Genomic DNA, 121,159 nt, shown 5'->3' on the forward strand with positions numbered 1-121,159 from the left:
GAGGAAGCTGATCGATGACTCTCTCTCATCGATGTTTCTAACTCTATCTCTCTCCCTTCCTCTCTGTACAAAATCAATAAAATATATTTTTTTAAAAAAGAAGTAATGGTGTCTATTTTGCTGGAGCCTAAAACTTAGTAGAAGAACACACATGTACACATGGAACAACTAGTGAATACAGGATACATGCTACTTTTACATGACATTAGTATTGAGGGATGGGTTCAATCAGGAGGGTCTTCCTGGAGGAGATGTGTTTTGAGCCAGTATTTGAAGGAAGTTATCAATGCAGAACAAAGGAGAAGTGGCAGAAATGTGGCTGTTCCAAGTACAGGGAATTAACGAAGAAAAGTTTAAAAGACAGTAATTAGCTAATCTAATTAGTAGGGAACAACAAGCAGATTGACTTGGCAGGCCTATTGTACCTTGGGGACTGTGCAGCAAGGTACAATGTAACAAGGCACAGTATAACATTATGACCTCAATGTTAATGAGGTCACAGTCCAGTCCTGTATCCCCGTCAATCTCTGCCTCCTATCTGGCCAGATCCTTCCTTCTCACTTGAAGCAGCTGTCTCGCATGTGCAAACACTTAGTCAGAGGGTGTGGGACCAGACAAAGTGGGGTTGGAAATGTTGCAGGCAGTTAAACAGACAAGAGTAGAGCAAGGACAGGAGCCAGGCACAGAGGTTCACCAAGATGGAAAGCCCCAGGTGCCTAGCAACGGACAGCCAACTGCAGGGCGGGACCTGCACACTGGGTGACTTCCTCCTCTGCCATATAGCTCCCTGGCTTGCGTTTGGACCCCCTGACCTTCCCCCACTAAAGCTAACATCCGTGCCTCCGTTATATTTCAACCTTGCTAGTGGTTCTCAACCTGTGGGTTGTGACTGTAGAGCCTAAGACCATCCGAAAACACAGATATTTTCATTATGATTCATTAACAGTAGAAAATTATAGTTATGAAGTAGCAATGAAAATAACTTTATGGTTGGGGGTCACCACAACATGAGGACCTGTATTAAAGGGTTGCGGCATTGGGAAGGGTGAGAACCACTGGGCTAGAACTTGTTTCCAAAGCCCATATCTTCTAGGAATTCCTTCTTCTACCTCTGTAATTTACCCAGCAAATATTCTCTTACAGTTTGGGTCTGGATTCTGAATCCTTTCCTAGCCAGAACCCAAGTCCTGAGGTTGCTGAACTCAGGTTTGGTCTGACCCCATTGGTCAGACACCTGGTGCCAATTCCCACTGCCTACAACAGAGTCCCATGCCCACAGAGTGGGACTCCAGAATACCATCTCTGAACTGGAAGGAGGTTGGGGTGGAGGTAACAAGGGAAAAAGGAGATATGTTAGCAAAGAAAAAGAAATGAGATCACTCCCAAACTTGGGGCTTTATAAACACATATAAAATATGCCGAAGCCGGTTTGGCTCAGTGGTAGAGCGTTGGTCTGCGGACTGAAGGGTCCCAGGTTCGATTCCGGTCAAGGGCATGTACATTGGTTGCGGGCACATCCCCGGTGGGGGGTGTGCAGGAGGCAGCTGGTCGATGTTTCTCTGTCATCGACGTTTCTAGCTCTCTATCCCTCTCCCTTCCTCTCTGTAATAAATCAATAAAAATATATTTTAAAAAAATATGGATTAAAACACCTTCCTTACAAAATGTTAACTAAGCCAGGGTTCAAAGAGAGGAGTCCTGCTCAATGAACTCCATATAAAATGAGCTCAAACTTTAAATCAGTCCAGATTCCATGGGAAGCCCAAAATAAATGCCAACCTCAAGGACTGTGTGTGTGTGTGGGGGGGGGGGGGAGAAGGGGAGGGGGTTGGAAGCTTTAAATCTGGTTCCAGGCCTCTGTTTCTGGGCAAGATTTCTCTCCTCCACACGAATTAGACCTAAAAGGTAACGCAGCCTTTAATTATTTTACCTGCTCGCCACCTCACCCCACCCACGTAATACTCATAGAAAGATTTCCTAAATGTGAAGAGCTTGACTAAAGATTTAGAAAGAAAGCAGAGGAGGGGCTTGCAATGTAGTATAAATATCTTTAATTGTAACAGCAGGTGCCACCATTATTTTCTCATTGTTAATCCTCACCAGTGGATATTTTATTTTATTTTTTATTTATTTTATTTTTAAAAAATATATTTTATTGATTTTCTCACAGAGAGGAAGGAAGAGGGACAGAGCTAGAAACATCAATGAGAAACATCCATCAACTGCCTCCTAACACTCTCCACTGGGGATGTGCCCACAACCAAGGTACGTGCCCTTGACTGGAATCTAACCCGGGACCCTTCAGTCCGCAGGCGGATGTTCCATCCACAGAGCCAAACGAGTTTTGGTGGATATTTTATTTTTCTTTTCTTTTTTAAAATATATTTTATTGATTTTTCACAGAGAGGAAGGGAGAGAGATAGAGCTAGAAACGTCGATGAGAGAGAAACATTGACCAGCTGCCTCCTGCACAACCCCCACCGGGGATGTGCCCGCAACCAACGTACATGCCCTTGACCGGAATCGAACCCAGGACCCTTCAGTCCGCAAACCGACGCTCTATCACTGACCCAAACCGGTTTCGGCTGGATATTTTATTTTAATAATTTTATTGATTTTAGAGACGAAGGAAAAGGGTGAGAGAGAGAGAGAAACACCGGCTGCCTCCTGCACGGTCCCTATTGGGGACCGAGTCCGCAACCCCAGCATGTGCCCTGACAGGGAATGGAACCGTGACCTCCCGGCTCAGAGGTTAATGTTCAACACCCGCCCCCCCCCCCGCCCCCCCACCCCCCACCCCGCCAGCCGGCCGGTGCTCTCCCTGCTGTGTCATGAGCATTCCCCTGTATCCCGATGGAAGGCTGCACGGTGACCTTTCATCGCCTGGGTGCCTCCTGCCCAGGAGGTCTCACTTGTCATCAAATGCGTATTTTTTCCGGACAAGGATGGCTCTCTCCCCTAGAAGTAAGCCTGATTCTTTCCACCTCGACTTCATTGACTAAATACTAAAGGAGGAAACTATGTAAACACTTTGCCCAGCGCTTGGAACATTCATTTCCTTTCTCCGAGGTTTTAAGCGCAGTCCCAAGAATGGCAGCGACTGCAAGGATGAACAGAATTATGGAATTAACTCCACACAAGGTGGCGGGTGATAAAGGCTCTAGGAGATCAGCGGGGATGTGCTGTCGTCACACCCACGAGCTCCTCGCGGTGCTCCGGTGCAGGGGGGCGGGGTCCCGCAGACCAGCCCGGGCTTCGGACTCGCACGCCCGGTGCAGCCCGCCAGCGGCGCGGAACTACAACTCCCGACAGGCCGCGCGGCCGCCGCTTCCTCCCTCTCCGGCCCGAGCCATGGCAACCGCGTGACGTGAGGGTGCAGGGAGCTGCGGGAGCAGCGGTCGCGGCTTCAGTGCTAGCTCGCCCCGCGGCCCGGGCGGGAGCAAGGCGAGAGGAGCCGCTGCCCCGCTGCCCGCGCCACCGCCGCGCTCCCGGAACCCGCGGGGCGCCCGCTCCCCGCTCCCCCGCAGCCAAGCGGGCGCGGCGGCGGCTGTCAGAGCCCGGGGCCAGGGAGGGTCGCGTGCATGGCCTCGGCGGGCGCGCGGCGGCTCCCGGTCGGGACGCGCGCCGCGGCCCGGCGCTGCTGCGGCCTCCCGCTGCGCCCGGCCCCGCCCCCGGGCCCTCCGCGACCTCCGGGACCAATGAGGTGAGCGGGCGGCGCGGCGGCCGCGCGGGGGTGAGGGGGTCGCTCGGGACCCCCGAAGTTCCGCGGCGGAGGACGGCAACCCCGGGATGCTGGCGCGGCGCGCGGAGGGGGGCAGCGGCCACGCCCTGGGGTTCAGGGGTGAAGCTTTGGGAAGCACGTTTGCAAGTGATTCCGCAGGAGAAGCCTCCGGGGTGGGTGCCCCGACCTGTTCTGGCCCCTCGCGGGGTCTGGGCGCGCCGGTGCCCGCTGCTGCCAGGGGCTGGGAGCCGGGGAAGTTCCGCCGCTCCCCGCAGCAGCGCTGCTGGCGGGCAGAGGCGGCCGGCGGTTCGCACGCAGCCCGCTGCCTCCAGGCTCCTCCCGCGGCTCTGTCCTCGGCCGCCCTCGACCTTTTGCACTCGTGACTGTCTGGCTGGGGAGCCTGGCGGGCTGCAGCAGGTGCTGGGGGAAAAGTTGACTGGACGACCTTCCTCTGGGATGTGCCCTCTCCTCTCCCTCTTCCCCCGGGAATGGTTGAACACCAAAGAAACCTGACAGTTTGTCTCTCCTTTTCCTTTCGGGCTTAGATTTCTGATTTCCTGCAGCCTCCTCTTACCCAGGACTGCCCATGCCCAGGTCTTGGCGGCTGAGGGCGGCTTGCCTCCCAGCCGTTCCTTCATGGGCTTTGCTGCCTCCTTCACCAACAAGAGGAAGGCTTACTCCGAGCGTAGGATCATGGGGTGAGCATCCTCCCCTGGCCAGCATTCCTCCACATTCCCCTCCCCTCCAAGCAAGGAACCATGTCCAGGTTAGAATGTCAGGGTGGCAAGAGTCGTCCCTGTCTATCCCTGATCCTTTAGCCTCTCCTGCCAGCCTTCCAGCCTAATCCTCCCCCCTTCTTCTTGATTGTCCTGCATGGACGTTATGTGAACTGTGCCTAGAATTGGACAGTATCCTAAGACAACGGGATTATTTCTCTGTCGACCTGAGTTTATGTGTTCTGAGCACAATATAAAATAGCTAACACTTAACTGAGCCCTTGCTACTACTAACAGTTAGGCTGCTTAGGTGTTTTACATAGATTTTTCTCACTTGATCCTTTCAATAAACCTGAGTTAGGTACTGTTATTACCTATGATTTGCAGTTGAGAAAGTTGAAGCACAGATAATATACCTAGGGGCTACATTAAGTTGTAGAGCTGGGATTTGAGTCCTAAGGTAACATTCACATCATAAAAATGTGTGCACTTGCTTTTGGGAGGTCATCCATTCAGGCTTAGTTGGGATCTCTAGTTCCTGAATGTGCATGGCTAGTGGGCAGAGGCAGTGGGGGGAGTGCACCTCGGGCAAGGAGAAGCCCGAACCAGCGGGCAGTTCCTTGGCCTTTCTGGTTCCTTTCCCCAGGTACTCCATGCAGGAGATGTTCGAGGTGGTGTCTAACGTCCAGGAGTACTGCGAGTTTGTGCCGTGGTGTAAGAAGTCTTTGGTGGTGTCTAGCCGTAAAGGTCACCTGAAGGCCCAGTTGGAGGTTGGCTTTCCACCTGTCATGGAACGTTATACCTCTGCTGTTTCCACGGTCAAACCTCACATGGTCAAGGTGAGGTCTGTCTGGGACAGATTGATCAGGCAATTTTTTTTTGTGTTCTCTTTTTTACATTCAAGAGTTATTTTGGCCTCTCTTGTAATAATTGTATCTCTGTGTCTCAAATGCTTCCCTAAGATTAGAAGGAAAATGACTTTCAATTCCTTCTTATAGCCTCGTATACTTATTGTAGATTTTAGTCCATCGTATGATGTTTAACTACCTGACTGCCCTATTCTAGGCTGTTTGCACTGATGGCAAGCTCTTCAATCACTTAGAGACCATTTGGCGATTCAGCCCCGGTATTCCTGCCTACCCCCGAACTTGCACTGTGGACTTTTCGGTGAGTCGGGAGCCTGTGTGACACAGGGATACATCTGGGTATGGGGCCAGAGCTGAGGTACTGACAGTTATTTTTAAAAAACTTTTGATTTTTTGGAGAGAGACACCAATTTGTTGTTCCACTTATGTATGCATCCATTGATTGCTTGTATGTGCCTTGACCAGGTGGAGATCGAACATATTGGGACAGGCTTTAACCAATTGAGCTACGTGGCCAGGGCTACGTGACCGTTTTTTTTTAAATGTATTTTTTATTGATTTCAGAGAGAAAGGAAGTGGGAGAGAGAAACAGTGATGACAATCACTGGCCACCTCCTGCATACCCCTACAATCTGGACAGATGCCCTGAACGGGAATGGAACCGTGACCTCCTGGTTCATAAGTGGATGCTCAGCCACTGAGCTACGCCGGCTGGGCATGACAGTCACTCTTTAGGCATAGCTAGCACTTGGGACTTCCCAAGTCAATGACACTTTCCACAGATGTGACCTTTCATCAAACTTGGAACACTGTGCTCAGTGCTACGTTAGGGCATGTGAGGGGCTCTGAGGAACTGGTGGGGGAGGGAAGGAAAGGCGCTGAATGAGTATCCTTGCATTTGGCCAGCGACTATCCAACATGATCTTGAAGTTTCTGTCTCTTACCCATTCCCAGATTTCCTTTGAATTTCGTTCTCTGCTGCACTCCCAGCTGGCCTCCATGTTTTTTGATGAGGTTGTCAAAAAGAATGTTGCTGCCTTCGAGCGCCGGGCAGCCACCAAGTTTGGTCCAGAAACAGCCATACCCCGTGAACTGATGTTCCATGAGGTGCACCACAGCTGAGGCAATCTTTTATTCTCCCTCTCCACCCAATTCTTTTATTTATTTCAGTTGACTCCTGCCCCAGTCTGAGATCTCAGTTCTCCAGAAGGCGGGCTCTAAGCTGGCTGGAATGCTGGGGGAAAGAAAAGGCAGGGGTGTGGAAGGGACACATGCTAAGAAATGGTCAGGCTCAACCTGAGCCCTGTAAGCATGATGCCTGCAGCCTTCTCACATTGTAATTAGGACTGTGTGGTTATCCCTGAGCCCTGTCAAGGTACCTGTGTCTGATCAGGGGAAATAGCAACTTTCCTTAAGGACTGAATAAATGGAGCTTTTCCTCTACACAGAGGAACTGGATGGTCAATTACTTTTGCTTGCTTGGAATGCCTCAGGGGATGCTTGAGCTCTGGCCGCAGCTTAAAATCACGTCACCTCACTTCTAAGAATATTTCCATGCTAGTGGAGAGCCGGGGGCTTTCTTATCAGTGCCACGGGGTGAGGGGAAAAAAAAAAAAAAGCACCGAACAGAGTTATACTCTTGGGATGTACCGTATTCTTCCACTTGGCCTGAGTTTTTATAAAATTTCAATAAATTAATTATGACAATGTGAATTTGGCTTTTTAAATTATTTTATTTATTGACTTGAGAGAGACAGACATTGATTTGTTACTACACCCATTTATGGATTTATTGGTTGTTTCCTGTACGTGCCCTTGACCGGAGATGCAACCTGCAACTCTAACCAACTAAGCTACCTTGCCAGGGCTTGGCTTTTTGGTATTGTTTCTGGAGAGAATAATGTAGGTATAGCAGAGTAGAAGTCAGTCATGGCTTCCTTCCTAGGGGAGTGAAGGTGCAAGGCCTCTCGAACACAGTGTCCTTGCTAACTATAGTAGTACATTCTACAAGCCAGGACCTAGTACCCGCTCCCTTGCCTATTAATAGACTTTTTCAGAAGGTCAGTGGCAGCAGGAGTCTCTGGATAGAACGACCTGTCTCAGACCTCCCACATAACTGATGCCCTCAGGACCACCCTTTTATGGGAGGCGGCAAGAACAGGCATCCCATGAAGTACCAGAGCACTCCATGGCTCACACCGAGCCAGCCGTCCCATTCCCATTTGTCCTTTCACCCAGTGGGCTGGGCCGGTGTCCTTGAATTCGTCACATCGGCAGTTGTGACGAATTCTCTGCAATCAGCTTTGTCTCAGCTATAGTTCTTGAGTGTTCTACCTTACAACAAAATTAGGAAAGATGGCGGCTAAAGGTCAAGGACTTCTAACCTTGAGAAAGGACAGAAATCTCCGTTGGAAATCTCATTGAGAGCCTGCCTTCAGATTAGGATAAAGAAATGTCAAACCTAATCTAAAAATAAAGGGATCTACATGATAACCTATAACCCAGTTAAGTCCAGGATCTTGCCAGCCAGATTTCTTTTCTTAATTTTAAAAAATATATATATTTTATTGATTTTGTACAGAGAAGAAGGGAGAGAGATAGTTAGAAACATCGATGAGAGAGAGTCATCGATCAGCTGCCTCTTGCACACCCCCTACTGGGGATATGCCCGCAACCAAGGTACATGCCCTTGACTGGAATCGAACCCGGGACCTTTCAGTCCCCAAGCCGACGCTCTATCCATTGAGCTAAACCAGTTTCGGCGCCAGCCAGATTTCTTACCTCATAATAGATTCTTCCAGGACTTCAATAAGAGCAGGCTCAAGCATTGTTAATAAAAACATTTATTTTGCATTTTATACAGAACAACCTGAAGTCTGCATCATGACTTGACAAGTTACCCAGGGGTTTACAGACAGTGTCCATCTGAACAGCGTGGTTCTGGGGATTGGGGATCCACACACACACAGGCAGGAGTTGTGAGGGAGTAAGGAGGCACAGCAGGAGTGTATTTCAATCCTTTCTTAAAGAAAAGGCAGTAGAGCATTCTGAGTCACTGAAAACCTGTGCAGATGGGGCTTCTAAAACCAACACTATACTGTGAGCTCTTAGGGGGGCAGGCAGGTAAGGACCTCGATAAATAAGGGACACTTCCTGTGGTGGGGGATGGGGAGGACGCTTGCCGTTCTTTTAATGCCCTCAGCCCTGGGACCTGGTATTCAAAGGAGACTGTGTCCAAACGTAAGTCATTTTCCTGCTCAGAAAAAGGTGCCAGTATCCCTGGGATCGAGACCATGAAGATAGCATGCTGTCATTCCTATATCCCTAGTCCATGGCCCACAGCACACTAAAGTAAGGGAGAGGTCAGAGGGTAATGGCTAAAAAACTCAGATCATTGTAAGCACTGATAAAGCCAAATAACTGGGCAAGACCCTGTATCAGACTGGTCTCTACAATCCGCAGAAAGGTCTCTAGTCGGGAGGGACATGGAGGGGAAGGCCCAGAGCACCCTCCGCTGGAGGTGCATGCAGCACATACAGAAAATCTCAAAGGAGGTATTCAAGTAGTGGAGAACAGAACACTCCCAGATCCTAATTTTTATGGGATAAGTTTAAAAAGAAAGAAACATCAAACACTGGGTACCAGGAACAACAAACGCCACGGAGTTTATGACCATGGCCTTTATGGTCACCTGGTAATGTTAAAAATAAAATAAAAAAATTACCCAAAGCATGTCCAGCTAACTAACAGGTTTTGCCAGGCACATGGGAGAGGGCAACAGGGCTTAGTACAGCTGATAATCCAACATGATTCTTATGGAAACAAGGGACAGAGTCCTGGTGTGCTGGCCTGCTGAGGACGGCAGAACAACTGGCTGCAGGTTCTCTGCAGTCAGCTTTGACCCAGAGAAAGAGGAGCGATTCTCACTCTACAGAGATGGTGTGGGGCCAGACCTAACCCATCCCCCATGCTTTAGTCCTGCTCATCCTACAGTTGATGGGCAACTCATACTAATCAGGGGAAAGGAGTTGGTTAGGGAAAGAGGGGTCACTTTTCATTTTTTTAAAGCCTTAATTTATATTTAACCTCAAACTTATTACCAGTGCCTCAGATACAACTTAAGTCTTTACAAGCCCCCTGAAACAAAAGTATGCTTTTTTTTAAGCTCCCTCACTTCTGGTAGTTAGTTTCCCCATCTCCAAACGTTTTACCCTGACTTAGTGTCCACAAACTTCATCAGACCATCCGTGCTCATGGACTTGGGCCTCTCGAGAGGGAAGCCGAGGGCTCGGCTCCAGATGAGCTGTGCCAGGACACCCAATGCTCGCGACACCCCAAACAGCACGGTGTAGTAGTTCATCTCCGTCATGCCGTAGTACTGTGGGGAGAAGAGAAGTGTTTTGTTAAAGGCCCAGAGGCAGGGGCAGGATTATAGAAACCTTAACCTCGTCAGCCTTAAATAGAAATACTGGGAAAAGGATAGCAATTGTGATTCTGAAAAGAGGGCACCCTCTCCTCCTGCCCACACCTCCCCAACCAGAGGCCACTTGGTAAAAAAGGTCAGGAAAGATACGAGTCCTGCTGAGAGGGAACCGATTCTGTGCATGGCAGAGAACAGTGGTGTTTGGTGCAAACTAAAGGGAAAGCAGGAAGAGAGGACTCACCTGGAGCAGCACCCCACTGTGAGCATCTACATTGGGCCAAGGGTTCTTGGCCTTGCCCTGCTCCAAGAGGATATTGGGCACAATCTTGTACAGCTGAGCAACCAGCTTAAACATGGGGTCATTGGGCAGGTGTTTCAGAGCAAATTCTCGCTGACACGTATATCGTGGATCAGTCTTTCTCAGTACTGCATGGCCATAGCCCGGGACAACCTATAAAGAGTGAGGGGGAGAAAAGCCAGTTACATTCTCTGGTGGGAATTCTGTCTCTTCTAGATTCTTCAGGATAGATAATGGGAGGGGGGAGCTCCTTCTGTAAGGACCACTTCTCACGCTTACCCGCCCTGAGTTGAGTGTGTTCCAGATGTACTCTCGTAACTTCTCATCTGAAACCTCTTTGCCAACTTCCTTCTGAAGATTTGTCAGCCAGACAAGCACTTCCTATAGATAAGGTTTGGGGTATAAGAGTGTTAATACATACGCTAAGGAAAACGCTAATATCAGCAACAAAAGCATGGGATGAAGAAAAACATGGAACAGGAAAAGAATAGTTTTACCTGATTTGCCAGTCCATGTAGGGGCCCTGCCAGCCCATTCATAGCTGCTGCAAAGGACAGGTAGGGATCTGAAAGGGCACTGCCAACTAAGTGGCTGGTATGGGCACTTACATTGCCACCTTCATGGTCACTGTGGAGAAATAGGGAGAGTCAAGGCCAAGAAAAGGGAAAGAAAAGGGTCAGATTATGGAAACACAGACCTTGTTCTCTTATTTGTCATATACTAGCCTAGTTATGGGCGTACACCAGCCTGTAGCCAGCCAGTCAGTCAGTTAGTTATTCATAAGCTCTTGTAAAGATGTCCCAAGCTCATTACCCGCCTTTGTTTACTGGTTGATGAAGCCTGTGTGCCAAGCTCCCTGGCTCTCACACTCCAGCTTTAATAAGCAATGGCCAGAAGAGGGAGCTCCTGGAAAGCTAGAGAGAAACCTAATGTGAGCAGCTAGAAGCACCACCTTGTTCTTGATGTGATTGTAATTCCCCTTAACCTTCTTTACTAGATCCCTTTCTTGCCTTGTATCATCCCTTAGTTTTGACATATGTGTACCCCTTCTATAATTTTCGTAAGCTGAGTACCCCTCATACTCATGAGAACGTAGAATTAGGTGCAGCTAAGCACGGTGCAGTGCATATCCCCAAAAACTCTTCCCATATCCCTGGGGGGACGCGTACCACACTTTGGGAAACACCGTGTTTCCCATCACCGTGCTGCCTATTGCCTATTCCCAGATGAGGAGACTTTTAAGGAGCTTTTTTTAAAATTTCCCACCAATCCAGGCTATGGTTGCTGGGTCCAGCTCACCTGTGAATGGTGAGGTACAAGCGCATGAGCTCAGTAAACTGAGCATCAGTATAGCCTAGCATGTTGGTGAAATTGTGGGACCAGTCCAGCTTAGAGTCAATGGCCCCAATACTGCTGCCCTCCCGGTACAGATTCCGGTAGATCTTTGCAGCAACACAAGGCAGCTTTGCGATCAGATCCATACAATCTTCGTAAATCAACTGAAGGGGAGAAGAGGAAAATGGAGAAGAAAAAAAAATTATCAACAAAGAATTAAGCAGGAATGCTATTTGTCCTCCACATATCTGGATTGATGGTTACACACTGAGTGATTATGTACGGAGTATAACAACAACAACAACAACAACAACAACATTTACCTGAATAACTACGACCTAGGCACTGCACTAGGTTATTTACTCATACTACTCCAGACACATTAAAATAGCGGTCGCCCACCAGTGGTCAGCGAGGTCCAAAAGGTTGTCAACTGCTACATTAAAACATTACTCCCAATTTTTACAATTCTACCATGTATATAATGACCTCCATTTTACAGATGAGGGAACTGAAGCTCAGAGCATTCAGTTAAATGCCAGTCATATTGTGAAGCCATATATTGTATATTTAATCATGTTCTTTCCCTCTATGACTTTGCCCTCAATGAATGTGCTAAGAAACCAGATTTTATCTTTTATATATATATATATATATATATATATATATATATATATAAACATATATTTTATTGATTTTTACAGAGAGGAAGAGAGAGGGATAGAGAGTTGGAAACATCGATGAGAGAGAATCACCGATCAGCTGCCTCTTGCACACCCCCTACTGGGATGTGCCCGCAGCCGAGGAACATGCCCTTGACCGGAATCAAACCCGGGACCTTTCAGTCCCCAGGCTGACGCTCTATCCACTGAGCCAAACAGGTTTCGGCTTAAATATATTTTTATTAATTTCAGAGAGGAAGGGAGAAGAGAGAGAGAGAGAGAGAGAGATAGAAATGTCAATAATGAGAAAGAAGCATTAATCAGCTACCTCCCCTACTGGGGATTGAGCCTGCAACCTGGACATGTGCCCTTGACCAGAATCGAACCAGAGACCCTTTAGTCCACAGGCTGATGCTCTATCTATCCACTGAGCCAAAGGCAAAACTAGGTTTTAATAATTAATTTTATATTCCCTCTTGCAAAGAAAATTCATCATAGATGCCAAAGGTCAAAAATTGGTATTCAACTGTTAAGAGCAAAGGCTTCCGTTTTTTGTTTTTATTTGTTTTAAAGAATAGTTTATTGATTTTTAGAGAGAGAGGAAGGGTGAGGGAAAAAAGAGAAGAGAAACATTGAAGGCACATGATTGGCTGCCTCCTGCGTGCCCCTTACTGGAATCCACCCCTACGTATACTATGTTTTCCCCCCTATATACACATACCTATGAATTTAATTTATAGATTAGTGACAGTAAGAGATTGATAACTAATAAAATAAAACAATTATAATAATATACTGTTGCCAAAACCGGTATGGCTCAGTGGATAGAGCATCGGCCTGCGGACTGAAAGGTCCCAGGTTTGATTCCTGGTTGCGGGCACATCCCCAGTAGGGGGTGTGCAAGAGGCAGCTTATCAATGGTTCTCTCTCATCTATGTTTCTTACTCTCCTATCCCTCCCTCTCTCTTTAAAAAATCAATAAAAAATATTTTAAAAAATAATATACTGTAATAAAAGTTATGTGAATGTGGTCTGTCTCTCAAAATATTTTATTGTGTCATACTCACCTTCTCATTCAAATGAAGTACGTTATAGTTTCTGTTTAGAATATCCAAATTGCCAGCATCACTACTCTTTATGTTTTGGGATCATTATTAAGTAAAATGAAGATTACTGTGATATTTCGACTGTGGATCTGATAACTCAGCCAGGGAAGTGACTAACAATGTAGATTCATAAACTGGACAAAGGGAAGATTCACATACCAATGGATGCAGCAGGATAATGTGACCTTTAAAACATGAACTGTCAATTTTCTGGAATTTTCCATTTAATATTTTGGGACCACGGTTAACCCTAAGTCATGGAAAGTGAAACCAGGGACAGGTGCTGTATAGTTTAATTGGTTGTTTTTGAAAGGCAGTGTTGAACTTTTTGTTGCATTTCGGCAATCTTCTTACAGAAAGCTGTTTCTCTTTGGGATCGGGACCTTATCTCTAAGCATATTAATAGGCTAGCTACATAGTTTGTCTTTGTAGTGAGGGATATAGGTTTCTTTAAAAAAAAATTTTAGTTTTTCTTGATTTTAGAGTGGAAGGGTGAGGTAGGAGGGAGGGAGGGAGGAAGGGACTGAAAGAGGGAAGGAGGGAAGGAGAGAGAGAGAAAGAGAGAGAGAGAGAAACATTGTGAGAGAGAAATATCGATTAGTTACCTCCCCAAAGTGCCTCAAACCCATACAACACAGGCATGTGCCCTTGACTGGGACTCGAACTGGCAACCTCCTGGTGCACAGGATGACATCCAACCAACTGAGCCACACTGGCCAGGGCAAGGCTTCCAGTTTTTAAGCACTTACTGTGGCAGGTACTGTGTTAAGATACGTTATTTGCACTTTTTTATTTTCTTACAGTAATCCTGTAAGGTAACATATCCCTCATTTTACAAATAAGGAAATTAGGGCTTGGCCAGGTTGAGTAACTTATGCAAGATTACCCATGTAGCTAACAAGCATCATTTAGCTTAAACAGTTAACTCATGGCCACTTTTGTTTCACCTATACCAGTGGTCGGCAAACTCATTAGTCAACAGAGCCAAATATCAACAATACAACAATTGAAATTTCTTTTGAGAGCCAAATTTTTAAAACTTCTAATGCCACTTCTTCAAAATAGACTTGCCCAGGCCGTGGTATTTTGTGAAAGAGCCACACTCAAGGGGCCAAAGAGCCGCATGTGGCTCGAGAGCCGCAGTTTGCAGATCACAGACCTATACTACCCCCTCTCACTTCTCAAATTATTTTGAGTCAAACACGAGACATTATGTATGTATTTCAATATGTAAATATTTAAGCATGTATATCTAAAAGATAAAGATACTTCATAAACCCAAATCACAAAACCATTATCCTACTGAAAAGAATTTAATGTCCTATCACTAAATATCTTCTCAGGCGTCGGCTTGGGGACTGAAGGGTCCCGGGTTCGATTCCGGTCAAGGGCATATACCTTGGTTGCGGGCATATCCCCAGTAGGGGGTGTGCAAGAGGCAGCTGGTCAATGACTCTAACTCTCTATCTCTATGTTTCTAACTCTCTCTCTCTCTCCCTTCCTCTCTGTATAAAAATCAATAAAATAAAAAAATAAATATCTTCTCAGTATTCAATTTAAGTTCCCTCTTACACTCTCCTTTATTTTCACTTTTTATTGAATTTATTGGGTTGACACTGGTTAACAACATTATACAGGTTTCAGGCGCACAAATCCACAACACATCATCTGTACACTGTACTGTGTGTTTACCACCACAAGTCTCTTTTTAAAAACATACTTTTATTGATTTCAGAGAGAAAGGGAGAGGGAGAGGGAAATAGAAACATCAATGATGAGAGAGAATCACCGATCAGGGAATCGAGCCTGTAACCCACGCATGTGCCCTGCCCAAGAATCAACCCATAGATCAATGTTCAACCACTGAGCTACACCGGCTGGGCCCAAGTCTGTCTCTCTCTCTTTTTTAAAACTATATTTTATTTATTTCTTACAGAGAGGAAGGGAAAGAGATAGTCAGAAATGTCGATGAGAGAGAATCATCGACCAGCTGCCTCCTGCACACACCCCCAGTGGGGATGTGCCAGCAACCAATGTACATGCCCTTGACCGGAATCGAACCTGGGACCTTTCAGTCCGCAGGCCAACACTTTATCCACTGAGCCAAACTGGTTTCGGCCCAAGTCTCTTTTTATTTGTGGGAAATCAGATAATTTCTTCTGAAGAATTTCCCCAGAGTTTGCTGGCTATACCCCTGTGATGTTTCCCTGTCAACTATATTTCCTACAAACTGAAAGTTAGATCTAGAGGCTGGCGCAGATTCAGTTTCAATTTTTTTTAAGCAAGACTACTGGATAATTTTGTTGTGTTCATTTGTTAAGAGAAACAAATCTGGTTGCCTCTCTTTTTCTGATGTTAAGAGCTTGCTCAATTTTTAGGGCTCAATTTTATTTTCTCAAAAGGTTTTTAAGTTCCTATAGGGAAGGAACAGGGCTTTATTTTTATTAATAATATAAAAATGTATTAATTGAATTGAGAGAGGGAGAGAAACATCGATTTGTTTTTATTTATGCATTAATTGGTTGATTCTTGTATGTAACCTTCCCTGTGATCAAACCCACAACTTTGGTTTATCTGACGATGTTCTAACCAGCTGCTTTTATCCACAATTTCACATACACAGAAAGCATAGAATAAATACTTGCTGATTGATATTACATAGTGCTATCCCATCAAGCTAACTGGTTAAAAGCTCCTACAAGAAGTCATGAAGGCCTGACCAGTGTGGCTCAATGGTTGGGCACTGACCCAGGAACCAAGAAGTCACTGGTTTGACTCCTGGTCAGGGCACAGGCCTGGGTTGTGGCTCAATCCCCAGTATGGGGAGTGTAGGAGGCAGCCTATTGATAATGTTTCTCTCTCAGCAATGTTTATCTCTCTCTAATTCTCTCTCTTCCTCTCCCTAGAAATTAATAAAAACATATATTTTTTTTAAAAAAAGTCATGAAATTTCATTAGTTCTGTTGGAACTAAGTAAAATTGATAACCAGCTTAAATAAATTAATCCCTATGAAGTCATCTATGCTCATTCAGTGAATTTTGTCAATGCCACCAGAATTCAGTGAGAATACTGCCAAAATAAAGGCTATTAAAAATATATATATGATAATCATACTATTAACTATAACTCTTTGCAGATTTACATCTCCCAAGGAAGGTAGGTTACTTCCAAAGCCTGCTCAAGGATAGGCAGTTCTAAAGGACTAGATTCACTAGCAGAATGACAAGAACAGGATCTCAGGCTAGGCAAACTGGTATCTGTGAAGTATATACTAACTTTCAAAATCATCTGGAATGTATGAATGGCCACATCATAAAGATACTACAAAAATGAGATTGTTTCAACTTCTACCAGGGAGGATGAAGTTTATAAAGCATCAAGTATCAGACCAGCTATAACAATGTGGGATCCTTACCCTGTTTATAGTGGTCAACGCTGTACAGTTAAAGAGAAATTAAAAACAAAAATAAAACAACAATAAGATTGGAGTGCTATTTTAGCTTGTACCAACTCATTATCTACAAAGACTTGGGAATAAAAGACAGTAAAACACACCACCATCACAACTGTCTGGAATAAAGGTAACAAAATTGACCGTAACTGTCATTGAGAGCTCCTGTCTCTAATGCTGGTAAAATTCTGGCTAAATACTTAACTTCAATCATGAAGAAGACACAGAAGAAGAAAAGCTAGTATTAATAGTCAAGAGAGTTAAGAGTAGAGCAAACTCAAATGTGAATCTTCTCTCTACTTAATCTTTCTAACCCTCAGATTTCCCAATCAGCAAACTGGGAAGAACAACATCTGCACCTCATCAGGTTGTGCTGAGGATTAAACTGGATGATGAATATAAAGCACATAAGTATATTTGGCGTGTTTTCAAGAGCTGCTACTAGGTGTTCGGATTATTTTATTATAAACAAAACTTGATCTGGCCGAAACCGGTTTGGCTCAGTGGATAGAGCGTCGGTCTGGGGACTGAAAGGTCCCGGGTTTGATTCCGGTCAAGGGCATGTACATTGGTTGCGGGCACATCCCCAGTGGGGGGTGTGCAGGAGGCAGCTGGTCTATGTTTCTCTCTCATCGATGTTTCTAGCTCTCTATCCCTCTCCCTTCCTCTCTGTAAAAAAATCAATAAAATATTAAAAAAACAAACAAACAAAAAAAAAACTTGATCTGCCAGCTACTTCCCAAACTTTACTCAACATTTACTTAAGGCTGCTTCACAATTAAACATCTGGGTTGCATCATAGCAATCTCCTGGTCTTGAGTGAAGTTAAGCCAAATAGAAAGAGTCCTAACTCTTTCAACTCAAGAGGTTACACTATCTAAAGTCATATGAACTGTGATGGAAAAAATATTGGAGGCAGATCATTCTTTTAAAAAAATATTTGTATTAATTTCAGAGAAGAAGGGAGAGGAAAAGAGAGATCGAAACATCAATGATGAGAGGGAATCATTGATTGGCTGCCTTCTACACACTCCCTAACTGGGGATTGAGCCCATAACCTGGGCATGCACTCTTGACCAGAATCGAACCCAGGACCCTCCAGTCCACAGGCCAATGCTCTATTCACTGAGCCAAACAAGCTAGGGCAGATCATTCTCTTGAGATACGTTAAAAAAAACACCAAGATGAACTGGTGACCCCAATAAAGACTCAGATCACATATAAACTTAATATACATTTTTACACAGAAATAACCAGCTGTATGCTATAATGTAATTCTTTTTAAACTGTCTATGGTTAAATTAACCAGAAAACTGATTTGAAATAGCATGTCTTACCTTTACTAACTAGTAAGAGTTACAAGATGTGCCCTTCTTTTTTGAAGAAGAAAAAAAAAAAAAAGATGTAGAAGCAAAAAGAGCATCAAGCACCACTAAACTAAAGCACCAAAACTCAGTGCTCATTTTTGTGTAGTGTGAACTTATTAGACACACATCCGAAGGCTGACAAATGCATCCGTTACAATTTGTACTCTCCAGAAGATCGGCAAAGTCCTGACATGCATGTTTACTACAGGAGAACCACACTTGGATGACAACTCACAAACAGATGGTGGCAGAACAATCACACTAATAGCTATGCTGAAATGGAGGCAACAGCAAGCAGAGGAGCACAGTTTAGTGACTCAACAGAGAACAGTGTGGAGCGATGCAGCATGTTTGGATGCCTGGGCTGTCTTGTGGGCATCCATTAAAAAGTATAAAGAAGCTGTTTTTTCCTCTCCTCAGGACAATCGAATAGAAACTCACTTATGGGTGGTAAATTTCTAAAAGATGAGTTTTAAGACAGAAGAACTGTGTTTTGTTTTGTTTTTTAGCTTTAAAAAATATGTATATACATTTATTGATTTCCGAGGCAAAGGGAGAGGGAGAGAGACAGAAACATCAATGAGAGAGAATAATTGATTGACTGCCTCCTGCATGCCCTTGGCCAGAAGTGAACCTGGGACCATTCTGTCTGAAGGCTGACGCTCTATCCACTGAGCCAAACTGGCTAAGGAAATGTCTAGATTTAACCTTTTATGTTATGGAGACCCACATAGATAACAATCACCTGAAGAGCATTTTGAAAAGCATCTTAAAAAAGATAATGAGGAAGAAGACTTGACTTGGGGTGGTAAACAAACAATACAATATACAGATGATGTATTTGAAATGTGTATATTCTGCAACATTCCAATACCCTCCTCCTCCCCTCAATGCCAAACAGACTAATATCAATTGCAAACTCTCCCTCCCTCTTCCCCCCAACAGCAAACACAATTCTCTATACACAGTTGGCATCAAATAAATATTGACCAACCAAATGAAGCAGGATTTGACAAAATCCCAAGGGGATTTCATCAGACTAGTAGACCACGGTATGGCCCACAGACCATTCTGTGCCTTGCATCACATTAAACTCTTTCAGGACCACGTGGTGGTTGGTATCTTATTATCAAAACCATTTAGTATACCTGTTTTGCAAAAGGGAACTCCTGTGTTCCTACATTACCTGTCTCTGACTACGAAACAAAAGAAAATGAGATGTGTTTCTGTAAACTTAACCAGGATCTTGTACTTTACCCAGTGTTTATGAGTATATGGGGTAGTGGAAAGAGGATGGAAGGAAATTAGATACTCTGTATCGGGACAGACACAATAGTCTTTTCCTACTACAACTACAGAGTACAAATATTTCGTTTTCAGAAAATAAAGCTCAGAATTCTGGCTCTTCTGGGATACTAACCACCCTCCCACTCCTGACAGGTATCCTGAGTGGGCTAGTTCAGAACTGTGGCTGATTGGCTTTAGTCCTCCCAGACTCTAGAGTTGCCATTCTCAAGATTCTCCTTATTTGAAGAGGAGGACATGGGACCATTTGGATTTAGTGTGTGACTACACTATGAAATCTTGCTCAGGGACTCTGTAGTTAAATCACATCCATTTTTTTTTTTTTTTCTTTTAAATATATTTTACTGATTTTTTACAGAGAGGAAGGGAGAGGGATAGAGAGCTAGAAATGTCGATGAGAGAGAAACATCAACCAGCTGCCTCTTGCACACCCCCTACTGGGGATGTGCCCGCAACCAAGGTACATGCCCTTGACCAGAATCGAACCCGGGACCTTTCAGTCCGCAGACTGACGCTACCACTGAGTCAAACAGTTTTCGGCTTTTTTCCCCCCTTAAAAAACAAACAAACAAACAAACAAATAAAAACAAAAACAAAAAAACAATTTAAAAAATTGATTTGAGAGGTAGTGAAAGAGAAACATCAATTTGTTGATCCACTTATCTATGCATTATTGGTTGATTCAATTTTCAAAAAATATTTTAATGTTTTTATTTTTTTTTTTAAGAACTTTTTATTGATTTTAGAGAGGAAGGGAGAGGGGGAGAGAGAAACATCAATGATGAGAGAGAGCCCTGGCTGGTTTTTCTCAGTGGATAGAGTGTTGGCCTGTGGACTGAAGGGTCCCAGGTTTGATTCTAGTCAAGAACACATGCCTGGGCTGCAGGCTTGATCTCCAGTAGGGGGCGTGCAGGAGGCAGCCAATCGATGATTCCCTCTCATCATTGATGTTTCTATCCCTTTCTCTTCCTCTCTGAAATCACTAATAATTAAAAAAAATTTTTTAAAAATGAGAGAATCATCTATAGGCTGCCTTCTGCATGTCCTCTACTGGGGAATTGAGCCAGCAATCCAGGCACGTGCCCAATGGGGATTCGAACCATGACCTCCTGGTTCATGGGTCGATGCTCAATAACTGAGCCACACTGGCTGGGCTGGGTTTTTTTTTTTTTTTAATCAATCTTTATTGTTTTATTGTTCATATTGTTACGAAGGTTCCTCATTTCTTCCCCCCTCCACCAGGTTCCCACCCCACCCTCCGCCCCCTCCCCACCCCCCATTGTCCTCATTCATAGGTGTAGTTTATGTTCAGTCTCTTCCTCCCTCCCTTTCCTCGATAGTAAATCCCTTTTCAGATAGTAAATCAGTTACTTAGCATTTTCTCATATCAATAATACCTCCACATGCCCAATGATACATTTCACACAAAAGACATTTCCAAATAGGTCAACCAGCCTCATCCAGGCCCCACCCAAGGCACTCACAGATCAACACCCTAGCCCTATACTAACTCAACACATCCAGATCTAAGCCTTCCTCACTTGATTCAGCAGACCCTCAAGTTCCCACAAAAGTTTCCAGCCATGTCTGAGAGGCAGCCGTGGGGCAGGGGCAGGCGAGGAGCGAGCTGTTCCGGGCCTGGATGCTCCGGGCCTGGCCTCTGTTGCTCTGGTTCGCTCCACAACCAGCTGCTCTGGGTCTGGTCACCGCCGCTCCCGACCTACAATAGTTGCTCTGGGCCTGGCTGCTGCTGCTCCGGGCCTGGCTGCACCCGACCCGGCTGCTCTGGGCCCAGCTGCTCCGGGCCCGGCCGCTCTGGGCCTGGCTGCTCCCAGCCTGGCAGCTGCTGCTCCGGGCCTAGCTGCACCAGACCCGACTGCTCCGGGCCTGGCCGCTCCCAGCCTGGCAACCGCTGCTCTGGCCTGGCCGCACCAGACCCGGCCGCTCCCAGCCTGGCAGCCGCTGCGGCTGGTTAATATTTTTATGTGCCCTGACTGGAGATCCAAACGCATAACCTCAGTGTGGACAAAGTCACATCCTTTTCAATGTCCCAACAGCCCTGTGTACATATTTCAACAGGGCTTTACAGAATTATAACTTCTTTTTTTACATCTAGTAATAATTAATGTCGTTTTAAAACATTCGTTTAAAATCTTGCTTGGCGTTGACTTGTATTGACATAACCTTCAAACATGTGGTATCTACAGAACGTGTGAAGTGCAATTAACAAGTTTTGCTTGAAAAAGTTTGTTTGGTTTGGTTTTTGTTGCAAAACTAGGGCTAAGAAGATGGTGGATAAAGAGCATATTCGGCACTGCATGCTTTACGAGTTCCAATTAGGAAGAAAAGCAAGTGAGGCTGCAAAAAACATCTGTAGTGCTCTTGGTCAAGATGCAGTTAGCGCCAGAAAATGCCAGCGTTGGTTTGAGAAATTTCGTGAGGGAAATTTTCGTTAGATGACAAGAGTGATCGAGGCCGGGTGTCCAATTTTGATCAAGAAGCTCTTCAAGCTCTTTTGGTGCAAAATTCTCAAATTACCCAACAAGAGCTTGCGACAACTTTAAATTGTTCACAAAAAACAATTTCCAATCAATTGCGTGCACTTGGCAAAGTCCAAAAGTTTGGAAAATGGGTTCCTCATGAGTTGACCGACAACAACAACCGTAATCAAAGAGTCACAATTTACAGTTCGCTCCTCTCTCGTCAAAACCGTTTGCCATTTTTAGAGCAAATTGTTACCGGAGATGAAGAATGGGTGCTGTATGTTAATTTGAAAAGGCGGCCTCAATGGTTGGACAAAAATGAGGCTCCGCAGCCCACGCCAAAACCTGACTTGCATGCGAAAAAACTGATGTGTGTTTGGTGGAATTTTAAAGGAATTCTTCATTATGAACTTTTACCATCTAACCAAACCATTACAAGTGCAGTGTATAGTGCCCAATTGGAAAGGTTAGCCCAAGCTTTAAGAGAAAAAGAACCCGCGCTGATTAATTGGAAGGGCGTAATTCTTCACCACAATAACGCACGACTGCATACTGCAAGAATCACTGCTGAAAAACTGTGCCAGTTGGAATGGGAAGTTCTCCCTCAACCTGCATATTCTCCTGATATTGCCCCTTCCGATTACCATTTGTTTCGTTCTTTGCAAAACTTTCTTCTTGGAAAAAAATTTAATAATGAAGAATGCCTCAAAAATGCATTGACCGAATTTTTGGCATCAAAATCACAAGAATTTTACAACAGAGGGATTAAAATGCTTCCTGAGTGTTGGGCACAAGTAGTAGAAAACAACGGCAACTATATTGTTGATTAAATTTTGTTGTATTGTTTAAATAAATTCGATTTAAAAAAAGTATTAGAAAACGACATTAATTATTACTAGACCTAATATATCACCTAAAACAAACTAACAACTTTGGTGATAGAAAGTATGCTCCATATAAAAAAGATAAAAAGTAAGCCACAATAAAAAAATGGTTAAATATATTTCTGGCATAACTCAGGAGTAAATTTTCCTAAAGATTCTATGTTGCTTTTCTTCCTTCACAATCTGTTCTCTGAATCCCCATCACACACCAATCACCACACCAAAATTTCCTACCTCCCAGTACTTGGTTCGGTTGATGCCCTCTGCATATGCTCGGGCAAAGTTGCTTTCACTATTGAGGGCTGTGATGGCTGCACTGAGCTGGGACATGGGGTGTAGATTGTTGGGAAAGTTGTCCAGCATGGTGACCACATGGGAAGGCAGAGCTGCCCTCTTTGCCCACTCTTTTGAGAGCCACGACACCTGTGGAAAAGGACACATCGCTCAAACAAAGCAAAGAAAAAGAAAAGGTGACATTTGAGTAAGAAAATACAAGCAAATCCAACCCAATCTACTTATACGGCAGAACTCTGCTCTGATTCTTCCCATTCACTGTACATCTTTATAAACTGCCACCAACAGCCAGATCAGAATTGTTAGAAATTAGAGAAAGGCAAAGGAGGGGAATGAGAAAGGCCAATGTCCTTCTGCTTTACCTGTTCCTCTGTTGGCATTTTCCCAGTTACCAGCAGCCAAAACAAGCCCTCCGGCAGGGGCTCTTCCCCACCCTTAGCCTTGGGCAGCAGCTTCTGACATTCAGGGATACTGTAGCCGCGGAAACGGATGCCCTTGAAGGAGAAGAGTAAGAATGTTATACAACTTACATTTATTAGCCTGGAAATAATTGACTGGTCCCACTCTTATCAGACATATCAACAAATTAAGAGAACTTTTAAAACTTAAATCTTCAAAAAAACTTACTTCTGCTTTGTACTTTTACTAGTTGATTTATTAAAAAGGTAAACTTATTTTTCAGTTATTCCATATATACCTATTTTCAAGCTTCCAAAATATAAAGGTAGGTGCTTTATTTTGTTTTCAAGTTATTTATAACTTGTTTTTTTCAGTCTAAAATACTAGGTGCACATTAGTCAGTAAACACGATAATTATTAGTGATTAACATGAAGGTCTCTTACCTCATCAGGATCAAGAACTGATGTTTCGTATACCAATCCCTTCATGCCTCTCATGCCACCATACATCTAAAGAAAAGAAGAGGATGCAGCCAATGGCCAGAATAACTCAGGCTGCAGCTTGTTAGTGCTTCATGGGATCTGGGAGAGGCCATTTATCTCCGATTTGTAAGACTTCATTTGGGAAAGATTATTTCCAATGAGTTAACTTATTACAGTATGGAACTTTGCAAGGGAATCTACTAATGTTGGAAATGAAATTTTTAACTTGAGAAATAACTATATTTTATGTTCCTGCCTCTGTTTGCTTCCTTTTCCTGTTGAATTTTATTTTTTCTCATTCCCACCAACCAAAGTAAACAGAATGGGGTCTATCACAGGGGCAGGAGATACGAGACTAATGGCTAAACACTGCTGTGGAATTACCATCTGAGCTGCTCAGGCTCTTTGGGCCAGAAGAAAAGCCATCCTAAAGCCGCTGTAGGGGGCCTGGATGGTCAATACAACGTCAGCTCAAAGACAGAGAGCCCTGGCCCCCTAACCTACGGAGTTGGAAAGAGAAATAGAAATTTCATTCATGCCTCCCATAGGTGAATTAGGTTAGGCTCAACTATTAAACCTGTAGAAAATAAGTCTAATTTCTAATAAAAATCATTAAGCACCAACATTGCCTTATATAGAACAGAATGCTTTTGAATAGTCCGTGAAGAGAACAATACTGATACTAAAGCACATTACAGAGCTACTTTTCCAGCCAAACTCCCACAACCCTTACCATGTCCACAGTGATTTGGCCCACCACTGTCTTTCCATGTTGCTGCCTGAAGGTCTTAATTCTTGTCTGCTCCTTAGGTATCAGGTCAGCCAACACATCTTTTAAATTCTAAAAAGAGAAACAGAGAGGCTAAGTTATGGTCAAAATGCTGACAACATTACCTGCAAAGTAGGTATACGAAGACTGGTTTTTTATAACTTGGTTTTTTCTATCTGCCTGGGAAGACTGGTCAACTACTCTGTACATACGAGGTTAAAAGAATTAGGTGGTGCTCTGGCAGGGTGGTTCAGCTGGTCAGAGTGATGTCTTGATATGCCACGGTGTTGGGTTTTATCCCGTCAGGGCAGATAGAAGCCATCAACCAATGACTGCTTAAATAAGTGAAATAACAAATTAATGTTTCTGCCGAAACCGGTTTGGCTCAATGGATAAAGCGTTGGCTTGGGGACTGAAGGGTCCCAGGTTCGATTCTAGTCAAGGGTTTCGGGCACATCCCCAGTAGGGGGTGTGCAAGAGGCAGCTGATCGATGACTCTCTCTCATCGATGTTTCTAACTATTTCTCTCCCTTTCTCTCTGTACAAAATCAATAAAATATATATTAAAAAAAATTTAATGTTTCTCCCTTCCTTCCTTCCTATCTTTCTAAACATCAATGAAAAGAATTAGGCAGAGGGAAAGGAGAATAGGGAGTTGTTTTATTGGATACAGAATTTCAATTTGGGAACATGAAAAAGTTCTGGGGATGGACAGTGCTAATGGCTGTGCAATAATGTGAGTGTACTTACTGCCACTGAACTAGTAATACACTTAAAAATGGTTAAAATGGCAAATGTTATGGTATGTATATTTTAGCAATTAAAAAAAAAAGACCAGGCATATCCGGCTGGCAAGCCCAGTGGTTGAGCGTCTCCCTCCCTGAAATCAATATAAACAGTAAATTTAAAAAAAGATTAGGCAAAATATTTTATATTCTCACTACACTATTGAATAAATGACTTCTTAAAATAGTAGTAATAGTAACAGTTATAACAACAATAACAATAATAACAAACACCTCCAGAAGATACTCAGAATAATGATGAATCTGGGTGGTAGCCAAACCACCCCAACCCTATCCCAGGATCAGGCTGCCTCAATGGTTCTGTCTTTGTTCCCTCAAAACTTACCGCGGAGGAAGCACTAGCATGCCGAGCAGCAAGAACAAGACAGGATGCATTCTGCAAAGAACACACAAAAATTTATGCAATAGTCATTCCTTTCTCCTATGTATCGATAAGAAGTGACAGTGACTCAATCTGTGTACATCTTAGCCTCTAAGGACAGTTTGACATAAAAAAAGCTGTAGAAGGCGCTGAATAGCTTGGAAGGAGTTACCAAGTCTGGAGGCAGCAATTGGGCTTAGCTCTGTTTTTGCATCCAGAGCTTCATTAGTATCCCCTGAAGACAGACTCTCCCGTCATTTGGGTTCCAGGGCTGGGCTTTGCTAGGCAGAGGAAAGGTCAGACGGGCGGTTGTTACAGAGTACTCTTAATAGTTCTGAGCGGCCCTGAGAAAAGCAAATGAGGGAACTGATCAATTACTTAACCCTGCTGGTAAATCTCTCGGGCACCTAGTAGTCTTCTGGCAACACTTTCAACCTTTGCAGTCAGCCTGGAGAGCCCACAGGCAAAGGCGGACTACCAGAACACTACCTCCAATGCTCCCGGAAAAAGCAGAGACAGAACACCTACAAAGTAACAATGACAGGAGGCTACTCAGCAACAGCAATGGAAACCAGAAAAGTGGAAAATCATCTTCAAAGTGCGGAGAGAATAATTAAATTAGAGTTGTATACTCGGTGAGAAAATATCTTAAAGGACGTGAAATGAAGACATTTCAGACAAACAAAAGAGGACAGTTTATTGCCTATATACCTGAACCCAAAAGGATTTTTAAAGATATACTTCAGGAAGAAAATTACCCAGAAAGATGGACCTGAGATTCAAGAAGGCTATATATATCTGCTCTGGCCACCGTGACTCAGCTGGATGGAGGCACACCAAAGGCTGCAGGTTTATTCCCCGTCAGGGCACATATTCAAGGTGCTGGTTCGGGGCATGTATGGGAGAAAACTGATCAATGTTTCTCATATTGATGTTTCTCCTTCTCCCTCCTGTTCCCTCTCTCTACAATCAGTAAAACATAAAATAAAAAAATTAAAAAAGAGGCTATATCCCCTACTACAAAGACAAATAGTGTAGTTAGCCTATTAGTATGCTTAGAGAGAGGGTTTTTTTTCTCCTAAAGAGAAACAGCTTTCTATGAGAAGATTGCTGACTTGTAACAAAAAGTTCAACACTGTTTTTAAAAGACAACCAATTAAACTACATAGCACCTGTCCCTGGTTTTGCTTACCATGGTTTCAGTTAACCATGATGCAAAAAAAACTAAATGGAAAATTCCAGAAAGCAACATTTTCTAAGTTTTTTTTCCCCTAGTATAATTTTATTAATTTCAGAGAGGTAGGGAAAGGGAGTGATAGAAACATTGAGAGAGCCAAAACCGGTTTGGCTCAGTGGTAGAGCGTCGGTCTGCGGACTGAAAGGTCCCAGGTTCAATTCTGGTCAGGGGCATGTACGTTGGTTGCGGGTACATCCCCTGTAGGGGGTGTGCAGGAGGCAGCTGGTCAATGTTCCTCTCATCGATGTTTCTAGCTCTCTATCCCTCTCCCTTCCCCTGTAAAAAATCAATAAAATATATGTCTATGTCTGTCTGTCTATCTATCTATCTATCTATCTATCTATCTATCTATCTATCTATAAAGGTCCTTCACAGCCCCAGCTGGCTTGGCTCAGCCTGTGGACAGCGGGGTCACAGGTTTGATTCTGGCCAAGGGCACATGCCCAGGTTGTGGGCTTGATCCCCAGTAGGGGTCGTGCAGGAGGCAGCCGATAAGTGATTCTTTTTCATCATTGATGTTTCTATCTCTCCCTCTTTCTCCCTGAAATCAATAAAGAAATATCTATCTATCTATCTATCTATCTATCTATATATATATATAAAAGGTCCTTCACAGGTGGTTTATTATGCTAATAAGCTCATAGTTTCTGAAAGAGGCTGAAGATTCTCATTTAGGGTTTTCATAGGACAGTGACACTTCATAGAACCCCTACTACTAGGACAATGGTCAGCAAACTCATGAACAGAGCCAAATATCCACAGTACAACGATTGAAATTTCTTTTGAGAGTCTAATTTTTTAAACTTAAACTTCTAACTCCACTTCTTCAAAATAGACTCGCCCAGGCCATGGTATTTTGTGGAAGAGCCACATTCAAGGGGCCAAAGAGCTGCATGTGGCTCGCAAGCTGCAGTTTGCTGACCATAGCCATAGGTGATCAGAGCCTTGGGAGACACACACACACACACACACACACACACACACACACACACACACACACACGACTACGACAAGAGGTCGGCCATCCCCACTCCAACCCCCGCTCACTGACCTAGGGGTCTTGCCCTAGGCGCTGGTCAGCCTTGCCCTTAGGGCAGCTGATATGTGTGTGGGGTGATGGGGAGGGGGTGGGGCCATGGCCTGGCGCCATAGCATACCCCACCACACACCCTGGGTTCCCCAGTTCCTCATTGGCCATCGGGGATTGGAGCCTGAAGGCCAGGGGGAGGGACAGAGAGGTCCACGGCGAGGTCAGCTGTTCCCACCTGCTCGCCGACCCACCCCAATAGAGGGTCGCCCTCTGTGTGTGGGGAGGACTGGTGGGGCGGAGGCCTTGGCTGGCAAGGCCTGCATTCCCTGCCACCCACCCCTGGTTCCTCATTGGCCATTGGGGGATGGGAGCTGCGGGCTAGGGAAGGGACAGGGAAGTGCCCAGGGCTCCCAGATTGCTCCTGCTGCCACACCCCAGCTGCCTGGCCTAGTTTGGCCCAGTTTGGTCATTCTAGGCTATTACTAGTACAGGTTGTTATAATTGTTTTATTATTAGTTATTGTTGTTAATCTATTACTGTCACTAATTTATAAGTTAAATTAATAGGTATGTATGTATGTGTGTATGTATGTATTGGGAAAAACAGAGGGTTCAGTACTATTTGTGGCTTTGGGCATCCACTGGGGGTCTTGGAATGTAACCACTGAACAAGGTGTGACTACTGGGCTAACTAGCTGTAAGGAGTTAGACAAAGAGAATTAACTTATGTGCAGGAGATTATTTTGAAGATAAAATGAGATTGTCAAAATAAGTCCCAGCTTCCCCATCTATAATGTGGTCTTATTACTTACTACACAACTCAACAGGGTTGTTTTGTGATAAAATGAATGTGAAAGCACTTTGCAAACTAAAAGGATCACACACATACAAACTAAACCTGGTGCACTTTCCCCCCCCATTTTGTCAAAAGGTCAGAAGCACCTTTTCTAGTGACTGTTGCCTTACTGTCTAATTGCACTGAAAGTCATTTGAGCCAAAACCGATTTGGCTCAATGGATAGAGCGCCAGCCTGCGGACTGAAGGATCCTGGGTTTGATTCCGGTCAAGGGCATGTACCTTGGTTATATATATAAAGAAAATAATTTGAACCAGTGACACTGCATAAATTCCAAAAAGCTACATGCCTAGGATGAGAGTTCACCAGGGCCTGAGGCTTTTTTTTATTTTTATTTTTATTTTTATTTTTTTATTTTTTTTATTTTTTTTATTTTTTATTTTTTTTTATTAAGCATGCTAGAATTTATTACAGATTCGAATCTGGACTCAAACCACTGAGGCTTTTTTTTAGATTTTAGTGTCCCTTTTACTATTGGGGCAGTACCAAGGATTGAAAAGGGAAGTGACCCTTCAGAAAAGGTTATTTTTAAAAGAATCAATCTGCCTTAGCTGGTTTGCTCAGTGGATAGAGTGTTGGCCCTAGGACTGAAGGATTCTTGATTCCAGTCAAGGGCACATACCTCGGATGTACTTTCTCAGCCCTGATGGGGGTGCATGCAGGAGACAACCAATTGATATGTCTCTCACATCAATGTTTCTCTGTCTCGCCCTCTCTTTTTTATCCTCTCCAAAAATTCATGGAAAAATATCCTCGGGTAAGGATTAACAAAAATGAAATAAATAAATAAAATAAAAATTTAAAAAATCAATCCAAGGTGAAGAAGGCCTGCGAAGGTGGTGGGAATGGAGTGCAGGGGGTCAATGGGAGGAGGAAAGGGGGGACATCTATAATACTTTCAATAATAAAGAGAGCACAGGCAAACTAATTACCCCTAAAGCAAAGGGGGAAGACCTCAACTTCTTAACCAGAGAGGCCATCATAACTCCTTTCACTAACTTCTTAAAGCGTCTCCTCTAGTTCACCAAGGACCATTTGGGCAAGGAGTTAACAGCACAAAGAGCCCTTTAGCCTCTTCACCCTATGAGGGACACATGGGAGCTGGACCCAGCACTAAAGAGATAACTTTTCTATTCTTTTATTTATTTTATTTTTTAAAATATATTTTATTGATTTTTTACAGAGAGGAAGGGAGAGAGATAGAGAGCTAGAAACGTCGATGAGAGAGAAACATCGACTAGCTGCCTCTTGCACACCCCCTACTGGGGATGTGCCCACAACCAATGTACATGCCGTTGACCGGAGTCGAACCTGGGACCTTTCAGTCCACAGACCGACGCTTTACCACTGAGCTAAACTGGTTTCGGCTTCTTTTTTTAAAATATATTTTATTGATTTTTTTACAGAGAGGAAAGGAGAGGGATAGAGAGCTAGAAACATTGATGAGAGAGAAACATCGACCAGCTGCCTCTTGCAGCCCCCACTGGGGATGTGCCTGCAACCAATGTACATGCCCTTGACATGAATCGAACCCGGGACCTTTCAGTCGTCAGACCGGCGCTCTATCCACTGAGCCAAACCGGTTTCGGCTCCTATATATATTTTTAAAAAAATCTATTTTATTGATATTTGACAGAGAGCTTGAAACGTCGATGAGAGAGAAACATCGACCAGCTGCCTCTTGCACACCCCCCACCGGGGATGTGCCCACAACCAATGTACATGCCCTTGACCGGAATCAAACCTGGGACCTTTCAGTCCGCAGACCGACACTCCACCACTGAGCCAAACCGGTTTCGGCTCGGCTCCTATATTATTAGTCACCAAAAAGTGGACATGAAAACACATGTGAATAAGTTCAAACTACTGTTCACAGAGCCAATAGCCATGTTCAAGCTATTCCATGCTCAGTGGTCCCACAGATCCCCTATTCTAGAGGCCCATCTCCCAGCAACTCTATCAGCCCTGCAGCAGTTGGCTGAGTTTTTAAACAAGCTACAGGGGGAGGGGGATGTGGGTATGACGACATATTATCTGAGAGAAGAAAGAAGTTAAAATACCTCCATAATGGACAATTTTTCCACTTCTAAACCAACTTTAAATTTCTATAATGGCTGGCTGCTTCATTGGCAAGAGGATTATAAAAAGAATAATCTAAAGTTAAATCTCAGGGGGAAAATATATATGAGCTCAACATATAAAATGGGGGCCCACATCTTAAGATGAAAATGGAAATACTCTCACATTGGAGGTATTTCTTCTACCAAAAAGAACATAAAACAGCCGAGACCGGTTTGGCTCAGTGGATAGAGCGTCGGTCTGCGGACTGAAAGGTCCCGGGTTTGATTCCCAATAGGTTGCGGGCACATTCCCAGTGGGGTGTGTGTGTGTGTGTGTGCAAGAAGCAGCTGATCGATGTTTCTCTCTCATCAATGTTTCTAGCTCTCTATCCCTCTCTCTTCCTCTCTGTAAAAAAATCAATAAGATAAAAAAAGAACATAAAACAAAAACAGTCCTGTCCTGCCCCCCCTTGTGAGAGAGAACTGCTAGGATAGTGGCCCTCTCCTTTTAATTCATTTAAGATTAAGAGAAGATAACACAAAAATAAAAAAGGAAATCAGAAAGAAAAGGGTGGAAATCACTTAACAAGGCTCTAAGAATGCAATAACATTAAGGGAATCAGAGGGTCATGATTGCTGCTTCGTCATTTCTCAGATCGGTTTATATGAATGCTACTTTAAGCAAATAATTAGGTAAGAGGAAGAAACTTGGAACTAAACTATCACCTCACTTCCACCAATAGCAAAGTCTTACTTTCCTTTGGATAGAGCATCATTGTCATTTAATGAGGAGCCTCAGGAGTAACTTAAAGAACTGATCTCAACTGCCCCTAATCTCCATCAGCAACACTTCTTAGCCAGATCTCCAATTTGCAAAACAATGCTAATTTGAGGAGAGCATGGTTAAAGCTGGTCTCTTCTCATTCTACACTTCTCTGACACTTCTTGGCAGTGTAACCCTAGCCAAGTCATTTAACCTTTCTGTACCTCAGTGTCCTTAGATGCAAAATGGAAACAATAACTGTACCTACCTCAAAGGATTGTTCTGAGGATTAAGTCAATACAGGGTGGGACAAAAATAGGTTTACAGTTGTTTGTATGGAAAATACAATCTACACTAGTAAAAGAGAAAGGTGCAAATTGACCGTACCTTCGAAATGCCCACCAGCCAATCAGGAGTATGCAAATTAACCCAACAAAGACAGCGGGTTGATTTGCATATACAGGCCCCGCCCCAGCCGCTCTGGGCCTCCGGGCAGCGAGGGAAGGTGAGGAAAGATGGCCCCAGGCTGGAGCAAAGGGGGAAGGAAGGCCCATTCTTGCACGAATCTTCGTGCATCAGGCTTCTAATAATTTTAATACAAAAGCAAACAGTTTTGTGTACTCACAGTTGTAAAACCCTTGCCCTACCCTGTTTTTACAAAGCACTTAAAACCATGTCTGGCATAAAGCAAGTGCTTTGAATTTGTTATACAATATGTGTGTGTGTGTGTGTGTGTGTGTATATACATAAAAGCCCAGCAACGGGAATAACCATATTAAGTGTTGGCTATGACCAACCTGATCCAGGACCCAATCGGCTCCCAACACCCTGATCGGGGGCGGGGCTGACTGGCCAACCACTTGCAGCCCCTCCCCTGGTTGCCCCCTCCCATTGGAGGCAGGGCAGGCTAGCCAACTGTTCTTACACAAATTCGTGCACCAGGCCTCTAGCCCTATATAATAAAAGGGTAATATGCAAATCAACCGAATGGCAGAATGACTGGTCGCTATGACGTGCACTGACTACCAGAGGGTGGACGCTCAATGCAGGAGCTGCCCCCTGGTGGTCAGTGCGCTCCCAGAGGGGGAGCACCGCTCAGCCAGAGCCAGCTCGTGGCTAGTGAGCGCAGCAGCGGTGGCAGGAGCCTCTCCCACTTCCACGGCAGTTGGACATCCCCTGAAGACTCCTGGACTTCGAGAGGGCACAGGCCGGGCTGAGGGATCCCTCCCCACTCAGTGCATGAATTTCATGCACTGGGCCTCTAGTCTATACTAATAAAAGGGTAATATGCTAATTAGACTGGGTTGACTGGACATTGGACATCTTCCGACATCTTCCTTCTGGACAAAGCCATGGTGGCAGGGGCTGAGGCAGAAAGACAGTCAGGGGGCGACCAGGCTGGCTGGGGGTGTGGGGTGGGGAGGTGAGGGAGAGACAGACAGACAGGGGGCAACAAGGACAGCAGGGGATCTGTTAGGGGGCAATCAGGGGCGATCAGGCAGGCAGGCGAGCAGTTAGGTTTAGAGAGGTGCAGGCCAGGCTGAGGGAGGCCCTCCCCACACACAAATTTTGTGCACCGGGCCTCTAGTAAATATATAAAATGAAATAGTATGGCCACTTTCTCACGCCCTTCAGTATAAGGTTTAGTCATATTTTTAGCCTAACCCTGCAACTTACAATAAATAAGAGACAGCCAAAGCCAAGTAACTATTTCCCTTTCCTTTTCCATATTTATGGTAACACTAAAGCTACTTAGCTCAAAGTCCAATACAGGTATAAAGGTGCCTTGCTATTTAAAATATGACTGCCTAGCAAATGACATTAGTATTACTTGGAAATTCTTAGAAATGAATCTTGGCTTCACTTCAGACCTATGGAATCCACGTCTTCCCTTTAACGAGCCCATTAAGTGATTCACACAATAAAGATTGAGACACACCCATGGTCCAAAGTGATAAACAAGGGAGCAGAAGGATTGAATGTACGGAGCCGGGGATTTGGAATTATCAAGGATCAAGTCCTAAATCCAGATCCTGCCACTGTCCTGCTGTTATCTTGGCTATATGACCTAGCTTCTGTGGGGGAGGAAGAAACGTTCTTCTAGCTTCCCAGGTTCTTTTGGCTTGTCTATGGAACAGATTAAATCTATGGGACAGATTATTAACAAGAAAAAACTAAATATAATACATATATACACATGGGAAGCTCACATACATGAGTCAGAGACCCCACATACATACGAAGCTCAATGACAAGGGTAAATGAGGTATATTCGATATTTTGGGCTAAGGATCACCTTAGGAATTCAGAGGGGAGAAGGATGATAAGAAGTCTGTCATGGACGTAAAGGTCTTGGGTTCAGTTCCTGGTCAAGGGCATGTACCTAAGTTACAGGTTCAATCCACAGCCCTGGATTGGGGCATGTGTAGGAGGCAACCAATTGATGTGTCCCTCTCACATTGATGTTTCTCTCTCTCTCCCTCTCTCTCTCTCCCCTTTTTTTCCTTCCCCTCCCTTTCACTCTCTCTAAAAATCAACAGAATATCCTTTGAGGGACTAAAAACAAAAGTATGTTCAGTAATTAGATAGGTCATAAAAAGTCATTTCTGTTGATAATTTTCATTATGGACAAGACTCCTAATTAAAATTATTTAAGGTAGAAGTAAATTTCTTGTGAGCCTGCAGAGTCTTAATGATCTTCAGTTCAAAATAATTTACATGCCAAGGTGTCACATTTTAGTGAGGACTATTCTGAACCTCTACACTAGGGGTGTCGAACTCAATCAGAGAAGGGGCCAAAATCTAAAATCCAGCCTAAATCGCGGGCCGAATGGTTTACTGAACAGTCATAAACTGTCATTGTGATGGAAACGCAGCGGAGTGCAGTGATGACAGCGCGGTGCGGGCCACATTGCAAGGCCTGGCTGGATGGATTTGGCCAGCGGGTCTTGTGTGTGACACATGTGCTCTACACTTTTAAATTTAGTTTTTGCATCTCTAAATTTGAATGATAAAGCCAATTTCAGGGTAGACAAGACTATCCTATGTAATAAAAGGGTAATATGCAAATTGACCATCACCCCAACACACAAGATGGCTGCCCCCTTGTGGTGAAAGATAGCTGGCAGAGGAGGGCAGTTGTGGGCAATCAGGCCAGCAGGAGAGGGCAGTTCGGGGAGGAGAGCAGGCCTTCAGGGGAGGGCAGTTGGGAGGTGGGGGTCAAGGCCTGCAGGGGAGGGCAGTTGGGGGCAACCAGACCTGCAGGGGAAGGCAGTTGGGGGCAATCAGGCCTGCAGGGGAGGGCAGTTAGGAGCGACCAGGACTGAAGGAGAAGAGAGTTAGGGGCAATTGGGCTGGCAGGGGAGCAGTTAGGCATTGATCAGGCTGGCAGGGGAGTGATAAAGTGTTGATCAGACTGGCAGGCAGAAGCAGTTAGGGGTAGGCAGGCAGGCAGTTGGGAGCCAGCAGTCCTGGATTGTGAGAGGGATATCCGACTGCCTGGTGGGATCAGGCCTAAACGGGCAGTCATACATCCTCAAGGGATCCCAGATTGGAGAGGGTGCAGGCTGGGCTGAGGGACACCCACTCCCTGTGCATGAATTTCATGCACTGGGCCTCTAGTACTATATAATAAAAGCCCAATATGCTGTGTCCGGTCATCTGGTTGGCCATTCAACCAATCAAAGCATAATATGCTAATGATATAAGGCCGCTCAACTGCTTGCTATAATGTGCACTGACCACCAGGGGGCAGATACTCCAACAAGTAGGTTAGTTTGCTGTTGGGGTCTAGCTGATCAGGAATGAGCAAAACAGGCCAGACATGTCCTGGAGCCCTCCCGTGGTCCCTCTCTTTTGGCTAAACTCCCATGTCCCTCCCTGGCCCTGACTGCATCAATGGGCTCCCCTGGCCTGGCCTGCACCCTCTCACAATCTGGGACCCCTTGGGGGATGTCGGATTGCTGGTTTCGGGCCGATCCCGCTCAACACAGGAGCTCCCCTCTGGTGGTCAGTGCACTCCCACAGGGGGATCGCCAATAAGCCAGAAGCTGGGCTCACAGCTGGCGAGCACAGCGGTGGTGGTAGGAGCCTCTCCCACCTCCATAGCAGAGCTATGAATTTCCAATTGTGGGAGGTCTAAACTGACAGTCAAACATTCCCCGAGGGTTCCCAGACTGTGAGAAGGTGTAGGCCGGGCCAAGGGACCCCCAACTGAGTGTACAAATTTCATGCACTGGGCATCTAGTCTCTCTAAAACCCTAATATGCAAATAAACCAAACGGCACAACAACTGAACAACTGGTTACTATGATATACGCTAATCAGCAGGGGACGCATGCAGAACATGACTGGTGTTGGCCGCAGTGAGATGATAAAACAGGTGAGCAGGGATGCCAGACCAAGGCAGGGCACCGGTCACTGTCATCAGAGCGAGCCTCTGGTGGTCACTGAAATTCTTTGTTCCTGCGTGCCACGGTCCAGCCTGGCACTTGCACCTGTTGCCAGCACTGTCAGTGCATGGGAGTGACAGTGGCAGGAGTGGGGCTGCCCGCAGACAGAGGACCAGGAGCTACGGCGGGAGGTATCAGGTAGGGGCATGGAGGGTGGGCCGAGACCCAACCCTGTGCCCACTATAGCCTTGCAGCCCACACACAGTTTCTTTCAAGGTACACAAATTCGTGCAATGGGCCCCTAGTCTGTCTGTCTATCTATCTATCTATCTATCTATCTATCTATCTATATATATATATATATATATGCCTAAGTGACTGGAACAACTTGTTGGGAGCCATCAGAGTTGAGACAAGCAACTCTGTTTTAAGGAAATAGAATTAAGTTCCTTCTAGCAGAAGTTATGCGTGCTCTGAGGGCTTGGCCAGAAGATAAGATTAACCTGCCGCTTCCCCTTCCTTATCCTCCCCCCTAGATAGCCCAGCCTTGGAATGTTGCACCTTGGAATGTTACACCTCCCTGGCAGTTAGCCAATCCTGTTGCCAGATGCCAAAGACCCCTCTGCATAGGCAACCCTGCCCCCCTTTGTTTCTGCTGTATAAATACAGCCATTTCAAAGAATAAAGTTGAGGCTTGATCAGAACCTTGTCTTGCCTCCATTCTTTCGCGTTCCTTGTTTGTTTCATTCTCTTAGGTGGTTCCTGCGTGCCCCCATTGTTGCCCCGCGGGGCAATACACTGACCATCAGGGGCAGATGCTCAAAGCCAGTGGTTAGTGCGCTCCCACAGTCAACCTCCCCTGGTCCCTCCCTGCAGCACCAGGGCTGGGACAGGGAACTGGGGGTGGGTGGTGGCGGATGCGGCCCTTTTTCCAGGGGTACTGGGAGCCAGTTCTTTCCTTGAGGCTGGCAGCCAACTTTCCGTGTCCTATTTCTCCCCCTGGTTGGCAGGCCCTGCTTGGCCTACTGCCTGCTCATTGCAGTAGAAAGGGAAGGACGAGGGGAAAGGGGGGTGGTGGGGCACCAATAATGTGCACCCTGGCCTGGCGACTGTCACCTCCTCTCCAGCCCGGCCCTGATCGGCCTGGCCCGGATCGGACCTGCTTGCAGATCACGACTAGGGACCCACCCATGAGTGAATTTTGTGCACTAGGCCTTTAGTATAAAATAATTTGCAGCCGGGACCGGTTTGGCTCAATGGATAGAGCGTCGGCTTGGGGACTGAAGGGCCCTAGGTTCGATTTCGGTCGGGGGCATATCCCCGGTGGGGGGTGTGCAAGAGGCGCTGACAGATGACTCACTCTCATTGATGTTTCTAACTCTCTATCTCCCTTCCTCTCTGTACAAAAATCAATAAAATATATTTCAAAAAATAATAATAATTTGCATCTAGAACAGTGTTTTCTGCATAACTGAGTTCAATAAGTATTTGTTTCTTAGAACTATGTTGGCCTATTACGCACTACCTCAAGTGTCACAACTCTTCCCTGGAGTTTGATCCAGGAAATAGGCAGTTACACTGATGGAAGGGGTAAATGGATAATCTCCTTTAGCTGGGAACAGAAAGGTCCTCCTTTAAGAGGGGAGGAGTCAGAGAGAGGAAACAAATTTAACTAACAGTAATCTCCATCAGCAGAGCTAATGATTCTAGAATGCTGGAGGAGTGTCACACCCAAGGCTACACACCTCATTTAATCCACCTCCTGGCAGCCAAAGAAAGCTCCTGAATAGCTCTGTACAGTGCATTCAGGCTATACTCACTGATGGGACAGGCAGATTACAAACCTCTGAGTCATCCCTGATTTCACCTCCCAGCTCCTCCCCCAATTCTGGAGGTGTGGCGACTGGGCTTTTGGTTTCTGATTGCATGCCCCGTGTAGAGTCACCCTACTGGAACAGCAGCTGTCTAATCAAGGAGTCACCTCACTTAATAGGTCAGCTCCTTCATGGCAAGATGGGAGAGAGCTCCTTCCAAAGATAAGAACCTGACTCACAATGTCTGACAGCCAGAATTCTCTATTGGATGGAGGCATCTTAATCACTAAGAGGCTTTTTCAAACCTGCTGCCATCTTGTGAGAACTCTGCTAGTGAGTTCGCCATTATTGATAGAGGTGGGCTGTAGCTCAACAGCTATAGCTAGGATGAAAAAATATAACGAGAAGACCCTCTATCTTAAAGGGCCAAGGGAGGAAAAGTACTAATAGTATATGTAGAAAATTCTGCCAAAGCTTGCTGGTAATACTTTGGGTATTTCTAGAATAGGATATTGGCCAAATCACTTATCAAAAATCAATTAAGCCCTGGCCAGTGTGGCTCAGTTGGCTGGAGAATCATCCTGTGACTAGAGGTCACAGGTTCGATTCCCAGTCAGGGCACACACCCAGCTTGCAGATTCAAACCCCATTTAGGGCGCATGCAGGAGGCTACCTCTCTCTCTCCCACCTTTCCTGTGGCTCTAAAATAATGAATAAATAAATAAAAAATAAATCCTTTAAAAAAATCAACTAAAACTACTCTCTTCTCCCCCAGATCCTGGCAACTGTAGAATCCTATTTGGATAAGCACCTACTCAATAATATGGTTATTTCCCTCTTACTTATCTTGACCTATTATTATTATTAGTCCACACCTAGGATCCTTACTCTACAATTGTGGGAAAAGCAAAATGTTCTTTGATCCTCCATTCCAGACACATCAGAACTTGTCCTGACACAACATTAAAAGGTTGAGAAAGATGCTCTGAGTTTAATAGAGCCCTATCCTTCATCAACAAAAGATCAGAGCTCGTCAAGCTAGCCGAACTCAGTTGACGAAGCAGACGTAATGCATTAACAACTGCTAGGAAAAACCTGGTGCTACAAAGGCTTCCAATGCAGAAGGAACAGCCTGCATTAAGGAAAAAAGAACACACAGGACAAAGGCTCCTCTCTCCCCAGAACCAGGTCAGAGAACTGAGCCATTTAATGTCTGTGCTTCACAATGGTGACATCAGAAGTCTTCCTGCACTCAATAGGCCACTTAGCAGCCTAAGCAGAGTAATCAGATTTCATACTTTGACTCCATTCAGACTCACAATTTCTTTATTCACCCTACCTGTCATTTTGTAACAGATTCTTCCCTAAAAGTTTGCCGACCATTTGGTAAGGAAGATAACAAAAACACCAACTCAGTTTCAGAAAAAAAAAAAAAGAGTTCTAATTCTACTTTCAGTAGAAATCCTTACTGTTCTTTAACAAATATTTGCTGAACCCCTACTTATTATATGTAACACTAAGTGTATATATTTAGTGAATAAAGTATATAGGATCTCTCTCAGAAACTAGAAACTGTTCCTTTACTTCTACTAGAAGTTCTTTTTTTTTTTAAAAAAATATATTTTTATTGATTTTGTACAGAGAGGAAGGGAGAGAGATAGACAGTTAGAAACATCAATGAGAGAGTCATCGATCAGCTTCCTCTTGCACACCTCCTACCGGGGATATGCCCGCAACCAAGGTACATGCCCTTGACCAGAATCAAACCCGAGACCTCTCAGTCCGCAGACCGATGTTCTACCACTGAGCCAAACTGGTTTCAGCTACTTCTACTAGAAGTTCTTACAAGTTTTAGCTTCTAATGCTTTGCTAGAGGGATTTACAAGAAACTTTCCTTAAGGTATTTGCGGGGGGGGGGGGGAGACACCTAGGGAGACAAACCTAGCACTAATAGCCCAAAATGGTTAGTAATTTTTTAAGTCAATTTTTAAAATAATCATTAAAAACCAAAAACAAATATTCACCAAGTTTCATTATATACATTCAATAAAGTTGCAAAAAATAACCCTAGCCGGTTTGGCTCAGTGGATAGAGCATTAGCCTGTGGACCAAAGGGACCTGGGTTTGATTCTGGTCAAGGACACATAACTTGGTTGCAGGCTCCTTCCTCCTCAGCCCAGATCTTGATCAGGGATCCTGCAGGAGGAAACCAATTAGTGTATTTCTCTCACATCGATGTTTCTGTCTTCCCTTCTCTCTTCAGCTCTCCCTAAAAAAAAAAAAATCAATGGAAAAATATCCTCAGGTAAGGATTAACCAAAAAATGTTGCAAAAAATGTCTGCATGTGGCCCAAAAGAAAAGGACCACTGAGCACCCTCAGTCAACTAAGATACTTGAAAAAAATATGAGTCTTCAGATATCAATCCATCTTTGCTGAATCAGAATCTAAAGGTAGTATTCATGAATGTGTCATGTTCTGAACAAGCATCCCAGGTGATGATGTTTACTGTGAACTTACAGACCTTTTAAAATAATCTCATGTTAAAAGAAATATAGAAAAAAAAAAAAAAAAGAAAGAAATGTAGAAACCTGACCTAGCTGGTTTGGCTCAGTGGGTAGAGGTCTACCTAAGGACTGATCCTGGGTTCGATTCCAGTTAAGGACACATACCTGGGTTGCGGGCTCAACCCCCAGCAGGGGGGTGCAGGAGGCAACCAATCAATGATTTTCTTTCTTTCTAAATACATTTTTAGATTTTTTTTACAGAGGGAAAGGGAGAGGGATAGAGAGCTAGAAACATCGATGAGAGAGAAACCCTGACCAGCCACCTCCTGCACACCCCCCACAGGGGATGTGCCCGCAACCAAGGCACATGACCCTGACGAGGCTCTATCCACTGAGCCAAACCGGTCTTGGCCAATTATTTTCTTATCATTGATGTTTCTATCTCTTTCTTCCTCTCCCTTCCTTTCTGAAATCAATAAATAAAAGAAATACACGAATCTAAGAAATTTGGGCAGTTGAAGAACTGAAAGACACTCCAAGTCAGATCCTAAAAAAGATCTATTGATAAAGTTGCCTCACTCCTGATTTAAATGTTACATCCTACTCTACCTCATAGAGCACTGAAACAGGACAGAAGGAATTAGTGTGTGCTTGTACAAAAATCCACCACGTCTAGTTTCCTGCCTTTTGCCCACTTCTGAGAACCAGGAATGGCAGCTTCTCCTTCTCTGATTACCTACTTCATCTTGCTCCCCACACCCAGGCATTTACCTGCTATCAATCTAGAGGCCACTATGAAGCACAGATGCAATCATGCCACCACTAGCATATGATGAGGCTTTTACTCTCCACCTTTCATCTCTTGTCCATTTATTAAGAATCAAAGAATTGCCATTACTTTGGGTAGATTGATAATCAAAGTGAGGGCACAGAGATTTGAACACATGCTTTAAAAAGTTTTGGGCTTTAAGCCCAAGTAACATTTCACAGGACAAAAACGACTCAGTTTTGTTGAACCCCATTGCAGTCTAGGATTTATACAGGAGAGATTATGCAGTGATATAGGTCTGCAATAAAGGAACTATTGGTATTAATTTAAGTGTCTTGAAAAGGTCTAGGCACAATCTAGAAACACTCTTGGATTGATTTACTCAAAGTTACACAATATCCTAGCGTGGAGGAGCAATTCTTAATGGTAAAGTAAATAACTAGGTTTGGCTAAGTCACATTGGCGTTAAGAGTCCAGAAGTGGCCCACACCAGTTTGGCTCAGTCGGCCTGCGGACTGAAGGGTCTCAGGTTCCATTCCTAGCCAAGGGCATGTACCTTGGTTGTGGGCACATCCCCGATAAGGAGTGTGCAGGAGGTAGCTGATTGGTGTTTCTCTCTCATCGATGTTTCTATTTCTCTCCCTTTCTCTCTGAAAAAAATCAGTAAAGTAAAAAAAAAAAAAAGAGTCCAGAAGTGGCCCTGGCCGAGTAGCTCAGCTAGTTAAAGTGTTGCCCGGATACACCCAAGTTGTGTATCAATCCCCGTCAGGGTGCATACGAGCAGCAACCAATGAATGCATAAATAAGTGGAATAACAAGTAGATTTCTCCCTCCCTTCCTCTTCCTCTTCCAAAAAAAAAAGTCCAGAGTGTGTTGATGGCCCTACTCCAATTCCCAGCTCAGATCACCTGAGAAAAGACAGTATTTACATCACAAAGCTGCCACCAACAGCTAAAACTAAAGCCATTGCTTAGTATGAATTCATTTAGATAAGCAAGAAGTCAATATCCAGGTTCTGAGTTAATCTCCAACTCAGGTGTTGATTAAATTATATGATTGTGGGGAGGGTTAAACAGAATGACTAACATTTGTATCTCCTAGCAAAGTTTAAAAATATCTCTTCTCAGAAAAGTGAAACTATATCTGACCATAAAGATCAAAGTGGTATGTATGGGCCAGTTCTCCCAGGTCAGAAGACTATTTTTGCCTTCTAAAGCCTACTTTCATAGCAACAATAAAATTGAGTACCAAGTAAGCTGCAGGGTAATCTGGAAAGCTCAGGCAAGTGCTAGCAATGCTGAGAGGCTTCTTGGTATCCTGGTCTTTCTGCTTAGAGATCAGGAATTTTTCAGTCCTGAGTAGTTAGGTTTTGCTACTTTTAAGGGTCAAAAGCCTTCTAATGGCTTTCTTTTTACACATTTCTGGGATCCTCAAGTCCATCTGCAATAGGAAAGTAAACAAAATAAAAATGATACTACAGGTATGTAGTTGTGTCTTCCCAAAAGCTTTCTGAGGGCCTTAAAGAGACCCTCAAAAATATTTTTAAAATATTTTTAAAAGGTAAATTCTAAAGCCTTTTTCAAATTCACTGCAGGGTTAGACCATCTGGTCTGGGTTAGCAGCTCTGCAACTAATTATGGTGCTCCCGATCCTGCCAAGCACTATCTAGAACTTGCTTCACGTCCCAAGAGGCTCCCTTACCCCGTTCCCTGGCAGGAGAAGCAACAGTCAAAATAAGACAAGTATCTCCCAAATAATCAGCTGCCATCAGGGCAAAACCCACAGGCTTCACCTCATGTGCCAACCTTGCAAGATAACACGTAGCAAGCTGAAACCACCCTAAGACTTCCCCTAACTTCAGATGAGGCGGCTTCAATCTGTCTGCAGAAGAGGAAGTATAAATTCTTTACAGGAGTCAAGGTCACTTGTGGGACTGTTCCTGCTTGGATTAGAGGGCTGGGACTCCCTCAGCACAGCTGCTTCTGTTTAAAGGGCCCATGTTACCCAGAGACAAAAGTACCAGCAATTTGAAATTGAAAGCACCATCACCTGCAACAATACTCATATCCAAAAAGCAACAAAAGTCAACTCTGGGAAGGGAGGGTATGTATGGGGGGTGGGGGTGGGGGAGCAATGGTAAGATATGTACACAGATAATAATTTAATTTTAAAAAATAAGGGGGAAAAAAGTCAAGTAAAGCCCCTCCCCCCCCAAATGAGAAGGATCTTTCCTAGATAGACTTAAGAGCAACAGCAAAAAAAACCCCTAGGTGATCAGATAGTAGGGTTGGTCATATGACCTTGGGAATACTATATCCTACCCAGTATTTTCACTTGACGGCCTGCTGTCCGGAGGAAAAGTCCTCCTGGCTCTGTCTCCAATCATAGGCCATAACCATGCCTGCGTTACAGGGGCGCACCCGGCCCAAGCCCTGCCACACACAGAGCATGGAAGCGTCTCAAGGACAAAGACGCCCGTTCCTCTAGCAGAAACTGGGCATGAACGGCTTCAGTCTTTGGGATGGAGAAATGGAAAGCAGGCAGTCAGGAACGGTCAGACCCTCCCATACAAAACAGAAGCCAGAATTAACGACCGCTTCAGCTCCGGCCCAGGCAGAGGGAGCAGCACATCTGCTCACCCGGCCACTCCTCTTACACACCCCCGCCCGCTCCCTCAAAAGACTCTTTCCCCAACTCAGGTGCAACACACCCAGGTTCCCTACAGGCGAGTCCTGCTTCCAGGACCTCGCACCACCCCCTCGCACCACCCCCTCCCACCATAAAAGGGCGGGTGGGCAGCACACGGTCCGGTCCGGCCTCTTCGAGCGCCCCAGCCCGCACGCCGCGGGCGAGCAGCACTCCCTTCTGCTTCGGGGGCCGGAAGGCCAGCCTCGCACATGGCTCCGGGAGCGCCCGGCGGGCCTGGCGGCCAGCCAGGGGCAGGGCCCCTTTAAGGCGCGCCGGGGTGCGTGTGGGGAGGGGAGGGAGACCCCGGGCCGGCGGGCCCGCAGTCTCCTCGGCCCCACCCTGCGCTCCCTCCTGGAGTTGCTCACCTTGGCTCCGAGGAGCCGGGCGGCCGCAGTGAGTAAAGCCATTGGCGGGAGAACGCCGGGATCTGACGGGGAGGCAGGGCGGGGAGCGAGCTGCGGCAGGAACGGGAGCCTCCGCCGCTGCACCAGACGCCGCGCCGACGGGTGAACAAGGTTGAAAGGAGGCGGCCGAGGGAAAGGGTAGACGAACCGGCGGCGGCGCCCAGCCCGGGGTCCTCGGCGAGGCCCCGCCTCCTGCCCGGAACCCGCGGCCACGGCTCCCAGGGACCGGGCGCGGGCGCGGCCATTGGCCGGGCGCGGAGGGGGGCGGGACCTGACTGGCTGACGGCGGCTGCGGCGGGGAGGATTGGGCCGCCCCGGTAGGCTAACGCAGGGTGGATCCGGGCGGGAGGGAGAGCAGCTTGTAGGTGGCTAAGAATGTGCCTGAGAACTCAGTTAACTTTCCTCTTGGGCTTTTTGCTTGCCCCTGACACATTTGGGGTTAGTTCTTGGGCGACTATGAGAGGAAAGGCCTCAAGGACATAGACCTTGGAAGGTCCTCAGAAGCCAGCCCCTTAATATATTAGCTCGGCAACTGACCAGTACCCACTCCTGCCTCCTTGGCATGCTTTCTAGGATGTCTTTGGTCAATGACTTAATGGCCATAGAGGTGACATAATGCCAGAATTAGCTTTCTAACAGAATCCCCCCCCCCCCCCGCCCCCATGAGTTGAAGGAAAGCAAAGGCAGGAGCCTGAATATCCAGTGCTCTTTGTGCTGTCAGTTCTATTTAGTGCCAGAAAATCCAAGTCTTACAAATGCTCCCTTAATATGGGAGCGTCCAACACAGGCCAGAGCCTCTGCTCCTCCAGTCACCTCACCCCCTGAGCCGGCTCCCTCTACTTCTAGCCATAAGATGCAGACAAAACCCTCATCCAAAATCAGGCTTTAGGAACCTTCCCTTTTTTTTTGTCATATCACTCCCATTGGGCCTCTGTACCCCGTCTCCTACTTGGCTGTCTTTTATCCACTTATCCTGTGCTCCCCAGAGACCATTAAGTGACACATGGCCCTAATGTGATCTCCCACACCACTCTTGACTAACTCCTCTGGGCAGACAAGACCTCAAGACCTTTCTACCTCCCAAAGCCCCACTGTCATTGACCCAAGGGCAGAGAGGGAAGTGACTCAAGGACCTGGGCATCTTATCTACAAACCTAAGCTCCAAAGTAAACAGTCCTCCTATCTCCCCACGTAGCACTAGCATGTTTCAGAGGTCTCAGTACCATCTAAGCCAGGTTTCAATAGACTTAGTTTACGAGTTTATAAAGAACCTAGTTTATAGCTTGGACTTGGGAAAAGAGACAGGAAACCATTCTTTTTTTTCTTACCAAGTTTCCTCATACCCAACTGCACACCTACCAACCAATGCTCCTCTGGACTGGGGACCATGTGTAGGTCTTAGGAAAGAACGTAATAAAGATGAGCCAAGCAGTGCCCCAGAGCAGCAGTAACCTCTGCTACCTGGCGGTGACTTCAAAGCTCCACTGATCAATATTTGATCCCAATTTAGCATCTCACAGAGGATTTCCTCTTAACCCTAGAATAGTCTGACCCTGTTTCTTCTCTCTGGTTAATTATCCACAGAGACTAGCCAGCAGACCAGAGGACTGAACTCCAGTGCCCCAAGAGACAGGAGGCATTTTCAGTGTGAGGCGATCAAAGGGATAGATACTGAGTGGCCATCAGGGTAACCTCTTCTGGCTCTCCAGTGACTGGAGGGAGGATGGGGAAAGCAATGATCTAAGCCCTTTGACACAGTGTCCTGGATTTTACCGTCATGAGGACTACATGGACTTGTGTTGAGGTTGTTTCGTCCTGATACTGCTATAAGGCCAAAGGGAAAGCCCAAGGAGCAAGTGAACTGAAAGGTATGTCACAGGAGCTGGCTTATCGTCTTCTTCTGAAAGTGGATAGGAAGGACCTGGGGAGGTGGGAAGAAAGTTAAGGGAGCCCTATCCAGGTAGATTAGTTGGTTAGAGTGTTGTCTCAATACAGCAAGGTTGAGGGTTCGATCCCCAGTCAAGGCATATATAAGAAGCAACCAATGAATGTATAAATAATTGAAACAACAAATAAATGTTTCTCTCAAAAAAAAAAAAAAAAAATCCGCCGAAACGGTTTGGCTCAGTGGTAGAGCGTCGGTCTGCGGACTGAAAGATCCCGGGTTCAATTCTGGTCAAGGACATGTACATTGGTTGTGGGCACATCCCCGGTGGGGGGTGTGCAAGAGGCAGCTGGTTGATGTTTCTCTCTCATCGACGTTTCTAGCTCTCTATCTCTCTCCCTTCCTCCCTGTAAAAAATCAAAAAAATACATTAAAAAAAATCCATCAATAGAAAAAACAAAAACAAGTAAAAAAGGAAGTTAAGGGAAAAGGATTGGTGAGTTCTAGGACCCAGATACTATAAGTGCCTGAGAACTGAAGTGGACAAGAGAGAAGGCTGAGCACTGAGGTCATCCTGACCTTGAGAGGACTTCTCTAAAATAGACAAAGGCTGTAGTGCCCTCTGGTGGCCAAGAATAAGTGGGAGAACACAGCCTAAACTTAAACTCTATTATACATCAGTAAAACAAACTCCTGTATTTAAGGGGTAATAACTAAAATTTATTGAATACTTACTATTTACAGATACATGTATTGTCTCAATTAATCCTTGCAACTCTAAGGGATGTAATTAATACTAATATCTCTACAAAGGAGGAAATGAACATTTAGATAAGTATGTTTTTCTATATTTAAAAATATTTTAAAAGGTGCCCGGACACAGTGGCTCAGTGGTTGAGCATCGACTTAGGAATCAGGAGGTCGTAGTTCAATTCCCAGTCAGGGCACATGCCTGGGTTGCAGGCTCAATCCCCAGTGGGGTTCATGCAAGAGTTATCAGATCAATGATTCTCTCTCATCATTGATGTTTCTACCTCTCCCTCTCCCTCTCTGAAATCAATAAATAAAAAAATATATATATATATATTTTAATATATTTTATTGATTTTTTACAGAGAGGAAGGGAGAGAGATAAAGAGCCGAGACATCGATGAGAGAGAAACATCAACCAGCCGCCTCCTGCACACCCCCCACCAGGGATGTGCCCGCAACCAACGTACATGTCCCTGACTGGAATCAAACCTGGGACCTTTCAGTCCGCAGACCGACGCTCTACCACTGAGCCAAACCGGCTTTGGCGAAATCAATAAAAATACATTTAAAAAATGAAAGGTAAGGAACTGTTGCCCTGGCCAGTGTGGCCCAGCAGGCGGAGCATGACCCCGTGCACCAAGAGATCACCAGTTTCGGGCTTGATTCCTGGTAGAGGTGACTGATTAATGTTTCTCTCTAAAGTAATAGTAATAATTAATAATAATAATAATAATAATAATAATACACTTAAAATAAGAACTATAGTCTTACTTATCTATAAAAACCTTTATATACCCATACTTGAAAATATGCTAAATGGTGATCTGCTCAGAAAACTTAAAGGTAGGGAGACAAACATTTAACATCTAAAATGACCAAGGGGGTAGAATGGGCTTCTTACACAGAATAATCAGTTTGGGAAAATGGCTGAGGAGTTTTTTCACTATAGATTATTATAATCAGAGGGCACACATTCAAACTTGGAGGTAGTTTTTAAATTAAAAAAAGTACAACTTTTCACAGCCACTGGGGACTATGCAAGTCATTACAGAGAGCGAGGTTTAACAGAAAGACCACTGGTCTAGGGATAAGATGATCACTAGGGTTGAAGTCTTGGTTCCCTTCTGACTAGCAAGCTCAACCTCATAGCTTCTTCATCTGTAAAATGGGTGCAGCATATTTTTTAAAAAAATATATATTTTATTGATTTTCCACAGAGAGGAAGGGAGAGAGATAGAGAGCCCAAAACGTCAATGAGAGAGAAACATTGACCAGCTGCCTCCTGCACACCCCCACCAGGGATGTGCCCGCAACCAATGTACATGCCCCTGACCGGAATCAAACCTGGGACCTTTCAGTCCGCAGACCGACGCTCTACCACTGAGCCAAACCGGCTTCGGCGGGTGCAGCATCTTTTAAGAAATGTATTTTTATTAACTTCAGAGAAGGGAGAGGGAGAGGGATAGAAACATCAATGAGAGAAAGTCATCGATTGGCTGCCTCCTGAACCTCCACCCCTCTACTCTCCCCCCCCCCCAGCCACAATTGGGGATTAAGCCTGAAAGCCAGGCATGTGCCCTGAATGGGAATCAAACCTGTGACCTCCTGGTTCATGGGTGGATGCTCAACCACTGAGTCATACCAGCCAGGCACATCTATTTCCTAAGAGTTATATTGTAACATTAAATCAGAATGTGTATGTCCTTGTTATGTGAGTATTCAACATATGCAGTAGGTCCACTTATATGTGGGTTTTTTCAGTTAAACATCCAGTCAGCCTTTTGTATCCCCAGGTTTCACATCCACAGATTCAACCAACAACAGATCTGCAGTTGGGACTTGTGGATGCAGAGGACCAAGTAAATATATGCATTGTTCTATGCCTTTTCATATAAGGGATTTGAGCATCTGCATATTTAAATATGTATATATTTTATTGATTTTTTACAGAGAGGAAGGGAGAGAGATAGAGACCTAGAAATGTCGATGAGAGAGAAACATCGACCAGCTGCCTCCTGCACACCTCCCACCGGGGATGTGCCTGCAACCAACGTATATGCCCCTGACCGGAATTGAACCTGGGACCCTTCAGTCCACAGATCCACGCTCTACCACTGAGCCAAACTGGTTTCGGCATATTTATATACCGTATTTTCCGGCGTATAAGACGACCCCCCAATTTTACAGTTACAACATAGGTTTAGGCCTATATTCGCTGTATAAGACTACCCCCCACTTCCGAGGCAACACCAGTTCTTTTTTTAATAGACCATCTCTCTGACTCTGGCCAACGTGAGCAGGCTTTTTACTAGAACACAGTGTAGCTTCGGGTACAGAACACTGTGTTCTAGTAAAAAGCCTGCTCACGTTGGCCAGAGTCAGAGAGATGGTCTATTATTAGGTCTAGTAATAATTAGTGTCGTTTTCTAATACTTTTTTTTAAAATCGAATTTATTTAAACAATACAACAAAATTTAATCAACAATATAGTTGCCGTTTTTTTCTACTACTTGTGCCCAATGCTCAGGAAGCATTTTAATCCCTCTGTTGTAAAATTCTTGTGATTTTGATGCCAAAAATTCGGTCAATGCATTTTTGAGGCATTCTTCATTATTAAATTTTTTTCCAAGAAGAAAGTTTTGCAAAGAACGAAACAAATGGTAATCGGAAGGGGCAATATCAGGAGAATATGCAGGTTGAGGGAGAACTTCCCATTCCAACTGGCGCAGTTTTTCAGCAGTGATTCTTGCAGTATGCAGTCGTGCGTTATCGTGGGGAAGAATTACGCCCTTCCGATTAATCAGCGCGGGTTCTTTTTCTCTTAAAGCTTGGGCTAACCTTTCCAATTGGGCACTATACACTGCACTTGTAATGGTTTGGTTAGATGGTAAAAGTTCATAATGAAGAATTCCTTTAAAATTCCACCAAACGCACAACATCACTTTTTTCGCATGCAAGTCAGGTTTTGGCGTGGGCTGCGGAGCCTCATTTTTGTCCAACCATTGAGGCCGCCTTTTCAAATTAACATACAGCACCCATTCTTCATCTCCGGTAACAATTTGCTCTAAAAATGGCAAACGGTTTTGATGAGAGAGGAGCGAACTGTAAATTGTGATTCTTTGATTACGGTTGTTGTTGTCGGTCAATTCATGAGGAACCCATTTTCCAAACTTTTGGACTTTGCCAAGTGCACGCAATTGATTGGAAATTGTTTTTTGTGAACAATTTAAAGTTGTCGCAAGCTCTTGTTGGGTAATTTGAGAATTTTGCACCAAAAGAGCTTGAAGAGCTTCTTGATCAAAATTGGACACACGACCTCGACCACTCTTGTCATCTAACGAAAAATTTCCCTCGCGAAATTTCTCAAACCAACGCTGGCATTTTCTGGTGCTAACTGCATCTTGACCAAGAGCACTACAGATGTTTTTTGCAGCCTCACTTGCTTTTCTTCCTAATTGGAACTCGTAAAGCATGCAGTGCCGAATATGCTCTTCATCCGCCATCTTCTTAGCCCTAGTTTTGCAACAAAAACCAAACACAAACTTTTTCAAGCAAAACTTGTTAATTGCACTTCACACGTCCTGTAGATACCATGTGTTTGAAGGTTATGTCAATACAAGTCAACGCCAAGCAAGATTTTAAACGAATGTTTAAAAACGACATTAATTATTACTAGACCCGATAAAAAAAGAACTGGTGTTGCCTCGGAAGTGGGGGGTAGTCTTATACAGCGAATATAGGCCTAAACCTATGTTTTAACTGTAAAATTGGGGGGTCGTCTTATACGCCGGAAAATACGGTGTGTGTGTGTGTGTATATATATATGTGTGTGTATATATATATATATATATATATATATATTGATTTCAGAGAGGAAGGGAAAGGGGTAGATAGAAACATAACATCAATATGAAAGAGAATCATTGATTGGCTGCCTCCTGCATGCCCCCCCAATGAAGATCAAGCCCGAAACCCGGGAATGTGCCCTTGACTGGAATCGAACCCGGGACCCTCAAGTCTGCAGGTTGATGCTCTATCCACTGAGCCAAACCAGTTAGGGCTCATCTGCATATTTTGGTATCAGTGGGAACCAGTCCCCCAGGGACACCAAGGGACAACTCTAGCTAAATTTCCAAAGTTGTTTGTGGATATTCAACTATGTAGAGATTGGTCCCCCTTACCCCCACATTATTTAAGGGTCAACTGTACCAGTTCCCTGCTATTCATCCCAGTTCTGTGTTTAAAGGAATCTTGTTTCTATTATTTCTTTTTATTTAAATTTTTAAAAATTGATTTTGAGAGAGAAACATCAATTGGTTGCCTCCCGTACGTGCCTAACCAGGGATAGAACACACAACCTAGGCATGTGCCCTGACTAGGAAATGACCCGAAACCTTTTGGTGCCTGGGACGATGCTTAACCCAACTACACCAACCAGGGCTTGTTCCTGTTTGAATGCTTTTTAACAGCACAAAAACCCTCTGAAACTTTTTTTTTAAATTTATTATCTGTGTATATATCTTACCATTGCCCCCCCATACATACCCTCCCTCTTTCTGTAACTTATTTTTATTTATTTTTTATTTTATTTTTTATAAAGGAAAACCCCATTTATTTAAAGATATTTCACATGTATGAGTACAGTTGAAACAGGAATTTTGGGGGGTGAAAAAGACAGGATTTTTAGGACACTTAAGAAATTAAGGGGACCATGGAGGAAGCCCGGGGCTGCAGAGCAGCAGAAGGTATATTTCCATAGAAAAGGGAAACTGGCCGAAACCGGTTTGGCTCAGTGGACAGAGCGTTGGCTTGGGGACTGAAGGGTCCCGGGTTCGATTCCGGTCAAGGGCATGTACCTCGGTTGTGGGCATATCCCCAATAGGGGGTGTGCAAGAGGCAGCTGATCGATGACTCTCTCTCATCGATGTTTCTAACTCTCTATCTCTCTTCCTTCCTCTCTGTACAAAAATCAATAAAATACATTTTTTTTAAAAATTTTAAAAAAAGAAAAGGGAAACTGGAAAGCTGCAACAGGTGCATTTCCATAGAATAAAGGAGCTGGGGACAGTAAAAGCACTATATTTACAAAATAAAGAGAATAAAGCCCTTCATCCAGAAGGAGAAGAAGATAGCCAAAAGGGAATTGGAAAACAATAAGGACAGAGGTTGGGGGGGATTTCACATGTCCCCTGTGAAGTTCGACCTTTGAGCCCATGAGTTTCTATGGTAACAAGGTTAAGGGAATAGTGACCAGTCAGAGGGGATATCAAAGCACCAGATCTCCAGCCTTTAGAAGCCACAGGGAAAAGGGACTCAGAGGGACCCTTTCACCATCCCTACATGGAGTGCATCCTGTGAGACTCTTTCCCTCTCCCCATATGGGAGTCTGTACTTGTTCTTCAATAAATTTCCACCTTTTGTTACGCCCAGACTTCGTGATCCCCAAGGACCACCAGGGAGCCAAGTCCAATGCAATAAACAAAAGAGCCTTTTCCATGCTAGCATGGGCTCTGTCCCACTCATGCTGACAGCATGGCGGAAGAGAGCGAATTTCGCCCAGTCCAGGGGTTTTACTCTGGTCGGTGGTGATGTCACTGCCTCGGCTAACCGTGATTGGTTGGGTGAGGGCTAGGGTTCAGTTACAGAATGGAGGATAACTCCGCCCTGCCCCACAGTGGAGTCAGGAGCCCATCCTCGCCCCGCCCTGCCCTCTCATTCCCCCCTTGTCTAATGTGCCTGAGTCAAATCATTGACTCAGCCTACTTCCTTTCAGCATAAACAACAAATACAGTTACCAAGACCCTTAGTACCACAGTTCCCATCAGTATTGTCCTTATTGAAGCCCAGTTCCCCTCCTGCAGGCATCAGTTCTCTTCCTGGCCTGTAGTTGCCAGGATCCAGGCCATGCAGGAGCTGGGAGTCATGTAGTCAGGTCTGGGTGCCATCTACTTCAACAGCAGTGGGCGTGCTCAGGATAACAGTGCAGAGTCCCTTTGAGTCCTTGGGCAGCGAATTTCTTTACCCACATTGAGTTCCTGGGCTACAGGGTCTGCGGTGGGCACTGGCAGTGCATCTGGAACAAACAAAATGCAGAGCCTCGTCCTGGGAGAGGCTACCATCCCTCTCCCCATATGAGGGTCCCTCTAGGGCCCTCCCGGGAGGTCAGAACGTCTTCTGAAACCTCCTGCCCATGGCCTTCATGGTGCGTCCACCAGGTGTATTCGGGCACCAATTCCATGAGGGGTTTTACGTCCCTTCAGAGTGCGCACACAAGGACACAGACACACACACACCTACTGCGGCCAGTCAGGCTCTCCGGATCGGGCTCCCTCATGGTCCTGGCTGGGGATCCCGGACGAATTCCCCCATATGTTACGCCCAGACTTCGTGATCCCCAAGGACCACCAGGGAGCCGAGTCTGATGCAATAAACAAAAGAGCCTTTTCCATGCTAGCATGGGCTCTGTCCCACTCATGCTGGCAGCATGGCGGAAGAGCTGAAACTTATTTTTAAAAGACTGGTTTTTCACATAGTAAATTTTCTTAGTCACGTACAGATATCATTTAACACTGGCTTTGAGAATGTTTGAATTTTATCATTTTCTGATAAATTCATTAGAAGGCATCTAAAGCTTCAAGTGTAACCAGATATGCAAGGTTGAGTATAAGCTCTATCAAATACTTACAGTGAGCCTCCAGAAGGATTTATTAAATTAACGGGTTCCTGTGGTAATTTATGGTATGAATTAAGAGATGTACAAAGTATATCCTCCTGACTTCCGAAGATCAAGCCAAAGACGATCATATCCACTCTTCCCTTTGTTGGACACATCTCGATGTACCAAAGGCAAAGACCTGGTCCGGGAGAGTTCTTAACAGCTGTACCCTGACAAACTAGCAAGGTGCATCTCCATGTAATTTTTTTAAAAAATATATTTTATTGATTTTCCACAGAGAGGAAGGGAGAGGGATGGAGAGCCATAAACGTCAATGAGAGAGAATCATCGACCAGCTGCCTCCTGCACACCTCCTGTGGGATATGCCCGTAACCAACGTACATGCCCTTGACCAGAATTGAACCTCTATCCAGTGAGCCAAACTGGTTTTGGCATCTCAAGTAATTTGTTACTGATTAACATTAAATTTGTTTATTAAAACTTGTGGATAATTATTTTTTAAATTAAAAGTTTCAGGTTCCCTATTTGACTACTCATATTTTTTTTTAAATAAGTCTTATTTTTTTAAAATATATTTTATTGATTTTTCACAGAGAGGAAGGGAGAGATATAGAAACGTCGATGAGAGAGAAACATCGACCAGCTGCCTCTTGCACACCCCCTACTGGGGATGTGCCTGCAACTCAGGTACATGCCCTTGACTGAAACTGAACTTGGGATCTTTCAGTCCGCAGACCGACGCTCTACCACTGAGCCAAACCGGTTTCAGCTGACTACTCATAATAATGGACAGAACCCTGGGCACACTCACAGGGTTATGAAGCATGTGAACATTATTCATGTGCATCACAGAAGACAAAGGGTTAGAAAGCTGCTCTGGGAAACTGATTTGATTGGATATAGCATTTTTTATCAATGATGAGAGAAGAAGAAATTAATACCAGATTTTGAGTTCAGTTGTAAACTAATTTCAGGGTACTAGCTCTAAACTACATCCTGTGTTAGATTTCATAGGGATCACGGTATAAGAAAGCTTTGTCAAATACATTCATTCTGTGTGCAAGGTAATAAGAGGGAAAAAGACTTAAAATAGACGCTAGTTCACAGCTATATCAGGTCACATTAACTTTTGGAAACAGCGTATACTAGATCCATTTTGTCACTCAATGCATAACTTCAGAACCTGTGGCTTCTCTGGGTCTTATTTTCTTCATATGTAAAATGGGTAGAGGTGGACTACATGACCTTCAAAGTCCCTTTAGATTCTCAAACGCTTAATTTAAGAAGTCTTTGAAATATTTATTCAGGTTCTCTCTCTGAGGCGTTCCTGAGACAGAAATGTTCCATTTCAAACCTAAGACAGCCTCATCTCAGAATCAGGTATTTAAAAAGCTCCTCAAAGAAGGTGTCCTTTGTTTTCACCATATGCCCCAGTACAAAATCTCTATATACAGAAAGTGAGGACGGACGTATAGGCTAGACTGACAATAGCTAACGATGAAGATGAAAAGGACATACTTTAGTGTTGCTGTTGGCACCAAATCTAAAAACATAGGCCATCAAATAAGGCCTTTCACTAAATACCATTCCTTACCTAATTTCTCCGTATCTGAAAAAGCCCTCACTTCTCAACTGAGTTGATCACATCCATTTCCCCTTCCTGAATGCTCTTGTTGAGCCCTCCGTCTGAAAGGGCAGGGAGGAAACAATGATGCATGTCCATTATTTCCGTGGAGACCAAGCTGTTTCACTTCATGTTTCATCAGTATGAGCACAGGTAATTTCTAGAATCCTATACTCCACACACTTACTATGTTCTTCTGCTTATTCACAGTGTTCTCTTTTCTCCACAATTAAGCTTGAAACACGTTTGAGTAGGCGCGGAGTAAATGTGTATCTAGTCTGTGAGTGCAGCAGGGATCTCAGATGGCGAAAGAATGAGAGCTTCAGGCTCCGCCCACCTTCATGCAACACCATTCCCAAAGCTCTTCCTACCCTTCGCTTTTATTTCCTGTCTGGAACACCCTATCTTCAAACCTAATTCTAAGGACCAATTCTGGACATGAAAAGACAACACAGTTCATCCTTTTAGTTTCATATTTTTTCAGTTCATTTCAGTATAAACATAATATAAACAGCATTGCCACCTTTTCCCCTCCTGGGGGTGATCCATCAAGCTTGTCCGTCAGGGCCGCTCCAGTGGTTCACAGCTCATCATGCGGTACACGCAGGGCATGGTCACATAGATCTGCAAGCAGCACATAACAGTTGGAAAGAAAATGTCACCCTTACAGTGATATATTCCACTATTAAGAAAATACCCCCAGGCCAGGCCCGGAGCAGCAGCTGCCAGGCTGGGAGCGGCCAGGCCCGGAGCAGCCGGGCCCAGAGCAGCCGGGTCTGGTGCGGCCAGGCCCGGAGCAGCGGCTGCCAGGCCCGGAGCGACCGGGCCCGGAGCAGCCGGGCCCAGAGCAGCCGGGTCGGGTGCTACCAGGCCCGGAGCAGCAGCAGCCAAGTCCAGAGCAACTAGGTCAGGAGCGGCGATGACCAGACCCGGAGCAGCTGGTTGTGGAGCGAACCAGAGCAGCAGAGGCCAGGCCCGGAGCAGCCAGGCCCGGAACAGCTCACTCCTCACCTGCCCCTGCCCCACGGCTGCCTCTCAGACATGGCTGGAAACTTTTGTGGGAACTTGAGGGTCTGCTGAGTCAAGTGATGAAGGCTTAGATCTGGATGTGTTGAGTTAGTATAGGGCTGGGGTGTTGATCTGTGAGTGCCTTGGGTGGGGCCTGGATGAGGCTGGTTGACCTATTTGGAAATGTCTTTTGTGTGAAATGTATCATTGGGCATGTGGTGGTATTATTGATATGAGAAAATGCTAAGTAACTGATTTACTATCTGAAAAGGGATTTACTATCGGGGAAAGGGAGGGAAGAAGAGACTGAACATAAACTGCACCTATGAATGAGGACAATGGGGGATGGGGAGGGGGCGGAGGGTGGAGGGGGGAAGAAATGAGGAACCTTTGTAACAATATGAACAATAAAGATTGATTTAAAAAAAAAATACCCCCAAATCAAACTGATACACACACCAACCACCATTTTTCAGAGCTTATGTTTTTTTTTTTTTGTTTGCTTGTTTTAATCCTCATCTGAGGACATGCTTAAGAGAGAGGAAGGGAGGGAGGGGGGGGGGGGGGCCTTGATCAGATGTGCCCCAATCAGGAATTGAACCGGTAACCTTGGATGCTCAACCAACTGAGCAACTCTGGCAGGGCCAGAGCATATGCTTTTAAATGACAAAACATTCCTATTATCCCCTGACTTGTACCTCATAAGGGAGCCACAAATTCTGAAAGCTGACAGGAAGAGAATGAATAGGAACAACCCAAGTCCCTAAGCCATGGGTAATGTACGCCAACTCTTGAGAGCTAGTATCAGGGGTAGGGTGACCGCTAGGGAATGTGCCCGATTCCACAGCTGTGAGGACAAAAGGTAAAGTGGGAGCAGCTTACCTGTTCGCTTACTACAAAGTTTGTCTTTAATATTGTCAGCCTCTCGCGAAAAGAATTCAATGAGTTCATCCTCATATTCCTCCACAATGGTCTCACACTGCAAGAGGAGAGAGGAGAACCAGGATATTAATCCTGTTTTCCACTCAGGCTCTCCAATAGCTCCCCTCATTTCTAAGAACCAGCTACCCACGCCCATAGCTCACCGCAAACTTGAGTGTGCCTCGGATGTCCGAATCAATTCGGATGCCCTCTAGATTCACACCATTGGGTTCTCCGTTCCGGTTCACTACACGTATGTAAATGTTTCGGTGGGTGTCAGGGTCAATCTGTTCCCCATACTCCTTCATCCGGTCACATACTTCCTCCAGCAGCTCCGTGAGGTGGGCCTCTGAGCGAGCATAGGGCACCTAGAAATGTCCTCAGCCTTGGGTCACTGTCTTCTACCTCCGTGCATTAGTAATTTACATCATCCTTTTCCTTCCAAATCTAGCTCAGCCAACCTAGTGTAAAAAGCCTGCCTTCTATAAAAACAGTATGGGTTTATTTTTGTATTCCTAAGTGTTTTCAAATACTGTATGTAGTCTTATTTTACCCCATATACAAGCCCAAGATATAAAATTAGTGCCATTAGGTCCAAATTATATAAAGATACCTCTTTGATATTAACCCTGCCTGGTCAACTATGTGTTCTTTTCTTTTGAATTCCTTTAATTTTTATGGATGTAAGATAATGATTTTTTTTTGTATGAAAATGAGACTAAAACCTGCCCTCAGTAGGAGAACATTAGAAAGGTAGCATAGGTTTTGAGAATAACTATTAAATCATTTCACAAGCATTACATTTACATTTCCTTATTGTTCATTAGGTACAATTTTATTATATGTGCTATGTTTTCATCTAAAATAAATTTCTTAAATATAAGAATGAGAACGTCTATTTCTTTTTTGAGTGAATGTGTGCATACCATATTGCCACCGTGAAAACATGAGTCGCATGGATTAAGCATGCGGAGAGAGGGCTGATCAGGGTTCTGGTCTGCTAACAGCTTCTTCAGCAGAAGCAAAGTGGCAAGGCTTGGAACCAGGAAGCAAGTGCACAGGGAATATCTCCAACCTCTTCCAAATGAGACGGCCTATCTTTTAGATACCTCTCTGGGTCAATGTTTTCTTCATTTCTATTAAACCAAGCTCCTTAATTAGTTGAGTCCTCATTCAACGTCAGCGTGAGCTACTTTATTTGAGCTAACAGTAACAGTTACCTCCACCACCGACTGGCTGCCATCGGGGTTGATTCGGAAAGAGCCCATCTGAATGGTCTTCTTGGGATCCACCTGGGCAATTTCCCACTCTAGTTCGTCCACCAGGGCCCTGCAAGCTGGCGCGGCGGGAGGGGAAGTGGAGGGAGGGGAAAAGAATCAACCTAGGGATTTCCATTCATTCTGGTCCAGGCTTCGGGTCTCACGTCTTCCCGACGCTCTGCACTCCCCACCCTCCTCCTGCGGCTCCTCTTTGTGTCTTTACCTCCACAGTGCAGGTCCTGGGCCGTCCGAGCCCAGGCAGCGCCCAGCAGGGCCCCCAGAAGCAGGGCCAGCCGTCCCCAGCCTCTCATCTTGAACGCAGTGGGGCCGCTTCACCTGGGTTTGGGTGGAACACCGCGTAAACGCGCGGAGCCGGCTCCGTCCCCCTCCCGCCCCTCTTCCCACGGCCTCCACAGGCCTCCGTGCGGGGCTCTCCTTTCCAGGAAATGGCGGGACACACGGGGGCTCCTCGGGGCCGGCGCCGGAGGCCGCGGGCTGCCTCGAGCAGTGGGTCTGGGCTCAGCCGCGGGCACCGTGCGGACCGGAGGCCGGGTCCGCCTCGGCGTCCTGTGCGGGGCTCACCGGCTGAGGCCGAAGGCTGGGGACTGAGCGGGGGCCGGAGAGCGCGGCCGCCGGCGGAGCAGCTGCGGGAGCGGGAGGCGGCGGGGCGGCCGGCGGCTCACACTGCGGCTCTGTACCCGCCTCCCGCCTATCAGCTGCCTCCTCCGCGGGCCGGCCCTCCGGAGGCCCCGCCATGGCCTCCGCGCCGCCCATCCCGGCCCCCGCGCCACGCACCCACCCCACCTCTGCTCCCGGGGCCGCCGTGCGCGGCCGGACGCCGGGCGGTGTCTCACGCTGGGTCCGGGCTGCAGCGCCGGCTGCGGGAGCGGGGTGTCCGGGCTCCCCGGAGGCTGCGGCGCTTTCGGACGCGGGTGCCCGGCGGCCGCCTGAGCAGCTCCCCGCACCTCAGTGGGGACCTGAGCGGGGCTCCGATCCACTGCGGGGCCGGCCACGCCAGCGCCGGACCCCGGGCCCGCTCTCTAATCTCGCGCGAACAGGCAGGTTAGGAACGACTCCCAGCAGCAAGGACCGGGGGACCGCAGGACCCGGACCTGCGTGGCGAGCAGCTCCACGTGACCACTAGGGGTCAGCCGAAGACCAGGAGCGGCCTGCACCGGGACAGGCCTGGAGGGGGGTGTGGAGGCGGCCAGGCGCTCTGTGTGCTGGGACCTTCAAAAACAAAGGTGCACTGTGCCGACAAGAAGCCTGTTCTATATGTATTACTTTTGTAATACTTTCAACAAAAACAAAAAGCTCGTTTCAATGCCCTGGAAACTACGTCTCCCAGGGAGCACCGCAGCACCACGCAGACCTTTTGTTAGTAGCCACAGGTTTTAAGATATCCTGGGACCTGTAGTTTGTCAGCTTCTCCACTCCCCTTCCACAGTTAACTGTTCAGTCCTACTCTACGTCTTAAAAGAAACAGCATTGACCTAAGATTGTCCAGTCAGACATTAATTATACTCCTCCAATATCCTTAACTTTGGACTCCACAGAGCTTTACCTAGGAGGGAATTTAAAAGCCTTAGATTTTCCCAGTTATAATAGACAACACAGAAAGGAGATGCTCCAAAAAGCATCCCACACTCGCAGGTCTCCAATGAGATAGATGACAGTCAATAACATTTTTGTGTTTATTTTATAAAACATGCAATTTAAAACAAAACTTTAAAAAATAACAAGAAGACAAAACTTGTAACAGGAGAGTGGAGTGGATGGAAGACAGATGCTTTTCAGCTGTCGGCAGGAAGGAAGCCAGCAGCCAAGCTTTGTCTTGGACTCAAGGCCCTTTTGGCAACGATGGTGTTGGCAACACTGGTTTGCTAGGGCCACGAGACTGTATGCTGGCTTCCTGGCATCCTTCAAGCAGCCATAGACTTGAGCTAAGTCTTGAACTGCTGTTGTTGTAACTGGTTACTCTCCAGTACCTAGCCAAGTAGGAACTGGAAGTTTTGGTTCCAGGATCTTCTTTGCCTGGATATTAATCACCCAGGATATTTATTAAGAATACCAATTACTTTTCATTTAGACTGTTTTTTGCAAAGGATGTGAAAGGAATCTAGCTGCTAGACCCTTTGCAACAATTCTGCTGCATTCCAGTTCTATCAATAGCACCACCTGTAAACCCTGAGCAGGTTCAATTCTGGAAGTAGACAGGGTATAGCCAACTTAGGAAGCTATCTCCCAGTTCTGAGGCCACAGAACACTGAAGGGAGAGGCAGCAGCTGGTTGGGAGAGGATGAGGTCAGAGTGCCAACACTGAAGAAAAAACAGCTGCATCTGTCAGAGATAAAACCAAGAACATTGACTCTTAAAGTGAGTGGAGAAAAAGTACTTTGGATTCTTATGAAGGAAAAATGCACGAGAAAAGAGGGCTTGGACCTCCCCCAAACATTTTAGACCTGGGCAAAAGCTATTTCACTGATAGTTGGATTAAGTGCTTTGTAAATTGTTAAGTGCTTTGCAAGAATATAAGGTAAGGATGGTACTGTTGTTAACATCAGCATCATTATTATTATGGTCACATAAGCAATCAAAGCCCACCCAGTTCAGTTTCCCTTGTCCCATCCCAGGCCTTACTCTTGGGACTTGTCTGGCCCTCAGGCTCAGGCACCTTCCAGTCCATCTTTCGGCCCTTCTCATAAAGGCCCTTGAGTACTTTGTGGAAGGACTCAGGCTCAGTGCCATTTTTGCTTAGCTCCAGATACTTTTGGTAAAGCTGAAGGGCTGTGCGAGCATCTTCAATACTGTCATGGGTCTCCCCTTGAATCTTCAGGTCTAGGGGAGGTAGAGGTGGAATAGTTTGAGACCTAGCAAAGGAAGATAAGAACATGTCCCCTACTCACATCCCCTACTCCCAATAAGCAATAAAAAACCTGACTGCCTTTAAGGGAAGAGGCCAAACACCATCCCTGGTGTACTGAAGGGATACTGACACTAATTAAATCCTTTAATAACTTCACCACTAACCCGGGATCCTTTTTACTCCCTGTGGCCTCTCCCACACTTTTTCCTGCTCTTAATGAGCACCACAAGCATCTTTAAGGCAGAACAACTCACCTAGAAAGTACCAAGCAAGGAATCGCAGGGAAATCATTCGCTTTCGGGGCATGTGAAACAGATAGACAGTGTCAAGGACTTGGTCCTTGGGTACCTGGCAGGAATAAAAGAATGGAAGGCTGAAGACAGGGGATCCCAAAACTTCCCATTCCCCAAGGCACATGTATACCCTGAGTGGCCCACACTCTAAGAAGACTCTTAAAAGAGCCCTGCCCGAACCATGAGATTGATGACCCGGAAGTCCTTCTGCAGACCATGACCCACAAACTTGACTCCAATGTCTATGAGAAAACGAAGCTTTAAGTACGTAGACTTGAGAGTTGTGAGGTGCTTAGAGGAAATCTTGGCATCAAGATCTCCTGGCTTTATTCCTGAGTATTGAGTCAAGTAATCCACGACCTAGGGGTAGAAAAAAGGACAAGTCTCTCAGGAAGTGAGCTACAATCTCCCCTACCGCTCTCCCCTGGGTTCTAGAACACTCTACATAAGCACAGGGTCTGTGCCACTTGCACTGCCGTATTCTAATACCTGCTCCTGGGTAGAGATGTAGTCATCAATGAACGGGATCCCCTCGTTGGGTCCCTGGCCCCGAACACAGGTAATCCTAGCGACTGACATCTGACTTGGTTTGATGGTTGACTTGGTACCATCACTGCGTAACTCTGCCTCCTCCTACACAAGAAGAGTTAATAAGGAAATCAGAGAAATACTTATGACTCTTAGCATCCCCAGATTTCTGCTCTAACATTCTACACTTTTTGGTCTTGGTTACCTCATTAAGGGTGACAAATTCAGCATCCAGGCCCACCAGGTCCCCAACCTGTGGCATCTCATTCAGCATCAGCGGAATAAAGGTAGTGTGTGTTTTCCGCTGCTTCCGTGCTAGTGAGGCTTCAGCCATCAGGACACTCGCCTCAATAGGGTTCTTGACTGAAAGGGAGAATCCAGAAGACACATTGCTGGGGGAAGTGACCGGGGGAAGGGGGGGGGGCAAAGTAGCTGACCAGAGACAAGGTCTATACTATGATCCCTCAATAACTAAAACATGTGAGTAAAAAGATGATGTTTGATGAACAAAGCAGGTAGATGGAATAGGTAAATAAAAAATGTGATAAGGCCCTGGCTAGTGTTTCTCAGTGGTTAGAGCGTAGCACATACCTGGGTTGCAGGTTCAATCCCCAGCCCTTGTTGGGGCATATGTGGGAGGCAATCAATTGATGTGTCTCTCTCACATTAATGTTTTTCTCTGTTTCCCCATCCCTCTTTCCCTTCCACTCTCAAAAGTCACAAGATAAAATATCCTTGGGTGAAGATTAACAACAAAAAAGAAATGGGATTATGGAAAAAACAACAGAAGGGAAAAAATAAGATTTTCATTTTGGACTTTAGCTTAGAAAGTCTACAAAAATAAAGTTACAATTTAAAGGCACCAAAAAGGGACTTAATAAGGAGTTCATTTCCAAAAGAAGAGATCTTCACTTGGAGATAAGAATGATTAGACTCAAAATCATAACCTTAGCTACCTGATCAGACTTTTTCCCAACACCTCCTTCCACTATACCTTCAGGATCTGCAGCTTCTAAATTTAAGGCCTTATGAGTAGACTCTCTGTAGTACCCCTGAAATATTAACACTGGTTGCAGATCTTAACTTTTTTTTTTTAAAGCATGCCTCTTTTTTATTGATAGACTGATTTATTTATTAATTTTTTTAGAGAAAGGGAGGAAGAGGGAAGAAAGGAGAGAGAGAGAGAGACAGAGAGAAAGACTGATTTGTTGTTCCACTTATTTATGCATTCATTGGTTGCTTCTTGACTAGAATTGAACCTGCAACCTTGGTGTATCAGGACTATGCTCTAATCAACTGACTACCCAGTAAGGGCACAGATCCTCATCTTATAAAGCTACTTCCCAGGACTCTTCCTGAAGACCAATCTAAACTACCCACACCTTGGGTCTACTCTTGTACAACTTACTGTGCAGGTTGTATTTAGAATTAAGATTTCTTTTGGTGTAATAAAGGATAGCAGGCACTTTCCAATTCATGTCAAACTGCACAGCTTCATGCTATAAAAGAGAAAGCAGTTAATGGCCTACATGCATGCTCCTTTTCCCCAAATTAGTCAGAAGATAGGACTCTGGTGCTATGTTTAGCTCTGCTAATGCTTATAGTTCTTGAGAACCCCTCCCTCCCTCCTAAATTTGTCTGGCATTCTCTAGGGCACTGAGGATGAGGATGCTAGGAAAAGGGGGAGATGCAATGTGTTACCACTAACCTTATCAATAGGTTCAATAAGAAAGTCATTGAAGAGATACCACTGCTGGTGGGTAACACCCTATGGAGATACAGAGAAAGACTGATGCCAAAGTGATGGCTGGATCACTCTGCCTCAGACTGAAGGCAAGGACAGATCTTGGATTCCATTCTGGCCACCACCAGGAGTATCCCTGCACTGTATTATGTCACTCACCTCCTTGCGTTGGTGGTAGGTCTCTCCAACTTTGATGTGAGCCACCAGGCTGCCCCCTGTGCGTGAGTCCAGGATGTGTACCACAGTGGCCATCAGGTCATACACACAGACACCATGTTCCTCCTCTGCCCTGGCTGGGCCCCACTGTGAGGGGGGTACCCAGGCTGCTAAGCTAAGTTTCAGGATGGGGAAGGAAGGGGAATGGGGGTAGAGGACAAGGATCTTGGGGTATGGAATGGGGCACCACGGAGGGTTATCTCCATCCTAGCCCATCTATGACTCCCAACAATGAACTGAGTGACTCTGGAGAAGCCCACAACTGGCCAACACTCAGCTTTGCTCCCTTTCTTTTTCCTATACTAAGTTCCACCTTCCCCCTGCCCTGCTTCTGCCCCATCCCTCTCTTCCTTATTCCCCCTCCTCTTCCCAATTTTCCAACAACCTGCATCTCATCCCCATCAGTCCAATTGCAAACATCCAGTCCTTTGTTCTTGGTCAGCTTCATGCGGATAGAGAAAGGAAGCCAGACATTCTTCAGCTCCTCAATGGAAGGACACGTCAGCATGCCCTCTGGACTCCCTAGTTCCTTCCTATCAGGAACAGGAGAATTAGAAATTTGTTCTGAGGAGATCTAGCCAGTGGCAAGAGGAGCCACTGGTAGTTCAATACTTTGGTCACTCCCAAGACAGTACCTACCAATCAGACAAAGCAAGCTCCTTGTTCTTGGAGATTTCCCCACTGTGCTTCTTTATTGCCATCTTGAAGGCAACCTGAACACAAAAGGAGAAAATATCTGATTCTCAGGAATACTAATCATATGTGGCAGTCAGTCAGAGAGGAAGAAAATTAAAAAGTACTTCTTGGGGGGAGGGGGGAAAGAGACTCCTACGACCCTGTTTCCAGCCCTGGTCCTTACCTCAGCCTGCATTCTCCAGAAATCAGCTTCTTTCACGCTGTTCACTTCACAGTTGATGACAAGAATATCTGGCAGGTGGCGGATGTTGCGTGTCTGAATCTGAGAGGATGAAACAAACAAGGAGTAGCAGGGAGCCTACAGGGAAAGAAACCTGGAGAGGAGCCCTAAGCCCTGGATCTGCATCCTCAAACCGGGGTCTCCCCACTCCCTGTAGATCCCTGGATGCAGTGCTCACCAAGCCCCAGAGGAGACACGGCTGAGTCCCCACCACGTCAGGACTCTAGTCCATGCAGCAGCCCACTCACCGTAGGCTGGTACTTCTCACAGTTGTCACACCAGGCCTGAGTGTTCTGCTCCAGGCAGATGCTTCGCTTTAGCACCTGAGCAAAGTCACAGTTCTTCCCGGCTTTATCTGCAGGGAAACTGGATACTTCACTCTAGGTTCTCCCTTCTATCCTCTATTAGTGTTAGTCCCCCAACACCCTCTCCTTGATGTTACAGGACACTGGGGGAGTTCCCAACCCCGCTGCAGGGAATACCACTGTTGCTGCCCTCAGGGTAGGAGAGGGTGAAGAGCAGAGTGGATGAGGCCCGCACGGTCTCACTGCCACAGCGGCAGAGGCTGCAGTTCTCCATTTCGCAGCTGAACAGCTGTCCAATGACAGAGTCCCCCGATGAGCAAAAGCTGCTAAGAGTGGGGAGGGCGATATATGCACACAGAAGGAGTTATGAGAGCCGGTAAGTCACAGAGGGGCCCGTCATGTAGCTTTAACTACTCCTGTCCCAATTCCATACCTGCTTGCAGCACCTCGATAAGCCTGAGGTACTTCCAGCTCCTGCATGTCCTGATGCAGCTGAGTGAGAATGAAGCGATTCCACCTCTGGATGAGCCTGGCCAGATTGCCCTTGCCTGAAGCCTCATCTGAGTCAGCCAGGATCAGACCAAGGGCTGAGGCCTCGGGAATGGTGCGGAATGCCCGGAGAAAATTACTGCCCTGAAATCCAGGAAGTGTGTTGGTGGAGAGGTTATTTTTTCTTGTGGCCATCTGCACAAAGATATCTGTCTATTACCCACCTCCCTCCCTCTTTTATCGTCCCAGGTCTCCAGGCACTGACCTGACAAGGGTCACCTCGGGAGAGGTCCAACATGTGGAAAAGGAAGCCCAGCTCACATGCCAGGCAGAACTCCTTCTGGCAAAGGTGGTTCTGGATTAGGCAGCGAACGGGCTCCAGGAAATAGAGCACCTGGAGGGAAGACAGGAGGAATGACACGGGCAACTGCTGTGAGGAGGAGCCTGGAAGGGTAAGTAAGCTGGTGGAAATCCAAAGCAGGAGTCCACTGAGAAGTGGAGCTCACAGAGGAACCTTGAAGTGTGTGGGGTAAAAAAGAACCCTAGCTGGTCTGGCTCAGTGGGTAGAGCATCGGCCTGTGGACTGAAGAGTCCCAGGTTCGATTCCAGTCAAGGGCACACACCTGGGTTGCAGGCTCAATCCCTAATAGGGGCATGCAGTAGGCAGCTGATCAATGATTCTCTCTCATCATTGGTGTTTCTCTCTTTCCCTCCCTGAAATCAATAAAAATATATTTAAAAAGAAAGAATGGTAAAGGGAATCATTTATTTTTTAATAAATTTTATTGATTTTTTTACAGAGAGGAAGGGAGAGGGATAGAGAGCTAGAAACATCGATGAGAGAGAAACATCGACCAGCTGCCTCCTGCACTTCACCCGCCAGAGATGTGCCTGCAAGCCATGACCGGAATCGAACCTGGAACCATTCAGTCCGCAGACTGACACTCTATCCACTGAGCCAAACCGGTTTCGACGGGAATCATTTTATTTTTTTTAATTTTAATTTTTAAAAATATATTTCTTTATTGATTTCAGAGAGGAAGGGAGAAGAAGAGAAAGATAGAAACAACAGCCAAAACCAGTTTGGCTCAATGGATAGAGCATCGGCCTGCGGATTCAAGGGTCCTGGATTCGATTTCAGTCAAGGGCATGTACCGTATTTTCCAGCATATAAGACGATTTTTGAAACGAAAAAAAGTCAACCGAAAATCGGGGGCAAAAGACCAAAATTGCACAAAAATTACCTGCAGATCTTGATGGCAAAGTAAGTCTTTTCTTTGAAGTGGGGGGTAGGTAGTCTTATACAGTGAATATAGGCCTAAACCTATGTTTTAACTGTAAAATTAGGGGGTCGTCTTATACGCCGGAAAATACGGGTACCTTGGTTGCGGGCACACACCAAGTGGGGAGTGTGCAGGAGGCAGCTGATCAATGTTCCTCTCTCATAAATGTTTCTAACTTTCTATCCCTCTCCCTTCCTCTCTGAAAAAAATCAATAAAATATATATATATTTTTTAAAAAGATACATCAATGATGAGAGAGAATCATTGATTGGCTGCCTCCTGTATGCCCCCTACTGGGGATCGAGCCCACAACCCAGGCATGTGCCCTTGGCTGGAATCAAACCTGGGACCCTTCAGTTCACAAGCTGATGCTTTATCCACTGAGCCAAGCCAGCTAGGGCAGAGGGAATAATTTTAACATATTTTATTGATTTTTGTACAGAGTGGAAGGGAGAGAGATAGAGAGTTCGAAACATCAATGAGAGAGAGTCATCGATCAGCCGCCTCCTGCACACCCCCTACCGGGAATATGCCCGCAACTAAGGTACATGCCCTTGACCGGAATCAAACTCGGGGCCCTTCAGTCCCCAAGCCGACGCTCTATCCATTGAGCTAAACCGGTCCCGGCGAGAGGGAATCATTTTAAAGTGGGCCTGGTTGGGGGCATGGAATAAAGAGTTGTGGGGCCACAGAGAAGAAAGGCAGCAAGCACGTTCAAGTCACAGGAATACCCATCCTTACCTGGATCATGCAGTTACAGTAGGCATTGGGGATATGGGGCTCCAATCCAGCAAACAGGGTCTTGTTGTAGTGTTTGAAGTCAAAGTCCTCCAGCCCGAGCTTGGAGTATTTGATGGTTACCTGAGGCAGAAACAGTCTGAGCAAGAAGAAGACATCCTCAGAGACCTCCAACCACAGTCTTCCCCAAAGCCTCCCTCCTGAGCCCAGCGCGGCAGGTAAGAGCTTCCCGACTGAGTCCTTCAGTCTTTTCCCATATGACCCCCTTCCCTGGGAACCTTCCCCTACATCCCAGAGGGGTCCTTTCTTGGTGTTTCCCAGCACCTTGCGGTATTTCTTAGAGACCATGTGGAGATGTGGCTCCTCTTCCCGCCCTATTGGTGATTCAGGGACCTGGCTGAAGCTGTCAAATTCACTGTCTGACTCCTTGAGTCGGTAAGGAATCTAGAATTTTTAAAAAGAGGTAACCTTGTTGGATGTCTTCAGCATCTTTGTTCCCACAACACTGAAACAGTTAACCCAACTTCATAGGGTTTTCACCATTCACTGCTTCTTTTTATTACCACTACCTACTCATCACTGCTGGACAACGGGGTGCTTCCACACGGGCTCCCCACATTCCTCTGTCCAGTATACTGCTACCACACTAACCCTCCCAGAATGCCCCTGTCAATGGCTCACTTCTTCCACGATGCACTGGATTTCAAGGCCTCACAACCAGGCCCACTCCAACCTCAATCTTTCACTATTTCCTGGGATAACAGCTGCTCCTGCCAGGCTGGCTGGTATAGTCCCCATTGGGTACCCATTTTGCAATTATGCCTCTTGAGACTTTACTAACACTGCTCTCTCATCTTTAATACCCTCTGCTGTTACTATCTACTTACCTATCTCTCACCTCTCCAGCTCAATATTTAGCTCTTTCAGTATGCCTTCCCTGACTGCTCTAGCCCAGAGTAAAATTTCCCCTCCCAACAGTGTCGATGAATGCTTTTAACATTCCCGTAGCACTTAACATAAAATTTTTTGATAAAAATTTTTGTTATGAATAGGTCTTATTTTCTCCAACTAAATACAAATTTCTCAAGAGCAAGGACTCTTATCTTCTATGTCTCTGAATTCTCCCTAACACCTAGTGTAGTAGCTTCAATTTAGTAGGCTTCAAAAAACCCTTACTGACTGAAAACAAAAACTACTGAGGACTAGTAAAGGAAATGACAGGAGAAATGCCAGTGAGCTGGGGTGGGGAGGGCTGGCCGCCTCCCTCTGAACGTACCTGATTGCGCAGCCTGGTGCGGGGGTTGGGTGCATAGCCAATGAAGCCCACCTTCTTCATGGCGCGCAGAATCTCTGCATCCACAGGAGGTGCTCGCCTGCAATGTAGTTTATAGTTCTGAGGCTCACAGGTGGTGTGTCTACCCATCTAATCCCCAACCCCCAAGGGGCCAGATAATAAAGAAGATACTGAAGGTATACAAAAAATCAGAAAAGAAGTAGAATAATAATAGGGCTTGCAGAGAATTCCTGTATCTCAGCCCTTTCCCCACCCCACTTTTGGCCCAAATGTGAGGTATAACCTGGGAGCCGGAGCAGAGTTGGCAGCAGGCCAATCAGAGAGAAGCGTGTCAGTGGTGAGTGGGACAGGGATGAGGGAAAGAGGCAGCAGTTCCTGGCTCCAGTCCAGAGGAGGCAGTGAGTCCACAAGGCAGGGCAAAGCAAACTCGGTCTCCCGGGAGTAGGGGTTAAAGGCAGGCTCAGGGGAATCAGTCCAGAGGTGCACACAGCCCTCAGAATCGCCAAAGGCCAGGGCCTGCTTGCTGGCTGACACATCAAACGTCATCAACAGAGGCCCCACAGGATTCACATGAAAGATGTCCGCTGGGTTGGCCAGGCCTGTGGGTTCACAGAACTGGCATTGCCCTAGGAGGGAGGAGGAAGCCACTGAGCGAGCCCTGGAAGATGAAGGGCACCGTTCTCTTACACCCTTCCTTCCCTCTTCCCCTGGCGCCAAGGAAAGGTCCACGTCTAGAGCTAGAGAGGATACCATAAACACAGCAAAAGGCAGTTCCAAAGCTGTTTGGCCTGCTCCGCCTTTTACATTTTCCTGTGTTCGTCACACACAGGGGGACAGCAAAAGCTTTAATCTCTGACCAAACCTAAGCGAGACCAGAGACCCCACTGACAGGTTCCTTCTTTCCCCAACAAAGAGGTTCCTGGGAGTACACTCCCTCTGGAGCCTCGTTCCCCTTTGTTCATCAGTCTCTCTTACGTCATTTTACATCCCCTGCATACCTGACTGGGAGATGATAGCAAGACGAGAAGTGTATGTAGGGATGAAGCGTAAGAAGGCAGGATCCACGTGTACTTGAAGGGGCGTGATGGCACGCATCATGCGCAGATCATACACCTTGAGGAAGCGGTCGCAGGCGAGGCCGGTGAGGCGGCTGGAGAAGCCACAGCTGGCCAGCAGGTTGCCGTGCACGTCGAAGTCTGACAGACTCCCTGAGAACGCCTCGAACTCGTGCTCCACCTTAAAGGTACGAAGGTCTCGCAGGGAAATCTGAAGAAGAGATAACTTGGTTATCTACCAAAGCTGGCATCAGGAAGAGTGCCTGCCGCCTGCTTAACCCTGAGAGGATCCTGCGAAAAGAACGAAGGCTTTAGTTATGGGCATTCAAGAGAGAACCCAGAGAACTCGCTTACCAGCTTGCTTCTAAGGTCCCTGGTAACAACAGAAAACATCAGGCGGGAAGACTAACCTCATAGTATTACGGCTACATGGGAACTTCATTTACTGCTCCCTCCCCTCAAACTACAGGCGCAGCACTGAAAGACAGACTGAGCCCAGGCACGTAACTGGTGGGAAGAAAAGAGAACTCAGCCACCTTGCCAGATGTATGGCCACAGAAGAAGAAGCGGTTTGTCTGTCTCATGATGGCGACTCCAGGTGTCTCAACTGCATACTGGGGAGGGAAGGAAAAACAGTGAGACTCCTTCTTCCCACAAACCAAAAGAACAGGAAGGCAACACACACATCTTAGGCACGTTCCAGCTCCAGTATGACCCACCACTTCCGCCACAATAACCTCAGGCTCTGCTTGGGCCTTTCCTGCCCCACGCTTGTACCTTCTGAGTCTCCTGGACAGTGTTAAGGTCTATCTCCAGAATGTGGTTCTGCAGCCCGCCGACAAGCAGCATGCTGCTGTCCGTCAGCAGGAGACTTTGCATGTCCTCACTCTCGTCCAGCCTGTGGGAGACAGGAAGGGCTGAGGGGCCGGGGCCTCAAAAGCTTCAGTCCTTTAGCCTTCCCCTTCTATGCGGAACCCTCTTTCCCAGTCCAGAGCGGAGAAGCCACTTACAGATAATCAAATATAATGAGGCCCCCACGGGCCATATACTTGAGGTTGTTCTTGGTGAGAAAAAGGATCCCATTCTCCAGGCTCTGGATCTGCCGAATGTCATCACTGCTATTGACCTGAAACGATGAGTAGCGCTCCAAGGTTGGGCCAAAAAATGAAGTGGCATGACCCTGTCGGGGACAAAAAGACACGACAGCCTGAGTGGAGAGCCAGGGCCATCCCAATATACATTTCAGGACCGAGGTATCCCTCAGCTGGTTTCCATTCCTGCTTCCTGGCCTTTCTGGCTAGCAGTGACTAAGGCCTAATAGGCACCAACCTTAGTGAAAAACACACTGAAAATACTGTCCTTTGTTTGCTTAACGCTTCACAAAGTGCTTCTGTTACCTCTTCCTCATTTCACCCTCACAATAGCCCTCCTGGGTAGGTAATAACTCGGTGTTCAGAACAGTGTCAGGGACACGGGTCTGACCCTCCACTGGCCATCTGGCTTTCTTATGGTCCAGTCAGGTCTTTGTCTCTTCGCCATTAGGGAAACATGGACTGAGGGTCACAGACTGGAACAGAGAGAATGTGGCTCCTATGTCATTCTCTCCTGGCTTCTCTCCTGCCTCTTAGCTCAGATCCTCTCTTCATGTGCTCCCCTTCTGACCACTCTTGAAACATGGCTATTCCCAGCCCACTATCTTCTCACTCACTTGTCTTCCTAGGTTATTTCATCAATTTTTAAGCTGATGAATCCTAATTTCTTTCCCTAGCCCAGACCACTGCCTCAAGCTTCAGACTTATACATCCAAGTACCTACTATACATCTCTCCTTAGATATACCATAATAACCTCAAACTCATTACTGCCTAAATTAAATTAACCACTTTTAACCCGTTTCAAATCTTAACAGTACCATGATCTACCCAGTGGATCAAGTCACTGGTAGTCAAGTCTTGTTTATTTCCTAAATATTTCCCAAATCTGTTCTCATGTGTACATCTCTTTAGTGCTTCATTCAACCCTTATTGTATTTTATGTGAACTACTACAGCAGCCTGCAAACTGGTCTCAAACAGTCCTATCTCATCCCCCTTAAATCAAACTGTACTGCCACGTCAATAATCCACCGAAGTTGCAAACCAGACCACATCATTCTGGACAAAAATCTTTGGTGGCATGGTCCTGGCTGGTATAGCTCAGTTGGTTAGAGTATCATCCTGTACATCAGAAGGTGGTAGGTTTAATTCCCAATCGGGGCACATACTCAGGTTGCAGGTTTGATCCCTAGTTGGGGATTATGCAGGAGGCCACGGATTGATGTTTCTCTCACATGGACATTCCTCTCTCTCCCTCCCCCACCCCCTCTCTCTCCCTCTCTCTGAGAGCAATCTTAAAAAGTAATTCAAAAACAACAACAAAAAACCCTTTGTTGGCCTGAAGGATCAAGTCCAAGCTCCTTTAAGACACAAATGGGGCCGGGACTGGTTTGGCTCAATGGATAGAGCGTCAGCTTGGGGACTGAAGGGCCCCAGGTTCGATTCTGGTCAAGGGCATGTACCTTGGTTGTGGGCATATCCCAGTAGGGGGTGTGCAAGAGGCAGCTGATCAATGACTCTCTCATTGATGTTTCGAACTCTCTATCTCTCTCCCTTCCACTCTGTAAAAAAAAATCAATAAAATATATATTTTTAAAAAAGACACAAATGGGGACCCAGTTGGTTTGGCTCAGTGGATAGAGCATCAACCTAACTGAAGAGTCCCAGGATCGATTCCGGTCAGGGGCACATGCCTGCGTTGCAAGCTTGATCCCCAGTGGAGAGCATGCAAGAGGCAGTATCTCTCTCCCTCTCACTTTCTCTCTGAAGTCAATAAAAATGTATTTTTTTAATAAAAAGAAACAAATGGGGCCCTGGCTGGTTTGCTCAATGGTTAGAGTTTCCACCTGTGGATCGAAGGGTCACAGGTTTGATTCCCGGTCAAGGGCAGATACCTGGGTTGCAAGTTTGATCCTCAGCCCCAGTTGGGATGGAGGCAACCAATCCATGGGTCTCTCTCATTCAATGTTTCTCTCTTCCCCCCACCCCCTCAAAAAAAAAAAAAAAAAAAAAGGAAAAAAATATCCTCAGGTGAAGATTAACAAAAAGATACAAATGGGGTTTTCTAGGATGTTTTCCCCCCAGATATCTTTATGACTCCCTACATCCCTTCTACGTGGCTTAAAATGGGCTTCCTGGCCGAAACCTAGGTCTCTACTCAAATGTGACTTTATCAGAAAGTCCTTCCCTGACAAACTATCTAAAATAGCAACACCTCCACCCTTCATTACCTCAACACCTTTATGCCGCTTTATTTTTCTTAAAGATACTAAGCAACACCTGGTATGTTATAAATTATTATGATTGCCTTTTAAGATGCTTACTCCAAAACTTGACCCCAAAGCAAGGCCTGGCACCTAGGAGCTCAAAATACTTGAATGAAGATTAACTCTTCAGCTTCAGCTTCCAGTCCAGTAAACCATAACGGTTTGTAGTTCCTGCACTCTGCAATCACTGTGCTGTGTGATGTATTAGGAATTTTTGTTGATCCCATTCCTTTTGCCAAGGCAGCGTTTTCCTCTCTTTTTCATCAGATTTCTACTCATCTCTTAGGACTCAGTTCAGGTGTCACTTCCTTCCGGAGGTCCTGACTCTCCTTTATGCTCACTAGCACCCAGGAAATATTTTTCACACTGGCGTTTAGTTTATATCCTAAGTTCATAATTATTAAGTCAGACAAATTATTAAGTACCACAAATTATCTGTTTATATGTATTTTTTTCCTCATTGTCCTGTAAACTTGAATGCAAGGATTATGTTTTATTCAGCTTAATTTGCTGAGCCTACCATAGCAGCAGATACTGTCTACTGAAATGAATTACCATAAAATTTTCATTCTTTCTAATGAAAACACAATTCAGACCTTATGGAAGGTAAATTAGTAAACCAAGACTAGCATGTTATTTCTTCCAAAATCTTTGGGCTCCCTAGCACACAGGCAGCATGCATACACATTAAAAAAAAAAAATCAACATTGGTAACTGCTCTCAGAGAGATTAAAATCAGCCAGAGAAGACAAAATCATTCCATATAAGTTATATAGGAACATGCATTAACCATTCTATAATAAAAATGGAGCCGAAACCGGTTTGGCTCAGTGGATAGAGCATCGGTCTGTAGACTGAAAGGTCCCAGGTTCGATTCCGATCAAGGGCATGTATCTTGGTTGCAGGCACATCCCCAGCAGGGGGTGTGCAGGAGGCAGCTGATCGATGTCTCTCTCTCATCGATGTTTCTAACTCTCTATCCCTCTCTCTTCCTCTCTGTGAAAAAAAAAATCAATTAAAGAAAAAAAAAAAGAGGTTGCATTAGAGATTGGATTTGGATGGCTACAAACTAACAAGATTAATCAAAGCATGGAACGGGCAAATTGTGGTAGAAATGGGATGCCTTCTAAAAAAGGACATCTAGCCCTGACCGGTGTTGCTCAGTGGATAGAGCATCAGCCTGCGGACGGAAGGGTTCTGGGTTCGATTCCCGGTCAAGGGCTTGCACCTTGGCTGCAGGCACATCCCCAGGTGGGGGGCGTGCAGGAGGCAACTGATGGATGTTTCTCTCTCATCAATGTTTCTAACTCTATTCCTCTTCCTTCCTCTCTGTAAAAAAATCAATAAAAAATATATTTTAAAAATAATAAAAATAAAAAATAAATAAAAAAGGACACCTACGTAACTCATTTCTGGGTCCCATAGACTTCTTCTTTTTCCACTCCCTTCCTCTTAGATTAAGAGACCCAGCTAACTCTCATCACTTCAATCCTGGCTCCCTGCAAAGCAGCTTAAGCCAGATATAGCACATCCAATGACTCCTTTCAGCCCTTACAAAGGGGTACCGTTCTTACCCCATGGCTTCCCACCCACAGCATCTCCTCGTGCAAGTCAAAGTGGGAGACGGTGACAGGCACACCCACTTCAGCCACCACACTGTGCAATTCAGAGTAGACACCTTCCATTATGTGCACTGACTCCTGGACAGGAAGAGCCTCCAAGGCCACTCCTTCCGGGTCCAGCTCCACATTCTGTAGCAGACTTGGGTTCAGGTGGGCATCCAGGACAGGGTCCAGGGCAGAATGCATGGCTGGGGCATACTCTGCCAGTCCGGGGTCCAGACCCTCGAAGTTCATGATGATTGCAGCAGATCAGACCCGTGTCACACCCTACTTTGCCACAGCCCCTTTAGATGCCTGACCCCAACCTTCAGCAGGACAGCACCATTGGGCATCCTGGCCTGTAAAGGGAAAGAGGTAGCTAAGTCAAGGGTAGGCTCGGGAACTTATAAGTAGTGTGTTATGTGTTATCTAGAGGAGGAGGAGGGAGGGAGGGGACAGAGCAGGAAGAAAGGGGATGGGCAAATGGGCAGAGGTGGTAAAAGTATCCTCCCTTTTCTCACCTAGGTCCTCTGTACTCCTCTCCCACTCACCCTTACTACCTAACCCAATCCTCAACTTCCTTTCCACTTCCCTTCAGGCCTGCTCACTTGCCTGGTTCACCCCTGAACCATCACTGGAAGGAGCAGCAACTGCAGGGTAGGAATTAGGTAAAGGGGCTGAGGGGCTAGGTCCCCAGAGTCAGGGCAGGGGGAGGCAGGGAGAGGAGAACAAGAGAAGTCAGTTCCCCAGAGTCCTCTGTAATGCTACCCAGGATTCTCGAGGGGGGAAAAAGAATGGCTAGTTACCCACAATTGGGGCGGGGGGGGGGGGGGGGGAGGATAGGGTAGCGTGATGGAAAGGACTAGCTACCCAGAATTCCCTGGGGGAACCAGAGAAATCAATTACCCAGAATTCTCCCCCTGCAGCGGGGAAGGGGGGGGTCAGGGCAGGGGTCAGACGTTTTTTCAGGATGCTTGCGGGGATTGGGTCATTACCAAGATTTCTCCATGGCGGATATTTTAGAGCGCGTGGAATTAAAAGGAGTAGGGGAGAGCCAGCGCCGTCATCTCCGTGGGAAATTCCAATTTCCCCAATTCTCCCCCGCGCCTCAGGCTCAACCGAACCTCCGACGGAAGGAGGCGGGTCCCCCAGGCACAGCTGCCAATCACGAAGGGCTTGGAGCCCACCTTAGCCAATCCGGAGGAGCCAGGCTCCGACGGCTCCGCGGGCAGGCCGGTGACGCAGATCTGAGCGAAAACAAGACTACGGCGCGCCGGTGGGGACAAACGTCGTCAGGATCCAGCCGTGGTCGAAGTTGTTAAAAAGTAACCCCTTGTCTAGTCATCCTTCTTGGAGCGAAACTGGAGGCCGCCGGTTCTGAAGCAGAACGCCCCTGCTCCCTATAACTAAGACACTATCACCAGGGACGCCCAAGGCGAAGCCCTGGGGACCGGCTGCCGGGCTTTCCCCCGGCGCGGGGGCCACCCCCTCTTTGCCAGGGCGCTCCCGAACTCCTCCGCCTCCCCTGACCACGTGGCCCCCGAAACTCGCCGGCATTTCCTGCCATTTCCAGCTGCGGGAGAGAGAGAAGGAAGCCGAGCCCCGCTCCTCACAGGCCCGAGGAGCTGCGTCTTGTGAGGGTGTGAAGGCGTCCACCTGAAACCCGGCTGTGGGCCCGACCTTCCCCGAGGCCGGGTGACAGTCCCGGGAGCAGGACCCTCAGCTAGCAAATTCCCCAGGCTCTGGACGGACTTGATCCGCCAGCGGGACGTGGGCACGCGCACACTGAGACATCTGTCTTCCCCAAACTTTTTTAAAAAATGTTTTTATTGATTTTCTAGAGAGAGGGGAAGGGAAAGGGAGATAGAAACATCCATGAAAAAGAATATCAGCCGAAACCGGTTTGGCTCAGTGGATAGAGCATCGGCCTGCAGACTGAAAGATCCCGGGTTCGAGTACAAGGATCATACCTCAACATAATAAAAGCTATATATGATAAACCCACAGCCAACATTATACTCAATGGGCATAAACTAAAACCATTCCCTCTAAGAACAGGAACAAGACAGGGATGCCCACTCTCGCCACTCCTGTTTGACATAGTACTGGAAGTACTAGCCATTGCATTTAGACAAGAGGAGGAAATAAAAGGCATCCAAATTGGAAAAGAAGAAGTAAAGTTATCCTTATTTGCAGATGACATGATATTGTACATAAAAAACCCAAAAGACTCCATTAAAAATCTAATTGACTTAATAAATGAATTTGGCAATGTAGCAGGATACAAAATTAATGCCAAGAAATCCATGGCTTTTCTATACACCAACAGAGAAACTGCAGAAACAGAGACTAAAAAAGCAATTCCATTTACCATCGCACCAAAAAAATTAAGATACCTAGGAATAAATTTAACTAAGGAAGTAAAGGACCTATATGTGGAAAACTACACGACACTGAAAAAAGAGATAGAGGAAGATGTAAGGAGATGGAAGAACATACCATGTTCATGGATTGGTAGGATCAACATCATCAAAATGTCCATACTTCCTAAAGCAATCTATAGGTTCAATGCACTCCCCATTAAAATACCAACGACATATTTCACTGACCTAGAAAGAACTCTCCAAAAGTTCATTTGGAACAATAAAAGACCCCGAATAGCCACAGCAATCCTGAGAAAGAAGAGTAAAGTAGGAGGGATCTCAATACCAGACTTCAAACTATATTACAAAGCCACTGTTCTCAAAACAGCCTGGTACTGGCACAAGAACAGACATATAGATCAATGGAATCGAATCGAGAACCCAGATATCAACCCAAATCATTATGCTCAATTAATATTTGACAAAGGAGGCACGAATATACAATGGAGTCAAGACAGTTTCTTCAATAAATGGTGTTGGGAAAATTGGACAGACACATGCAAAAGAATGAAACTAGATCACCAACTTACACCATTCACAAAAATAAACTCAAAATGGATACAGGACTTAAACATCAGATGGGAAACCACAAAAATACTAGAAGCATCCACAGGCAGCAAAATCTCAGACATATGCCAAAAGAACTTGTTCACTGATACTACCCCTAGGGCAATGGAAGCTAAAGAGAAAATAAACAAATGGGACTACATCAAAATAAAAAGCTTTTTTACAGCAAAAGAAACCATCAACAAAACAACAAGAAAGCCCACAGTGTGGGAGAACATATTTGCAAATGATACCACTGATAAAGGTTTAATCTCCAACATCTACAAACAGCTTATACAACTAAATAAAAGGAAGATAAATGATCCAATTAAAAAATGGGCAATGGACCTAAATAGAACATTTTCAAAAGAAGACAGAAGGAAGGCCAAAAGGCACATGAAAACATGCTCAAAGTCACTAATTGTCAGAGAGATGCAAATCAAAACAACAATGCGGTACCATCTCACACCTGTCAGAATGGCCAACATCAACAAATCAACAAACGACAAGTGTTGGCGAGGTTGCGGAGAAAAAGGAACCCTCGTGCACTGCTGGTGGGAATGCAGACTGGTGCAACCACTGTGGAGAACAGTGTGGAGTTTCCTCAAAAAACTGAAAATGGAATTCCCATTTGACCCACTAATCCCACTTCTAGGAATATATCCCAAGAAACTAGAAACACCAATCAGAAAGGATATATGCACCCCTATATTCATAGCAGCACAATCTACAATAGCCAGAATTTGGAAACAGCCTAAGTGTCCGTCAGCAGAGGATTGGATCCAAAAACCATGGTACATCTACACAATGGAATACTATGCTGCCATAAAAAAGAAGGAATTCTCATCATTTGCAGCAACCTGGATGGAATTGGAGAACATCATGCTGAGTGAAATAAGCCAATCAATGAAAGAGAAACACCACATGACCTCACTCATTTGTGGATAATAAAGAGCATTATAAACTGATGAACCAAAAGATAAATATAGAGACAGTATATCAACAAGTAGACTGTCAAATTACAGCGGGGAGGGGAGGAAGATCTGGGGGAGATAATAGATCAACCGAAGGACTTTTATACATGCATATAAGTACAACCAATGGACACAAAACTCTGGGGAGGGAGGGGATGTGTGGGAAGGAGGGAGGGGGGCAAAAAAAAAAAATCAATAAAATATATTTTAAAAAAAGAAAAGAAAGAAAGATCCCGGGCTCGGCGGAAGCCGTTTTGGCTCAGTGGTAGTGCGTTGGTCTGCGGACTGAAAGGTCCCAGGTTCGATTCTGGTCAAGGGTCAAGGGTCAGGGCATGTACCATGGTTGCGGGCACATCCCCAGTAGCGGGTGTGCAAGAGGCAGCTGATTGATGATTCTCTCTCATGGATGTTTCTAACTCTCTATCCCTCTCTCTTCCTCTCTGTAAAAAAATCAATAAACTATATTTAAAAAAGAAAAGAAATGAAACTTGGAATAGATCAGTAACTTAAAATAAAATTAGAGACATTGAAACAAGCAAAGGCCTAGGATAGGAAAAGCACCAGGAGGGAGCCTAAGTGGGGCAGTTTGGGCTTTAAAAACCTTACGGGAAAGAAGTGAGCAAATGCGGGACAGCTGTCAGCGCCCTGGAGAGTCAGGGAAAAGGGGCCTTGGGACAGGTTCAGGGAGTTAGACCACCAGCCTTGGAAGAGCTGCGCCCTGGTTGTTAGTCTGGGGGAGATCCTTAGGGTTTAAGAGAAAGAATTCACTAGAAAAGGAATTTCAAGGAACTACCCCACACACACCTGTTGCCACCACCCATGTTGCTGTCCCAAAACTCTGATAGATTTAGTATCAACAGTTATTCTAAGGGATTCTCCAGGCCTTACTCTGAGGTTTAACTGCTTCAAAATGGATCCAGGTTGTGCAATGTCTCCTAGGCACATTAGCTCAATTTTAATAGAGTATCTCCCAAAAATATATACACACATTTTGAATAATTGTTTTAAAAAAATATATGTGTGTATATATATATATATATATATATATATATATACACACATATATGTGTGTGTGTATGTGTGTGTGTGTTTACAGAGAGGAAGGGAGAGGAAAAGAGTTAGAAACATCAATCAGCTGCTTCCTGCACACCTTCTACCAGGGATGTGCGCGCAGCCAGGGTACATGCCCTTGACCAGAATTGAACCTGGGACCTTTCAGTCCTTAGGCCGACGCTCTATACACTGAGCCAAACTGGTCAGGGCCATTGTGAATAATTATAAAGGCAGTGTTTATTAAAATACATTTCTTTTTTTCTTCTTATTTTTCCCCCCCAATTGATTTTAGAGAGGAAGGGAGAGGGGGAGAGAGAGAGAGAGAGAGAGAGAGAGAGAGAGAGAGAGAGAGAGAGAGAGAGAAACTTCAATGATTGGCTGCCTTTTGCTCACCCCAAACTGGGGATGGAGCCTGAGCATGTGCCCTGACCAAGAGTCAAACTGTGACCTCCTAGTTCCTAGGTTGATGGCTTAAAATACATTTCACTTACAAAATTGACCTATCAGCTGTTCAAGTGTGTGTACATTTTTGGGGGCACCCTACATACACACACATACACACACACACACACACACACACACACACACACATATATATATATATATATATATATATATATATATATAATCCTTATCCAAGGATATGCTTTTATTTTAAAGAGAGAGGATGGGAGTGAGAGAGAGAAACATTGATGTGAGAGAGAAACATTAATTGGTTGCCTCTTATATTTGCCCCAACTGAGATCAAACCTGCAACCTTTTGGTGCACATGTTGACACTCCAACTGAGCTTCCTGGCCAGGGCTAGCTCAGTTTTTGTTTGTTTGCTTATGTTTTTATTTGTTTTAGAGATAGGAGGGGAGAGATAGAAACATCAATAATGAGAGAGAATCAAAAGCCAGCTATTGTCTTCACTAGCAGAGCGTTGTGGACAAGAAGCCCGGAATGCTGGTGACCCTTGAGCTCTGGCAAAGGTCAGAGCTGTGCACTCACTGTTTAGTCCAGACAATGATAGCTGAAGCACTTCCCCCCCCAGATAGTCATGTAAATCCTTACTGATAAGATAGTCTGCCTGTTACTGAAATTCCCTGCCTAAGGGCTATAGGTGTATCCCAAACGGAATAAAAGGATGGCAAGGCCTGAGCACAAGCCAGTCCTTCCTCTTGCATTGGGCTCCCGCCTGGCCCCCAATTTCCAAATTATTATTTCTTGTCTCGTCTCTGTCATTTGCACGCTGCCCCTCTTCCAGAGCCCAAACCCTGAACCCTGAACCACACAGGACGTGGGTCTTCACACAGCTGCCTCCTGCACAACTACTGGGGATGTGCCCGCAACCAATGTACATGCCCTTGACTGGAATCAAACCTGTGACCCTTCAGTCTGAAGGCCAACGCTCTATCCACTGAGCCAAACTAGTTAGGGCCTACCTCAGTTTTTAAAGGCCACATAGAGGGCCTCTTTGGTGGAAGGAATTCCTCACAGATAACATTTTTCTCCCTTTCTTTGCCTGGTGTGTTCAGTGGTTAAAGCATTGGCTTGAGCATCCACCAAAGGGTCTTAAGTTCGATTCCCAGTGAAGAGCATGTACCTGGGTTTCTTCAGGTTCAACTTGGGCACTTGTGGGAGGTGTCTTTCTCACATTGATGTTTTTCTCTCTCTCCCTCTCCCTTCCTTCTACTTTCTCTGAAAAATCATTGGAAAAAATATCCTTGGGTGAGGATTAACAACAATAACAAAAACATACAAGCCCTAGCTGTTTTGGCTCAGTGGATGGAGTGTCCACCCACGGACTGAAGGGTTCCAGGTTCGATTCTAGCCAAGGGCATATACTTAGGTTGCAGACTCAATCCTTGGCCCTGGTGGGGGAACAGGCCGGAGGCAACCAATTGATGTGTCCCTTTCACATTGATGTTTCTCTCTCTGTCTCTCCCCACTCCCTTCCACTCTCTTTAAAAATATATGGGCCTTTTTTTCGCAACGGGTTTGCTGTCAGAACAACCATTAACTCAAATCCAAGGTAAGAAAGGAAAAGATTCACATCAACATCACTGTCATCGGACATGTAGACTCTGGTGAGTCTACCTCTACTGCCATCTGATCTACAAATGTGGTGGCAACGACAAAAGAACCATCAAGAAATATGAGACAGAGGCTGCTCAGATGGGGAAGGGCTCCTTCCAGATTGCCTGAGTCTTGGATAACCTGAAGGTTGAACATAAGTGAAGTATCACCGTTGATATCTCCCTATGGAAATTTGAGCCCAGCAAGTTCTATGTGACCATCATTGATGCCCTGGGACACCGAGACTTCATAAAAAACATGATGACAGGCATATCTCTCAGGCTGACTGTGTGGTCCTGATTGTTGCTGCCGGTGCTGGTGAATTTGAAGCAGGCATCCCCAAGAATGGACAGACTGTTAGCATGCCCTGCGGCCTAAATGTTGGGTGTGAAACAGCTACTGTTGGTGTTAACAAAATGGATCCCATTGAGCCACCCTACAGCCAGAAAAGATGTCAGGAAATTGTTAAATAAATCATCACCTACATTAAGAAAATAGGCTACAACCCTGACACAGTAGCATTTGTGCCAATTTCTGGTTGGCATTGCGACAACATGCTGGAGCCAGGTGCTAATGGGCCTTGGTTCAAGTCCACAAAGATGACAATGCCAGAGGAACCACACTGATTGAAGCTCTGGATTGCATCCTGTCACCAACTCAGCCAGCTGACAGGCCCCTGCATCTGCCCCTCCAGGATGTCCACAAAATTGGTGGTATTGATACTGTCCCTGTGGGCCGAGTGGATTTGGTCCTAGACTCAGAGAAAAGTACCTAACTAAGAAAATGTGACTTGCCATACAGGTATCACCATGAAAGGGTTTTCAGGCCAAGAACCAAATTGTTTGAGATGGGAGACATTCAAGAAAGTTGTTCAGCCCTAGCTAGTTTGGCTCAGTGGATAGAGTAGAGGGCTGTGAACTGGAAGGTCCCGGGTTCGATTCTGGTAAAGGGCACATGCCCAGGTTGTGGGCTCGATCCCCAGTAGGGGGCATGCAGGAGGTAGCCTATCAATGACTCTCTGTCATCATTGATGTTTCTATCTCTCTCCCTCTCCCTTCTTCTCTGAAATCAATAAAAGAAAAATAAAGTTGTTCAAGAAAGTCAAGATTGAAGATGTTAGAGAAAGTTTGTTCTCCACCATCTCCTATCTTGAACAAATTGGTCCTCAACCAAGTTGTTCATGGAAAAAACATCTTGGTTGTTGAATAAAACTTTGGTTCTTCTCCTCCACCCTCAGGGCCCCGACAGTCTCTTCATGCTGATACTTGTATGATCAGTCACATGTCTCAGGAGAGAATGAGTCAGTTTACTGCTAAACCTCGAATTGTTAACATCTCAGGAAATTGTGCTGTGAATATTTTCTTTCCTTTTTTTGTTTTAGGGGTCTGGAACAAATTAATTCAATTTACATTATTTCTAATGGGAAATGATTTGGTTGTTTAACAAATTGCTTCTTCTTTTAAAAAAATATATTTTATTGATTTTTAAAAATATATATTTTATTAATTTTTTACAGAGAGGAAGGGAGAGGAGAGAGATAGAGAGCTAGAAACATCGATGAGAGAGAGACATCAACCAGCTGCCTCCTGCACACCCCACACCAGGGATGTGCTCGCAACCAATGTACATTCCCTTGACCAGAATCGAACCCGGGACCCCTGAGTCCACAGGCCGACGCTCTATCCACTGAGCCAAACTGGTTAAGGCAACAAATTGCTTCTTCTTCCTTTTTTTTTCTTCTTGTCAAAATGATTTTTAATTGAGTCCTTTTCCTTTGTAGTTCTTAACTAGCCGGACAATCCACTGCACCACTGTTGATATCATCTATGATGTCACGAGGGTGGCGGCCATCAGCATTGCACCCCACAGACTGGGCAGTCCCCAGGATCTCTTTAATGGTTCCAGAGAGTTCTCTGGCTAAAGATCGGCGCCGCATCTGTCGGGCACTGCTGACAATCTCTCATCGAATGTGATACTTCCACTGTGCTTAATGTTTTTTTCTTCTTTCTGTCTCTGGGAGGTTCTTTGAGGGCTTTGATGATCAGGGCAGAGGCAGAAGGCACTCCTTCAATCTGGGCCTGTCTGTTCTGAGTGGTCAGTTTCACTGTCATCCTCAGACCCTTCCAATCACCGGTTGCTTTGGCGATGTCATCACCAACCTTTTTTGGAGACAGGCCCAGGGGGCCGATCTTGGGGGCCAGGGCAGACGTGGCGCCCCCTTCCCCACTGGTGCACCTCAAGTGTACAACTTTGATCTCGTTGGGGTCGGACTTTGGCGGCATGGTGGAGGCAGATGGTGTTGGGTGAACCCGGATTCGGGATGACTGAAGAAAGTTGCACCTGAGCCTCCTCCGAGCCGAAAGCCGAAAGCTGCTGCTACTGCTTCTTCTTCTTCTTCTTCTTTTTTTTTTTTTTTTTTTTTTTTTAAATATATTTTATTGATTTTTTTTTACAGAGAGGAAGAGAGAGGAACAGAGAGCTAGAAGCATCGATGAGAGAGATTCATCAATCAGCTGCCTCTTGCACCCCCCCCATTGGGGATGTGCCTGCAACCAAGGTACATGCCCTTGACCAGAATCGAACCTGGGACCTTTCAGTCCGCAGGCCGACGCTCTATCCACTGAGTCAAACCAGTTTTGGCAACAAATTGCTTCTTGAACAGCCTTCCAGAATGAATTTGAGAACCGAGGTTCCACTGCACTTGGCATAAAGTGAGAGGTGATATACAGGGTGAGGCAAAAGTAGGTGTACAGTTTAAAGTACACAAAAACAGTTTAATCTTGTATTATTTATTCATTATTGTTGTTACGAAGCGAGTCCCCAAGAGATGGACCACCGGAGCCAATTTGATTAAGCATGCTAGAATTTATTACAGATTCGAATCTGGACTCAAACCATGGCTGACGCAGCAGCCGGTAAACACCCAGGTAAGAGCCCTGATGGAGGGGCAGTCCCTCCAGAGCGCTCACACAAAAACACAGACAAACACACACCTACCGCGGCCAGTCAGGCTCTTCGGAATGGGGGTCCCTCATGGTCCTGGCTGGGGATTCCAGTCATGATCCCCAAGGACCACCAGGGAGCCGAGTCCGATGCAATAAACAAAAGAGCCATCTCTATGCTAGCATAGGCTATCCCACTCATGCCGGCAGCATGGCGGAAGAGAGCGAATATCGCCCAGTCCAGGAGTTTTATTCAGGTAGGTGATGTCACTGCCTCGGCTAACCCTGATTGGCCCCTCAGGACTAAATTCTAAAGACTGGGGACAGCCCACAGGGTTGGTTCCCAGTCACACTCTGCTTGACATTGGATGTGGCCCTATCTTGCCCATAATACAAAAGCAGAACTAAAGGTTATCTACAGTTTCTACCCCTGAAGCTACTGAGTCAGTGGGAGTCAATCTCCTGTAACTACCCTATTGTTTAAGCAAGCAATCGAAGGTAGAAGTCAGATAGCAAGGTTAAAATTCAAACAGCAGTTTTTACCCAAGTATGAGTGCTACCATATTTCAATTGTATCAGTTTTCCATATGAGCCACTGTAAACCTACTTTTGCCCCACCCTGTATATTAGCTATCATTAACTACCCTGGGGAACTTCAACTGGATTTGGAGCCTGGTCATCCAACTGGAAAGGCCTACTTAGTGTCTTGTGAATGTGATTTGCATAACAGTTAAAGCCCTGCTGACGTCAAGGACTCCTAGAAGCTCCAGGTCAGCTCTAGTCCCGGAAGTAGTTCCTGCCGCACGACAGTCCCACGATTGCCCCACCAACCTTGCTTCCTACCCAACTCCCCAAGCACCAGGAAGTGAAACAGAGCAGCGAACCCATGCCTCCAGCTCAACTCTTGCCCTTCTCATGTCATCCCCTAGAGTTCCACTCCTCCCTCCTCCTCTTCACCGTTCTCCTCCCATCCTTAGGGCCCACAGAATGGGAACCAGAGGAGGCAGCATCCTAGGACAAATTATATGAACGTGAGGTGAGTTCCCCTCCTTCCACTGCCACCACCAGTTTCCTTATTCTGTGAGTCTCCCCTGAGTGTGGGGAGAGACAAACCAGCGCTCACTCAAACGGAGATGACATCCCTGCTGCTGAAAATGTTTTAGCCAAAGGATGGATTTACCAGAGAGTCATATTTGGACCAGAAGTTTCACCGGGCAGTTTGACTAATTCTAAGGGAAACCTCTGTCCAGGGTAAGTTTCTCAGAGGAAAGGGTCAGCCTCTTGGGGAGGCTTCGGGAGCTGTCCGTGTGGTCACCATGGCCTCACTCTGATGTCCAAACTGTCCTGGGACCCTCCGCTTAGGGTGGGGGCAGCCCCAGATTTGGACCACCCCCCACGCCCACGCCTGACCTCACACTCTTAGCTGTCTCACTGATGTTGCATCAGGGAGGGTGATGAAATCATTGTTGGTGGATTTTACCCATGGATGCAACAGGCTGAAGGACTGGCCAGTGTCACTGAACCAAGCACCTTCAACTGTCTGTAAGTCCTCGCCTTCTTGCCGTGGTGCAGGGGCTGGAGTATCTGAGTCGGACTTCTAGCCCTTGCTTACACTGGTGTCTCCAAAGAACCATCACTTGCATCCCACAGGGCCCATGAACCTTTGGGCCACTAAGGCTGAAGAATCAGACGGTTCTTAGCAACAATTCCCTCCAACCGTCGTCCTGCCCTCCACAGTGAGGCCTGAAGTAGGGGAGCCGTAGCACTTCATACAGCATTATGTGGCTGCCCGCTCTCAACGTGCCTTCATGTCCATTCTCTCCCAGTGAAAGCGACACTGTCACCGATAAAGAAAAAGAAGCCCTCTTATTTTCAGAGGGTATCTGGTGGGAGCTAAACTTCATTCCAAACGGAGTTTGCCATTTTATTGGGAAATAAACGAATGCTTATGTTTTAATTTTTCCTTAGGCTAGGGGAGATAAGGAATTTATTGTAGGTTGGGGGAGTAGTTTTGAGAGGCAGAAAGAGGAGGAAAAAGTTAAACAGGAAGGAATTTCAGACTAGACTCATTTAAATATTCATTACTTCACCCCGCCCCTTCTAGAGCCATTTCCATTCCTGGAGAGCATCACACATACGTCCTATCCCTGGCCTCCAGCCGCAGCCACCGCAGAGTCATTTCCCCCGGAGCTGAGGCGGCTTACCTGGGCTCCCCACAGCGGCGTGATGCAGGGAGGGGAATCCCACCTGCTGTGAGTCACCTGCGAGTACAAAGGGCGGGTGTTACAATGCCGGGACCTTAAAAAGGGACTCGGGAGAAGAAAATAAGGGAAGCCGCTGAGAGCCTCAGTGAACAGAGGAAGCCAAACCAGAGACGCACAGAACAGAGAGAATCGGGCTCTGAACAGGGGGAAGTGGGCAGAGATTCCACAAGGACGGGTGCAAGGCAGAGAGCCGGCCAGATTGGAGACGCAGGCACCAGGATGCTGGGGAGCAGAGCCGTGCCCCTGCTGCTGCTGCTGCTGCTGCTGCTGCTGACCTGCCGGGCCACTCGGGGCCGGGCCGTGCCCACGGGCAGCGGGCCTGCCTGGGCGCAGTGCCAGCGGCTCTCCCAGAAGCTCTGCACGCTGGCCTGGAGTGCGCACCCGCCCCCGGGGCATGTGGTGAGTGGTGCCCTCCGTGCCTGAGCAGGAGCCTCTCCACACTCTCCGAGGCTGTGGGCCCTGGGAGCCTCTGAGGCCTCTGTGGGAGCTGGGGGGTTCAAGGCCATCAGGGAGCGAGAGGACGGGGGCGTGGGGCTCCTGGGAGCATCCCAGGCCTGCGTCCACATGTGGTGTGAAAGTACTTATTTTTTAAAAATATATTTTATTGACTTTTTACAGAGAGGAAGAGAGAGGGATAGAGAGTTAGAAACATCGATGAGAGAGAATCATCAACCGGCTGCCTCCTGCACACCCCCTACTGGGGATGTGCCCGCAGCCAAGGTACATGCCCTTGACCGGAATCGAACCTGGGACCTTTCAGTCCGCAGGCTGATGCTCTATCCACTGAGCCAAACCAGTGTCAGTGAAAGTACTTATTTTTATGCTTCTGCTCCATTCCAGGATCTACCAAGAGAAGTAGGAGAAGAGGAAAATGAGACGACAAATGATGTTCCCCACATCCAGTGTGAGGACGGCTGTGATCCCCACGGTCTCCGTGACCACAGCCAGGTACTAAGATGAGGCTGGGCCACAGGAGGGGGTGGGGGCCTGATTACCTGGTGGATTAGAAGTGACATCTGGCCTTGTCCCTCAGGCTGCTGTGATGACGTACCACTGACTGGGCAGTTTATAAACAGAAATTTCTCCGCAGTTCTGGAGGCTGCGAAAAATTAAGTTACCCAGGTCCACCCCCAAGGAGCTTAGGGTACCAGCATGGTTGGGTGAGGGCCCTCTTCCCGACTGTCTCTCAGAAGTGACTGGGCAGCTCCATGGGTCTCTTTTATAAGCCCCAGTCCCATGCATGAGACCTAATCACCTCCCAAAGGCCCCACCTCCACCATCATCACATCAGGGGTTAGGATCTTCCAGGATCTTAATGTGTGTTTGTGGGGGGAACAGCTGCGTCTAGGAAAGGCAAAGACCTGGAGGAGTCTCGGGAACGGACTAGGAAGAGGGTCAGTTTCCTCTCACTGCTTTTTCTTCCCAGGCCTGCTTGCAAAGGATCCACCAGGGCCTGGTTTTTTACGAGAAGCTGCTGGGCTCAGACATTTTCACGGGGGAGCCTTCTCTCCTCCCCGATGGCCCTGTGAGCCAGCTCCACGCCTCTCTCCTGGGCCTCAGGCGGCTTCTGCAGGTGAGTGAGAGGCTGGAGCACGGCAGCTCGGTCTCTGACACACTAGGGTGGCGGCGGCGGCGGCGGGGACGGATCTCGAGGCCTCTCTAATCGTGTCCTGTGTCCTTTCAGACCGAGGGGCACCACTGGGCGACTGAGCAGACTCCAAGCCCCGGCCCCAGCCAACCATGGCAGCGGCTCCTTCTCCGCCCTAAGATCCTTCGCAGCCTCCAGGCCTTTGTGGCTGTGGCTGCCCGGGTCTTTGCCCACGGGGCCGCGACCCTGAGCCCCTGAAGCCAACAGCGTGAGGACGGCCTCCAGATGGTCACGGCGCGGATGAACCTGTCGGCTGAGGCAGCGAGTGGATCAGTCCATTCATTCTAACGGGACCTGCATGTGTTGAAAAGTTACCAGTATTGGCAGATTTATGATGCTGACCTAGGACATATTGAGTATTTATTAGATGGGAAGGAAAATTTGGGATTATTTATTCTATTGGCAGGATTATTTATTATATTTATACTGACTTATTTACTTTTTTCAATAAACTTATTTATATGGATGCTTAAGTCTAATTTCTAAGTTTGGTTGAGGGAAAGAAGACATATGAAAAAACAGGGATGAGGGACGACCATGCGCAACCTTCTTCTACTCTGGGGCTACGGTGGAGAGGGTATTTCCTTTTGACCCCCTGGTGTATAGAGGAACTGGGATCTGTTTGGTCTTCTTTTTTTTTTTTAATAAATTTTTATTGTTCATATTATTACAAATGTTCCTTTTTTCCTCCCCCCTCACCATTGCTCTCCTCCACCAGGTTCCCACCCCACCCTCTGCCCTTTCCCCACTCCCCATTGTCCTCATCCATAGGTGCACAGTTTATGTTCAGTCTCTTCCCACATCCCCCTCTCCCCTTTTCCCCAAGAATCGTCAGTTCACTCCCCTTCCATACCTCTGATTCTATTATATTCAATAGTTAATATTGTTCATCAGATTTTTTTTTTAATTTCCTTGGTTTTTATTATTATTATTATTTTTTTTTTAAATCAATCTTTATTGTTCATATTATTACAAAGGTTCCTCATTTCTTCCCCCCTCCACCAGGTTCCCACCCTCCTTGGTTTTTAGATTCACTTGTTGATAGTTACGTATTTGTTGTTCATAATTTTTATCTTTATTTACCGTATTTTTTGGACCATAAGACGCTCCGGGCCATAAGACGCACCAGTTTTTAGAGAAGGGAAATGAAGAAAAAAAGATTCTGAAACAAATAGTGTCCTAAAATATTTTATGTGCATTAAAACCCAACATCACAGTCATAAACACATGTAATCAACCCTGTAAAGTAAACAGCAGCATTTAGAACCATTTTAGAGCCGGGCAAGCACATAGAGACCACACAGAGCCGGGCAAGTAAAAAAACTTTTTTTTTACAGTATATGTGTAGGCTATATTTGGACCATAAGACGCAGGGACTCCCCCCCTCCCACTTCTGGGGGGAAAAAAAGTGCGTCTTATGGTCCGAAAAATACCGTACTTTCTCTTCTGAAAGAACCCCCTTCAGCAATTCATATAATTCTGGTTTGGTGGTGATGAACTCCTTTAGCTTTTTTTTATTAGTGAAGCTCTTTATCTGGCCTTCGATTCTGAGTGATAGCTTTGCTGGGTAGATTATCTTTGGCTGTAGGTTCTTACTATTCATCACCTTGAATATTTCTTGCCATTCCCATCTGGCCTGCATGGTTTCTGTTGAGAAATCAGCTGACAATCATATACGTGCTCCTTTATAGGTAACTACCTTCTTTGCTCTTGCTTTTAATATTTTCTCTTTGTCTTTTGCTCTTGAAATTTTAATTATGATTTGTCTTGGTGTGGTCCTCTTTGGATTCCTTTTGTTTGGAGTTCTGTGCACTTCCTGGACTTGTAAGTCTAATTCTTTGACCAGGTGGGAGAAGTTTTCTGTCACTATTTCTTTCAGTATGTTTCGATATCTCTCTCATCTTCTGGGACCCCCATAATTCTGATGTTGGATCGCTTGAAGTTGTCCCAGAGGTTTCTTACATTATTTTCAATTTTCTGGATTCTCTTGCCTTCTAGCTTCTGTGGAGGAGTGTCTTCTGGCTTTTTATGTTCCAACTCTTTGACTTGATTCTTGCGATCTTCCATTCTGTTTTTAGGACTCTGTATAATATTTTTTTATTTCAGTCAATGTATTCTTTATTTCTTGTTGATCCCTTATCATTTCTTGTTGATTCCTTATTAATTCTAGTTGATCTCTTTTCATATCCTCATAGGTCTTATCCATCTTTTCTAGGAAATTCTTGAAAAACCTTATAAACGTAGATTTGAACTCTATATCCAGTCGCTTTTTGTCCTCCATTTCTTTCGTTTGTGATCTATCGGGTCTAGTAATAATTAATGTCGTTTTTAAACATTCGTTTAAAATCTTGCTTGGCGTTGACTTGTATTGACATAATCTTCAAACACGTGGTATCTACAGAACGTGTGAAGTGCAATTAACAAGTTTTGCTTGAAAAAGTTTGTGTTTGGTTTGGTTTTTGTTGCAAAACTAGGGCTAAGAAGATGGCGGATGAAGAGCATATTCGGCACTGCATGCTTTACGAGTTCCAATTAGGAAGAAAAGCAAGTGAGGCTGCAAAAAACATCTGTAGTGCTCTTGGTCAAGATGCAGTTAGCGCCAGAAAATGCCAGCGTTGGTTTGAGAAATTTCGCGAGGGAAATTTTTCGTTAGATGACAAGAGTGGTCGAGGCCGTGTGTCCAATTTTGATCAAGAAGCTCTTCAAGCTCTTTTGGTACAAAATCCTCAAATTACCCAACAAGAGCTTGCGACAACTTTAAATTGTTCACAAAAAACAATTTCCAATCAATTGCGTGCACTTGGCAAAGTCCAAAAGTTTGGAAAATGGGTTCCTCATGAGTTGACCGACAACAACCGTAATCAAAGAGTCACAATTTGCAGTTCGCTCCTCTCTCGTCAAAACCGTTTGCCGTTTTTAGAGCAAATTGTTACCGGAGATGAAGAATGGGTGCTGTATGTTAATTTGAAAAGGCGGCCTCAATGGTTGGACAAAAATGAGGCTCCGCAGCCCACGCCAAAACCTGACTTGCATGCGAAAAAAGTGATGCTGTGTGTTTGGTGGAATTTTAAAGGAATTCTTCATTATGAACTTTTACCATCTAACCAAACCATTACAAGTGCAGTGTATAGTGCCCAATTGGAAAGGTTAGCCCAAGCTTTAAGAGAAAAAGAACCCGAGCTGATTAATCGGAAGGGCGTAATTCTTCACCACGATAACGCACGACCGCATACTGCAAGAATCACTGCTGCCAAAACCGGTTTGGCTCAGTGGTAGAGCATCGGTCTGCAGACTGAAAGGTCCCAGGTTCGATTCCGGTCAAGGGCATGTACATTGGTTGCGGGCACATCCCCGGTAGTGGGTGTGCAAGAAGCAGCTGGTCGATGTCTCTCTCTCATCGACGTTTCTAGCTCTCTATTTCTCTCCCTTCCTCTCTGTGAAAAATTAATAAAATATATACTTAAAAAAAAATCACTGCTGAAAAACTGCGCCAGTTGGAATGGGAAGTTCTCCCTCAACCTGCATATTCTCCTGATATTGCCCCTTCCGATTACCATTTGTTTCGTTCTTTGCAAAACTTTCTTCTTGGAAAAAAATTTAATAATGAAGAATGCCTCAAAAATGCATTGACTGAATTTTTTGCATCAAAATCACAAGAATTTTACAACAGAGAGATTAAAATGCTTCCTGAGTGTTGGGCACAAGTAGTAGAAAACAACGGCAACTATATTGTTGATTAAATTTTGTTGTATTGTTTAAATAAATTCGATTTAAAAAGTATTAGAAAACGACATTAATTATTACTAGACCTAATATTTTGTCTTGGCATTTTTGCAGCTTTCCTGAGTTAGTAGCCTTAAAAGTCTCTGTGTTTTGCTTGGATGGGGCGGGGTTTCAGGATGGAGCCTGCAGCTTTGGCTTCCGTCAGCCCCGCCCTATGTGGCTCCTTTGTCTCAGGGTCCTTCAGTGCTCGCTGCAAAGCGCCTCTGAGAGAAAGGTGCCCTCAATTTTCGCCTGCTGCCAAACAGTCTATACTGTCCCCCAATGAGCCCAGTATTGGGGTTCAGTTCAGTTGGTAGTGGGATTGGAGGTGGTGTTCAGAGCAGTCTGGAGCCCGTCTCCTTCCCGCCAGGGCAATTCCGTGGCACAGCCAACCGTCCCTTCTCTGCGCGCAGTGTGCGCGCCACCGGGACCTCCTTTCGCTGCTTCCCCGGGGTTCCGCCTTACAGCCCAGCTCCCTGTGGATGAGCCTGGGTCCCCGGGGTCTGGCCTAGAACTGGGGTTCAGAGCAGTCAGAACTGGGGCCCAGCACAGTTGGAGCATTTATCTCCTTCCCACTAGGGAACGCCAGCCAGGCACTCAGCCTTCCTCCTCTCCCGCTCCGTCCTCTCTGCGCTCCGCGTGTTTCCGTACCTCAGGCTTTTACAGCTCCTCCGCGCTTCCTTCTGGTTTTCTCCTTGCTTCTCGTAGAATTTCCAGTCAGTTGACTTTCCTGTAGTTCTGGGTAATGTCCATTTTATATTTCAGTTAATTTTATTGAAATTGTTGTGTGTGGCTACGGCTAGGTGTTTACCTGTCAGCCATCTTGGAACGACCCGGATCTGTTGGTCTTAATCCCTGTGTGGTTTAGCAAGATGAAAGGGATTCCATGGGGATGAGATTAGGAAATGGGACACCTCTTGCTCCCTGATCCTGTGCCTCCTTCCCTGCTCTCTTGGCCAAGACTGCATTTAACCACAGATGGGAATCCCAATCACTGCAGGATCAAAGGTCAGAGCTGTTTGAGCAGAAAGGGCATTCCAGGAAGATAAAGGTAAATCCCCCAAACTAATGGGATTCTCCCTCAACGGGTATCTGTGGGCCCCTTCCGAAGGGAGTTTGATTACCCCAAGGGAGTTAAACTACCTTAAAAAAAAAAAAAAAAAATATATATATATATATATATATATATATATATATACTTTAAAAAATATATATTTTATTGAAATTTTTAGAGAGGAAGGGAGATAATTAGAAACATCAATGAGAGAGTCATTGATCAGCTGCCTCTTGCACGTCCCCTACTGGGGATGTGCCCACAACCAAGGTACATGCCTTTGACTGGAATTGAACCCGGGACCCTTCAATCCGCAGGCTGATGCTCTATCCACTGAGCCAAACCAGTTTCGGCTAAACTACCTTTTAAAGAAAGAGTATGAAAAGGTTCTAGTTATTGTTTCTCTTCCTTTCTCCATCTTCACAATATCAACAAAAAACATGGGCTTTGGAGTCAGACAGACCCAGGTTCAAAATCTGGTTTTGGCACCAACCTGCTGAGGAACAGTGGGCTAATTCTGTAACACCCTGTCCCTTACACACACTCATATAGCTCACATCCCTCCGGAAAAATTTAAGGGTCAGGAAAGGTTGCTCCAAACAGGGAAGTTAAGAAGAAGAAACATGCCAAAACCGGTTTGGCTCAGTGGATAGAGCGTTGGACTTCGGACTAAAGGATCCTGGGTTCGATTCTGGTTAAGGGCACGTGCCTTGGTTGCGGGCACATCTCCAGAGGGGGGTGTGCAAGAGGCAGCTGGTCGATGTTTCTCTCTCATCGATGTTTCTCTCTATCCCTCTCAACTGCTCTCTGTGTAAAATCAATAAAATATATTTAAAAAAAGGAAAAAAAAAAAGAAACATGACAAGAGAGGGACAGGCTGGGGTGGGTGGAAGACATGCCATGCTTTGCTGTCCTTGATCCTACATGGCCTGCTGGTGTTTTCAAGAACACTAGTCTTTGTGAGAAGAGAAATAAAGACAAACACTTGTAGTCAGCACAAAATTTATTAGCCACTTCTGCTTAGATGGGACTCTCTCAATAGTACTGTTCCTCTAACACATGATTTTCAAGCAGTGTCTCAAGTTAAAAAAAAAAAAAAAAAAAAAAAAAAAAAAAAAAAATATATATATATATATATATATATATATATATATATATATATATATATATATATATAAAATAGCTAACTTTATTCAGGAGCACTGACCTCTTTTTCCTTAAAAAAAAAATGACAACAACCAACACAATAGCCATCCTGTAGGAATGAATCAAAATTATACCTATTTTTCTGTCAGATCGGCCAAAACAAATTTTTTTTGGTGTGCTGTAAAATTTTAGTAATTAGTTTATAAGTGCTATGAGATGAAAAAGGTTGAAAGCCGCTGCTCTAACACACCAGCTGGAAACAGCAGCGTGTAGGAGGCCTCACTTTCATTTACACCTCAGGTTTACTAGCAGCACATCGCAGAGCAATGGCAGAGGTCCTGGGTCTCCTGGGAATGGCCACGGTGGGAGGCTGTCCAGAGCTCATGACACACCTTTAAGGTCCTAAGTTCCAGGAACTTGATCTTTGCCCAGGGCCATGCCCAAGGGATAGAAACAGTCTTTTCAGGTAGATTGCACAGAAGAAAGGGATGACATCTTAATAGAGAAATATATAAGACCCCCCCGGGGTTCTCTTCCTCCGAAAACATGCCAATCTATACTATAAAAAGCGGTTCCTGAATTCTCAGCTAGGTAACCCCTGTCTCCTAAGCATCGGGAAAGTGGAGACGAGGCAGAGTTATCATTGTGCAAAGCTTCACAGGCACATCAGGCTGGCAGGCTCGGCTTCCAGGGGAGGAATGGATGTGGCCAGTGCTAAAGGCCCCGGGGCCAGCCCTGCCTTTAGTGGTGGCTCTACCTGCAGGCTTAGCCCTGGCTCTGGAGGGCGGCGGGAGGGACAGGTAAGAAGAGGAGAAGAGGTCTACCTCCTACTTCCGTCTTCAGAGGGGAGCTTCACAGTGTGGCTGAGCAGGAAGCGCTCAGTCCCTGCAGGAAAAGAGGAAACTTAGGACCAGAGTGAGGGGAGGGAGAAAGGAGAAGGCCGTCTTTGCCATGAGGGAGGAGACATGGAGTCCTGCCACAGGTCCGTTCCGCACTGCGGGCCAATGCCAGTGGGCGCCAGGTTAGTCTTTCCAGCTGTTAAAACGTGGAAATTCTCCCATCCTGGAAAGAAGCGACTTCTCTGAGCCCTCCAAGTACCTCCGAACTGCCCCGGCCTGTTCCTAAAACCGCTACTCCTCCCAGCACAGCAGGCAGCCTCCGGGATGCTACGTTGGGCGATGGCCAACATCCGTTCTGGTTCACTGGTGCCCTCTTCTAACCCATATTACACTTCAAATCAGGCCGTTAACCCAGCTTGGAGGGGCACGTGCTTGATTCCCCATCCTGGGAGAGCGACACCGTGATGTAGGGATTGGTACGGGGTAAGAGATGGAAAGAAGAGAGGAAACGTAGTTCCTAGTAGTCAGGAGTCAAGGGGCCGTCTGCGAAGAAATGGCTGCGGTAGAAGATGCACGCCTCCTCCACGGGGCTCTGGCCCGCTAACAGCGGGTCGCCGTTTGGCATGATTTCTTCGATGTTGTTCATGAAGACTGGGAAGTCCAGAGAGAGACACGTGAGGCTCTGATCTTAGGTAAGGGGTTCCCAACCCAGCAAGGAAAGTGAGGGAGAAGGTAGCAGAGGCCCGGACAGGGCCTGAGGGGGCACTTAGCTAGGGCAGGGGTTGGTGTGGCCATTTCCCAGGAAAGGAATCACATGGGAACTGAGCCTCCTCTCCCGGGAGGAGCGTAGACATGGGCATGTTCTGTAATGGGGGGGAGGGGGGAAGCGAAGTGGGGAAAGGAAGGCACCCCCTTCTCCCCAGCCCCGTCTCATCACTTACTTTCCATTCCCTCAGTGTTCAAGTGTCTCAGATCGTGGGGCAAGTCTGACTCTGGCTCTGCCTCTGGCATGGGCTGTGAAACAGGCTCTAGAAGAGGCTCCAGCTTCAGCTCTGGTGCCAGGTCCGGCATTCTTGGGGATACCCCGTCCAGTGCAGGCTCCAGTGGTGGCCCCAGGTCCAGCCCTGCCTTCAGCAGTGGCTCCAACTCCAGGTCTAGCCCTAGATCCAGCTCCGGGCCTGGAGCCAGCTCCAGAGGCAGCTCTAACGACTCCACTTCTGGCTCCAGGTTAGGCTCCGGCGGTAGCTGCAGCTCATCCACCTGCCTGGACATCCCAACAGACAAAGAGAGTGCTCAGCAGCGAAGCTGGCCTGGAGAATGGTAGAGCAAGCAGAGCCACTTCTCTAATCTAAGAAGGTAACAGAGCAGAGGGCTTAAGAGAACAGGCTTTGCTCTGCCCTGGCCAGGTAACTCAGTTACAGCGTCATCCCGAGATGCCAAGGCTGGGGGTTCAATCTCCGATCAGGCCATATATGAGAGTCAACCAATGAATGCATACATAAGTGGAACAACAAGTTGATGTTTCTCTCTGAATGTTTTTTTCTCTTTCACTCTCCCATCCTAGCTCTCTCTAAAATCAATTACAAACAAAGAAGATAGGCTTTGCAGAGTCTGAATTCCATCAGTCAGGCTTATCAGAGTTTGAATTCTATACTTTACCTGCTGGGTGACCTTAGGCAAGTTAACTAACTTCTCTGAGCCTCAGAGTTATCATCTATAAAATCGGAACAGCAATACCCAATAATATTTGAGAGGCAGGAGGCTGGTTAAAAGCAGAGCTTTGGAACCTGACAGACCTGGATCATTTCATAGCCCTGGACATTGAGCATGCCACTTTACTGTGCTAAACCTGTTTCCTCAGCTGAAGACGGTAATAACAGTGTCTGTCTCAGGACTATTATGAAAATTCAATAAATGAGAAAATGGGCACAAAGATTTAGCCCAGTGCCTGGTATATGATAATAAACTTTCATTAAGTACTAGAGGCCTGGTGCACAAAATTCATGCATGGGGGAGGGTCCCTCAGCCTGGCCTGCACCCTCTCCAGCCAGGGACCCCTGCAAATTGGGCCTAAACTGGCAGTCAGACATCCCTCTCGCAATCTGGGACCACTGGCTCCTAACCACTCGCCTGCCTGCCTCCCTGATTGCCCCCCAACATCCTCCTGCCGGCCTGGTGATCCCTCAACTGCCCTCCTGCCTGCCCTCCAACTGACCCCTGTTGGCCTGGCCACCCCCCAACTTCCTCTTGCCTTGTTGTCCCCCAACTGCCCCCTGCTGGCTTGGTTAGTTTGCAACTGCCCCCCTGCTGGCCTAGCTGCCCCCCAACTGCCCACCTGCTGGCCTGGCTACTCAACTGCCCCCCTGCCTGGTTGCCTCCCAAATGCCCCACCCTCCACCCCTTGCCAGCCTGGCCATCCCCCAACTGCCCTCTGCTGGCCTGGTTGCCCTCTGTCTGGAAGTAAGTCGGACATCAGGAACATGTCTGGTCACCCAGTCTAATTAGCATATTACCCTTTTATTAGTATAGATTCTTGCTCCTATTACCTACTCATATAGATTCTCATAAGGATTATTTAAAAAAAAATATATATATATATTTTTAAATTTATTTCAGAGAGGAAGGGAGAGGGAGAGAGAGAAACATCAATGATGAGAGAGAATCATTGCTTGACTGCCTCCTGCACATTGGACGGAGCCCACAATCCAGGCATGTGCCCTTGACTGGAATCGAATCCAGGACACTTCAGTCCGCAGGCCGATGCTCTATGCACTGAGCCAAATTGACTAGGACAGGGCTTCATTTAAAAAAAAAAAAATTTTATGGCGAAATCAAGCTTTTTAATACATTCTGGAGAGGGGGTCTCTGGTTGTATAGGCAACCAGGGCTTAATTTTTAAAAAACGTTATAAAAGTATCTAGTACCATGTTTGGCATCAATCAGATGTCCATTAACATCAGGGCTTATGACTGTTGTTATCAGGGAACCTCTGTGGAGACAGCTGACGGATGGCAGCAGGGACATAGAGAAGAGAGAGAGAGTAGCAGAGCAGGAGAGACCTAGAGGACTGCAAGCTGTGGGTGAGGAGAGAGGGCCAGGGAGCCTGGACTTGGACCGGCTGGGTTACCACGTCAGCCGCCAGGGAGGGGAGGAGGGCGCAGGGGTCATGTCGCACCTGTTGGAGACCACGATGAGCTTCCGCGTCAGGTACTTCCTTTGCTCCTCCAGATTGACTGTGGGGACGGGCACAGAGGCAGGGTCAGCGCTGAGATACAGTGATCTCTCCTTGCCAATGAGCAAGGCCCCGCGAACCAGTCCCTAGGAGTCTCTGCTGGCTTGGGGTCACCCAGCAGCGTCGGGAAGAAGGAGCCGTGCAGGCGGCGGCGCCCTCACCTTTGTCCTCGTAGTAGCCCCCGAAGGCTTCGTCGCGGGGGGTGCGGGGGTAGAGGAAGCGCAGCGGGTTCTCGGGCACGTTCTCCTCGGTGAGCAGCTGGTAGTGGCGGATGATCTTGGTCAGCGGCAGCGACTGCAGCACCTCCTTGGTGAAGGGCTTCACCGACTGGATGAGCACCTTATCTGGGCAGCGGGGGAGGGGGCGGGCGGGCTTGAGGGAGGAGGCCGGCCGGAGCCCCCCTCCGCCTGCCCGCCCACCCCCAGGCCTGCGGGGGGCTCGGGGCGGAGCCGGGGGGCGGGCGGGGCGGCGCTGACCATCGTCCTGGTGCTCCACCCAGGAGCAGGTGACGCCGCCCTCCGCCGTCTCGCTGAAGCGCAGCAGGAAGGTGCCGGAGACCGTCTTCTTGAGCAGCCGGCGCTCCTGGCTGCGGCTCACGAAGCCCATGATGCGCCTGGGGGGCGGCAGCGGCTGAGCGGCCTCCCTCGGGGCGGGGAGAGGGAGCCCCTGGCAGAGGCCCCTGTGGCCCCCGCACTGCGCTCCCCTGACAATTCCACCTCCCGGGGCTGGAAGGGGCCTGAGGATTCAGGGCCCAACAAATGGGTGGGAGCGCACAGGCCTGGGGTCAGACGGCCGGGCTTTGAACCCTGACTCAGCCCCTTTAATTCCGCTAAGCCAGTGTTCCCCAAACTTTTGACATATGTGTAGCCCTTCTATAGTTTTCGTAACGCTGAGTACCCCTCGTACTCACGAGAAGGTAGGATTAGGCGCAGCTAAGCACGGTGCGGTGCATATCCCCACCGAACCCCGGTGCAACGCGTACCCCCACCAAACTCCTCCCGTGCCCCTGGGGGACGCGTACCGCACTTTGGGAAGCACTGCTCTAAGCCTTCGTTTCCTCACCTGACATGGGGTGGCCACTCCCCCCCCTCAGCACGGGTGTAAGGTTACACGGGAGAATTCATGAGAGCACCCAGCAGGCTCTGGAGCACAGCAGACGCTTGACACAAGTCCCGGCTCTCACTGTTATTGCCAATGGGAGCGGGCATGACCTTGACCCGGTTTTTGCTCTCTCTCCCTCTTGGCCACAGGAGGGCGCCCAGAGCCCACTCAAGCCTCGAAAGGCGGCTGGTCCAGGGAGGAGGAGGCTGAGCGGTCTCACCCATCATTCCAGAGATCCTTCAGGTGGTCATGGACCAGCTCCAGGATCTTGTCTAACCACGTCCAGAACGGCAGCTTTCCCGGCGGGCTCTCTCGCTGCAGGAGGAGCGGAAGAGCGGGGAGGCGTGGGGTTGCCCTCGGGGCGGGGGAGGAGGGGCGGGGGAGGAGGGCTGGGGGAGGAGGGATGGGGGAGGGGCGGGGGAGGGGCGGGTTCGGATGGGGGCTGGGACCTGGCCGCCCGGGATGCAGGGTGCCGTTACCTTGGTGAAGTCGGCCCAGGACAACGACGCCCCCTCGCTCCCAGAGTTCTGCCCTGTGGACGGAAAGCCCGTTAGAGGATGGGAGGAGGCCAGGCCAGGGCTCCTGGGGTGGGACGGACAGAGGGCTGGGGCTGCGGGAAAGGAGGTGCGTACCAAACAGCTTGTCCTTCAGCATGTTCAGCTGGTCCCGGTCGAGGCCTCGGCCAACGTAGGAGGAGAACTGCCAACTGAGCGCGGGGCCCAGTAAGGCCCAGGGGGCCTTCGGGGGGCTGGAGAAGAACTGCTGATTCTGTGGGTACGGGAAGAGGACCGGATGGCTCCGAGCAGCTCCTACACCAAGCTGCCACCCCGCCTCACCCGCTTCGCCTGCCGGCCCCGCCTCCTACCTGAGGGTCTGAGCTGAGCAGATTGAACCAGAGAATGGAGGCCCAGGCGATGGAGAGTTGGTTCGGGTTAGAAATGACCACCACAGGGAGGGTGTCTGCCTGGGGAGAGGACAGGGTCAGAGCGGAGGCTGTGGGGATTCCAGCTGCGGACACTGGGGTGGGGCGAGGGGCAATCTTCACCAGAGAGGCTTCTGCGGCCCCTCCCGACGCCCTCTCCCAGCCCCGCTTCATCTCTCCAGCGCCCGCTGCCACTCACTTTCAGCTCCTGCTTCAGCCCCTGGTAGGTGTATCTGACCGTGAAGCTGATGATGTGCAGTTCCTCTGTCACGCCCAGCAGACCCTGGGACAGCCAGGGCCGTGAGCAGAGGGCCCTGGGGCATGCGCCTCCTGCCCCCCCCCCCATCCCTCTGTCCGGCCTCACCTTGCTGCTGCCCTTTCCTGAGCCGCCCGCACGTTGCTCCAACAGAGTCTGTGGATTGAGGGGAAGGAGAGAGAGTGCCAGAGGAGGGACCCAGCATCCCTGGAACCCGTTTTGCCCACAAGACTTCCCAAGGCCTAGAAATATAAGCCACTAGCCTCTTACCAGATAGCCGAAGTCCCAAATTAAGCCCTGACTCTGCCCTTTGTCGGGGGTCAACGTTTTCTGGGTTGAGGTCAGAATGTTGAACTTCCGGAAGCTGTTCCAGGAGGAAGAAAACATCGGAAGGACGGGAGCAGAGTTATTCTAAAACTCAGCAGGAAAACAACAGAAGTCCCGTTTCATTTCAGACCGCTCCCCCTCCCGCTGCTCATATGCCGCCCCAATCGACCTCTCCCGCCGGGGCCCCAGGCTGCCGCAGGAGGCTGTGCGCTCACGCAGTGCACAGAGGTCGTCAGGTACCTACCCCTGTGATTGAGGAGGATTCCTGAAAAGAAACAAAATAATTGTCATTGGGAAGCAAAACAGCATAGACATTAGGAATCTGGTCTTTGGGATCAGACAGACCTAAGTTCAACCCCAAATCTGCAGCTCACTAGCTCTGAGGCCTTCAAGACACATCATCTCGCCAAGCCTGTTTTTGTCTGAGGGTGCATTGATAACAGCAAACGCCTAGGGTTTCTCGACAATTGAGTATTGGACAAGCTGCATGCCTTTGTTTGAGTAGGTGCTCACAAAAGGATGAACTGTTATTTCTATGAGGTAGGAATGAAATGGGGAAGAACACAGCCCCAGCGCCTTCGGGACAAGGAGGGGTCCCCTCGGCCCACCCCTCAGCCCACAGCCAGGCCACTCCTTGGCCCCACCTTTCACCTGCTCCAACTTACTTGTCAATAAAGACTTCTGCAGTCAGTGACTCGCTGCCTTCCTGCAGCCTCACCAGCAGTCTGGGGAGGAGAGAGGGGTCAATTTCAACTCCAAACAGACCCAATGTTTGAAAAGATCAGGGAAGAGGTTAGAAGAGGCAGATTGATTGAGGGGGGGCAGGAGGGGGGGCGGGGAAGAGAAGGAACAGACCCGATGTTTGAAAAGATCAGGGAAGAGGTTAGAAGAGGCAGATTGATTGAGGGGGGGCGGGAAGGGGGGCGGGGAAGAGAAGGAACAGACCCGATGTTTGAAAAGATCAGGGAAGAGGTTAGAAGAGGCAGATTGATTGGGGGGGAAGAGAAGGAACAGCCAAGCGTGGGAAGATCTTTAAAGCCAGAGAGCGAGCAGTGCCAGGACTGGAAAAAGGAGTCAGGAAGGAATCTGAAACGCCAACCTTGTTCGGACGGTGAACTTGCTCCCGGTGCGGAGGACGAGGGGGCGGTGGGGAGTCTGAGGCATGCATGGCTGGCTCTCCACCACAAAGGCCCTGCGAGGAGAAGGGGGAGAGACTCGAAGCTCAGCACCTGTCAGAGCGGCTCCCCTGCGCCTCCCTCCCGGAGGGCCCGCCGTGGCCTCTCAACCTGTGGAGCAGGTGCCGCAGCAGCTCTGTGGCCCGGGCCTGCTGCTGGTCCGCCCCTGAGGCCAGCCGGTCGTTGTCATAGCTGACATGGCTCAAGTCCTTCAGCTCCTTCAGCAGCTGCCGCAGGTGAAACAAGAGCTGGGCTCCGTCTGTGAACCTGAGGGATGGAACCGGGGGAGAGAGAACCCGTGAGTTTCCCGGAGCCCCCAAACAGGCTCGGAGAGCTCCCCTTTAACTCTGGAGAACTGAAACTGATTGGACAAAAAAAAAAAAAAAAGAAAAAAAAATCCAGGAAACATTGATTATTCAACATGGTTCATAATCCAAGAAATGAAAATCAAAGTCACTTTCACATTAAAATTGGTAAAAGATGGACATAATAAAGCTAACTTTCATATGATGCTTGATATATACTATTTATTTATTTATTATATATATATATATATATATTTTTTAAATATATTTTGATTTTTCACAGAGAGGAAGAGAGAGGGATAGAGAGTTAGAAACATCGATGAGAGAGAGTCATCGACCAGCTGCCTCTTGCACACCCCCTACTGGGGATGTGCCCACAACGAAGGTACATGCCCTTGACCGGAATCGAACCCGGGACCTTTCAGTCCGCAAGCCGACGCTCTATCCACTGAGCCAAACCGGTGCCGGCTAAAATGTATTTTATTGTTTTTTTTTACAGAGAGGAAGGGAGAGGGACAGAGAATTAGAATCATTTATGAGAGAGAAATATCCATCAGCTGCCTCCTGCACACACCACCCCCAACTGGAGATGTGCCCACAACCAAGGTACATGCCCTTGATCAGAATCAAACCTAGGACCTTTCAATCCGCAGGCCGACGCTCTATCCACTGAGCCAAACCAGTTTCAACTGAAACTATTTTTTTAAAAATACTCAAAAAGTGTGCATACATTTTATAGTATTCCATTTCTAAGATATATCCTAAGAAAATAATCAGACAAATGGACAAAGATAAATGTACCAAGAAATTCATAGCTTTGTTATTTGTCATAGAAAATGAGAAACACTTGATTATTAGGTATATAAATTATGGCATATACATGTAATGCAACCATTAAATATAATGATATAGGCTCAAATATTTAGCATGGAAAAATGTCCACAAATATTAAAATTTTAAAAAATTACAAGATAGTATAGATAGGATATGATTTGACTTCTGCTTAAAATAGATGTATTTTTGTGTATAGGCATAGGGGAAATCTGGAAAAAGTATGCAAAAGCATAAACAGAGGGTACCTCTCTCTGCATGATTATATCAAACAGATGGTTGATTTCTTTTTTCTTTTCTTTTTAAAATTATTATTTTTATTTTTTAAAAATTTTTTTAAATAAATTTTTATTGTTCATATTATTACAAATGTTCCTTTCCCCCCCCTTCTCACCCCACCCTCTGCCCTTTCCCCACTCCCTATTGTCCTCATCCATAGGTGCACAGTTTATGTTCAGTCTCTTCCCACGTCCCCCTCTCCCCTTTTCCCCAAGAATCGTCAGTTCACTCCCCTTCCATACCTCTGATTCTATTATGTTCAACAGTTAATATTGTTCATCAGATTTTTTTTTTTTTTAGTTTCCTTGGTTTTTAGATTCACTTGTTGATAGTTACGTATTTGTTGTTCATAATTTTTATCTTTATTTACGTTCTCTTCTGAAAGAACCCCCTTATGCAATTCATATAATTCTGGTTTGGTGGTGATGAACTCCTTTAGCTTTTTTTTATTAGTGAAGCTCTTTATCTGACCTTCGAATCTGAGTGATAGCTTTGCTGGATAGATTATCTTTGGCTGTAGGTTCTTGCTATTCATCACCTTGAATATTTCTTGCCATTCCCGTCTGGCCTGCATGGTTTCTGTTGAGAAATCAGCTGACAATCGTATAGGTGCTCCTTTATAGGTAACTACCTTCTTTGCTCTTGCTTCTTTTAATATTCTCTCTTTGTCTTTTGCTCTTGGAATCTTAATTATGATTTGTCTTGGTCCTCTTTGGATTCCTTTTGTTTGGAGTTCTGTGCACTTCCTGGACTTGTAAGTCTAATTCTTTCACCAGGTGGGGGAAGTTTTCTGTCACTATTTCTTTCAGTATGTTTTCAATATCTTGCTCTCTCTCACCTTCTGGGACCCCCATAATTCTGATGTTGGTTCGCTTGAAGTTGTCCCAGAGGTTTCTTACATTATCTTCAACTTTCTGGATTCTCTTGCCTTCTAGCTTCTGCGGAGGAGTGTCTTCTGGCTCTTTATGTTCCAAATCTTTGACTTGATTCTTGCGATCTTCCATTCTGTTTTTAGGACTCCATAAAATATTTTTTATTTCAGACAATGTATTCTTTATTTCTTGTTGATCCCTTATTATTTCTAGTTGATCCCTTTTCATATCCTCATAGGTCTTGTTTATTTTATCGGCCTTTTCTTGAACAACCTTATAAGTGTGGTTTTGAACTCTATATCCAGTCGCTTTTTATCCTCCATTTCTTTCGTTTGTGATCTACAGTATTTGGTTTAGGCATTTTTGCAGGCAGCTTTCCTGATGGGGCGGGGTTTCAGGGTGGAGCCTACAGCCTTGGCTTCCGTCAGCCCCGCCCTATGCTACTCCTGAGACTGAGGGTCCTTCAGTACTTGTTGCGAGCGCCTCTGAGAGAAAGGTGCCCTCGATTTTCGCCTGCTGCCAAACTGTCTATGCTCTCCCCCAATGAGTCCGGTATTGGGGTTCAGTTCAGTTGGTCGTGGGATTGGAGGTGGCGTTCAGAGCAGTCTGGAGCCCCTGTCTCCTTCCCGTTAGGGCAATCCCGCGGCACAGCCGGCCGGCCCTTCTCTGCACGCAGTGTGCGCGCCTCCGGGACTCCTTTCGCCGCTTCCCCGGAGTCCCACCTTACAGCCCCGCTCCCTATGGATGAGCCTGGGTCCCCGGGGTCTGGCCGAGAATTGGGGTTCAGAGCAGTTGGAGCTGGGCCCAGCACAGTCGGAGCTTTTCTCTCCCTCCCGCTTGGGACCGCCAGCCAGGCACTCGGCCTCCCTCCTCTCCGGCTCTGTCCTCTCTGCGCGCTCCACGTGTCTCCGTACCTTGGGCTTTTACAGCTCCTCCGCGCTTCCTTCTGGTTTTCTCCTTGCTTCTTGTTGTAGAATTTCCAGTCAGTCGACTTTCCTGTAGTTCTGGGTAATGTCCATTTTATATTTTAGTTGTATTTTGTTGAAATTGTTGTGTGCGGCTACGGCTAGTTGCCTACCCGAGCAGCCATCTTGGATTCTCAGCCTCTTTTTAAAATTATTATTATGTTTAATATATTTTTATTGATTTCAGAGAGGGAGGCAAAGGGAGAGAGAGGTAGAAACATGAATGATGAGAGAGAATCATTGATTGGCTGCCTCTTGCATGCCCCCCAACTGGGGACCAAGCCCACAACCTGGGCATATGCCCTGACCAGGAATTGAACCAGTGACCTCCTGATTCCTGGGTTGGTGCTTAATTGCTGAGCCATACCCAGGATGGGCATTCTTTACTCTTTTATGTTGTCTGAAACTTTTTAAATTGGTATACATTGTATTTATAATCAGAAAAGGCAATTTTTAAAAATTTTATTAAAAAACAACGAAGCAAGACAAGCTCTCATTCCTGGGAGCATGCAGGCTCCTTTCCCTCACCCTTCTTCTTTCCCCCAGCCACGCATCTCCTGAACTCTAAGGATCCCCATGAGACTTGGGACCAGGGAGCAATGTATAGCGGCAGCTCCTGCCAGACTAACCTCGAACCTGTCCTCATGGCCCCCATTTCCCTGACTCTCCATGAGCTGACAGCAGCCCTGCCTTTGCTCACTTCTTTCCATAACGTTTCTAGAGCCAAGGCAGCCCCGCCCAGGCTGACTCCTACTGCTTCTTCTAGCCGAGGCCCTTCCTGGTTTCACTGTCGCCACATTGAATAAATGTACTCTTGCCCTAGCCAGTTTGGCTCAGTGGATAGAGAATCAGCCTGCAGATTGAAGGGTCACAGGTTTGATTCAGGTCAAGGGCATGTACCTCAGCTGCAGGCTCAATCCCCAGCCTCATGTGCGGGAGGCAACCCACCATTGATGTTTCTCTTTGTCTCTCCCTCTGCCACTGTCTCTTAACAAAGAAAAATAAAAGGAAACATATCCTCAGGTGAGGACTGACAAAAATAAAACAAAAACCCACAAACAAATAAATGTACTAAGACAAAAAATTAAAAAACAAAAACAATGAACCCTAACTGGTTTGGCTCAGTGGATACAGCGTTGGCCTGTGGACTGGGGGGTCCTGGGTTCAATTCCGGTGAAGGGCACATGCCCAGGCTGCAGGCTGATCCCCAGGAGTGGGCGTGCGGGAGGCAGCCGATCAATGATTCTCTCTCATCTTTGATGTTTTTATCTCTCCCTTTCCTTTCTTTTCTGAAATAAATTTAAATATATATTTTTAAAATAAATATAAAATAAAAAGTTTACTAGAAAAATAGCAAGAAATTAAAAACAACCCAAATGTCCAAAAATAATAGTTCATTAATTAAATTATGTTACCTCCATATAGAGGACAATAATGCAGCCATTGAAAGTAACATCCTATATATTAAAGAGTTAATAGGCTAATTAGACCGAACAGCAGAATGACTATCAGGACATCCTTTCGGACGACTGTCTGGGCGAAGCTGGGCTGTGAGGGAAGCTCGGGTCCTGGGTGCTAGCAGGAAGCCGGGGCCGGCAGCCAGGAGAAGGAAGGCCTGCTCTTGCACAAATTCCATGCACTGGGCCTCTAGTGGGGGAATATTATAATATACTGCTAAGGCCAAAAAGAAAAAAAACCAAAACAAATCTACGTATCTCAAAATAGTATGAACAGTAGGATTCAATTTAAAAATATATATATTTTTTATTGATTTCAGAAAGAAAGGGAGAGGGAAAGAGAGGTAGAAACATCACTGATGAGAGAGAATCATTGATCGGCTGCCCCCTGCACACCCACACTGGGGATTGAGCCTGAAACCCAGGCATGTGCCCTCAACCAGGATCGAACCTGGGACCCCTCAGCCTGTAAGGCTGACACTCTTCCAACTTAGCCAAACTGGCTAGGGCTCAATTTTTGTTTAAAAATGTTACAGTGGCTACATCTGGGTAGTAAGGTAATAAATAATTTTCTCTTTTTTTGCATTATGTTCATTGCACAAACAGAAGGAGTATACCTCCCAGGTGATTAAAATGAAAGGCTCTGCTGCCCTAGCTGGTTTGGCTCAGTGGATAGAGCGTCGGCCTGTGGACTGAAGGGTCCCAGGTTCGATTCCGGTCAAGGGCACATACCCGGGGTTGCAGTCGGTACCCAGTAGGGGGTGTGCAGGAGGCAGCCAATCAATGATTCTCTCTCATCATTGATGTTTTTCTCTCTCCTTCTCCCTTCCTCTCTGAAATCAATAAAAATATATTTAAATAAAGAAATATCCAAAAATGAAGGGCTCTGGGTAGCGAGAATGAAGAGCAGAGTACAGTTGTACTCAGATAAGGGAGCTGGGGTCCTTCTGGGGAGCAGGGATTAGGAAAGCAATCCCTCTTAGCCGTATACAGGACATCACAAAGCTCAGGGCGGTGGCTAGGACGAGGCAGGGGGAGCACGAGGGCGGGGAGTGCCTCTCACCACTTCTCCAGCTGGACCAGTTCCAGCCCTCCCTCCGCGGGGGCTCCGATGCAGGTTCTCTGCTGCTGGGCTTTCCACTGCTCCAGATTGGGCAGCAGGAGGTCCGTTAGGGTGGTCAGTCGGCCGAGCAGTCCTCTGGAGGCATCCAGCACCTCCTAAGAAAGATGTGAGTGCGTGGGGAGCACCTCCCACCATCTTCCCCCGCCATCCAACTGGGGATACAGGGACGGGAAAGCCCAGGCTCCCAGCCCCCTCGTTTCCCCGTCCCCTGCTGCCCACGCCCTGCCTGCTTTGCCTCCCACCTTTCTCCTTTTGTCCAGTTCATTGAGAGTTGCCTGCAGAATCTGCTCCTGTCTGGTCTGATGGGGGTCCAGAGGTGTCCTCGCTGGACGGCAGGAGCAGGAAGTGAGACAAGTGCTCAGCCCGAGGGCTCCTTCCCCTCGCCTTCCTGACCTAGGCCTCGGTCCGAGTCGGGAAGGGGGAATTCTGACAGGAGAGGAAGGGGAACCAAAGCAAAGCACAGATCCCTCTGGGCCCTCGGGCGAATTCTCAATGACCGTGCTTGAAACAGAAGCCTACTCCGTCTACCCAGCACTCGCTCGCTGTCCCTCAGCCACACCTCCAGCCCAACCCCCACAGCAGACCCTGGCCCTGTAGCTTTGCATGGCGGGGGGACTACAGTCAGAGAGGTGCAGCCAAAGGTGATTCCTCTTTACTGGGACTTTCCCCTGCTGCTCTCTTCCACCCTCAGCCTCCCGCAGGGACCTGTCCTTCCCCCACCCCGCAGCGAGCTGCCTACGTCGGGCCTGAGTGTTGAATCGGAAGAGGAAGACATCCTGCAGGTCCTTCAGCTGGCTGACGGACTTCACCAGCTTCTGCGGAGGGGAGGGGACCCAGCTGAGGCTGCTGCTGTGGCAGGAGGCAGGCTGAATCCTGCCCACCCTGACTCTTGCCACATCTACCAACCTCCATCATAGCCCTTAATTCCAGGATCCGGGATTCGATCTCATGCTGCTGGCTCTGTACAGGTGCTTCGGGGGCTGGCTCTTCTTGCTCCTGAAACAAAGAGGCTCTGAGCACAGTCAACTCTGACCTTCCATCCCTAAAGTCCAGCCCTGAAATTACATAACAAGGCTACTTGGGGGTCTTATTCTGAGACAAATGTCCTGAGTCCTCCCCACGGCCCCTCCCCTCCAGGGGCTTTCCATGCCAACAGCGAACTGCCCTCACCACTTGAGCCCTCTGAGCCTGCATCAGAATTCGTTTTTCTTCCAGAAGGAGATTGAAGATCATCTCAGCCAACTGGATAGGGCCCCGGGGTAAGGCCTGCACGAGGCAAAGAGAGATTGATCCCATTCAACTGCCTCCAATGAACACTCCCATCAGTGGTGCAATCCTTCCCCTCCCTCAGGGTCCCAGCCCTTCCCTCTCTCACCACGGGTCCACAGACTCTCGTCTCTTCCCAACAGGTTCATCTGAACACTGACCTTCTCTCTGCCAGCGGCCCCCACATCCAGACTCTGTTCCCTTCCCCAGGTCTGCCCCTGTCCCTCTGCACCTCCAGGCCCTGTTCTACACCCAGAGCCCTGCTCTCCAGCTCCCCTTCCTACTTCGTTACTGCCTCTCCTCCAGTACCTTAATGTCCCGATAGAATTTTCGCAAGTTATGCTGCAACAACAAGCACTCGGGGTCCTGGCTGCAGCGGGCACACTCTTCGTTTAGTTGTTCCAGGAAGTAGAAGCAGAGCATATCAGCCTGGGAATGGTCATTGCCCAGCGCAGCTTCCTGCCTGGACACCAGGAAGGGCAGAGAGGAGTATCTCTGAAGGGCTGCTACTGTCTTCAGGCCTTCTAACCCCTCCCGCCATCGGTGTTCACAGGATCCCATTCTCCTCATTCCCCACCACCCAGCTTTCCGAGGGCCTCACCAGTTCTGGTCTTCGATCCACACCGCCAGGTCCTGCCGAATGTCCACCGGCAGGAGGCTGTTTGCATAGAGCTGGTGCAGCTGCTCCTGGAACGGGCTGTCGAGATCCTGCAGCATCTCCCACTGCGCCATTTGGGATCCGAGTCTGAAGGGTTTAGGTTCCCAATTGTAGCGTTTGCTGGGCTAAGTCACCCACAGTGTCATGATACTTCGTTATTACACATTAAAAATGTCTTTAGTTATACAGGTAAGAGAAAAAAGGGGGTGTCTACTGGTTTCAGAGAGGAAGGGATGGGGAGAGAGACATAGACCCCCACTCCCAATCTTGGTCTCTTCCCCTCCTCTCCAGAAACCAATATTATTAGTTTGGCACATATTCTTCCAGGGAGTACTATTTAAGAGCTCCTTTTTGTTTTAGTGGTAGTTTTCAAACACATACCAAAGTATAGTGAATAGTACAAGGATCGTCCATGTACCAATCCCTCATCTTCACCAAACATTAATGATGTTTCTATCACTTGTAAATCTATCTCCCCCAATACATCTATATATATAAAAGCCTAAGTGATCATTATGACCGGCCAACCACTCAACCAGTCGACCAGTTGCTATGACGATGCACTGACTACCAGGAGTTGCCCCCTGGTGGTCAGTGCACTCCCACAGCCAACCTCCCCCGGCCGGCCCCTCTCCTGCAGTCCCTCCCGCTGGCCAGCCGGCCCCGATCGGCCCAGATCGCTGGCCAGGCTGAGGGACCCCGCCGGTGCATAAGTTTATTATAAACTTACTAGAGGCCCGGTGCACAGATTCATGCACGGGTGGGTCGCTTGGCCTGGGCTGGGGGGACTGGCCAAAACCGGCAGTCCTATATCCTCCAGGGGATGGAGCAGTGGCGAAGTGGCAGGCAGCCGTGGAGGAGTCCAAGCCCAGCCCAGGTCCCGCTGCACCTGCCTGCCACCACCACTCCGTAGGCTCCTGCCACTCCGCTGTGGTCTCCACGTGCCTGTCCTAAGGCAATATTAGTGCGTGCTCTCCAGCCATGACCCTAGGGTTTGGTACACTGTTGGTCATCTGAGAGGCGCTTCCACCGTGGGAGCGCGCTGACCACCAGGGGGCAGCTCCTGCATCGAATGTCTGCCTCCTGGTGGTCAGTGCGCATCCTAGCTACTGGTTGACTGATCTAACAGTCAACTGGTCGCTTTGGCTTTTACATATGATACGTTTGTATTTGTTTATGCTAGAGCCGTGGTAGGCAAACTGCGGCTCGCGAGCCACATGCAGCTCTTTGGCCTCTTGAGTGTGGCTCTTCCACAAAATACCACAGCCTGGGTGAGTCTATTTTGAAGAAGTGGCATTAGAAGAAGCTTCAATTTAAAAAATCTGGCTCTCAAAAGAAATTTCAATTGTTGTACTGTTGATATTTGGCTCTGTTGACTAATGAGTTTGCTGACCACTGTGCTAGAGCATTTAAAGATGGTGAGGGTCATAAGTATTTACTTCAGTATGATCCCTGCTGGCTCCAAAGCTTTATCAGGGGCTGAAACCTCCTTGGAGATAAAATTTATATATATAAAGTCTAATATGCAAAATGTCCCCTCAGGAGTTCGACTGGGAGACTGCGAGTTCATTAGCTTGCTATGGCATGCACTGACCACCAGGGGGCAGCAAGGAACAAAGGAAGGCCCCAGCTGGTGGAGGGCAGCTGGGGAAGGAAAGCCCCAGCCGGCAGTCAGAAAGCCCTGATTGCCGGCCAGGCCTAGGGACGCTACCCATGCATGAATTTTGTGCACCAGGCCTCTAGTATCTTATATAATAAAAGGCTATTATGCAAATTGATCAAACAGCAAAACAACTGGTCACTATGATGCACACTGACCACCAGGGGGCAGATGCTCAATGCAGGAGCTGCCCCCTGGTGTTCAGTACACTCCAACAGGGGGAGCACTGCTCAGACAGAAGCTGGGCCCGTGGCTGGCAAGGGCAGCAGCAGTGGTGGGAGTTAAGGCAGTGCAGGGAGCAGGCCTAAGGAGGCAGTTGGACATCCCCCGACGGCTCCCAGACTGTGAGAGGGTGCAGGCTGGGCTGAGGGACGCCTGCCCCCCCCCCCCCCGAGTGCATCTGTCCTTTAGTGCTCTATAAACTGCTCTCCAAGTAGAAAGTAAGAGCTGCGTTCTAGATGTTTAAAAGCTGTGCAAGGGGCCCAACTAGCATGGCTCAGTGGTTGGGCATTGACCTATGAACCAGGAGGTATGGTTTGATTCCCAGTCAGGGCACATGCCTGGGTTGTGGGCTCGATCCCCAGTGTGGGGCATGCAGGAAGCAGCTGATAAATGATTCTCTCTCATCATTGATGTTTCTATCTCTCTCTCCCTCTTCCTTCCTCTCTGATATCAATAAAAATATTTTAAAAAATAAAAGTAAAAGCTGTGCAAGGGGTCATTTAATCCCTAAGACTGTGTCACCTTCTATGATCTTTGTTGATCTCTGAATCTTCATGTGTAGTATCAAATTTGCCAGAGACTCAGAAACTTCACTCAAAACTGGTTTTTGCCTGTCACCAAGTAGACTAGGCAGAGAATCTTTCTCCCTAGCTTGCCCCACCCACTGCCATCTGTCTGTTTAGGAAATTAAAACTTACTCTTGTTGCAACCTCAACCTTACAGAAAAGAACAAACATGCACTTCTGTGGTCTAAACATGTCATATGATTTTATTATAAATCAAAGAAAAATTTAGGGCCTAGAGAAATTGTTTCCACCAGTATGAATAATTATGAGTTGTCTTTCTACCTCCAAGAATTAGGAACAGAGGAAGGACAGGATTGGGCAGGGTCTTATTTTTCACTTTAAGCCTTTTAGTAATGCTTGACCTTTTAAACTATGTACACCTGTACTGCATTAAAAAAGAATAAGGATAAGAAGAAAAGGCTCCAGTTCTCAAGGAACGAATTGGCTGGTATTAAAAGAGTAAGGCAATATAAGAAACAACAGGAGCCTTAACCATTTGGCTCAGTGGATAGAGCATTGGCCTGTGGACTGAAGGGTCCTGGGTTCGATTCTGGTCCAGGGCATGTGTCGTGGTTGCGGGAACATCCCCAGTAGGGGGTATGCAGGAGGCGGCTGATTGATGTTTCTCTCTCATGGATATTTCTAACTCTCTATCCCTTTTCCTTCCTCTCTGTAAAAAAATCAATAAAATATATTTTTTAAAAAAGAAACAAGACAAAAACAAACAAAAAAACAAAGACAATAAAAGAGTAAGGCAACTAGCAAACCCTGAGGTTTAAATATGAAAACAAACAAACCTCTTTTTTAAAAAAAATCAACTATCTTTACTTATTTATTTTTAATTCTCACCAACGATATGTATGTGTGTGTGTGTGTGTGTGTGTGTGTATATATATATATATATATATATATATATATATGTTTATACATATATGCCCTGACCAGGAATCCATCCAAGACCTCCAGGTTTATAGGTTGACCACTAAGTCATTCAGGCCAGGCTGAAGGGTACTTTTTTTAAAATTAATTTTATTGATTTCTGAAAGGGAGAGGGAGAGAGAGACAGAAACATCAATGAGAGAGAACCACTAACTGCCTACCTCCTGCACGCCCCCTACTGGGGACTGAGTCTGCAACCCAGACATATAGCTTTGACTGGAATCGAACCGGGAGCCTTCAGCCCACAGACAGACTCTATCCATTGAGCCAAACTGGCTAGGGGATGGAGGGGTATGTTTTCACTGAGTTTTAGAACAGGAAAGGCAAGACAGAAACATCGATGTGAAGAAGAAACTTCCATCGGTTGCCTCCCACAGGCGCCCAACCAGGCATCCAACCTACTACAACCCAGGTACAAGCCTTCACCTGAATCCTTCGGTGTGCAGGTGCACGTTCTAACCAGTGAGAACACTGGCCAGGGCTTTATCTTCTACTTAAAAAACCTTTTTTAAAAAATTGATTTTAGTTAGAGAGAAAGGGAAACATTGATGTTTGTTCCATTGGATGTATTCATTGGTTGCTTCTTGTATGTGCCCTAATCGGAGTACGGGGAGCATGCTCTGACAACCTGAGCCGCCCGGCTGGGGCGGTATATTATGCTTTTTTATTTTTTATTTTTATTTATTTATTTATTTATTTATTTTAAGTTCTGTCAACCTTGACTTCTTTCTTTCTTTCTTTCTTTCTTTCTTTCTTTCTTTCTTTCTTTCTTTCTAAAAAAATATATTTTATTGATTTTTTTACAGAGAGGAAGAAAAAGGGATAGAGAGTTAGAAACATCGATGAGAGAGAATCATCGATCAGCCGCCTCCTGCACACCTCCCACCGGGGATGTGCCCGCAACCAAGGCACATGCCCTTGACCCGAATGGAACCTGGGACCTTGCAGTCCACAGGCCGACGCTCTATCCACAGCCACACCGGTTTCAGCTATATTATGCTTCTTAACAAAACAAATAAGGATGACAAACCTACCCTTAGACATTGATTGTGTGTGTGTGTGTGTGTAAGGGGGAATGAGAATCAAAAGTATCGCAAGGCCCTAAGCCAGGGCAACAATGTCAAGTTGCGGGTCTTGGAGGGTGCGGGGAATTTAGGGGAGAGGGGAGCGGGGGGCTACAGCTGGGGACCTAGACCCGACCAGGTGGGGGTGCTCAGGTTGCAGGAGGTGACAGCGCCTATGTCACAGGGTCAGCGCTCCCGGGCCAGGCGCCCTTCCCAGGGGGCAGCTCGCGCCTCCACCCCCCAACTCCCGCGCGCGCCCTCGGGGTCGTACCTGGCGGGGGGCTCGGTCCCCTCCCTCCGGCGGCTCTGGTCGCGGCTTCCTTTCCCCACCCGGAGCTCCGCACCAGCGTCTCCCGCCTCCAGGCCCCAGGCCGTGAGCTCATTGGCTCCGCCTCAGCGCCTCTCTTTCCGCGGGGCGGGGCCAGGGAGGCATAAGCCACTCCCTCGGCTCCAGCGATTGGTGGGAAAACATCGAGCAAGCCCCGCCCCACGTCTGCGGAGGGAGGAGTCCCATTAACGGAATAGCCCCGGACTGACGCTGCTGATTTCCGAGAACCCGCCGGGCAGACGAGGAAATGAGACTAGCTCGGTCCTGGGAATCGCTTAGGGCTCCGCAAGGAGGGGTGGGACCCGAATGTCAACATTTTAGGATCGGAAGGGGAGGGCCGAAGTAGTAACAAAATAACATTTACTGATGGTTCTGTGCTAAAAGCTTTAGGTTCCTTGTACTTTTTTTTCTTTTTTTTTTAAATTTCCACAAACCCCATAGAACTGAAAATCATCATCCCCCCCTTTAGACATTTTAATGACTGAGCTTGGAGAAAGAAGTTTGTAGTCAGTAGTCATCGAGGCTCAAACAAGTGGAGCCTGGATTAAGAGAACCAAACCCTCAGATGCCAAACCCCAAACATTTTGTAGCACTGCCTTCCTCCCCGTTAACAAATCAGGAATTTGGACTCTGCACACAGCTGGTCGGATTTATAATAATAGGTTTATTTATTCTGTGTTTACCACCTTTTATATTCCAAAACTCTTTCTCGGGATCATATTCGTAGTCCTGGAATATGAAGGGCCACTCCCAGTAAGGAGCTGAATTCACAACATCCAACACCAAAGGGGCCACCATGGAGGTGCTGCCCAAGCCCTCTTTGCTAGTAGTCTCTGGAGGAGGGGTGTTTGCCTCTCTTTAAAAATATTTTTTATTGATGTCAGAGAGGAAGGGAGAGGGAAAGAGAGATTGAAACATCGATGAGAGAATCATTGACTGACTGCTTCCTGCACACCCCACACTGGGGCACATGCCCTGGCCAGAATCGAACGGCAATCTCGTGGTTCATAGGTCGCTGATCAACCAAAGACCCACATAGGCTGGGCTGCCTCTTACACATGGTAATTCTGGGTCAACCGTTGAACCCCAGCCTTCACTACAGGTTTAAGTGCAGCGCTGAACACTAGTCCCATAGGCCCCGCCGTCAGTCCAGCCATGGTCGTTAAAAGGTCATAACCCAGGTCTATGATCCCATCTTGGCCTCGTTCCTTGGCCTTGTCCAAACAGTCATGAGTGGCATAAAACAAAGCTGTGCCCAGGTTGTAGTAGGTTCCCACGGTTGGCACCCAACGGACTATATCGTACACCTCCTGCTCCTGTTCAAAGTCGCAGTCCTGGCTGAGGGAGCGTCGGGCCCTTTCTGGGCCCAGCTGTTCCCTGGTCAACAGCTGCAGAGCAGAGGCCAGGGCATCCACTGACACTCCCCTCTCTGTGTCTCTGCCTTTCTCCAGCCGTTGAAGATGTCGGGTGAGGATCTGGGTAGCACGGATACCCCCCTGGCGGTGGAGCTGGAGCTGCAGGGCCTGTGCATCAGCACGGCAGCCAGCTTCCTTCAGGGCAATCATCAGTGACAGGCCTACCAGAAACTGGGGTAGAGGGGCCATTTGGGCAAAGCCAGGCAGGGACTTTGGGAGCAGCGTCTGGCAGGGCAAGGGACCTGAGGAGGGTGGCCAGGATTCCAAGGATGAGGGAAGGTGCATCAGGGTATCTGTCTGGTTTGCAGAGAACATGGCATCCACAGGGTGCAGCAGGAGGCAGCAAGAAAGCAGCAGCTCCAGTGGTAAGATGAGTCTGAGGCCACCCATGTCTGGACCAGAGTACACTGGAGAGGGGAAAACCAGAAACATAGCTTCCCTGAGATGTGGTCTGTAAGTTCCCGGGACTGAGGGCATACCTCCTCCAACTACTTTAAGCTTATTCTTTTTAGGCTAAGGCCTAGGAAACAGGAAATGCAACTCAATTTTGCACGTGGCCTTCTCTATCTTTAGGTTATCAGGGACTTCCTCTTGCTTTATTTCCACCCATTTAGAGGGGGCCCCAAATTACTTCACAGTCCGGGCACTGAGACGTTAGACTACCTCGACAGGTTTGGTAGCTGCTCGCTTCAGTGCTGCCCACTTCTCTGTCCCATGAATAAGGACACATTCCCTTCCCTCTGATCAGTAAGCGATGTAATCTCTGCAAATATTGGTTCATTAACACTGGTGCTCAGACCTTGCCCCGTGTTGCACACTTGACTTCAGTACCTAAGACTTTGTTCTTTGTCATTTTCTTTCTTCTTTTTTAAATTTAATTTTAAAAAATTGATTTCAGAGAGGGAGAGCACAAGATAGAAACATCAATGATGCGAGAGTCATTGATCAGCTGCCTCCTGCATGGCCCACACTGGGGATTGAGCCCGAAAACCAGGCATGTGCCCTTGACCAGAATCAAACCCGGGACCTTTCAGTCCGCAGGCCAATGCTCTATCCATTGAGCCAAACTGGCTGGGGCTTTGGCATTTCCCACAGGTCTCTGCCTTGTTCCCACTCTAGCTCACGAGAGAAGCCAGGAGACTCAGAATCAGAAATTAGGTATACCCTTCTATTTGCTCTTTTAAAAATTTCTCTTTTCAGTTTAAAAATTCAATTCGCAAGCTAAAACAGCATCTAGTTGAGGTTTTGGTACAGGGTAAATGAATGAGAAAAGGTTAAAGTACCATTCATGCTTAAAAACACATTATATGCCGAGTATATGACAGCTGAAAGGAGGAAATGGATTAAGAGAGAGACTGAGAGCTACTAACTGGAGAAGGGCAAGGTTAATACCAGCCACACATGTGTTATAGCACTGGGATAAAGAGAATACTTTTGTCCTAATTGCTCTCCAAAACTTCTAACTACTTACATATCCCAGCCTTGAATACAGTTCCATAAAGGAGACTTATCAACTACGTGACACTGAATATCTGAAGAAAAGCTGGAGTCAACTACCCATAAAGCACCTCAGAATATCTGGAACATCTGATAAGTTATATTGTCATCATCCATAGACACTAAGAGGCTCTTCTTAACTTGGGAGTTTCTTCAGCTTTTTGCCTGATTCTTCAACAAGCTTCTGATCATACCTGCAGTTCTGGGGGATGACGGCAAAAGCTGACTTGTGTCACCAGCAACGTGGGTGATGGCTCCTCAGCAAACTCAGTTACCGTTTGAACTGCTAGGCCTGCCACCCCAGTGAGTGTATTTAATACAACCCTCAGGGTGACAACCCGAGTGTTGGATTTATCCCCACAGACCCCTCAGAACGACCTTACTATTGCCAATGCCTTCTTCCTCATTGTGCTTTTTACTCCCGCGAAGGAGAAGGAGGATTTCAGTGGACCTTTTCTTTCACACTAAAAGCTGCAGCTGCAGAATGTGGGCCTCAGCTGGGCAGCCAGCCTCCTCCTGGGCCACCTCCAGAGCTAAGCTGGATAGGGACACAGGCAGAGGGGCTGTGACCAAGAGGTCCTGGCAGGGCTGGGGATCTGGTTAGAGAGCACGTTAGAAGGATGCCCAGGTTCTGGGAAACACAGCTGGGAGGTCAGAGCCCCTTTCTGGACGTTTCTTGGAAAGGCAGCCACTGGGGATAGCAAGCCACAGCAAAGCACAGCACCGCCAGCATCACTGGGGCCAGCAGGGAAGCCCTGCTGCGAAGAAGCGGAGGTCGGGAAGTAGGTAAAGGCTTCAGGTGAAGAGGCACCAAGACGGGTCAGAGCTAGGAAGTCTTAGCCCTTGGAAACTGCAGTTATCCTAAACATAGCCCGCCCCTGCCTCCCAGGGTTTGAATGATCCTCACCTGCTCACCCAGGAGAGAAGCCAGAGGAACGAGGTCGCCGGAGCACGTCCTTGCCTCGGTGCTTCCCTAACTGGAATGCCTGTTTCCTACATCCCACTTTCTCTTTCACCCGGCAAACACGATGACTCCTCCGAAAACTGTGAGGATGTAACATCAGCAAATATTTATCCTCCTCACCTTTGCCCCATGCTGACCAACAGGCCTTCCCCTTGGTGGTTACTGCTTTTCCTGACCCAAACCTGACCCAAACTCTGTATCCTCTGGGGGAGCAAGGAGGTGAAAGGCAGCTTTGCCAATGATTTCTGGGGAGGGGATGCCAAAATAGTTCTTTTTCAATGGACTTACCAGCTATGGGAGGAGGGAAATAGAACAAAATCAGAGCAGTTTTTCAGTTTTTACCTTCTGAATTCCAATGCAGTACCCTAATGAAACACATTATCACAGTATCTCTTCCTAAGCCTGCAGTAACCCATAGGAATGAGGGCTTCATTTCTCATCTAGGGGTCTGGATGGGAAACTGTAGCCTGGAAAATAGGGAATGACGGCATATGGTACAAAAGTCTGCACATCATGGTGCCATCAAGGTCCCTTTCTGGTGCTATCACCCACTACGGGCAGCCAGCCAAAGGGGTCCTGGATCCCTTCCCCCATGCCACTCACTCCTCTCGGCCCCAGGAAGGGCCCATAACAAGCAAATCAGAAAGAGAAAAGAGGTTTCTAGGACCTAGAGGGTTGATTAGAGCGCCATCCTGATACGCCAAGGTTGAGGATTTGATACCTGGAAGAGCACATACAAGAAAACAAAAACAAAAACAAAAAACAGCCAAAACCAGTTTGGCTCAGTGGATAGAACATCAGCCTGCGGACTGAAGGGTCCTGGGTTTGATTCTGGTCAAGGGCATGTACCTTGGTTGCGGGCACATCCCCAGTAGGGGGTGTGCAAGAGGCAGCTGATCGATGATTCTCTCTCATCGATGTTTCTAACTCTCTATCCCTCTCTCCTCCTCTCCGTAAAAAATCAATAAAATATATATTAAAACAAAAACAATGAAGGCATAAGTGGAACAAATTGATGTTTCTCTCTCTAAAAATAAATAGTAAAAAATAAAATGAAAAAATTTTTAAAGGTTTCTAGAGAAGCAAGTCTTTAGGGAACTATGCACCCCTAAAATTGGGAAACTGGATGTAGAGGCATCTATCAATAACACTATTGCCTGAAAATCCTGGATCCTTCAATTTCTCCCATTTCTTTTTTTAAAATTTTCATATATAGTCATATTTTTCACATTTAAGAAAATTGTCTAAAGTTTTATGTATGTCTCCTTGTTCCCCAATTGACCCCGCCCCCAGCCATTCCCACCCCGGGCAAACCCCCACCATCCCAGTGTCTGTCCATTGGTCATGCCAACATGAACCCTTTGCACCCCGCGGTCCCCTCTCAGGGGACATCGGAATTCTAGCATATCTCTCGGATGTCCCCTCTCAGGGGGACATTGCAGTTAATTAGTGATTACGGGGAATTGAGTTAATTCAACGCACGTGTCCGCCGCAAAGTAGCGTCGAGTAGCTGGTAGCCAATGTCCAGAATGGTTCGGAGTGCAAAGGGTGAATTCTCCCACTTCTGACTTGAGTTTACCATCCATAAATGGGCCTATCTCCACCTCCAGTTCATTGGTCAGTGTCCTCATCCTCAATACAAAAATGCCATTTTGTTGAAATTCCGTGAATTTCAAACTCTAGTGCCTTGGAAATGACAGGGGAGAGACTGTGTAAATGTGGCAGGGGGAGAGGAAGTGTGGTGAGTTTGTCTCCAAGACTGAGGAGAGGAATGACAGAGGGTTGCAGACAGACGCATATCCCCCCCAATTAGACTTCTCACCTTTGTCCTGCCCTCGTCTTCCACCAGCTCTTCGTCAATTCCCACTAGTTGTCACTTCTTGGGTGCTTTCTTTTCTAGGGTGTTTTTCCCCCCCAATTACAGTTGACATTCATATTATATTAATTTCAGTGTACAGCATAG

At 46.8% G+C, this 121,159-nt stretch overlaps 7 protein-coding genes and 1 pseudogene across 16 annotated transcripts; 2 read left to right on the forward strand and 6 right to left on the reverse strand.

Moving 5' to 3' along the window:
* Window positions 1-3,308: 3,308 nt before the first annotated feature.
* On the forward strand, window positions 3,309-7,016 carry COQ10A (coenzyme Q10A). Of its 2 annotated transcripts, none has more exons than XM_045588079.1 (5): window positions 3,309-3,703; window positions 4,267-4,419; window positions 5,084-5,276; window positions 5,503-5,604; window positions 5,868-6,322. In XM_045588079.1, the coding sequence occupies exons 1-5, from the start codon at window positions 3,582-3,584 to the stop codon at window positions 6,036-6,038; spliced, it is 741 nt and encodes a 246-aa protein (XP_045444035.1). In that variant the 5' UTR covers window positions 3,309-3,581; the 3' UTR covers window positions 6,039-6,322. The 2 variants fall into 2 exon arrangements, with proteins under 2 accessions (XP_045444035.1, XP_036311236.1); XM_036455343.2 differs by having other exon boundaries at window positions 3,332-3,703; window positions 6,258-7,016.
* Window positions 7,017-8,128: 1,112 nt separating this feature from the next.
* Window positions 8,129-44,411, reverse strand: CS (citrate synthase). The gene is made up of 11 exons (XM_036455342.2): window positions 44,209-44,411; window positions 25,695-25,745; window positions 24,528-24,635; window positions 23,756-23,821; window positions 23,275-23,406; window positions 22,853-23,041; window positions 11,324-11,523; window positions 10,522-10,651; window positions 10,304-10,405; window positions 9,968-10,177; window positions 8,129-9,681 (listed from the first exon to the last, which is right to left on the reverse strand). Exons 1-11 carry the CDS (start codon window positions 44,248-44,250, stop codon window positions 9,511-9,513), a joined length of 1,401 nt encoding a protein of 466 aa, XP_036311235.1. The 5' UTR covers window positions 44,251-44,411; the 3' UTR covers window positions 8,129-9,510.
* Window positions 44,412-55,287: 10,876 nt separating this feature from the next.
* CNPY2 (canopy FGF signaling regulator 2) lies at window positions 55,288-59,465 on the reverse strand. The gene is made up of 6 exons (XM_036455346.2): window positions 59,178-59,465; window positions 58,597-58,709; window positions 58,335-58,450; window positions 57,279-57,482; window positions 57,076-57,172; window positions 55,288-55,809 (listed from the first exon to the last, which is right to left on the reverse strand). Exons 2-6 carry the CDS (start codon window positions 58,682-58,684, stop codon window positions 55,766-55,768), a joined length of 549 nt encoding a protein of 182 aa, XP_036311239.1. The 5' UTR covers window positions 58,685-58,709; window positions 59,178-59,465; the 3' UTR covers window positions 55,288-55,765.
* A 588-nt stretch (window positions 59,466-60,053) lies between these two features.
* PAN2 (poly(A) specific ribonuclease subunit PAN2) lies at window positions 60,054-76,223 on the reverse strand. Of its 6 annotated transcripts, none has more exons than XM_036456948.2 (26): window positions 76,057-76,215; window positions 75,035-75,420; window positions 71,112-71,281; window positions 70,879-70,999; window positions 70,638-70,715; window positions 70,045-70,312; window positions 69,330-69,672; window positions 69,029-69,125; window positions 68,077-68,196; window positions 67,756-67,875; window positions 65,996-66,124; window positions 65,675-65,874; window positions 65,419-65,564; window positions 65,185-65,291; window positions 64,880-64,978; window positions 64,660-64,733; window positions 64,406-64,553; window positions 63,964-64,107; window positions 63,769-63,828; window positions 63,469-63,559; window positions 62,266-62,423; window positions 62,022-62,165; window positions 61,713-61,892; window positions 61,494-61,587; window positions 61,014-61,211; window positions 60,054-60,713 (listed from the first exon to the last, which is right to left on the reverse strand). In XM_036456948.2, exons 2-26 carry the CDS (start codon window positions 75,314-75,316, stop codon window positions 60,679-60,681), a joined length of 3,606 nt encoding a protein of 1,201 aa, XP_036312841.1. In that variant the 5' UTR covers window positions 75,317-75,420; window positions 76,057-76,215; the 3' UTR covers window positions 60,054-60,678. The 6 variants fall into 6 exon arrangements, with proteins under 6 accessions (XP_036312841.1, XP_036312840.1, XP_036312843.1 ...); XM_036456947.2 differs by having other exon boundaries at window positions 65,419-65,567; XM_036456950.2 differs by having other exon boundaries at window positions 65,431-65,564; window positions 76,057-76,214.
* A 7,621-nt stretch (window positions 76,224-83,844) lies between these two features.
* LOC118729133 lies at window positions 83,845-84,414 on the reverse strand (annotated as a pseudogene).
* A 1,258-nt stretch (window positions 84,415-85,672) lies between these two features.
* On the forward strand, window positions 85,673-89,437 carry IL23A (interleukin 23 subunit alpha). Its single transcript, XM_036456427.2, has 4 exons — window positions 85,673-87,722; window positions 88,164-88,271; window positions 88,750-88,896; window positions 89,008-89,437. Exons 1-4 carry the CDS (start codon window positions 87,543-87,545, stop codon window positions 89,167-89,169), a joined length of 597 nt encoding a protein of 198 aa, XP_036312320.1. The 5' UTR covers window positions 85,673-87,542; the 3' UTR covers window positions 89,170-89,437.
* A 5,952-nt stretch (window positions 89,438-95,389) lies between these two features.
* STAT2 (signal transducer and activator of transcription 2) lies at window positions 95,390-115,395 on the reverse strand. Of its 4 annotated transcripts, XM_045588131.1 has the most exons (25): window positions 115,264-115,395; window positions 110,485-110,628; window positions 110,193-110,346; window positions 109,788-109,883; window positions 109,524-109,613; window positions 109,357-109,432; window positions 108,860-108,942; window positions 108,558-108,712; window positions 102,897-103,052; window positions 102,710-102,802; window positions 102,276-102,335; window positions 101,855-101,875; window positions 101,554-101,647; window positions 101,392-101,439; window positions 101,227-101,310; window positions 100,971-101,069; window positions 100,738-100,873; window positions 100,585-100,637; window positions 100,326-100,420; window positions 99,481-99,617; window positions 99,166-99,348; window positions 98,948-99,005; window positions 96,875-97,036; window positions 96,714-96,838; window positions 95,390-96,423 (listed from the first exon to the last, which is right to left on the reverse strand). In XM_045588131.1, exons 2-25 carry the CDS (start codon window positions 110,613-110,615, stop codon window positions 96,290-96,292), a joined length of 2,523 nt encoding a protein of 840 aa, XP_045444087.1. In that variant the 5' UTR covers window positions 110,616-110,628; window positions 115,264-115,395; the 3' UTR covers window positions 95,390-96,289. The 4 variants fall into 4 exon arrangements, with proteins under 4 accessions (XP_045444087.1, XP_036312317.1, XP_045444085.1 ...); XM_036456424.2 differs by having other exon boundaries at window positions 96,714-97,036; window positions 108,860-108,946; window positions 109,361-109,432; XM_045588129.1 differs by having other exon boundaries at window positions 96,714-97,036.
* Window positions 115,396-116,287: 892 nt separating this feature from the next.
* APOF (apolipoprotein F) lies at window positions 116,288-119,327 on the reverse strand. The gene is made up of 4 exons (XM_045587772.1): window positions 119,317-119,327; window positions 118,698-118,770; window positions 118,374-118,434; window positions 116,288-117,142 (listed from the first exon to the last, which is right to left on the reverse strand). The coding sequence occupies exons 1-4, from the start codon at window positions 119,325-119,327 to the stop codon at window positions 116,373-116,375; spliced, it is 915 nt and encodes a 304-aa protein (XP_045443728.1). The 3' UTR covers window positions 116,288-116,372.
* Between the last annotated feature and the right edge of the window lie 1,832 nt (window positions 119,328-121,159).

Source organism: Pipistrellus kuhlii, unplaced genomic scaffold (assembly GCF_014108245.1).
Source record: "Pipistrellus kuhlii isolate mPipKuh1 unplaced genomic scaffold, mPipKuh1.p scaffold_m20_p_3, whole genome shotgun sequence".
NCBI lineage: Eukaryota > Metazoa > Chordata > Mammalia > Chiroptera > Vespertilionidae > Pipistrellus > Pipistrellus kuhlii.

Excerpts from the sequence above, each read along its gene's own strand:
- COQ10A (XM_045588079.1), top strand. The coding sequence starts at position 3,582 with ATGGCCTCGGCGGGCGCGCGGCGGCTCCCGGTCGGGACGCGCGCCGCG. Across the intron at positions 5,277-5,502 it reads TCAAACCTCACATGGTCAAG|GCTGTTTGCACTGATGGCAA; the intron begins GTGAGGTCTGTC and ends GCCCTATTCTAG. Across the intron at positions 5,605-5,867 it reads CTTGCACTGTGGACTTTTCG|AGAGAAAGGAAGTGGGAGAG; the intron begins GTGAGTCGGGAG and ends TATTGATTTCAG.
- CS (XM_036455342.2), bottom strand. The coding sequence starts at position 44,250 with ATGGCTTTACTCACTGCGGCCGCCCGGCTCCTCGGAGCCAAG. Across the intron at positions 25,746-44,208 it reads CCCGGCTCCTCGGAGCCAAG|AATGCATCCTGTCTTGTTCT; the intron begins GTGAGCAACTCC and ends TGTTCTTTGCAG. Across the intron at positions 10,652-11,323 it reads TTGTACCTCACCATTCACAG|TGACCATGAAGGTGGCAATG; the intron begins GTGAGCTGGACC and ends ATTTCTCCACAG.
- CNPY2 (XM_036455346.2), bottom strand. The coding sequence starts at position 58,684 with ATGAGAGGCTGGGGACGGCTGGCCCTGCTTCTGGGGGCCCTGCTGGGC. Across the intron at positions 57,483-58,334 it reads GCAGCCAGTCGGTGGTGGAG|GTGCCCTATGCTCGCTCAGA; the intron begins GTAACTGTTACT and ends GGACATTTCTAG. Across the intron at positions 57,173-57,278 it reads GAGGCACACTCAAGTTTGCG|TGTGAGACCATTGTGGAGGA; the intron begins GTGAGCTATGGG and ends CTCCTCTTGCAG.
- PAN2 (XM_036456947.2), bottom strand. The coding sequence starts at position 75,316 with ATGAACTTCGAGGGTCTGGACCCCGGACTGGCAGAGTATGCCCCAGCC. Across the intron at positions 64,979-65,184 it reads GTGAGAAGTACCAGCCTACG|ATTCAGACACGCAACATCCG; the intron begins GTGAGTGGGCTG and ends TCATCCTCTCAG. Across the intron at positions 63,829-63,963 it reads CCTACCACCAACGCAAGGAG|GGTGTTACCCACCAGCAGTG; the intron begins GTGAGTGACATA and ends GTATCTCCATAG.
- IL23A (XM_036456427.2), top strand. The coding sequence starts at position 87,543 with ATGCTGGGGAGCAGAGCCGTGCCCCTGCTGCTGCTGCTGCTGCTGCTG. Across the intron at positions 88,272-88,749 it reads GTCTCCGTGACCACAGCCAG|GCCTGCTTGCAAAGGATCCA; the intron begins GTACTAAGATGA and ends TTTTCTTCCCAG. Across the intron at positions 88,897-89,007 it reads GCCTCAGGCGGCTTCTGCAG|ACCGAGGGGCACCACTGGGC; the intron begins GTGAGTGAGAGG and ends GTGTCCTTTCAG.
- STAT2 (XM_036456424.2), bottom strand. The coding sequence starts at position 110,615 with ATGGCGCAGTGGGAGATGCTGCAGGATCTCGACAGCCCGTTCCAGGAG. Across the intron at positions 109,884-110,192 it reads AATTCTATCGGGACATTAAG|GCCTTACCCCGGGGCCCTAT; the intron begins GTACTGGAGGAG and ends TGCCTCGTGCAG. Across the intron at positions 99,349-99,480 it reads GGTGGAGCACCAGGACGATG|ATAAGGTGCTCATCCAGTCG; the intron begins GTCAGCGCCGCC and ends CCCGCTGCCCAG.
- APOF (XM_045587772.1), bottom strand. Across the intron at positions 118,435-118,697 it reads TTCTGCAGCTGCAGCTTTTA|AACTGCAGGTATGATCAGAA; the intron begins GTGTGAAAGAAA and ends GTCATCCCCCAG. Across the intron at positions 117,143-118,373 it reads AAAGCTGAAGAAACTCCCAA|TGTACTCTGGTCCAGACATG; the intron begins GTTAAGAAGAGC and ends TCCCCTCTCCAG.